This window comes from Schistocerca cancellata, chromosome 3, assembly GCF_023864275.1.
Source record: "Schistocerca cancellata isolate TAMUIC-IGC-003103 chromosome 3, iqSchCanc2.1, whole genome shotgun sequence".
NCBI lineage: Eukaryota > Metazoa > Arthropoda > Insecta > Orthoptera > Acrididae > Schistocerca > Schistocerca cancellata.
This window is the reverse complement of record NC_064628.1, coordinates 212,161,260-212,305,438: the sequence shown is the minus strand read 5'-3', so window position 1 is coordinate 212,305,438 and position 144,179 is coordinate 212,161,260. Positions and strand designations below refer to the sequence as shown.

The window sequence follows — 144,179 nt, the reverse complement described above, 5'->3', positions numbered from 1 at the left end:
TACTCTCTTACCAGTGGTAACACTAATTGCAGCCCAACAGTTTGCATGCTGAACTGTTTCATTTTCACTGACATGTTAGCACATTACAGTCTCCTTTAGGGATTTATATTAGTTCCCTTGCTTTGTCCCCCATCACATGACATTGCTAACATGTACTTCAGATCATAATACAAATGATCCTCAATTTTAATATGAAAATCTGAGCAAGAAAGCAGATGGTTGTCATGTCAAATAAATAACTGTCATAATCATGTTTTTTATATTAATTTTGTTGTTGTATACAGTTCCTGTAGTACATTTGAATTGTAATTGCACTGTTGACAAGTCCCTTGGTCATTAAATCTCTGGTTTAACTGTTTAATGTAACTGGATAGCTAAAAAATATACTCACCAAGCGGTGGCAGGAGAAAACACATAATGAAAGGCTTTCGGAGCTGGTGGCTCCTTCTTCCAGCAGAATGGTTGAAGGTGAAGGAAGAGGGGTGAAGAAAAAGGACTGGAGAGATTTAGGAAAGGGGTAGAGTTCGGGAAAGTCATGCAGAATCCCAGGTCAGGGGAGACCAATAAGTCTGTATGTTTCCCCTGGCCAGGGGTTCTGGGTGACTTTTCTTAACTCTACCCCTTTTCCTAAACCTCTCCAGCCCTTTTCCTTCATCCCTCTTCCTTCCCCTTCAAACCTTCTGCTGGAAGAAGGAGGTAATGGCTCTGAAGGCTTGCAAACGTAAAACCTTTTTTTATGTGTGTGTTCGCCTGCCACCATTTGGTGGATGTATTTTTTTTATCTATGCAGTAACATTACATTGCCAAAAATTGATTATATTCATTGTCTGATTTAACTGTGTATGTTATGGGGCTCTAAAACTTCTGATTCTAAATACGTCATATGTTTGTTACCCTATATTCCTGAATCATCTCTCAGCTTTACCTGTGAAAACAGGTTGTAATTACCAAAATGTGGCATGGATAAAAGAAGGGTTTCAGCAATATAAGCATATGAATCTAGAAAGAGGGAAAACAGAACCAGTACTCCTGTTGAAAAAGAAAGAAAGGAAATATAAGAAAAAACGTCTTAGGATCAAGGGAGTAAATAAGATAGCGTCATAATGGCTGATTCCCATTACCGCCCCCATCCCCAAAGATGGATCCTGGAGGATGAAGTGTGTTAGTCATACCCAACAGAACGAAACTGTATCAGCCTTGTGATCAGTCAGTAGAGACTGGGTAACAAAATATCTCCATGTCGATGGTTGCTCACAATATTTCACCACTATCAAATGTATGTCTGCATGTGGTGGTGTAAAATATTCCAGCTTGGCCATAAGAATCTCTGTACTTCATTACTAAAGGTATGTACTTAACATCTTACGTTACCTAACCTCCCCTATAAAAGATATATAAAACCCACCTATTATTTATAAGATGAAAGAAAAGTTAGAAAAGCATGCATACAAAAAAATACAAAAGCACATTTTCTATATCAGGTAAAGCTTATACAAAAAAATTCTTGTGTTTGTTGCTTTTTTGTTCAGCTCACTCATGTGGCTTATAATCATTATTCAATAACATATGTACTTTATACTCAAATGGTGTACCTTTCTTGCTTCTTTCATACTGCTTCTTAGGATAGCACAGTACTAGATGGATGTACATTAAAGACAATAGAATAGTTGAAAAGGAAGAAATTGCTTCATGGAAAACTAAATATGAAGTAATTAATTGGGACTGTTGATGGACATCAGTCCACTTTCCTGGGGATTTAAATACCTTTAATGGATATGTGTTATGTAATTGTTTTCTTGCCCAGTTTTGGCATCTACCAGAAAAGAAAAAAACACTGTTTTTCAATATGGAATATCCACTATTTTAAAAGGTCAACAGTATTTTTGAAAAAAAAAAAGTTACTAGTCTCTTCTTTATATTTGAACTACAATGTAACCCTCAGTGAGTAATAATTTGTCTATATTAAATTCGGGGGTTTTCACATGTTCACTATATTTCTTCACTCTGATTACTGCTTGCGTATGTAGACTGTAATCTACCACCTTACATAATTTCTCTGCTTCTACCTTCGTTATGGTTCCTCAATATTTTTTTTTAAAATCTTTGACAGCGATAGTCCTGTAAATACATGCAACAATTCATTTATGATCACTTGAAACCCACGAATCATCTGAGCCCAAGTGATTTTCTCTCAGAACAATATCTTCTATACAATCGTCCTACCTCTTTCATTATTCACTTACAAGGGTTTGACTGTGGGTGTTATTTTGAAACAATCACACATTTGACACCTTCCTGTGCTACCAATTCCTTAAAACTGTTGCCTGTGAACTGTGATCCATTATCTGTTACTAATCATTGAGGTTTCCTGCATCTTCAAAATATTCTTTCAAACTGTTTATTGTGATAGTCGTATTTGCTTGTTTACTTGGTTATAGTTTCACATATTTCAAAGCATACATGTGACTCCTCCTCTAACTTTAGACAATTGGTCAAAAGATCTGCTGCCGTTAGATAATGTAAAGGCTTTCAGTATTTCATTACTGGTGTTAATTTAAAGCTAGAACATTTATTGAGAAAATAACCCCTTGTCCCCTGGTTCTAGGCATTTCATTCATAGCTAAAGATAGTTGTAACACTGCAGCTGGCATTTTATTTTGTGAATCTTTTAAGCAGTTAATCTCTATTTCATATTCCTGAAGGAACAATATCCATCAGAGTAATTGCCTATGCAGTAACATACTTTGCTTAGCGAGTATTAATGCTTGATGATCCGTATTTTATTATTATTGTGAAGCTACTTTAAGAAAAACAAAAATTCACGTTTCATATTGATCACATCTCATAGACTACTGTCACTGGTAATATGGAAAAAATACTCTTATTTCTAAAAAAAATATCCTGTGCTACTAAAGATATCTCACTTCCTGAGTTTATGTAAATATCTACATGCTCTTCTAACGTTTTCTACTATTATAGGTTTTGTTGCTCCTCTTCTAACAACTTATGTTCTTCTAATAACCATTCCCTTATAGTATTAGTACGTGTGAAAGCAAGCGGCTTCTTGGTATATGGGCTTATGATTTCATTGTTATATCACACATTCTGGCTCATGTTCCAGGATACTCCCCATTTCCTGTTACTATAATGGAATAATTACTCTTTTGTGTCTTGATTAGTAAAAAGACAAGATATATTTTACCGTAGTGTTGAAAGTGTTCACATTTTGGGTATGAATATCTGTGAGTTATTATTCTGTTGACCATTTCTTGTTTTGTTTCCACTATTGTTGAGTCTTTTATCTAAATAACAGAAGTTACTTTCTTTTCTCTTCTGAAACTTCAATGGATAGTAAATGTCTTCACTATTTTCTGTGTTGTGGTTTTTCCCTGTGTGTAATGTCCTATTTCTTTATGAAGCATATCCAAGCCTTCTATAAAGGTGAGATACAGATCCAGGTAGGGGTGGGGATGCTATTGGCTTGCAGCTCCCTCCCCCACTCCCGAACTAAAGTGATTTCTTCTTAGTAAAAGTAAATAAAATAAAAGTAAATTCTCAGACAGTATCAAAAATTTTCTCACTGTTTTAGTTGGTTTTATAACAGATCAAGCAAACAGCTTCGTCTACTGTAGAGAACTTTGAGATGGCACAGTGACACAAAATTTCTATGAGCTCTGCTCCCCTCCATCTCCACACTCAGACCCAAATCATGGATTTGACTCCAATAAAGATTAATAGGCCATCAACAGTGTTCCATCCACTATACCATATTTCTTTCCTCACATAGTAAGGTAACCTCATAATGAGGACCTGTACCAAATGTTTTTCCTCTAGCGGGCTGTCCAAATATTTGGATCTAGCTGAGTGCTACTCATTTCATTTCCTGTAAGTACACCATGTATTGTTATAGCATTTAGGATCTAGTAATTCTAGTGTTAATTTCTCCTGCGTACTGGGTGACCAATATTTTCTTTTGAATTATTCCTGGAAAACTTCTTAAGATTTAAATTCTTCTGAATGAGCCATTCCCCATTCTGCCATGTCAGATACTAGATAACTAAATGTAAAATCTATTTTCTTACAATCTTCCCTGGTCTTTGATAAAGATCGAGAGAACACTTAAAAAATAAGTCAGTTGTGCAACACCATCTAATTTAAATTTAGGAAATTGCTTTGACACATTTATCCCATTTACTGTATGAAATTCCTCTATTAAATCATTTGACACCCCCAGGACTACTGATAATCATTTTATACTTTGGGATAAGGCTTGCCATAACTACTGAAATTAATCATTGTTTTCGGCAGTGTCATTCAAAGAATTAGTGATAGGGCTAGTAGATTCAACTAATGGCTGCAAATGTTTTTTGCAAATTAGTCACAGAATTACATCAACCAGTTCCGTACTTTGTTCTAGAACCGCTACCAAGCCTCGTGTGTCTGAGCTTTGATTATTTATATTTTCGAAATTACTAGTTGAAGATTCTTCTATTTGTTTCATCTTTGTGTTTATACCTCTAAACTGTTCTTCAGCTTCTTTCCAGGTTAAGTCACATTATTTCTGTTTCTAACTCCTTTGAACATTTTTCTAAGTTTTTTTTCTATTTTACAAATTTTATCTACTTTCGTAGATAGCATAAAGCATGACTACTTTAACCCTGGACAGGGGTTAACTACAGTCCAACTCTTATAAAGGTTCAATCCTGTCTAGAACCTATTCTAATAAACATTTCAGAACATTCTGATTCTGTCCAACAGTTGACAGTTTCTAATAGCTCATATCTTTGAGTTATTCTGCCACTCACTCTTACTTTGTTTTAGAACTGATTCAACTTGGGATGAATCTTATCACATTGAAAATGAGTACTGATAAGATGATGTCAGTGCTGTATTTCTGGGGGAATGCTGGGGGATGCGTACCCCTCAATTTTTCGTCAACAAAGTAATTTTTTTACGATCTTGAGAACTGGAACGTAAATTTTTATTTCATTTTTTTGTGTTGGTAATTGCAATACGAACGATACCAGTGCTGTTTTTGGTGGGAAAAGTGATGTCACTGACGGATTCAAGCATTTCGAAGCTGCAGCAACCGTTCTCAACAACTGAATCGCTGGCAGCCAGTTCGACAAGCATGTAGTGCCCTCGCCCGCTAATAGTGGGTGATAGTAGTGCTAAACGGATATGCATACGCTCAAACGCCAAGCTACCGATAGATGTCTCTATGGTCCCGCTACCATGATCCTTCACGATTCACTGCCATCTTTGTTTTGTTGTTCTTTATTCATTTGCGTTTGCTGTTCCATTCTTGTCAGTTGTGCGAAGTTTTACAGTGTGTCCTGTCATTCGTTGCAACTTGTAAGTTAAGTTGGAGGTGAAAGATGAGCAGAAAACTAACAAACTATTTTACTTGTTCTGCATCTAAAAAACCAAAAACTGTCAATAACTCGTGTGCGAGTAAAAAGCCAGTAAGTTCAACATCAGTGGATGACGAAAGTGAAACTGCAAACCAGAGCACTGAACCTACCTGTGAAAATGCAGTGAACGAACATGTACACGATAGAAAATTAAATGATCGTCCCGAGTGTTGAACTTTGGAACAAGAATTCACATTTTGTGAGAAAAATGACTGGTTGATGGTTTCAAACAAAAAACTTGGCAGCAGAATTTGCAAAGAAGTAGGAAGTTTAGGTGTAGAAAGAAATAAACAAGGCATCAACATTGCACAGCCTTGGGCTACAGTATCTGTGTCATCTTCAGGTGGTTCCAGAAAAGAAGAAATGGTTTCTTTCTGTAAAAAAATATTTAAACATAAAGAAAGATCCATTCATCAGGCTGCTACCCAAATAATACTTCGTTACAAACAGAAGACTATGGAAAATGCTTGCATTAGTGCATTTCAAAATGAACAGGAGATGACAGCAAACATATTTTGCACTGCTTATAAAGTCGCGAAAAAGAATGAAGCATTCAACAATTTTGAGACCGAAAGTGACTTGCAAGAACTTAATGGAGTTGATATGGGCCACGTTTTACATTCTAGAAATGCATGCATTAACATTATTAATCACATTGCACAGGAAATGAGAAAGACAGTGATTAAAACAATTATTGAAACAAAATGTCATTAATGATTGATGAGAGCACAACAATTAGCCAGTTATCATCTTTAATAATTTATTTACGAACCAAACTGCTTGACATGACAGAGCCCGCAAGTATTTTGCTTGATATAGTTGAGCTGAACAGTGTTACTGCTGAAGGTATTTGTAACACATTGCTAATTTCCTTGGAATCCATTGGATTTTCTAAAGAATTTCTGAAAGAAAATATTATTTCAATTGCAACAGATGGAGCAGCAGTGATGATGGAAAGAAGAAAAGGAAATGTTACCTTAATAAAAACAGCATTTCCCACAGATTTTGGTTTGGCATTGTGCTAACCATAGGCTCGAGTTATCAGTTAATGACATAATAAAAAGAGACTTCCCATCTCATGTGAATCACTTCAGGTCTTTCTTAGACAAGTTATATTCACTGTACCACCAGTCACCGAAAAACGCTCGAGAGTTAAAGCAACATGCAGAGCTACATGAAATGAAAATTCTGAATATAGGCAGAATCTTGGGCACCAGATGGGCAGCATCAAGCTTCAGAAGTGTGGAAAAACTTTAAAGCTTTGGTTGCTCACTTCACAGCTGCAAAAGATGATCAAAGCAGGGAATCAACTGACAGAGGTATGTATGGTGGTTTATTGAAGTACATTACAAAGTTGACTTCATTCTCGACTGGCTCTAATGTGTGATGCCCTTCAAGAATTATCAGAATTAAGTCTTGAGCCAGTCAAGAGACATCACACTGTATTCTGCCCAACAGAAGATCAGAAATCAGCTGTTGGTGTTTGAAGAAAGAAAACGGAGCTGTGGTCCTCATTACTGTGAAGCTCCCAAAGCAGTCCAAGAGCTGAAATTCAGAGGAATTTTACTGGAAAAGGGGACAACTATCAGACATCTTGAGCCCAGCATATTTTATGATTGTCTGAAACAGCAGATGGAGAATCATCTTCTACAGACAGAGGACATTGCTATCTCTGAATGTGCAAAAGTTTTGGACTCGTCAAATTGGCCTGAGAATCCTGGAATAACATATGGCGAAACAAATATCAAAACTTTAGGTTGTCGTTTTGCTCTTCCAGAGAGAGAAATATGTAGAATATTTCGGGAGTATTTGATGGAGAAGAAAATTCAGCATCCCTTCTTTCCTCTTCAGAATGCACTGAAATGTGTCCTACATCAACGAGTGAATCTGAACATGAGTTTTCCCAAATGAATCTGATCGTCTTGCCAACAAGAGCTGATTCAGCTTTCCATAGTCTGCAATCTGATGTTCATAAACTTGGTTGGTCGTCCACGGATGATGTTCCAGCCCATGGATTATGTATACTCTTGGTTCATGAAAGGCAGACATCTTGCTACTGATAGCAAGAGTACAGTAAGAAGGCGTGAAGACTACAGCAGTGTTGTCATTATGTGAAAGTCCATGTGATGTGTACGCTACGGGAACAATTCCCTTTTTGCCATTACTTCGCAGAGGTGTGTAACTTAGAGCAACTAAGTGAATGACAGAAAACAGATAAAAATGGTGATCACAAATAATTGATCATAACGCCCACCACCAGAGTCTCGTGATCGATTTAGGATCGCACGTTCGATATGTATCGTTTGGACCCTGCGACTTCGAGAGGCAATCATTCTTGGGATTACCACAGCACCCAAGAACTAAAGTCAGTTTGGAAGCTGTTGTAATGCTATTAGTGTAAGTTACACTGTAGTTTTACAGTTAAATACATTTTCAGCTGTATTAAAAATTGGGTCAGTTAAAGCACGGGATACCACCCATCGTCTATGTCATTTCGGGAGCCAAACAAGGTTACAAAAGATTTTTGTAGTGTAGCTTCTATTGTTGTTGATGATAGGTGTGGATGGTTTTTGTTGTATTGTGTCTTTTATTGGTATTTTATAGGTTAAAATATGTGTTTGGTAATATTTCCTTGTATTGTTTTGTATGTCAGAGGGTTGATTGGACTCACCTGTTTCATTTGAGGTGTATTATAGATCAACTGAAGTGTACTGTACCATTTTCTTTTATTGTTCAGGGGTTGATGAGAATCGCTTGCTTCATTTGAGGTGATGTAAACTGAAGTGTTCGATACCACATTCTTTTGTATGTTGGGGTGTTTCTCAGTATCGCCTGCTTCATTTGAGCTGTAGTAAAGTCAACTGAAGAGTCTGATACCATTTTCTTTGTACTTTGACATGTTGATGACGTAATGGCTAAAAGCAGATGGGTGGTATCCCATGCTTCAGTTATAAGTAATTTTCGGTGCATTACATCCAATGTCGGAGTACCCTCAAACTTTTTTTATAGAAAAAAAGGACTGGTTGTAGTATAGTCAAATGTAAACAGCCGCTGGACCTCACCAATATGCAGTTTAAAACACTGAAAATCTGAAAGAATGCCTGGGATCCATAAAAAAATAGAACTCTTGCCTCAAATTATACAAATGCTTCTAAATTATTGTCAGATACTAGTAAACAACTTCAGAATAGAAAAAACCCAGACAGTGCTAGATTAATCTGGTGATCAAGATCTATTAGAAGAACACATTCTTGAGGCAGTTTCAGATGAAGAGTGTAACAGTATTATGAGAAGAATGGTTGTTACCATATAGCAGAGATGCTGGGTCGCATGTAGGCACAACAAAAAAGACTGAAGACTGTCAGAAAGTGAGCTGTCGGCCAACAAGGCCTTCGTTGGACACACATACACTGGATTTTCCACTGTCAGATGAAGACTGGGAATAATACAGAAGAAACTGAATGGAAATGTTAGCAACATCTATGGACAATGAAGACAGCCTATCAAAAACACAGGAGAAACTGAAACCAATCAGCACAGAGATCAATGTGTTTATGGCTACAAGTATAAAAATAAACGTTACTCCCGTATTTTTGAAAGCTTCATCAAAGATGGTGAAACCATAAAAATAATGATGACATTTCTTGATAACTGGAAATGGCCTGTAACTAGAAAGGCACTTTCTAATTTTTTTTATATTTTTTTATTTATTTATTTTTTTTTTTTAAAGGGGATGAAATAATGAAGACATAACCCCTCAAAACGATTAAGTAAAAGACGTATTACTCAGTGTTACAGCTGGTTGACGCTGATGAATTTTTGCTAAATATTCTACTAGTGCAGTCGCTGACATTCTGACACTCCAATATACCTAACAAAAACATTGGCCTTCTCTTTGGTAACAAAAAAAAAACACTAAATTGTGTTCATGCTTATTACTTTTTTTACATATTAAATAAAAAGTTACACTACCCTGATTTGTTATCATTTTTGTCCCTTTAATACCAAAAACTACATAAATGTTGCTTTACTATGAGCCTATAAGGTAATAAAATGAATTTTAAAGAGGGTAACATTGCCTCAAGCTATTAACCTGTCTTAAATAATGTTTATATTAAGGGGAGACAAGTAACCCACTCCAGGAGCTACTTTGCTCCAATTTTTTAAACATTATAAAATTTCAAAAATAGATATTTGATGTCTTTGTGTGTTACTAGACAGTTTTTAAATTGATTTAGAAATGACTAACATCATTTTAAACAGTCATTTTACAAAATTACTGCACATTACAAGATTTTGTCTGAAAAACTGTCCAAAATGGAGCAAAGTAACCCCACATTACAGTACCTTATCTCCTTGCCTCTTTACGTCTGAAACTCCATTTTTTTCTTATTCCACCCCTTGGGTTTTAAGCATAGTAATACTATTAGACATTTCATCTAATTACTTCCTATCTCTGCTTGAGCTTTACTACTATCTGACAATTCTTTCAATTTCTTGAATACTTCTGACATCCTGCTATTCATTTTGCAGATAGTAACTGGCATACAGTGTAGACAAAATTATATACCCTAACTAACGCTTCAATAGCATGAATCTGAACACAACTGTCCTCAACTAGTGAAATATCTTTCAGTAACATTTTACACACTATACTACGAAACAGGATTTCAGTTCTGGGCTGTTTACAGCTCACCCGGTAGATCGTACTGCTGACTGCCCTGCACTACTGATGCGTCACGTGAGGGCAAAGCGATGAGCTGCTGTGCAGTTGTGTAGTGTGTATGCTGAGTGTTTGTGTAGTCAGCCGAGTGACCGCTGCACTGAGAAGTGAAGCTGCGCTATTCTCACACTGACCGACACTGAGACAAATGGCTCTGAGCACTATAGGACTTAACATCTGTGGTCATCAGTCCCCTAGAACTTAGAACTACTTAAACCTAACTAACCTAAGGACATCACACACATCCACACCCAAGGCAGGATTCGAACCTGCGACCGTAGCGGTCACGCGGATCCAGACTGAAGTGCCTAGAACCGCACGGCCACTCCGGCCGGCGACACTGAGACACCGTTGAATGTTGAAATTCTTCTATATAGTCGACATAATTGTTCTTGGCTCACGTGCAAAAAGTTTTTAATCAAGCACATGAACATGTCTTGCTGTTGACCTGACTGTTATTGTCAACTATTTTAGTTTATCCAATTCCTTGGTTTTCACCAAATGAAAATTACTTCTTCTTAAACCACACACACACACACACACACACACACACACACACACACACACACACACAAATTGCACACATGTCTGCAGTCTCACAGAGCTGAAACTACACTGCGAGCAGCAGCACCAGTGCATGATAGGAGTGTCAGCTAGGTGGGGATAAGGAGGAGGCTGGGGGAGGGAGGGGGAGCGATAGTATGGTTGGAGTGGCGGATAGTGAAATGTTGCAGGAGGGGGGGGGGGGGGGGGTAAGTAGCAGAAAGGAGAGAGATAAAAATTAATTAAAAGACCGAGTGTGGTGTTGAAATGATGGCTGTGTAGTGCTGGAATGCGAACAGAGAGGGGGCTGGGTGGTTGAGGACAGTGACTAACGAAGGTTGAAGCCAGGAAGGTTACGGGAACGTAGGATGTATTGCAGGGAAAGTTCCCACCTGCGCAATTCAGAAAAGCTGATGTTGGTGGGAAGGATCTATATGACACAGGCTGTGAAACAGTTATTGAGATGAGGATATCATGTTTGGCAGCGTGTTCAGCAACAGGGTGGTCCACTTGTTTTTTGGCCACAGTTTGTCGGTGGCCTTTCACACGGACAGACAGCTTGTTGGTTGTCATGCTTACATAGAATGCAGCACAGTGGTTGCAGCTTAGCTTGTAAATCACATGACTGGTTTCACAGGTAGCTCTGCCTTTGATGGGATAGGTGATGTTAGTGAGCAGACTGAAGTAGGTGGTGGTAGGAGGATGTATGGCACAGGACTTGCATCGAGGTCTATTACAGGGGTATGAGCCATGAGGTAAGGGATTGGGAACAGGGGTTGTGTAAGGATGGACGAGTATATTGTGTAGGTTCGGTGGACGGCGGAATACCACGGTAGGAGGGGTGGGAAGGATAGTGAGTAGGACATTTCTCATTTCAGGGCACAAAGAGAGGTAATCGAAACCCTGGCGGGTAATGTAATTCAGTTGCTCCAGTCCCGGATGGTACTGAGTTACAAGGGGAATGCTCCCCTGTGGCCAGACTGTGGGACTTTGGGAGGTGGTAGGAGACTGGAAAGATAAGGCATGGGAGATTCGTTTTTGTACAAGGATGGGAGGATAATTACGGTCAGTGAAGGCTTCAGTGAGACCCTCGGTATATTTAGAGAAGGACGGCTCGTCACTGCAGATGCGACGACCACGGGTGGCTAGGTTGTATGGAAGGGACTTCTTGGTATGGAATATACTCACCCACAATTACTTCTCCTTTGAAGGCATTACCTACAAACAAATCCACAGTATAGCTATGGACACCCGCATGGCACCATGCTATGCTAACCTATTCATGGGCCATCTAGAGGAATCCTTCCTAAAAACCCAGAATCCTAAACCCCTCATCTGGTTCAGATTCATTGATGACATCTTCGATATCAGGATTGAAGGTGAGGACACCTTATTCACATTCCTCCAGAACCTCAACTACTTCTCCCCCATTTCCTTCACCTGGTCCTACTCAACCCAACAAGCCACCTTCCTAGATGTTGACCTCCACCTCAGAGATGGCTACATCAGTATCTCCATCCATATCAAACCTACCAATCACCAGTAATGCCTCCACTTCGACAGCTGCCACACATTCCGTACCAAGAAGTCCCTTCCGTACAACCTAGCCACCCGTGGTCGTCGCATCTGCAGTGACGAGCCGTCCTTCTCTAAATATACCGAGGGTCTCACTGAAGCCTTCACTGACCGTAATTATCCTCCCATCCTTGTACAAAAACGAATCTCCCATGCCTTATCTTTCCAGTCTCCTATCACCTCCCAAAGTCCCACAGTCTGGCCACAGGGGAGCATTCCCCTTGTAACTCAGTACCATCCGGGACTGGAGCAACTGAATTACATTACCCGCCAGGGTTTCGATTACCTCTCTTTGTGCCCTGAAATGAGAAATGTCCTACTCACTATCCTTCCCACCCCTCCTACCGTGGTATTCCGCCGTCCACCGAACCTACACAATATACTCATCCATCCTTACACAACCCCTGTTCCCAATCCCTTACCTCATGGCTCATATCCCTGTGATAGACCTAGATGCAAGACCTGTCCCATACATCCTCCTACCACCACCTACACCAGTCCGCACACTAACATCACCTATCCTGTCAAAGGCAGGGCTACCTGTGAAACCAGACATGTGATTTACAACCTAAGCTGCAACCACTGTGCTTCATTCTATGTAGGCATGACGACCAACAAGTTGTCTGTCCGCATGAACGGCCACCGACAAACTGTGGCCAAAAAACAAGTGGACCACCCTGTTGCTGAACACGCTGCTAAACATGATACCCCTCATCTGAATGACTGCTTCACAGCCTGTGCCTTATGGATCCTTCCCACAAACACCAGCTTTTCTGAATTGCGCAGTTGGGAACTTTCCCTGCAATACATCCTACGTTCCCGTAACCCTCCTGGCCTCAACCTTCGTTAGTCACTGTCCTCACCCACCCAGCCCCCTCCCTGTTCCCATTCCAGCACTACACAGCCGTCATTTCACCGCCACACCCAGTATTTTAATTTATTTTTATTTCTCTCGATTCCATTACTTATCCCCTCCCCCCTTCGCACCTTCTCTCCTGCCCTCCGTCTAAACTGCAACACTTCACTGTCCGCCACTCCCACCATACTATCCCTCCCCCTCCCCACCCAGCCTTCTCCTTACCCCCACCCAGTCGCCACTCCCATCATGCACTGGTGCTGCTGCTCGCAGTGTAGTTTCAGCTCTCTGAGACTGCAGACGTGTGTGCAAGTTGCGTTTGCCTGAGTGTGCGTGTATGTCTACTGCTGACAAAGGCCTTAATGGCTAAAAGCTATGAATGTGTTAACCTTTTATTGTGCTTATCGCGACTCAGCATCTCTGCTATATGGTGAGTAGCAACTTTCCTTCTCTGGTATTGTTACATTCTTCTTAAACACTTTAGTTACTAGGGCAACACTATAGCCAGTGCTCACCTATATGTCCTTCACTGTTTAATTAGGTTACTCTGGGCAAAGTTGCATTTTCTTCCCTTATTTCTTGAAAATTCTTCTTATTTTCAATAAAGTTCTCCTTTTCATGCCTCTTATTTGCACCTTGAACTCAGGAGTGGTACAGTTGGACTAAGCCAAAATGAAGTGTTACCTTTCAAATGATCTGACACCTTAAAGCTGTTCATGATAACTTTTACTTCAAGTATATCTTGTTTTTTAATGGCCATCTTTCTCTGCAGAGGATTGAGGGCTGTAAGAGAGCTCCGAACTATGCAAGCTACTAAATGGTGTAAATGTCTTTCAATGGTTCTTCTGTATTTTGTGGCCAGTGTATAAGAATGCTTACAACTGTGGATGGACAGATCACTTCTCAGTTCATAACTTCGCATAAACTGTTACAAATAATCATTTCAATAGAGAACCTCGGAACAGAATGATATTTTTGTTAAGCTTTCTTCAATTGTTCCCAGGTGGTGGTGTTATCACACAGCTTCTTACGCCTTGCCCTCTAAGACATAACCAAGCTGCAATGCCAAAGTATAAGAGATACTGCCATTTCAGATGGAGACGTTCAATCACAATTGCACCTTGATGACGTTCTGTACTCCACTTCTCTCACCACATCTGCACATACCTCAAACTACAACACACACAGTGGGAAGTTCTCCACTTAAATACTACATAAACAATGTTTTTTTCTACATGCACGTCCTTCAACGGCTTGAGAGGAAAAAGTTTAACATATTGTTCTGAATGAACAACCTGTCAAACAACACTACACTCCAGAAATATGCCTTCAGGAAAAAAATTGCTAACACTTAAATTTGTGTTCAGTGTTAACAAATTTCACTTCTTCATAAATGCTTTTTTTGTCATTACAGGGCAACTTCTTATATCCTTTCTACTGTGGCCATCATCAGTTAGTTTGCAGCCCAAATAGCAAAACACTCATCTAATACTTTTTGTCTCTCATTTCCAAATTCCCTCAATGTTGCCCAATCTGACTACATCCCATGACTCTTGTTTTGCTTTTGTTGATGCTCATCTTGTATACTCTTTTCAAGACAATGTCCATTCTGTTCAACTGCCTTCCAAGCCCTTTGCTGTCACTGACACAATTACACTGTCATCAGCAAACCTCAAAATTTTTATGTCTTCTCCCTGAATTTTAATTCTGCCTCCAAACTTTATTTGGTTTCCTCTAATGCTTGCTGAGTGCACAGATTGAATAACGTCAGGGATAGGCTACCACACTGTCTTATCTGTTGAATCAACCACTGCTTCCTTTTCATACCCCTCAACTCTTTATAACTGCCTGCTATCTTCATTTTTCAAAGAATGTACTCCAGTCACCATTGTCAAAAGCTTTGTCTAAGTCCACATACATTATAAACACAGGTTTGCCTTTCCTTAACCTATCTTCTAAGAGTAGTCATATGGTCAGTATTGCTTCAAGTGTTCCTACATTTCTCCAGAAGCCAAACTGATCTTCTCCAAGGTCAGTTTCTACCAGTTTTTCCATTTTTCTGCAAATAATATGTGTCAATATTTTGCAATCATGACATATAAAATTCATAATTCACTAACATTCACACCTGTCAGCACATGCTTCTTTGAATTTGGAATTACTCCTTTCATTTTGCAGTCTGAGGGTGTGAGGATAGTTTGAAAAGTTTGTGGAATCACCACCAGATGTCAGCTCTAGTGCACTGAGGTTCCCGCATAATAATATCAGTACTCTGGTTAGAGATCTATGGTGTGAACATCTCTCTGTTATTCCCATATAGTGATTTGTGAAGACAGAAAAAAAATGAAGATTCAAACAATGATCAAGTATTTCGTAAGGAAAAGTGTGAAAGCAAAGGAAATTCATGCAATTTTCACAACACACCGAAGGGACTATACCCCCTCATATTCAATTGTTGCCAAATAGACAAATGAGTTTAAATTTGGATGGACTTAGATGAGAATTTGCTTAGTGGTCAGAAAAGATGTGCCACTACCCCAGAAATTATGGCAAAAGTGCATCAAATGGTCATGGAGGATCACTCACTGAAATTTTGAGAAACTGCTGAATCAATATGGATATCATCTGAATGGATATATCAAATTTTAACAGAGGAATTGGATATGAGAAAATTATCTGTTTCATGGGTGCCACACCACTTAACACAGGATCAGAAACAAATCAGAATGGAAATGTTTGATTCCTTTTCAGAGCAGCGAACACTTTGCACAGTTTGTGACCACAGATAAAACTTGGGTCCACTACTATACCCCAGAGGCAACACAACAGTCAAAACAGTGGTAACACATTGATTCTCCATCAACAAAGAAAGCAAAGGCAATATGGTCAGCCACAAAAGTCATTGTGTCAGTTTTACAGGATGCGAAACGGATTTTGCTGATAGTTTACCTTCCCACAGGTCAAATAACTATGGAATAATGCTATGCTATACGTCTGGACCACCTACAGCAAAAGAAACACCAGGAAAGGCCAGCAGTTGACATCCATGTTTTGTACATACGGTTGTTACTCTGTGCTACCATCTCTGCCTGCCACTTTTGGAATATGGTCTGTTCATTGTGTAAAACATGACTGAAAATGGTCACTATTTTTAAATAGATGTGTGTTATGTGATGAAAACTGCTTTTTAATTTTTGTTAAATACTAGTAGAGTACCCAGCATTGCCCAGGTATGTATTTATTTCAATTCTAATAGTCCATCTAATTTCTCCTTTCTCTGTCTACCTCTTCCATCCCTGCTCTCTGTATATCTCCTCTCACCCCTCTTTCAATACACCTGCTACTCCCTCCTCTTTTTGTACATCTCCTTCTCTTCCCTTTTTCTGTCCATCTCCTCTCCTTTTCTCCATGTCATCAATGATATAAATTTGTAGGTACATTCAGCAGCATATATGAATACTGTCTGTTAAACATGCTGCAAGTAAGGTTAATAGCAATGAAGTAATAAAGTAAAACATCATGATGTCATGCCTGATGCAACAGTTTTAATTAATGAATGGCAAAAATGTAGTAAGTGATAAACTTATTTCCTTTCGTCATTTTGTGGGAGCTGCAAGTGAGAAAAAGTTAAGCAAATGTCTGAAATTATGTGTGAAGTTTGCTGCAAGCCACTATGGGTTCTCATTCTCAAATACTTGATAGCGTGCATGATAGCTATACATTATACAATGGGTACATTATGTGGCAAATATTGTTTAATTATGGGTTAAACACATTGAAGTTGAATCATATAATGTAGCACATATCAACCAATAAAAACATTTTCACAAATATGATAAAGTTCAAAAGTGTAAGAGTAAATAGCATTTCTAAAGCATAACTATTTTCCAATCCATGTAATATTCTTCAAATCAAGTATCTTGTGCTACAAACTTTCTAAAATAGCTTACTCCTCAGGGTTCAAGCTATTTTGTTACCAAATCAATTCAGTGGGTGAGTTCTGATAATACATGTAAATGTTATACATGATGCATCAGTTTTTCACACAAGTTGGTGTTTATAACATCATATATCCTGAACTGCATGTCATACAATGATATAATTTTGCAGGTACATTCTGTGGTACATGTGAACACTGTCTACAACATGTGTCATGAATACAGTAAGTAGTGAAGAAGTAATAAATTACAAATCATGACTGATGCGAAAATAAACAGCGAAAATGTAGTAAGTGATAAACTTTTTGCTTTTGTCATTTTGTGAAGGGTGTCTACAAAAAGAAGTTTCATAAATGTTTGAAATTATATGTAAAGTTTATTGCAAGTTGCTAAGTGCTATTGTTCTCAAATACTGGATGAATGAAATATGGGTATTCTTGCATTGTGGCCTACACTTCTTTTTCACTCCCACCCACATCCCTTTGATAGATAGGTTATTCTTACACCCAAAATGCTTCTATTCAGAGAGTAAGTGACAGATGTACCGAGTTTGGTTGAAATCAGTCCAATGGTTTAAACAGTGATATGGAACATAATACAGTTTTATAATATGTACTGGTATGTGTATCTTTTATCCCATTATAGGATTTCCGTGACAATAAGCCTATAACAGTGCCTAAAGCAATACTCAAGTTATCAGCAAAAACCTCACGAAAATTCATCTAATAGTTCTGGAGAATAGTGTGCTCAGGCAGAAAGAAAAAAAATTACTACAACTTAAATTATGATTTTTTAACCTGGTTTTGATAAAACAAAGGCTGTACGTTGTCCCCAGCTGTGCTGAAATTACCAGTGAAAACCTCATACAAATCCATCTAGTAGTTTTGGTGATTAACATGTTCAAAGACAAACAAACAGACACAACTTTTTTACAGTTCTATTACTAGTATCTATTGTTTGTAGATTGCTGCTTTTTAATAATGATTACAAAAATAATGTTTTCATCATCTGCAGTGCAGTCTTTGTGATTAAATAACCCAGAGTAGACCCTGCCCAGAGTTCCCAATGGGTACTATTTTACTTCCCAATATTTTACACAACGGGATGTTATCATCATTTAACAATAAAGAGAGCTGCAAAACCCCAGGAAAAACAACAGCTGTAGTTTGCCCTTGCACAGCCATTCTCAGTACCAGCACAGCAAGGCCATGTTAGCTAACATTACAAAATCACATTAGTCCCTAATCCAAACAACACACACACATGAGTGTGCACCTCCCCCTCCCCCCTGCCCCCCCCCCCCCCCCTCCTAAACACACACAGAGAGACAGAGAGAGAGAGAGAGAGAGAGAGAGAGAGAGAGAGAGAGAGAGAGAGAGCCACTGGTAGTTCCAGTACTGCAGCTCAACTGGAGTGAGCACTCACCTTGGCTGGAATACGTGGGAGATATATGACACTGGGTGAAGTTGTGAATCATGCAGAACATTTAGTGCACTCAAGATGGGAGTATGGCAATGGCCCAACCATAGTAGATACACCGGTTCCCGTCAGATCACCAAAGTTAAGGGCTGTTTGGCATGGCCTGCACTTGGATGGGTGACCATCTGGGCAGCCAAGCGCTGTTACCATTTTTCGGAGTGCACTCAGCCTTGTGATGCCAATTGAGGAGCTACTTGACCGAATGGTAGCGGTTCCGGTCACAGAAAACCATCATAACAACCAGGAGAGCGGTGTGCTGACCACACGCTCTAACGTTTCCAACTTAAAGTGTGAGCGTGAATCTGGGTTATTTCGGTTTATTCCCCCAACCCCCCTTCCACTTCTTCACGAGGTGATTTACTTGGAATTTGCATGTACTCTTCTTCACTGGATAGCCGGCTGCTGGAAACCCTCTTGACTACTTCTCCATTGAATAACACTAGGTACAGGAATTTTTAGACTCTTTCTACTTACAAAATAAGTAGACATACAAACTTTGCTTATCATCAATTAACGATGTATTTGACTTTCATACACAATAAAACTCTCACTTTTAACATAAATATATAACTTCCGGTATGTCTCTTGTACAGCCGAACGTCAGAAGCAAACTGAGTTACCGTCAAAACAAAGTTGGCTTAGATACCATAGCTTTTCTTAACTTGAATCAGAAAAATAAGTCTTGCCTATAGCAAGCTTATGCCAAGAGTTTTCAAGAGTTCTTTTTCAACTGTCCTTATTTTCATAACAATAGTCAATGACACAGTAAGCACAGAGCTGCATATAAACTCCATGGTTGTTCCTTACACATTCACTAAAACATCTAAGGATTGCCCGACAGGTACTTGTCGGTGCCGTTTGTCCGCCATGTCTACTTTCTTCCCACGACTGATTTTAAACCTGCACACACAAACATGTGACACGCAGTAGGTAGGATTATACCACCCCACACTCATATCCAGAATATCATGTGTTCGAGATGGTAGAAGGCTGAGTGGTTCTAGAATATACACAGCAATTCTTGAATCACTACATAACCCCCCCCCCCCCCCCTCAGATCGAACATACGATATTTTATACATTATCATTATGCAAATAATATCACTCATAATAACATTTCCTATCTTAATGGTATACATTTCTTACATATGTTTATATACATATCTTTCCTTTCAATAACAATTCTCTGTCCTCTCGTGAACAATATTTCGCTTATTGTTTCCTTACTCTTTTCTTATTTTACTTTGTTATTAAGACATGAGCATTTACTCATGGTTTTAGTCAGCTTTACTAATATTTAGGAATTGTGAGGACTCTTTTTCTTTTCTTTATTTCTTTCTTCTTTTTTTTTCCAATCGTAAACTTCGGGTGTTTACGACACGAGTAACCTATTTTCTATTCTTATTTTTTGGACTTCATTTTTCCTAGTATGTACTATTTCCATTAATTGTAGCTTGGAGGAACTCTGGACGAAATGAAAGTGTTCTTTTGACACTCATTTGTTTCCACAAAACCTAATAATCCTAGATGTTCATAGAATTCACACTTCCCAGAATAATCCCTATAAAATTTGTGACTTCTGTCACGATACTGTCCCCTTCTCCTAGGATCAGCACCTATTCCTTGCTTGTGGGTTGATCTTATGAGAGCACTTCCTCTTTCCATTCTGGTAAGTATGCCCCTTACATAACATCTCTATTTTTTAGGCCACAGATCGTCCTATCTCCACATAGGTACACCTGCCCTTTATACTTAGTGAATGCCGGGTGCACCCCCCTTATCCTTTCTAAAGAAGGCCTCACGGTTCATTACCCTAGTATATTTCTATGTATACCGTAATTAAGTATCTTCTGGTAAAGATATAAATCTATTTTAAACTTCGCATTCATTCTTTAATATATCATTTACTCCCTAGAGTCCTCCTCTACTTATCAACTACTATATTTTCAATATATACTATGTCTAAATATACTATTTACATCCCACTATCCTTCAGTTCATCACAGTACTTATTACAATGACGTTTCTTGATGATCAACGTGACTAAGTCCTTTCTACTTTCGTTTTCTTTCTTTGCTCACACCTCTTTCTTATTTATCCATTACTCATCACTACTTTATAGTTGTTCATTATGTAGCATATTTGTTCCATAAACTCATATGCTTTTGTCTCTTGTTACGCATGAGTTCATTGTGCGTATTTTAATCTCTATTTAGAACTGCCACTGTGCTTTGTTTATGCGCACCTCTTCTTATGTACATTCGATGTAGAACCGACATAGCTTCCTATATGTAGGTGCATATTTCCATACGTATACACATTTTCCCCTACAACACTTGGCGGTTCTGACATCATGACAGGCTTTGTCTTATGTAATTTAATGTTTGTGTAGAAGTGTATATTTCTGTATATGTGGATGTGTGTTCGCATAGTCTGATTTTTCGGCCTTCTCATCTAAAGATAAGATTTAGGTTTCTAGTAAACATGGAAATAAGGAAGAACTTCAGCGATATAAGTTTGTGAATATGAAAAGAGGGAAAAATAGGCAGGTCCTCAAATGAGAAGTAAGAAAATAAAAAATAGATGTGGATGCTAGGATCGAAGAAGAGAAAGAAGATAGCCCCAAAGACAGGAAACTCTTCCAACCCCCCTTTCCTAGGATCCCTACCCTTCAGGTACTTGCGTGAGACGCAGGAGGGGGTCTGGCATTAAATCGTCCCCTACAGAACAGACTTGTCCCACTTTCACCCTTTGAGGTCCCTAAAGGTAATCCTAGCAAGCCTATGGAAACATCAAATGACGAAAACCAAAGAACACTTGTTTATGAGGGTTGTTTGAAAGGCATGATGTGTATTTTGTGTAAGTCATGATTTATCTTGTAAATCATGCTTGTAGCTACAATACCCACCTCTTTCAAAATTTATACAAACCCTCCCATCTATATCACATCTCATAAAAGGTATAAAATACTCTATATAAAATAGAAAAGCTATACACTATGATATAACAGTTGTTCAGCTAGTCACATCATATTATATTTTCCACAAATACAATACTCTATTCAGTTTATTTTGTCTAGATATCACTTTTTTCTGTGATTCTCTTAAGTTGTTCTCTATTTTATAGTCATATCTGGTTTTCTAAGCAATAAGATTACAAAATAGCTTTAGATTTTAAAGGAATTCAGTGCAGGAAAACTATTTTGGCAAAACACTGAAAATAACTCGGGACCTGACGGTCGTTACTCTGCCCATTAATTCAGAATTTTAATGTCCCTGGGGATAGATCACAGAATAGTTAAAGATTTTAAAGGAATATGGTGCAAGAAAACTATTTTGGAAGAAACACAAAAAACAACTCCGTATCCGACGGTCGTTACTCCGCCCATTAGCTCAGAATGTTAACGTCCCTGGGGGAATACAATTTTACATCCTTTACATTGTATTTCATCCTTTTTTTTTTTTGTTAAAAGACAATCAAAATATTTCCTTATAGTACCCCAAGTATTATTATAATATTTTGGGTCCCACAAATCTGATATTAACTTTTCTTGAGCACTGACAGACCAGTACTTCTCTTTAAATTTCTTTTGAAAGTCTCCCCAAGAGGAAAAATTCTCAGTATTTGCTGTTCCCCATTCTGAGGCTTCCCCTACAAGGTACCCAAAAACAAATTCGATCTTCTTGGAATCTTCCAAAGTTTTTGGTAAAGCTTGGTTAAATCTTTTTAAGAAATGGGTCAGATGTACATCTCCGTCCAGCTTAAATTTAGGGAATTGTCTAGATAACCCTGAATTAGCTCCCTATTTCAAATCAGTCACTGCCTCACTAGTTAACACAACATTAGATGAAGTTACCTTTTTTCTACTTTATCTTGGATAAGCTTAAATTCACTCCACAGGTCGTCCACACCCTTCCTGGTATCATTGAGTTCGGAAGAAGGAATACGCAATACATTTCCGAATGTTATTCTCTGGGTAACCTTTCAACCTATAATTTCTCCAAATTGTTCCTCCAAACTAATTACATTTATATCATCAGAGTTAGCTACTTTCTCTTTGAAATTTCTTTCTACATTATCTACCCGTGTATTGACATCTGTAATTTGCGACTGAATGATCGGCATTAATTCATTATTCTTCTCTACACACTCTTTCAAGTATTCATTCCCTCTCTTACATAATTATATTTAATACTGTACATGTTTTAAAAAGATCCTAACTTTTCAATAAACTCATATTCTATATTATTACATTTGTTCTCAATGTTAAGTTCTAACCATTTCGATAAATCTTGAAAAGTGTCATTCTGTTTCTGACTAAGGTCAGTAAACATATGATTTATATGAGTGGTCAAAGAATTTGTCAGCTTGTTCTTTAAATCTACTTTTAAATTATCTACTTTATTGCTTATAGCATCAAACTCAATATTCAAAGCACCTATGCCTTCAAATAGATTACTAAATTCTTTGCTTTGAGAGTCGACTTTGGCATTTAACAAACCTAAATTTTTAAATATTTATTTTATTTTTTAAATATTTATTTTATTTTATATATTTTAAATATTTAGAGTTTCACTCTGAGCACTTAAAGCTTCACTCTGGGTATTTAATTGAGAACTTAATGAGTTTAACTTAAGACTCTGAGCTTTGATTAAATTTATCAACTCAGCCCAGTCAGGCCATTATTTGCTAATTTTCATGGCCATAGCTGGATCTTGATTTTCCCCAACCTGTTGTATATTTTCCATACTTTCATATGCCTCAGCTCTTGTAAGCATTTAAAATTAACTTTAAATATGATAATTACACAGTAAAAGTTCACTCAACAGTATCTTGTACCACTTAGTACTAAAGTAATCAAGTTCTGTTTCACACTCACCCGGCATATAATTCGAGTTGCGTAGGAGAGCGGATGTGGAGGCAGGTCAGCACCGGTGAACAGCAGCTGGTGCCGGCGGCGTCGAATGTATGTTGGTTTCCGTGCCTGCATCTGTGTCCCCGTGATGTGTGTGAGAGCTGTATACTCCCCGCACTGGATCTTCTTGGTTGAAGCATTCTATGTGTATTTCTTCTTAGACAAATACATTGAAATCTTCTTTGCTGTTCTATTGTTGTGAATTTTTCATTTCTTCACCATTTTTCTATTTAAATTTTGCTCCATTGTATATTTGAACATATTCCAATTTCTCGGAGTAATTCCCTAGTCTTCTTGTGCTTTGTTGCTATGGCAACACATAACAGCTTCTTTCTCATTATTGACTTAAAATTCCTGTTTTCTCAGTCCTTTCACACATTCTAATGTTCTAACTACTTAAAGTGTGAGAGTGAATCTGGGTTATTTCGGTTTATTCCCCCAAACACACCTTCCACTTCATCATGAGGTGACTTACTTGGAATTTGCAGCCACTCTTCTTTACTGGATAGCCGGCTGCTGGAAACCCTCCTGACTTCTTCTCCGTCGAATAACGCTAGGTACAGGAATGTTTCCACTCTTTCTACTTATGAAATAAGTAGACATACATACTTTGCTTTTTGTCAATTAACGATGTATTTGACTTTTATACACAATAAAACTCTCACTTTCAACATAAGTATATAACTTCCAGTAAGTCTCTCGTACAGCCGAACATCAGAAGCAAACTAAGTTACAGTAAAAAGAAAGTTTGCTTAGATACCATGGCTTTTCTTAACATGAATCAGAAAAATAAGTCTTGCCTGCAGCAAGCTTACGTCAAGAGTTTTAGAGAGTTCTTTTTCAACTGTCCTTGTTTTAATAACAATAGTCAATGACAAAATAAACACAGAGCTGCATATAAACTCCATGGTTCTTCCTTACACTCTCACTAAAACATCTATGGATTGCCTTGTCGGTGCTGTTCATCCGCCGTGTCTACTTTCTTCCCATGACTGATTTTAAACTTGCACACACAAACATATGACGCACAGTAGATAGGACTCTACCATCCCACACTCGTATCCAAAATATAGTGTGTTCGAGATGGTAGAAGGCTGAGTGGTTCTAGAATTTACACAGAAATTCTCGAATCACAACAACGCCTCTCCTATCCACATCCTCAGATGAGGATGACACGGTGGTTGGATGGTCCCAATGGGCCACTTGTGGCCTGAAGATGGAGCGCTTTAAGATGGGAGTATGGTTGGGGGAGTGCCTATGTTTTGAAGGAGAGCGACAGACTGAGATAGAGGGCTGCTAGATGAAACACAGAAGTAAATAGAAAAGGGATGAGTGTGGGGACACTGAGTAAGAAGAAGAGTTAAGGGGGATATATGTCAGTTAAATTCAAACAATGGAAAATCCAGGATGGAATGTAACAATATTGTGAGAAGGAAAGTTGCTAGCCATATAGTGGAGATGCCAAGTCACAGATAGGCACAACAAAAAGACTGTCACAAATATAGCTTTCAGCCAGTAAGGCCTACGTCACAATTAGACAGCAAACACACACATACACACTCACACAAAAGCAACTCACACACATTACTGGCCGAAAGCTATATTTTTGACAGTCTTTCTTTTGTGCCTATCTATGTCTCAGTTAAATTCAGGTGTAAAAGTAATTTGGAGGTGGGAATGTGGGGAGATGAGTAACAGGATGGCATGTTAACTAGAGGATGGAATATAGTGGGGAGAGCAGTGGTGGTACAAGAAGCAGATGGTGAATAGGGACTAGGGAAGGGTGAGACCACATGTTTGGGAGCAGGAGTTGCATAGGATAAGGATACTGAGTAGCACAGGAAGATTGTTCAGACAGTGAGGAGATATTCTGGTATTGGTACCTGGCAGGTAATACGAGTAAGTTGTTCCATTTCTGAGTGGTGTGGCGTTATAAAAAAGGATGTTGTTTTGTGGTGGGTTAGCAGACTTGCAGGAAGTAGATTGGAGATGTGGGGATACAGTGATAACAGGTGTGGTCAAATGATGTGGAAACAGCATTAGACAATAAGTTTTGTTGTTGTATTGTTCATAGACTGTGCTAATAATTTCAAACCACAGATCACCATCCAGAACATTCAGCCAAATATGGCCAGCAATTATGACAGACTCCACTGATCAATATTTGATGTTATTACATGTGAAGGAATAGTACTATGACACCATGCCAACTACTGCCTGCCCTTGCTGCAGCCATCAGAAGGGTTATACCAGTTGGAAATGGGTGCTGAAGGCTTCAAGAAAATACTAGGTAAGTGAAGAGACACAATGTCTGTACTGTTCACCATTCATCACAGGGTTTACAATGAACACAACCAACAACATGTACAATGGACAGCAGATATAAGTGCTACTGTTACTTTCACAGATAAACCCTAGTTAACTTCTAAAGTCACAGAAGATGTACTTGTTTTGGCAGTAAGCCAGGGCCTGTAATCACCTATTAAACAATGGTGATAGAAATACTTTTGGAGGTGACAGTATACTGGAGTGTGGAGACTGACACATGGTGTGACACACACACACACACACACACACACACACACACACACACACACACAACTTCCATGTGATTCCTATGCCAGTGTAACATGTGATTTTGTCCTACAATATGCTTATGTCCAATTTTACAGTGCTCATCTCATGTGCAAATAAGAAACGAATGATCCAGTGGCTGTAGCAGGCAGCTCAATCTTCCATACTGCGTTGCATATATACATGTTTGGAATGCTCTCATGAGCTGTGTTGCTGCTTCTGGTTTCCAAACACCTGTTACTCTGAAAGCATCTTAGAAAAATATAAACAAATAACATCCATGCCCTTTGAACCTCAAATATATTATCATTGTCGACATGTGCAGAATTGTTATTTGGAGTAATCACACTCTTAGCTGCCCTATAATGAACTGACAGACCTAATCTGAAATTCTAAACATGTTCTAAATTTGACCGTAACATGTATGCTCCTCTTGTGTTCTTCACTCATAAATTCTGAGTTACCATTACCTTTGGGGTATTTGAATGACTAATGGAAACAAGTGCATAAGAATGGAAAAAGTTTCTCACCAGGAGAATAATTTGAGCATTCGTACATATTCTTTAACTCTGGACTGATGTTCCATACGAAGGACCAGCATCTCTGTCTATTTCAAGTACTAATTCACAATAGAAAAACATCTGTTCTGCTGCAGTTTCTGAAAATTTGGGAGTTGAATCAAAGTAAGCCTCTATAATTATACAAATGTGGTATTACTGAAGTATGTCCAGGGGACCAGAGACACCACGCTAGTAAGTTTCCCGTGTCACATACACTGCTGACTGACTATTAAAATTGTGACACCAGAAGGGCAGCATGTTTGGGCATGCAAAATATTGGCATTGCAGCTCTACTTTGCAAAGTAGGTAAGAATAATGCCAGCTTCATGCTGCACTACAGAAATGTTATGCAGTAGGTTTCTCATTCATAAATCATATTTGAAGTTGGACGGTTGTGATATGCCACGTTTTACATCCTGTAAGAAGAAAAAATATCTAGCAAAAAGTTTCGCAATTTGACAATGGTAGTGTCGTGACCCACCGAGTTTGAGCTTTATTATTCCACAACATTGCTGCTCGCACTGCTCGGAATCCCGCGATAGTCGTGCAAACGTTGAACTGACGGGTTCAGTAGAACCATACTCCACACCACACAGGATCTCAATTGCCCTAACAGAACAGAATACTGTTTTCTCGGTCATACAAGGTCGTACAGTGACTTCACACACCTTGAGTCAGGAAGTAGTCTTGCTTGTAGCAAGACGAGTATCCACACAAACAGCGTGAAGACTTTTGGAGTACAATGGACTGTCAGTACAGTGACTTTGATGTGGCAGCAAAGAAGGGCGTTCCAACAGTGGTGCGCCCAACAACAGTGGACATAGGAGTGGCACTACACTGTGAAACTACCTGGCAGATTAAAACTGTGCGCTGTACCGAGATTCGAACGTGGGATCTTTTCTTTCACGGACAAGTACTCTAATGACTGAGCTACCCGAGCACAACTCACAACCTGTCCTCACAGCTTTACTTCTGCCAGCACCTCATCTCCCACCTTTCAGACTTCACAGATCCCACCTGCGAGACTTACAGGACTAGCACTGCTGGAAAAAAGGATATTGCAGAGACGTGACTTAGCCACAATCTGGGAGATGTTTCCAAAATGAATTTTTCACTCTGAAGCAGAGTGTGTACTGATATGAAACTTCCTCACAGATTAAAACTGTATGCCGGACTGAGGCTCGAACTTAGAATATTTGCCCTTTATGCGCAAGTGCTCTACTAACTGAGGTACCCACGTACAACTCGGGAGCCGTCCTCGTAGCTTCACTTCTGCCCGTATCCCACCTCCTAGTTTCAAAACTTCACAGAAGCTCTCTTGCGGAACTTGCAGGACTAGCAGTCCCGGAAGAAATTGTAGCTCAGAAGATACAGCACTTGTCCACAAAAGGCAAAGATCCCAAGTTCGAGTCTTGGACTGGCACACAACTTTAATCTGGCAGGAAGTTTCTGATCAGCACACAAACCTCTGCAAAGTAAAAAATTTATTCTGGCACTACACCATCTCTTCAGATGACTTCCAGTTTGGTATACAGCTCGTGATGGACTCGCTCGTGGGGGGAAGCCCTGAGGAGAACAAGTATTACAGATTGCATTTGTCATCACTGGCACAGGTTGTCATTGGGTACACAACGTGACCAACCATGGTTCACAAAGCCTGTGGTTACATTTATGACATATTAAGGCCATAGGCTGTGCCCTATCTTCAAGATCGGTTATGTTATCTCTCAACAAGATAATGCAAGACTGAAAATTGCCTGTACTGTCTTGAGCTACCTCGATACAGAGACTGTTCGACTGTTGCACTGACCAGCACATTCTCCAGATCTTTGACCCACTTAAAAATTATGGTTATAAGCTGGCAAGAAATTAGCAAGCAACCACTCACCAGTAACTAAGACTGATGAACTCTTGGCATAGAGTTTAAAGAGCAGTCATCCAAACTCAGTATTACTCTATGCCCAGTTGAGTAAGAGCCATTGTTACTGCCGCAAGTGGTACCTCTAAGTACTTAATTTCACAGCCCGCGAATTTAATCACGTATTCTTCCTTCTATACTGTACATTCCCAATATGGAAAATTTCATTACTTGCTATCCGTCCTAGTGTTGTATTTGTAACGATCAGCAGTGTATAATCATCACATCCATCTGATGCTTATCCCACAAAGAGATATTTTCCCTTTTAATGGATACCATTGCATTATAATATTGGTGTTAAAATTAAGATTCCTGTTTCTCGTAAGCCACAACAACCTACCACCAACATATGACTGTACATACTGAATGTCTGCCACATAACATAGAGACTGTCTTGTGGACAAATGTATTTAATGGTAAACAATTCAGATGATTGAATGATGATGAAACCTACTTTTGTTTTTAAATATGTTGGATTCATGACTCAAGAAAGAACAGCAGAATAACATGATATTTTACTAAAGTTAGTACACTGATGTTGTATGACAAATGCTGGTGTTTTATACCAAATGTAAAACTTAATTACTATTAGAAAGCATAGGAGTAAACTCTGGTGTCGGGCTCCGTAGAAGTTGAAAGCCCACCAGAGGAAATGGACGTAGATCATCATACTGCTCCTGGGTCACTGATTTCCGATGTACCAGCCACAAATGTGATTCCTCGTGTGCCAATCAAGGTTGCAAGGCTTTGTACACAAGACTCCCTTGATTTATGGTGTCATAGTTTACCTGGCATCTGTTCCCAGAAATATCATGTGATAGCCTCCAGGGTCAAGTTTCACCAGTACCATAAACAGACTGGGCAATCATACTGCTTTTGGGTCACTGACTTCCAATGTATCAGCCACAAACGCAATTTCTCTTGAACCAATAAAGGTTGCGAGGCTTTGTACACAAACTCCTCAATTTATGGAGTCGTGGTTTACCTGGCATCTGATCCAGAGGTCCGCACAGTGGCACTGAAACTGGATAACCCATTGTTGGAGGACACCTTGCGAATCACAAACTGGTTCGTAATATGCACATTGTTATTGAACAACTCTTGGTGAGGCCAAAAGTGACACCATATGTTCCACCCTCAAATTGCAGGCGTCAGACAACCCCTAGCCTGCAGCAACATAGTGATTTGTCGTCGTCTGACCTCTCTATGATATCCGAGCCTTCAGCCATTCCTTACTGACAAGACATGGAGCTGTTCGCTTTGTGCCTGCTGTATTTTCGCTTTGTGCCTGCTGTATTTTTCTGCTTACTCCCGAGCATACTGGAGATCTAGCACCAACTGTGGTAAAGAGGGGCATCTCCACTCAGTGAGTGCACCACCACCTCAAGAAAACACTGGCAAATAGTATTTCTTGCACCTGGCATACATACAGCCCAGTGAAATAAATATGGCCGCCCACCAAACAGTCGGTCAGTTCCGTGCTCACGTCTGATACTGTGTTACTATTGTCACTGTACTATTGACCATTTGATAACATCATCGCTTGGGCCTTGGTTCTGCTCTCTGGTCACATTGAGGAATGTCTCTTTCTCTTTGATCTTAGCCTGTTGGCATCACTGTGGCAAAGGTTTTTGTTTTCACCTTTTTGTTGCATAGGCTGCTTTGGACTTGTTCTAGTCTTTGTCTTGTCTGGCATCCGTCAACAAACTTTAGCTTGACTACTGATCGGTATTGTGTTCTCTTCCAGAGGTTGTCCTTCTGCCTTAGAGCACCACCCGTTTCTCTTCTGGGTTCTGATGCATGCATTGATATCAGACTACTCATATATATATATATATATAGCAGAAACTGCAAAATTATAAGGCAGGAGAATGGATGACCAGTATTTACCTTGGTCAGATCCTCCCTATTGGGTTGGGTTACTTTGGGGAAGAGACCAAACAGGGAGGTCATCAGTCTCATCGGATTAGGAAGGATGGGGAAGGAAGTCAGCCATGCCCTTTCAAAGGAACCATCCCGGCATTTGCCTGGAGCGATTTCGGGAAATCACGGAAAACATAAATCAAGATGGCTGGGCGCAGGATTGAACCGTCGTCCTCCCGAATGTGAGCCCAGTGTGCTAACAACTGCGCCACCTCACTCGATTCCTCCTCATTCTCACAAAAGGTGGGTCCTTTTCATCCCAGGTCCGAGTGACATGCCCTCCTTCAAAGCCATCTCTCTTTCCCTCCTGAAAAATGAGCTAACAATTCGCAGAGCTAGGAACAGATTTTTTATCTGTTTTTCTGGAATTTTGCCTCCTAAAGATGTGAGAAGACTGGCCACTCATTCAGCATCTTTGTAATTTTGCTGTGAAAGACACATATGTTGTTACAAAAGGGTCAAATATTGAACCATCAAATTGAGTCGAATGATGTTTGTGATTTTAAAAAAATGAGAGAAACTCAAATATGTTCACAGTATAAAAATATTTTATTTCATGTTGGCTAGTAAAATCAGTTTTATATCTGTACACAAAGTAAGGCCTCTATGTTACCACAATTCTTCAGTATTTTCTTAAAAAGAAAACTGCTAGTTTAAAACCCTTTTGCTGAGTTAAATATAAAAGATGTATCTCGTATAAGCATACAAAAATCTTGTCATTTTATTTTTTAAAAGAGGGAACAGTAATTGACTAATGAACACAATTTTTAACTGAGTCTTTGGCTGCTATAACCTCTCAACACACTACCAAATGCACACATTGATCATAACAAAACAACTGAACACCTACTGACATCACACACAACACTATGTATAACATGGTAATTAGAAGTTCCCTTTAATTTTCAGGTGAACATGTGAATTCTAAATACATTTCAACAAATAAACAATATATAGTAAAAATATTTGTATTTTACACTGGAGGGACTATGAACACAATCACTGCAGTACTTCCCTGAAGACAATTTCATGAGATCGTTAAATATTCTGACAAACGCACAAACATGCAAATTTGGAACCTGCATGCATTTCAACAAGCATTACTATGTACACACACACACACACACACACACACACACACACACACACACAAACACATTCTGGAGAGAGCTGTACACATATTTCAATACATGAGGTGTCAAAATGAGATGCAGCTGCAAATATATCACATTCCATTGAAACTGTCAAATTCTGCATCAAATACAGTCAATAAGGCATCTCACTTTGCAGGTAAGTCAGTTCAAATATTGATAAAAATTAATATAATTTAACAGATTTTACAATCATTAACTGCAGCCAGCTTCTGTTTTCTGAACAACAGTATGTACATGCTGCAGTGCAGTTTCTAATAACTGCTCACTAGTTGTCTTACAAGTATCCTCTCTGGACTGTACAAGTAATGTGTTGCCCACAACCTTTAAAAGAAGCCTTGTCAGTGATGACGCACAAGGATGGAAGAGATGGTGAGTCATTGTGATGCCCTTTCTCCTCAGAGCCTCAGCCACAGCCCACAATAATTTCTGAAAAATTAAAGAGACTGGTTCACACAAAAACTTTCAAAATTTACTAAGTGCCTTACTGGTTAAATATCATATTAGAGCTGTCCATGCTTGTGGGGGAATTACCTTCTTGTACGTGCCACTTATTCTACTCTTTGATGCTGCTTGACTTGAAGAAAGTGGCTGTGTAAGTACTTGGCTTCTATGGTTTCCATTAACATAAGACGAATTTGACTTCTTTTCTGTCAGCTGTCTGCTGACTGATGAGTGTCGGTTAAATTCTGCATTATGTGATAAGGAATGCCCCACTGGCTGAGAGGCATCAAAGACCAGTCTACGTGAAATCTTTCTTGGATGAGACTGTGAATCAGACATCACTCTTTTTCCATTTATATTGAAATTTTCATTAAGGCTGCGGCTTCTGTTTTCTGCAAGCTTTGTCGTTCCTCCCCAAACATCTGTTTTCGTATTATTGGATTCTGTTCTGGATTTCAAATAAGAAGAAACTTTCTTGTCATCAACTGGGCTCTGGAAGAGTGCTCTCCTTGAACTTCTTAACTTGCTATCATCTTCTCCTATACAGATTGTGTTTCTCTGGAGTCTGCGATTATTAATTTTATGTTTCTGTTGTTTCTCTTCTTTCCTATAATACAAAACAGTCAAATCAGGGACTAGTCACACACACACACACACACACACACACACACACACACACACACACACACACACACTTATTGGCATTCATAAGAAGAAGAACAACAACACCAAAAATGCAACAGGAGCATAATATGTAAGAAATTGTCCATGCAACCTGTAAGTACAGTTCAAAACATTACTACTTAACAGGAAATACCAACCACCAGAACTGTTTATAACCTATAGGTACAGTGACAAAAATGTAAATTAAATAGCACACATATGTACATATTCCTGGTCACCGATAATGCCTTGCAGAAAATAAAGGCAAAACGCGTATGGCACTAAAATTGTGTTTTATTCAGTTGCTGTCAGACGGTCCATAAGTAAAAATTATCAATATACCATAAGAGTTAATTTATCATTTAGCACTCATTTCAGAATGAAGTCTGGGTAGTAATGATACTCATTTTTAAGAACACAGTATACAGAAAAAGAGAAACAAAACCACTGCAAGGTGAAGACCCAATTAGCAACTTATTTTAGCAATTATTTTTTTATTGCCCTAAGAAACTGCAGTGTCAAATAATCTCCTGTCCAGGCATTATATGACATACATGTACAATATACTGGAGGTGAAATAAAGCACATGAGAATGGTATCAGTTGTCTCTTCTGTGGAGGCTACAGGTGATCATCAAACCAAATTGTACAGCAGAAAATATATCATGCCAAGAGATTGATGGTGCAATGAGCTATTAACAACTACAGTGCATTTGAGACGCTAAGGTAGTGCTAAAGCAAATACTGCTATCAAATGGGGGGAGGGGAAGGGGGGGGGGGGAGAGAAAAGAAAAAGAAAATAACAATTTTCAATCACTCTACACTGTACAACTGAAAACAAATAGCACTGAGACAAGGAGCACACAAGAGGGATGTCAGTAAAACCTATGCTAAAGGCATAATTATGCTAAATTACAGTTCATCAAAGTAGAAATAAAAATAAAATAGTGAAAATGTCAATAAAAAAAGTGTACAAACAGATGTAGCCTGAAAACATCCTACAGATAAATGGCTGATTCCAGACGGGTTGATGACTATTCTATACAAAAGCCAAGATGCTGACTACAAGTGTCCTGAGCATTTCCCACTTAGTGGTCACTTTCCCCAGGAAACTAATGAATTGTCTTCTCATTAGAAATATGGGTGAAACCTTCCACAACATTGCATACATTGCATATAGATAGCCATATGGCAAAAGTGTTGCACATTAGCGGGTCTCGTTGGAGAAGGAATCCTTGTCCCAGAGACCAGTGTCCAATCAGAAGCAAGTAGCACAAACTTAAACTTTAACTTCAGTAGATGTACGAGTAGCAAAGGTACAGCAGTCATGGAAGAACTATATGCCAGATGTTACATGGGGTGCTAGGAAACAAGTATCAGGTCCCAAATTTTTTCAAGTCAAGTGCAAGTCTCGGCCACATGATAGGGGATATACAGTAGGTTGTTTGTGCACAGATTTTGGAAAAGAATACAATGTTGTAAACTAGATGGAGCAGGAAACAGTGCTGACTGGGGCTATGGCTACATTATGAAAAATGACCTGGTACAGATAGCCATACAAATGTTGAGTTTATTCCTGTTTTGAGACGTTTTGACTGGCTCATCTGAACAGCTCTTTGAGATGGGTCAATATGGAGTTAGTTCAACTGGTTCTGATAGATACGGGCTTGAACATGCTCCCCAAAATCCACAAACCCAACAGTCCATGATGCCCCATTGGGATCGGTTATTGGGCCCATACTGAAAGAAATTCGGGCCTCACTGACCGATACCTCCAACCAGTTGCCCATAATCTAGCCTCCTATGTCAAAGATAACAATCACTTCCTTCACCAACTCTCCACCATTCCCACCCATTTACCTCCTGGATTCCTACTCGTCACTGTTGATGCCACCTCCCTATACACCAACAACCCTCATGCTCATAGTCTGACTTCTATTGAACAACACCTTCCCCAACAACCATCAGATTCCAAACCCACTACCTCAGTCCTCATACACATTATTAATTTTATCCTAACCCACAACTACATCTCCTTTAAAGGGAAGGTATACAAATACACTCCTGGAAATGGAAAAAAGAACACATTGACACCGGTGTGTCAGACCCACCATACTTGCTCCGGACACTGCGAGAGGGCTGTACAAGCAATGATCACACGCACGGCACAGCGGACACACCAGGAACCGCGGTGTTGGCCGTCGAATAGCGCTAGCTGCGCAGCATTTGTGCACCGCCGCTGTCAGTGTCAGCCAGTTTGCCGTGGCATACGGAGCTCCATCGCAGTCTTTAACACTGATAGCATGCCGCGACAGTGTGGACGTGAAGCGTATGTGCAGTTGACGGACTTTGAGCGAGGGCGTATAGTGGGCATGCGGGAGGCCGGGTGGACGTACCGCCGAATTGCTCAACACGTGGGGCGTGAGGTCTCCACAGTATATCGATGTTGTCGCCAGTGGTCGGCGGAAGGTGCACGTGCCCGTCGACCTGGGACCGGACCGCAGCGACGCACGGATGCACGCCAAGACCGTAGGATCCTACGCAGTGCCGTAGGGGACCGCACCGCCACTTCCCAGCAAATTAGGGACACTGTTGCTCCTGGGGTATCGGCGAGGACCATTCACAACCGTCTCCATGAAGCTGGGCTACAGTCCCGCACACCGTTAGGCCGTCTTCCGCTCACGCCCCAACATCGTGCAGCCCGCCTCCAGTGGTGTCGCGACAGGCGTGAATGGAGGGACGAATGGAGACGTGTCGTCTTCAGCGATGAGAGTCGCTTCTGCCTTGGTGCCAATGATGGTCGTATGCGTGTTTGGCGCCGTGCAGGTGAGCGCCACAATCAGGACTGCATACGACCGAGGCACACAGGGCCAACACCCAGCATCATGGTGTGGGGAGCGATCTCCTACACTGGCCGTACACCACTGGTGATCGTCGAGGGGACACTGAATAGTGCACGGTACATCCAAACCGTCATCGAACCCATCGTTCTACCATTCCTAGACCGGCAAGGGAACTTGCTGTTCCAACAGGACAATGCACGTCTGCATGTATCCCGTGCCACCCAACGTGCTCTAGAAGGTGTAAGTCAACTACCCTGGCCAGCAAGATCTCCGGATCTGTCCCCCATTGAGCATGTTTGGGACTGGATGAAGCGTCGTCTCACGCGGTCTGCACGTTCAGCACGAACGCTGGTCCAACTGAGGCGCCAGGTGGAAATGGCATGGCAAGCCATTCCACAGGACTACATCCAGCATCTCTACGATCGTCTCCATGGGAGAATAGCAGCCTGCATTGCTGCGAAAGGTGGATATACACTGTACTAGTGCCGACATTGTGCATGCTCTGTTGCCTGTGTCTATGTGCCTGTGGTTCTGTCAGTGTGATCATGTGATGTATCTGACCCCAGGAATGTGTCAATAAAGTTTCCCCTTCCTGGGACAATGAATTCACGGTGTTCTTATTTCAATTTCCAGGAGTGTATATCCTCATCACAGCCATGGGCACCTGCATGGCACCCCCTATGCCAACCTGTTTATGGGTAAGCTAGAAGAGACCTTCCTAGCCCCAAAAATGCCAAAACCCTAGCCTGATTCAGGTTCACTGATATCATCTTCATGATCTTGACTCATAGCCAAGGCACTCTATCCTCATTCCTTAACAATCTTTAACACAGTCTCTCTCATTTGCTCCACCTGGTTCTCCTCAACCCAGCATGCCACCTACCTAGTTGTTGACCTCCTCCTCTCTGATGACTCCATCTGCACCTCTGTTCACATTAAATCCATCAACAGTACCTAGATATTGACCTCCTCCTCTCACGACTTCATCTGCACCTCTGTCCACGTTAAACCCACCAACCATCAACAGTACCTGCATTTTGACAGCTGTCATCAGTTTCACACCACAAAATCCCTCTCATACTGCCTGACTACCTGGGGACGGTGCACCTGCAGTGACAAGAACTTCTTGCCTGGTATACTGAGGGTCTCACCAAGGCCCCAGACCTTGTCTGCAAACATATCTCCTGTGTCATTTCCCGTCACACCCCCAATCCTCCCACCACCCTCAAGAACCAGCCACAAAGGAGTGCCCCCTTCATCACCCAGTACCACTGTGGATTGGATCAACATAACCACATCCTTCGCCGGGGCTTTCATTACCTATAATTGTGCCCTGAAATAAGGGACTCCTACCCGAGATCTTCCCCACTATTGCTAAAGTGGTGCTCTGTCATCCACCCAACCTTCACAACTCCCTAGTCCATCCCTATGTCACTCCCACACCCAATTCCAATCTCAACCCCTTACCAAAAGGATCATATCCCTCTGAAAGATCCAGGTGCAAGACCTGCCCAATCCACCCACCCAGCACTTCCTATTCCAGTCTTGTCACAGTTTTATCCTACCCCATCAGGGGCCTGGCCACCTGTGAAAGCAGCCATGTCATTTACCAGCTGTGCTGCAATCATTGCACAGCTTTTTATATTGTTATGACTACCAACAAGCTGTCCACCAGGATGAATGGCCACCACCAAACTGCGGCCAAGAGCACAGTAGACCACCCTGTAGCACAACATGCAGCTGAACACAACAGAATTGATTTCAGTGGCTGCTTCACCACATGAGCCATATGGATTATCCCCTCCACCACCAGCTTTCTAAATTGCACAGATGGGAGTTATCCTTACAACACATTCTACATTCCCATAATTATCCCAGCATCACCTTCCAGTAACATACTGCCCCTACACCATCCACTCAAAAGTTTCCACCACCTCTGTCTTCTCTCCTCCCCATTCTTATCTCCCACCCTGTTTATTTGCAACTCTCTGCCAACGCATCTGCCCATCTTTCCCCACTCCTCTCCTTTTTTGCTTCTTTTTTCCCCACAACCTCCTGAGGCTGCATCTGTTGGCAGTCTAGTCCCTGCACACTCCACCAGACAGCATCTGTCTCTCTTCCCACCCACACACTACTATCCCTTCCCCTTCTCTGCACTCTTCAGACTGCGTCTTGCATCCCACGTTGACAGTTGCATTACGACCCGAGCTGTCGGAGATGGCAATCGTGTGCACGAGGTGTGCTTGCTTGAGTGAATGAATAGTGTGTGTTTCTGACGATGGCTACAGATGAATGCTTATGTGTAACTTTTTATGGTGCCTGCCTGCAACTTAGCATGTTATCTTTACAGTAAGTAGCATTCCATCTTTTCCTAAATCGTTGTTATTCCTACCTGAAATTTCCATTGATTAATTTTCAGCCTAAAATACATGAAGGTAAAAGAGAGATTAAATTTAAATGTACAGCATCAAAATATCAGAGTGTCAAAAAACAAAATCAATGAAATTCTGATGTCTTTTGATGAAATGCAGTCTGCAAATCACATAGCTCTAATACGTGTTTTTAAAAACCATTTGACAATGGATACAGGAAGGCTGAATATGGATAGATATCACTTAGCATTCAGTTACTGTACATTAGGTGTGAAGAAAGGGGGAGTTGCCATTTACATTAGAAAGGGCGATAAACATGAAAACATTGATACTCATAGAGTTTAGAGGGCTCAGCATTTTGAAGCCTGTGTTGTGGACAGTTAATAATAACAGTCACAATGTACAGGACTCCAACTTGTAATTTTGAATTATTTATGAAACAACTTGATACATTATTTAACTTTTTGACTTCCAAATTTTGGAAATTTGTGGCAAGTTTCTATAGGACCAAACTGCTGAGGTCATCAGTCCCTAGGCTTACACACTACTTAATCTATCTTAAACTAACTTGCACTAAGGACAACACACACACCCATGCTCGAGGGAGGACTCGAACCTCCAATGGGGGTGGCCGCACCAACCACGGCAATGCGCATCAGACCACGCAGCGACTTCCAAATACTATGAAGTAACATTAGGTGGAGATTTTAATTTGAATGTTTTAAGTAACATTAGGTGGAGATTTTAATTTGAATGTTTTAGAGCATATCTAATCTAGAGTTATACTTTAGTACCTTGCCAGTTCACATAATCTAGCTCCCCTCATACAATTTTCAACAAGAGTTCCGAGAACCAGCAGCTCTGCTACTGACAACGTTTTTATAGATGCAATGAGACTGCAAAGTCATAGTGTAGCCCCACAGTTAATGGTCTCCCAGACCATGCTCGTGGTGATGTTCAATATCAGAGCGCATGACATAAATAAAAAGAATTGGAAAACTACAAGAGTAAAAAATTTAAAAAAAGGATTAAGGAATTCAAGAATTTGTGAAATACAGGCTGGAAAAAAGTACACAACACCCCTGTTGTAAACAAAAAATGTAATGTATTCTGTTACACAGCCTACTTTGAAACTATTTCCCTAATTAATCAACCAAAGGAAGCAGATTAAACACACCTAAACTCTGGCTTACAAATGGGATCAGAATACCGGGCAAAACTGTACTGTAAAATTTAATGCAAAATCATCTGAACATCAGAATGTTTGCACCTTCAAGAAAAGATAAGCTCTGCCAGCAACAATATAAAAAGTTATTTTGAACATAATAAGAAATGAGACAGTGAAACCAAACCAAAAAATGAAGAAATTTCTTCACAGGTAAAATGACCTGATCAAAGGTAGTCCTAAAATTGTAGAAGGTTTTTTTCTGTCAGTAGCAGACAATTTAGCTTTGAACACATCCTAAGCAGATAACCTACAGTTCCTTAAGAACTGTGGTCGAGCGGTTCTAGGTGCTTCAGCCCGGAATCCTGCTGCTGCTACGGTCGCAGGTTCGAATCCTGCCTCGGGCATGGATGTGTGTCATGTCCTTAGGTTAGTTAGATTTAAGTAGTTCTACGTCTAGGGGACTGATGACCTCAGACGTAAAGTCCCATAGTGCTTAGAGCCATTATGCAACTTAGTTGCATAATGCAACTTCTCCTATCACCCATAACTGGCATGGCACCAGAGAACAGAGTGTACTGATATGTCATCATATTTGCGCACTTTTTTATTTTGCTAGCATGTTCTTATGCACATTATCTTTCCAAACTAGACTTAGCCAGATGATGTGCAATATTAGTAATCAAAACTGGTGACATTTTCAATACTTACATGCAGAAAATAAGGCTGTTTCAAACTATCTCTGATAAAAATTTTTCATCTGGATACAATTTACTATGAAATAGCATCTATTAAATAATTTTGAGTTCTTATATTTTGAGGTAGAATTCACATCTATATTCACATTTATTGCAAATATGTGAATTTTTCATGTCCACATTAATGAGTAAAGAATTTTTTTCTGGCGAAATTCACGTTACACTGATAGTATTTTCAAAACACACAAGTGTGACATAAGAATTATATCTGCTGTTAATTCAGGAACATCCTGCAAAGACCCTCTTCAAAAAACTAGGTATTCTGACAAATACTTCACAATACATATATTCATTAAGGTCCTTTGTCATTGAAATATTCCTTCACTACAAAAATAGTGAAAAAGCATGAATATAATAATAGAACCAAAAACAACCCCTACAAAGACCTTGAGGAGTTAATGTTAGTCCTGAATGGAACCAAATACATGCATACACATGTATTTGACAACCTACCTGAGCACACTAAATGTCATGTAGATAATGTAATTGAGCTTAAGACTGAATTAAAGCACTTTCTATTGGGCAACTCCTTCTATTATATAATATTCACAGAAACTTTTAATGTTTTATGTTAATGTACAATTAGAATTAGCATTGTAATACATTAATGTAATGTCATTTCACTGTATCGCACTTAAATTAAATGAGCATCACTGAGACAGTTGGCAGCCCTGGAGGCAGCCATATGTTTGTTGGTAAGTACTTGTGTAAAGAAAAGTGGTTAATCTTGTAATACAAGTTATTTAAGTGAATATTAGACAGGATATAGATGTATTAATGTGTTTTGTAAAGCAACTGTCAAATGTTCCACACTTATACATTATGACAAAGTATTGAAAAGTTTGTATAGGCAGTAAATCGCGTATTTTTTACCTACATTTGTTTTCATTTACATTTCTAGTTATGACAAACAGGGACACTGGTCTTTATTTCCATTCTAGGTAACTAAATAGTATTAACCATTTTATTATCTAATGTACATTAAGGGGAAATAGTAAAAATTTAAATCTCCTGGTTTGGCAAAGTTGTAAAGTATTTCTTGTTCTTAGGCTTAATTTTCTGAACAAATTCTTCCGGTTTATTCAATACTCATCAATTTATTCTAAGCATAATTATGTAGTTTACCACAAGTGAGAAGTGCTTGACTTGCCATAAAATAGTTAGCTCCAGGGTGTGATATGACAGTTTCCGTAGCTTTATCCATTAGTGTACTGTATTGTGGGTAGTGGCAAAATAAATGAGGCCTGGTATTACAGTTCTTCGAGATAACTAAAGGAAAGATTTGGCCAGGTTAAGGAAGGAGAAAGGTACAAAGAGGTGGGAAGTGGCTACAGTTAATAGAAGTAACAGACAGAAGACTGTACGAGACATTGTTATGATCAATGTGAAAAATAGATTTGTCTTGTTGCACCAGTCAGACACAGATGAGCCTCATGTATATGCAGCTGTAGAAAGAGCACAACACACTTTCAAAAAGAATCTGAGAAATAAGAAGGTAGAAAAATCTTTAAGGACAAAGAAAATATTGTTGTTAGTTAGTTCACATGATAGAGGTGTTGGACAACTGCTGCAGGATAATATAAGTCCAGAGTACCTGTTCACAAACTTTTTTCAATCTAGTGGTGGTCTTGATTATGAGATGTAGGATAAATACCCATTATGTAAAGATTTTACAGAGGAAGATATCTTGGTCATAGTGGGAGGTCAGGTAATAGAACTGACAGAGATTGTATCTATTCTATAAAGTGTGATTTGATAAAGATAGTGTCAGCAATGAAGCATACCAATGTCAGATTTGTGTCACTTTTGTTTTGCCATTATTGACCTCACTTGAACTCTTCCATCACAAGAGTTAATTTGGAGTTGGATAGGCTGCTTGTATCCGCTATGGCACCTCACATTGATTTGATTCCCGCAGATACTATCAATAGATGAGACTACATTAGGCACAGCTTTCACCTCAACAGGAAAGGGAAGGGAAAACTATCTGGGCTAACAGCAGATAACTTAGGGAAATGCACGGTCACAAGTGAGACACAGTGTTCCTTGATTCCCGAAAAGCATTTGACTCAGTACCGCACTACGCTTATTGTCAAAAGTAAGATCATATGGCGTATCAAGTGAAATTTGTGACTGGATTGAGGACTTTTTGGGAGGGAGGGCATAGCATATTATCTTGGATGGACAGTCATCATCATATGTAGAAGTAACTTCGGGTGTGTCCCCATGGAAATAAGTTGGGACCCTTGCTGTTTATATTGTATATTAATGACCTAGCAGACAATGTTAACATTAAAACCAGGCTTTTTGCAGATGATGCAGTTATCTATAATAAAATACTACCTGAAAGAAGCTGCATAAATATTCAGTCAGATCTTGATAAGAGAAATGTAAAATTTTGCACTTCACAAAACAAAACAATGTAGTATCCTATGACTATAATATCGATGAGTCACTGTTGGAATCTGCCAACTCACACAAATACCTGGACGTAATACTCCGCAGGGATATGAAGTGGAATGATCACATAGGTTCAGTTGTGGGTAAAGCAGGCAGTAGACTTCAGTTTATTGGTAGAATACGGGGGAAGTACAATCAGTCTACAACGGAGACTGCTTACAAATCACTCATGCAACAAGTACTAGAATCATGTGTGTGGGTCTCGTTCCCCTTAGGACTAACAGGGACATTGAATGCATACAGAGAAGGCTAATACAATTGGTCACAGGTTTGCTTAATCTGTAGGAGAGTGGCACAGAGATACTGAAGGAACTGAACTGGAAGACACTGGAAGACTCTTGAAGATAGACGTAAACTATCCCCAGAAAGTCTACTAACAAAGTTTTAAGCGCCAGTTTTAAATGATTACTCTAGGAACATACTACAACCCCCTACATATCACTCACATAGGTATAATGAAGATGAAGTTAGAATAATTACTGCACACACGGAAGCATTCAAACGATCATTCTTCCTGCACACCATACATGAATGGAACAGGAATAAACCCTAATAACTGGTACAATGGGATGTAAACTCTACCATGCACCTCACGGTGGTTTGCAGAATGTAGATGTAGGTGTAGAAAAGCCCTACTGGTCTATTTAACAGTGAAAAACAAAGAAATTGTGGTTGCCTGTGACTACATAGATCATCATAAAAAGTCTTCCAGTAAACATTCATTACAGTCAGTAACATTGTCAGTCAATCACCTACAGATAACTTTCCAACTACGATAGTTAAATTCTCTAAGACAGCCATTGATAATATTTTTTAACCAAATTGTGTGGGTACAAAATTTTTTCTGATTTAAATTTGGGAATTTTCTCATAAACTTTTAGAGATGTGAAATTTTCTGTACCTTCGTTGTCTACAAATTAACAAGTGTGTGCACAACTAATTTTATTACAATTTTAATAAAGATTAAATTGGATAATAACAGTCCAAAAAGTTGTTATTTATATGTACATGATATCTTATATACATTAAAATATTTGTTTTACAAATTATTTAGGAATAAAGGAGACCATTCACTGAAAGCCAGAAGTGCTGTGTCACCGATAGGTACATAAACAAAAGGTACAAAGTCTGGCTAGCTTTTGGAATTCACATTCTTTTTCAAGCTCATAGGAAACACACACACACACACACACACACACACACACAGGATCAGGATCCTCACATCCGTTACAAGAACCAACCATAAAGAAGTCCCCCCCCCCCCCCCCCCCCCCAGTCATCCAAAACCAACCGGACTGGAATGACTGAACCATGTCCTTCGTCATGGTTTTGATTATTTATCATCCTGCCCTGATATGAGGGACATCCTACCCCAGATATTTACAGCCTCTCCCAAAGTGGTGTTCTGCCACCCACCCAACCTCCACAACATCCTAGTCCACTCCCATACAACTACCACCCCCAGTCCCCTCCCACAAGGATCATAGCCCTGTGGAAGACCCAGATGCAACACCCATCCAATCCAGTCATCCAGCACCACCTACTCTAGTCCCGTCACAGGCTTATTGTACCCCATCAGACGCCAGGCCACCTGTGAAATCAGCCACGTTACATACCAGCTGCACAGCATTTTACATTGGTATGACAACCAACCAGCTGTCAACTAGAATGAATGGCCACTGCCAAACTGTTGCCAAAAACAAGGTGGAACATCCAGTGGCACAACATGAAGCAGAGCACAACATGCAAGATTTTTCAGGTAGTGCAATTTGAAAGCTAGCCAAGCTCTCTACCTTTTGTTAGTGTACCTACTGACGAAGCAGCACTTCTGCCTTTCAGTGAGTCATCTCCTTTATTCGTAAATAATTCGTAACTCTCGACCAGAATGTTCTGTACATTAAAATATTTGTTTTTGATTGTTATTATTTGTATGAGATACACCCTGGGCAGTGGATGGAAACTGACAGCCAAAATTCTTATGTCACAGTAGGAGCCACCAATGTTGTATAGAATACCATGAGAGAACCATATTACTATGTATAACCATGGATGAGCAAGATAACAACATAAAAGAAGAACAAAGATTAATTCATGTAAACTTTTTTGTTAGTATGAGCTTAGCTTCTGCTCAAACAAGATGTTTGTACTCACTTGCCCATCACAAAAGTTCACCGCCATTCAGAAAGGGAAGAACTATTTTAATCAATGAGTAACAGAAGAATAATAAATCACTGAATCACTATTCATATAGATTTTAGATATTGAAAATGTTGAAAAGCTAATCTGCAGTAATTGGTGAAACAAGAAATCCTACAATGATGTATTTTACATGGATTTTATTTTATGAAAATTAAGGAAGGAGAAGAGATTTATTGAAAAGAAAATACAAATCATTTTTAATTTCAATTCTGATGCTCAGAATCATCTTTCAGAATCAAACGAACAAAATCAGTAATGCAGAACTGATTTACACTGGCAAAAAACTAATACCAATTTTGGTCACCAGGTGCAAATCAGACACTATGAATGCAAGAAAAATGTATACAAATGTTTCCAAATAAAATGGCTTAGGAATGGGAATGAGCAGGAAAGATCAAACAAGTGAGAAAAGCATAATGGTGATTTTTTTATTAACTGCTGCTTACACAATTTGTTCAGTATGTGCACCAGAGATGCCGAGGAGATGCTGTACAGTGCCAGATTTTCATCTGGTGGTTGAAATTGGAACTAGTTTTGCCCCACCCCCAACCCCACCCCCCACCCCCACAAGTGAAAATTGGTTCCACATTAATGTGTTAGCATATCTACCAAGTTTCACTGCCATATAATAATTGCAGCCTAAACTTGAGTAGCTGCACTTTAATTATAACCACCTGGTATCACAAAACCAAAAAATCAACAGCCTACCAGACCACAACATGCAGTTACTTGTTCAAAGTGTAAACACTAAGCACATTAAAAAATCTACTAAATCTGAGTATACAAGAGCAGTTAATATATAAAAAATTAAGTATTTTAGCAAACTGTTCAAAGATATGAACTGGAGAGATTTTATACAATGCTCAGGAGATGAATGAAAAATACAACACATTCATTGATACAGTAAGTATCTTGATTGAAAACTGTTTTCCTCTAAAAGTAAATCAGATTAAACAAATGCCTACAAGAAAACCATGAATTACTCAAGGCATAAAATTATCTTGTAGCAAAAAAGAAAATTGTTATCTTTCAGCCAGGAACAGCTCCAATGATGATTATTTAGTTGATTACAATCAATACTGCATAACATTAAAGAAAATAATCCAGACATCTAAGAAAATGCACTATGAAACGAAGATAGCAACATCAGGCAACAAAATAAAAACAATATGTGATATTGAGAAAGAGGAGGCTGAAAGAACTAGAAAGAAAGAGGAGAAGATAGCTTTAAGTGTAGATGAAACAATGGTAACAGATGCCTGTAATGTGACAAATACCTCAGTACTTTATGTATGTTGCTGATACCAAAAGAAGTAAAATTCATAATAAAACCTTCAAAATTAAAGCATTCTAGTGGTCATGCTGAAATATCAACGAAGTTGATTAAAGGGTATTCTTGTGGGTTTAGTAAAATTTAATGTTATTTGTGCAACCAGAACATTTCCTAATAAGCTAACATATCCTGACATCACAGCTCTGCAACTTCCAATCACCCCTTCTTTCAATAACTCATTGCTTTGTGCTGCAACAATGAGGTATTATTACACTTAGGTGAAAGCTCACATTGTGCTACAGTGTGTATTATTGTCCTATCTCACTGTCTGCTATGTTTACCAGTTCATTGCTATAAATTCCCTCATACCTTGGTACAGGGTGATGCAAAATGAACGCATGGATTTGAGTTGCAGAGGAGAAGTGGAAGGGAGCGCTCAATCACTCCCCGAGTGCTGTTATTTTGCCTGTTGTGGCATTCATTTCAGTAGCAATGGCGCAGTGGACCTCATCTTGTTTTCACTGTTGAATGTCATTTCAAAAGTGATGAATCTTTTATCACCATTTAACGGCTTTTCCGTATACAGTTCAGTCTTGAGCCTAATGGTACGATATCTAATCACAACACAATATTTCATTTGGTTAACTCCTTCTGCACACCTGGATCAGTTGTCAATCCAGTCAGCTGGTTGTCCTTGTACCGCCTGAACTACAGAAAATGACAACAGAGTAAGTATGTCTATTATTCAAGGTCTCGTCACTCCACTATGCAGTGTGCTACACGTTTGGGCGTGTCACGTCGCTTGCTACACTGCATCCTGAACTGAGAGTTACACTTCCATCCTTATAACATAATGTAAAAAGGAAAACAATTCTTATTGCCAAAATTATTTAATTGGATGGATAAAATCTATGTTCTAAAATAATGATGGTATAGAAGCATCACAAATGTGCTTTTGACAAAAGGAGACTGTTCTGTGAGAGAATGCTTGGTGTTCTTGCTACTGACCATGTTTTGATAATGCAATGAAGCTTACTTTCACTTGGACGGTTTTTTAAATAAGCGGAACTGTCACTACTGGGCAGCAGACTATCCAAAATAATTGTATCACAAACCACTGTACAGTGCAAACGTGACCATGTGGTGTGAAGTTCCCAAAGTAGTGATCATTGGGGAACATTATGTTGCAGTGTTACGCAATTTCTTGTGGCCACAACTTGAGGTTTTGGGAACGAACATTGCAGAAATGTGGCTCCAACAAGATGGAGCTATAGTCCACATGGCTAATGCATCCACAACAGTTGTTATATAAATATTTCCTCAATACTCGATCACACGTTTCGGCGATCTCCACTAGTCTGCATGCTCACCAGATCTGTCTGTTTCCATCTTATATATATATATATAAAAACAAAGATGATGAGACTTACCAAACAAAAGCGCTGGCAGGTCGATAGACACACAAACAAACACAAACATACACACAAAATTCAAGCTTTCGCAACAAACGGTTGCTTCGTCAGGAAAGAGGGAAGGAGAGGGAAAGACAAAAGATTGTGGGTTTTAAGGGAGAGGGTAAGGAATCATTCCAATCCCAGGAGCAGAAAGACTTACCTTAGGGGGAAAAAAAGGACAGGTATACACTCGCACACACACACATATCCATCCGCACATACACAGACACAAGCAGACATTTGTAGAGGCAAAGAGTTTGGGCAGAGATGTCAGTCGAAGCGGAAGTACAGAGGCCAAGATGTTGTTGAAAGACAGGTGAGGTATGAGCGGCGGCAAATTGAAATTAGAAATTAGCGGAGATTGAGGCCTGGCGGATAGCGAGAAGAGAGGATATGCTGAAGGGCAAGTTCCCATCTCCGGAGTTCTGACAGGTTGGTGTTAGTGGGAAGTATCCAGATAACCCGGACGGTGTAACACTGTGCCAACATGTGCCGGCCGTGCACCAAGGCATGTTTAGCCACAGGGTGATCCTCATTACCAACAAACACTGTCTGCCTGTGTCCATTCATGCGAATGGACAGTTTGTTGCTGGTCATTCCCACATAGAAGGCTTCACAGTGTAGGCAGGTCAGCTGGTAAATCACGTGGGTGCTTTCACACGTGGCTCTGCCTTTGATCGTGTACACCTTCCACGTTACAGGACTGGAGTAGGTGGTGGTGGGAGGGTGCATGGGACAGGTTTTACACCGGGGGTGGTTACAAGGGTCGGAGCCAGAGGGTAGGGAAGGTGGTTTGGGGATTTCATAGGGATGAACTAAGAGGTTACGAAGGTTAGGTGGACGGCGGGAAGACACTCTTGGTGGAGTGGGGAGGATTTCATGAAGGATGGATCTCATTTCAGGGCAGGATTTGAGGAAGTCGTATCCCTGCTGGAGAGCCACATTCAGAGTCTGATCCAATCCCGGAAAGTATCCTGTCACAAGTGGGGCACTTTTGGGGTTCTTCTGTGGGAGGTTCTGGGTTTGAGGAGGTGAGGAAGTGGCTCTGGTTATTTGCTTCTGTACCAGGTCGAGAGGGTAGTTGCGGGATGCGAAAGCTGTTTTCAGGTTGCTGGTGTAATGGTTCAAGGATTCCGGACTGGAGCAGATTCGTTTACCACGAAGACCTAGGCTGTAGGGAAGGGACCGTTTGATGTGGAATGGGTGGCAGCTGTCATAATGAAGGTACTGTTGCTTGTTCGTGGGTTTGATGTGGACGGACGTGTGAAGCTGGCCATTGGACAGGTGGAGGTCAATGTCAAGGAAAGTGGCATGGGATTTGGAGTAGGACCAAGTGAATCTGATGGAACCAAAGGAGTTGAGGTTGGAGAGGAAATTCTGGAGTTGTTCTTCACTGTGAGTCCAGATCATGAAAATGTCATCAATAAATCTGTACCAAACTTTGGGTTGGCAGGCCTGGGTAACCGAGAAGGCTTCCTCTAAGCGACCCATGAATAGGTTGGCGTACAAGGGGGCCATCCTGGTACCCATGGCTGTTCCCTTTAATTGTTGGTATGTCTGGCCTTCGAAAGTGAAGAAGTTGTGGGTCAGGATGAAGCTGGCTAAGGTAATGAGGAAAGAGGTTTTAGGTAGGGTGGCAGGTGATCGGCATGAAAGGAAGTGCTCCATCGCAGCGAGGCCCTGGACATGCAAAATATTTGTGTATAAGGAAGTGGCATCAATGGTTACAAGGATGGTTTCCGGGGGTAACAGACTGGGTAGGGATTCCAGGTGTTCGAGAAAGTGGTTGGTGTCTTGGTAGAAGGTAGGGGTGCGGGGTGTTGGTGGGGTCAGGAGGTTGATGGAGTCAGGTGAAAGGTTTTGTAGGAGGCCTAAGGTACTGAGGATTCCTTGAAGCTCCGCCTGGACATCAGGAATGGGATTACCTTGGCAAACTTTGTAAGTAGTGTTGTCTGAAAGCTGACGCAGTCCCTCAGCCACATACTCCCGACGATCAAGTACCACGGTCGTGGAACCCTTGTCCGCCGGAAGAATGACGATGGATTGGTCAGCCTTCAGATCACGGATAGCCTGGGCTTCAGCAGTGGTACTAGGATTAAGGTTTTTTAAGAAGGATTGAGAGGCAAGGCTGGAAGTCAGAAATTCCTGGAAGGTTTGGAGAGGGTGATTTTGAGGAAGAGGAGGTGGGTCCCGCTGTGACGGAGGATGGAACTGTTCCAGGCAGGGTTCAATTTGGATAGTGTCTTGGGGAGTTGGATCATTAGGAGTAGGAGTAGGATTAGGATCATTTCTCTTCGTGGCAAAGTGATATTTCCAGCAGAGAGTACGGGTGTAGGACAGTAAATCTTTGACAAGGGCTGTTTGGTTGAATCTGGGAGTGGGGCTGAAGGTGAGGCCTTTGGATAGGACAGAGGTTTCGGATTGGGAGAGAGGTTTGGAGGAAAGGTTAACTACTGAATTAGGGTGTTGTGGTTCCAGATTGTGTTGATTGGAATTTTGAGGTTTTGGAGGGAGTGGAGCTGGAAGTGGGAGATTGAGTAGATGGGAGAGACTGGGTTTGTGTGCAATGAGAGGAGGTTGAGGTTTGCTGGAAAGGTTGTGAAGGGTGAGTGAGTTGCCTTTCCGGAGGTGGGAAACCAGGAGATTGGATAGTTTTTTAAGGTGGAGGGTGGCATGCTGTTCTAATTTGCGGTTGGCCTGTAGGAGGATGCTCTGAACAGCCGGTGTGAGGGAAACATTTCACGTGGGAAAAATATATCTAAAAACAAAGATGATGAGACTTACCAAACAAAAGCGCTGGCAGGTCGATAGACACACAAACAAACACAAACATACACACAAAATTCAAGCTTTCGCAACAAACAGTTGCTTCGTCAGGAAAGAGGGAAGGAGAGGGAAAGACGAAAGCATGTGGGTTTTAAGGGAGAGGGAGAGGGTAAGGAGTCATTCCAATCCCGGGAGCGGAAAGACTTACCTTAGTGGGGAAAAAAGGACAGGTATACACTCGCAAACACACACATATCCATCCGCATATATATATATATATATATATATATATATATATATATATATATATATATATATATATATATATATATATATATATATATAATTTTTTTGGGTCATTTAAAATGCAACATTTAATACCACAAACCTCGTTCAATCGATGATCTGAAGGTTGCAATATATGTTAAGTTAAAGAAAGGCTTCTAATGTATGTGTATGAAGATCTTTCTGATGAAATGTTATCTTTAAGAAAATAACTGCAGTTCTTAAACTGGGTAATTTTAGAGTGCACTGGTGCAAATGCATTTTACATGTGATCAAAATAAATCTAATCACATTAGCTTGTAGTTCATGCATTCTTTTTGCACCATCCTGAACCTGGGAGAATAGCACCTACTCTGCCTGCCATAAAATTGGAGCATGAACATATTACATTAAAAAGCTGAAAGTGCTGCAGGCTAGCCGCATAAAGCACAATGATGTGACCTTGAAATCTATTCCACTCAAATAATCACTGTTAATGTCCTGTGTTCCAATAATAGTATATTTCAAAAAAATGGCTCTGAGCACGATGGGACTTAACTTCTGAGGTCATCAGTCCCCTAGAACTTAGAACTACTCAAACCTAACTAACCTATCCCCTAGAACTTAGAACTACTCAAACCTAACTAACCTAAGGACATCACAATCACCCATGCCCAAGGCAAGATTCAAACCTGAGACTGTGGCGGTCGCGCGGTTCCAGACTGTAGCGCCTAGAACCGCTAGGCCACCCCGGCCGGCTAGTACATTTCAATTAAGTATTTAAATAAAGGCTGTATTTTCTGAGTCATCTTAAACTGAAGTGAAATGAGTAAATAAAAAAAAGAGTCCAATGTTTAAACTATAATTCACTTAGTGCTACTTACTTTGCATCTACCATAATAACACGACGCTCTATTGCACTCCTGTGCATAACTCCAGGCAATTTTCCTGATATACTGGCAGGCTGCAAGTTGCACGAAGAGAATGACTGTCGACGGCGAGCAAGATGACTCAACCGGCTTCCAGGAGACTGTCCAAGACTTCGTTGGTATCTTACTGAGCTTTTGCTTGCATTCCATGTTGTAAACCATGGATTGCAGCTGGATGCAGTTTCACGTCCCACAAAGCGTTCCTGAAGTCTCTGATACTGCCGATCTAGTTCTTCGGATACAGCACCGTGATTGTACCTTTCACAAATTTATATAAAAAATTACTTAATGTAGATATATATGGTGACACTGTATTTATGTCATTTTGCTTGACAGTGCTGTTTTTATGGGTGTGTCAAAACTCTCAGAGTATAGCATGAAAAATACACAAGCAGAAATTAAGCATCTTTTCCCTTTGAAGCAGAAAATGTGAGCAAGAAGGATAAAACAAAAACATAAATCAACATACAAGATATCCTAAATAAAAACTTCTTTTTTTACATACTAAAATTACAGCAACATGTTTGTGCCCATACATAAATACATAACAAACAAATAACATAGAAAAATTATTTCAGCAAAAATCTACAAAATATGTATGTAATTTCTGAAATCTTTAACATTTAAATAAGAGTTTTATTATGAGACCAAAAAAGCTATAAATGGGCACATCATTCATCCTGGAATGATTAAAACCCAAATGTTGAAGAAGATACTGAGATACAGATGAGCTGTTTATTTCTCAAGGAGCTCTTTGCAGAGTGGGGAGTGGCCATGTATGTCAAAAATGATATTCCATTTAAATCTGTTGAGGTACCAAAACAATGGACTAAAAGGTCACTGAATGTTGTGCAGAATTAGTTAAATTTAGTGGAACTAAAGTTGTATATAGTTATCTATAGGTCCTCAACTCCTGAATTCAAGACAGCTCTGTTCAAGCTAGGAAGAGTTCTCGGTTCACTTTATAGAAAGTACCAAAAGTTAGTTGGATGTTCTGACTTTAATATTAATTTTATAAGTTATTGTACAAATAAAAGAATCTTGGAAGATCTTCTAAATTTACATAATCTGATGCAGAATGTACTTTTTTTTCCAACCAGTATGCAGGGGGACAACAGCACAACTGCAGACAACATTTTTGTTCATTCTTCATTACTAGAGGAGAATTCCATTAGCAAAAGGGTATGCACACCCACATACATATGCATGTTAAATGTAATTAGCAGCTATTTAGAAATGTCAATCCTGAGCAATAGAGGATTTTTTAAAACTTCATTACAGGACAAGAGTGGCAGGATGTTGAAAGTGCTGATGACATAGATTATTTCTCATGCTCTTTCAAAACTGATTTTTTTTAGAACATTTAAAACAGGATACTACCAAAAGCAACCTGGGTGGCTGGCTGATGTGATAAGGATACCACGCAGAAAATGGGGAATTATATCAAAATGTTAGAAATAGTCACAATAGGGCTGCAGTAACCCATTACAAAAAGTACTGTAAGAAGGTTAAAAATGTCATTAGGAACGCAAAAGGCATGTGGTATGCAAATAGTTCAGCTTATTCTCGAAATAAATTTAAAACAATATGGTCAACCATGAAGGAAGTGTCTGGCCAACAGCACAGGGTCAAGGATATAGTCTATATGAATGTTATGTTTTTGTTACTGATAATGCAGATGTATGTACATAATCTGACAATCATTTTCTGAATATAGTATGTGCATTGAATACAAACTTAATTTCTACAGGGAATCATATAACTCTAAGCAAATAGCATTCTAAGACTGCTATCTGTAACACACCTTTGTGCAACTGACAAAGGGGATAATTAAGTCAATAATTAAATTGCTGAAGACTATGGATTCTCATGGATATGACAGGGCAACTAGAAGGACGCTAAATCGCTGTGCTGCATGTGTCTGCCCTGTATTTAGCTACATTTGTAATTTTTCCTTTAGGACTGGTCAGTTTCATGAACAGTTAAAGTGCTCAATAGTGAAACTGTTTTTTATAAAAGGAGAATGGGATAATGTCGACAATTTTAGACCTATTTCTATACAAATTTCAGTTTACATAATTTACTATTGTGATAGATCTTATTTTAGTTTAGCCACAAAATTTAAGTAATTTAATAAGTATCTGAACACTGTGCAGGGTAAAGATGCAGAGAGTGTGAGTGTGTGTGTGTGTGTGTGTGTGTGTGTGTGTGTGCGCGAGCGAGCGAGCGCGCGCGTCAGCGCTTGTGTGTGCGCGCGCATGCTCTAAAAGCTTGCCAGTTACAACCATCTTTTATGTATGTGTTCTGCCGCCGTTTGGCGAGTAGATTTTTTATCTATCCAATTAAATAATTCGAATATAATAGAGGGAAACATTCCACGTGGGAAAAATATATCTAAAAAGAAAGATGATGAGAGTTACCAAACAAAAGCGCTGGCAGGTCGATAGACACACAAACAAACACAAACATACACACAAAATAGGACAGGTATACACTCGCACACACACACATATCCATCCGCATATACACAGACACAAGCAGACATTTGTAAAGGCCTTTACAAATGTCTGCTTGTGTCTGTGTATATGCGGATGGATATGTGTGTGTGTGCAAGTGTATGTGTATTTGTAAAGGCCTTTACAAATGTCTGCTTGTGTCTGTGTATATGCGGATGGATATGTGTGTGTGTGCGAGTGTATACCTGTCCTATTTTTCCCCTAAGGTAAGTCTTTCCGCTCCCGGGATTGGAATGACTCCTTACCCTCTCCCTTAAACCCACATTCTTTCGTCTTTCCCTCTCCTTCCCTCTTTCCTGACGAAGCAACCGTTTGTTGCGAAAGCTTGAATTTTGTGTGTATGTTTGTGTGTCTATCGACCTGCCAGCGCTTTTGTTTGGTAAGTCTCATCATCTTTCTTTTTAGATACAATTAAATAATTCTATCAATAATTGATTGTTTTTGTTGTTATACCATTTACTCTGTGTCATCATGTTCTACCTTTGAAAGATGATGAGTGCAATAGAGGAAAGTGGCAGTAACAATGCCTACGACATTGCAGGGGCAACAGAAAATTTGTTATACATTCAGTCAATTGGAACCTGTTAAATATGACAGACTATTTTTGGACTTAGTTCACATCAACATAATTGTGATGTTCTGAATGATGAAGTACTTTTGTATTGTGTAATTACTGTAAAGAAAATAACTACATATAATATGCTGTTTAATAGAAACACTGTATTTATTTTGAGAACTGGATGTGAGATTTGTATTCTTCACTTCCAGCAGTAAGTGCAAGTCTTCGAGAAACAAAGTTCAATCCAAAGAGTTTGGCATGTGTGCTGAAATAGTATGATGAGCAGGATTGAATAACAGGAAGTCTTAACTAGAGTAATCTCCTTGAAATTATGAGGGACGCAGGGGTAAAATACAGGAAATGAAAGACTATTTCCAACTTGTAAAGAAACCAGATTTCAGTTATGTGGCATGAAAGGGAAGCAATGGTTGAGAAGGGAGTGAGACAGGGTTGTAGCTTGCCCCTACATCATTCAATCTGTATACTAAGCAAGCAGTAAAGGAAATAAATAAATAATAATAAAAAAAATTGGAATGGGAATTAAAGTCCAGGGAGGAGAAATAAAAACTTGGGGTTTGTCAATGGCATTGTAATTCTGTCAGAGACACAAAGGTCTTGGAAGAGCAGTTGAATGGGAAGGACAGTGTCTTGAAAGAAGGATATAAAATGAAAATCAACAAAAGCAAAATGAGAATAATGGAATGTTGTCGAATTAAATCAGATGATGCTGACGGAATTGGATTAGGAAATGAAACACTTAAAGTAGTAGATGAGTTTTGCTGTTTGGGGAGCAAAATAACTGATGATGGTCAAAGTAGTGAGGATATAAAATGTAAACTGACAACGACCATGAAAGCGTTTCCTAAGAAAAGAAATTTGTTAACATCAAATATAGATTTAAGTATTCAGAAATATTTTCTGAAGATATTTGTATGGAGTGTAGGCATGTATACAAGTGCAACACGGATAATAAACGGATTAAACAAGAAGAGAACACGAGCTTTTGAAATGTGGTGCTACAGAAGAATGCAGGTGGGCAGATCATGTAACTAATGAGCAGATAATGAACAGAACTGGGGAGACAAGAAATTTATGGAACAACTTCACTAAAATAATGGATCGCGTGATAGAACAGTTTCTGAGACACCAAGGGAATGCCAATTTAGAATTGGAGGCAAGTGTTGGAGGTAAAAATTGTAGAGGGATACCAAGAGATGGGTACAGTAAGCAGATTCAGAAAGATGTGGATTGCAGTAGTTACTCAGAGACAAAGAGGCTTGCAAAGGATAGAGTAAGAATGGAGAGCTGCATCAAACCAGTCTTTGGACTGAAGACCACAACAACTCCAAATCATACTTTTCTTCATCCCTCACGCCCCACTCCCCGATATCGCGGTAGAGAACCAGTGTAAAATTGCATGTGGCGACCATCAAAAACAACCCAGAACAACTACAGTTGACAGTAAATAAAACTGATGAAGAAGAAATATAGTAAACAGAAATATGAGATTTTAACTCTCAAGTGGGAGCCTATGCATAAAGTGCAACAACCACATATAACATTGTCTTGTACTATTCCACTGTTGTTTTACAATTGCAAGCCCATGCCTATTCCTTCATTACTACTTCAGCTAACGCAGTGGTAAACTGTGTTATCAAATGTCCAAGTGAACAACAGTAATATAAAATAAACAGCGAGCTAGGTGAGAATAAATTTACGATTCATACCAAAAAATGCAACAGATTCTGAGTTAGCAGCACAATCCCATAATGAGGCAGTTGTCTACAAAACAATTACTAATCGAATAAGCATTTGGTTGGGATCTGATGCCACTTCATTGTTTAATGCTCCAAGTGGGTCATTACTGCGAGGCAACACTTGTAAGCAGCAACATAGTGAAGCATTGAAAGTTTAGTTTATTATTGTTTAATTAAACAGTGATTTAGCTCATATAATATCCATTTTATTTAATTGTTGTTTCATTACACTGTGGTTTAGCTCATACATGTTTACCTTGATAACATAAAGATCATTGTTCTTTACATGTCCACAAAGTACGTCATGTATTCAGTCATGCTAAGAAAATTGGCAAGCCTGCTCAAGAGTTAAAGAGAATTGGTAAATTTTGAGTATGCAGAGTTCCAGAAATTGATATCTGTTGTCAATAGCGTTGAAAATCAACAGCCAAGATTACGCTGCAGTGCAAAATCCAATGCTAGCACTGCAAGTCAATAATTCTGATGACGTTTGGGTAGTCAATGAACAATTATTGAATCCTTTGACTACAATTATGATGGAGAAGAAAATAACTAGCCCATGAATCAGAAAATTTCAACTATGAGTACGAAGGGGCTTCAATTGCAATAATCCCATGACCAGCCTAGAACAGCAGTCAAGGACTCCAGCTGCAGCTCATCGCTATGCAACAGCGGCAGCATCAACAATGCACTGTACCCATTTTTGGTGAAACAGCACAACTTACACATCAATCCAGTTTCCCATCGGCATTTATGTTTGGCAAGAGCCTGGTGATCTGTATAAAATCTGAGTTGAATAGTTTCCAATTATATTTTTTTCTGTTGTGTTTATATTGTGAAGAAAGTCAAAGTGGTTTTTCAACCACAGTTAGTGGATGTGCTACAAATGCATAACTAGAGTGGTTACAATGTTAGGCTGAGGCCAATTAAACATGTGACAAGAAAAATGAATACAGACGTCCCAGCTTGGTTTAGAAAATTTAGCACACATTTAAGTAATGACCTATAGGAGATAACTGTTAATATAACAACAACAAACATGACACTTGGACAATCTAACACAACACCCGAACAAACAAGCTTGCCACTAAAGAATACTAAAATCGAATTATAGAATGAAATAACAACAACAAAAATCCACACAGCATATCAATGAATCATGTAAGGAAGAGCAAAAAATACAAAATAGCATACTGTAGTAACATACGATACTTCCAACCTTACCAGAGGAGATAAATTCAGAAATATTGACACAGTATGATTTACTTCAAAATGAAGTGAATGTGCAACTTACGAAGTGTAAAACAGCACTTCTAACAATTGAAATAATTAACTGAGCAGGAGTTTAATATAATACACAATCACATCTTAGGCACACAAGCAAGTAGAGAGTGTTGAATCGAAGCAAAGATTACGATGTACCCACTGTTTCAAGCTCAACACCTACTAGTTTGGAGGTCATCTAAATAGTCATAAAGCAGAAGAAAGGAGTGAATCATATGTAGACACACCTCACTCTAAGGTGGAAACAGATAGAACAGAGTGAACTATGGAAAATTTGGGATGACTTAACTAAAACCACGAAAGGAATCTCTGAGGACAGACATAATTTAAGCGATGAAACCATGGCACAAATAGACAGGTTGAGGAAGGAACAGGAGAAGCTATTAGTGCCCTAATGACGGAAGATTTCGAAGTAACAAACTCATTTAATGATTTTAAGGAAACATTTTCATATCCATGGGAGTGTACTTAAGTATAACAAGCTCAGAAACTTAGCTTAGAAAGCTACTTAAACCGTAATGAGTATCCTAATGAAGATTTAAGCCTTGAGCACAGTCTTTGTCAGGGGAGGTGGAATATAAGTGGATGTACCTAAGCTTACTATAGTTTTTATTTTTATTGTGAGTCTCTCAGAAGACCTACCTCTCATCCAAGTTAAGGCATGTGGGTAACACTACAAAGTAGGGGATGACCTAAAGGAACTCCAAAAAGTGGTGATCAACGAGGCTCTGTGAAGCTATGATAGGCCTTGCTAGCCAACAGTGGATTAACAACCAGCTATCAACAAGGAAACTAGCCTCCGAAAGGATGGATCTAAAATACAATGACGCACCAGGACAAACAGACTACGAATTGGAACTTTTAACATTGGAACACTGACAGGAAAGATAGAGAAGATAGTGGGTATGATGGAAAGGCGAAAGCTACATATTTTAGGCATGGGAGAGACAAGATGGAAACTGAAGAAAGGTTACAGACTATATAGGAGTGAAAACGTAGAAGGAAGACAAAAGGGAGTGGGCACTGTTATGAGGAATGGTCTAAAAGAAGAGGTACAGACATGGTTCAGATGTACATACACCAAGTGGACTTTGAGGAAGAACTATAAAAGCAGTTGAATGGGAAAAGGGTAATAGTGATGGGAGACTTGAATGCACATGTAGGGAGTGAAAGACAAGGGTATGAAAATGTACTGGGAGCAGAAGAATGGGGAAACAGAAATGAAGAAGCAAAAGATTGCTGTAATTCTGAGAGACAAATGATGTAGTGATAGGTAATTCATGGTTTCAGAAGAAAGAGAACCACAAAAAGTGGTACAACAGGAAGCTAGCGCAGAAATCTTTGGTGTATTACATGCTCTATGATTGGGAAACAAAGATGACTGTAATGGAGGAGTGGGCGATTCAGGGGAGGGGACCAAACAGCGAGGTCATCGGTCCCATTGGAGTAAGGAAGGATGGAGAAGGAAGCTGGCTGTGCCCTTTCAAAGGATCCATCCCAGCATTTGCCTAAAGTGATTTACGGAAGTCACTGAAAACCTACAACAGGATGATTGATGCAGGTTTGAACCATTGTCCTCCCAAATATGAGTCCAGTGTGCTAACCACTGCATCACCTCACCGTAACAGGCATTAGATAGTGACCACCACCACCAGCTACTGACAATGAGCATGAGAATAATGAAAGAATGGAAGAATTTTGCAAAAACAGACATAATGTCTGCAGGGATACCGCAATCATTTTTTTATGCAATGTTACTTATAATCCATCTTGATTAAAAATATTTATTCACATGACCGGTTTTGGTTCCTCTAGAACCATCTTCAGATCTGCAAATTTCAGTTACAGGAGTAACCCGTCCACACTCAGCACGTCACATTGTGACGCAGCATGTGAAGGTTGCTGAGTGTGGGCAGGTTACTCCTGTAACCGAAATTTGCAGATCTGAAGATGGTTCTAGAGGAACCAAAACCAGTCATGTGAATAAATATTTTGCAATCAAAACATATTATAAGTAACATTGCAGAATGGAAGAAGACTGAGAACCATGAAGGGAGAATTAAAGTATGGAAACTGAAGAAAAAGGAAGTCAAGGAAGAAAACCAGAAGATTATAAGGAAAAGGTTACCAAATGATTTTGGAGGGGGGGGGGGGGAGGGCAGGAGAAGAGGAATGGATATATTTTAGAAGTGTTACATTAGAAGCTGCAGTAGATGTATGCAGAAGAGCAAGTGGTAGAAAATGAAGGAATGAGACACCTTGAAGGACTGAGAGAGCCAAGGAGTAGTGGGGAAGTAAGAACAAGGTCTTCAGATGGTAGTTCTGAGAGAGGTCCGAATTAACAAGACAGGAGTGTAAGAAAAAGAAGAAAGAGGCAAATAAGACAGGGGCTGAGGAGAGAAGAAAGTGGATGGAAGAATGGACAAACATGATGGAGGAAGATAACAGAGGAATTAAGAATGTACTGCATAGAGTGGACAAAAGTAATAGGAGAGGTCTGAGAGAGGATGCAGCAATGATAAATAAAAAGGAGAATGAGATTAATAACAAAGAGACACAGAAGATAGTGTGGGAGGAGTACTTTGAGCATTTGCTAAATCTAAATGGACTTGGAGATGATGACAATAGACTACAGGAGGTGGAAGTAAACTCTGGGGGAGAAAAGGACCTGACATGGAAAGAAATGGAAATGGCAATGGACAAGATGAAAGGAGGAAATGCACCAGATATGGACGAAGTAAGTGTTGAAACGTTGAAGTCAGCAAGGGAAGTTGGGAAACAGTGACTGTATTATGAGGGTGGTGATGTAGGAAGGACTGTAGAACTACAAGAGAGTCACATTGATACCACACTATGCCAAGGAATATGAAAAGATCCTGGAAAGCAGAATCCAAATACGAGTTGAGAACAAACAGAGTGGAACAGCATGGCTTCAGACTTGTGAGGTCAATGGTTGACCTCGTATTTGCAGTGAGGCAGCTTCATGAGCTTAACTATGAATCTGGGGAAGACCTGGTGATGGCATTTCTTGATACAGAAAAGGCATTTGGTAGTGTCTGTAGAAGAAAGGTCTGGGAAGCACTAGAAAAGAAAGGAGTGGAAAAACAGACAACAAGCAGTAGATTCAGGAACAGCTGCAAGAAACTGTGAGACAGTATGGAATGAAATTTAATGTAAACAAATGTGCAATCATGGTCACAACTAGAAAGAAAGAAGATAGACCAACTAGTGGAATAAGGATTGGTAGTGAGCAACTGAAGAAGGTGGAGAGTGTCAAGCACTTGGGAAGTCTGATAGAGGAAAATGGAAGAAACGAGAAAGAGATCAGTGAATGTGGCAGACAGACGGAAACACTCTTGTGAAGTATTAGGAGCCTGGTTTGGGACAAAGGTGTACCACAAAAGAGCAAAGGAGAGATATGTGGAAGCTACTACATCCCAATACTGACCTATGCACCTGAATCACAGTTAATGAAGAAAAGAGAAGCAAGCAGAATGCAGGCATGTGAAATGAAGTTCCTCAGAAGTATAATTGGTATAATAATGAGAGAGAAGATGAGGAATGAAAGGTTAAGGGAAAGAGTGAAAGAGGAATCCTTGGACAGCAGGATAGAAACATCAAGGCTAAGATTATATGGGCTCTTACAGAGAGTGGAAAACGAAAGTATTTCCAAGAAGATAGATGAAATGTAGATGCAAAAGGAAATGACCAAGTTGTGTGTGTGTTTTAGAGCTTACGGTCACCCAACAGCTAGGTTCTTAGAATCTTTATGCATATTAAAAGAAAAGAATGTGGATAAAATTACAAAAATGTTAACACAGTGAGGAGGAAACCTATAAAATGACACTCACGCATGCACTCCCATATCACTCTCATTTACCACACAATGACTCTATCTCACAAGCCTTAAGACAATGGAGAAAGGGTGAAAAGTACTATACCTGGAATTAAAACAGAAATAAAACAACAGAATGAACTAAAATAGAGGCACACAAAAAGGTGACTGGCTGACCACTTACAAAAAATTTGGGTGAGCCAGTCACCGTGTTAACACATTGAAAACATCTCCCTAAAATTTTTGGAAACATATTGCACAAATCACAAAACCTTAAAAATCTCACCACATTCATTTGAACATTACTTTAAAGAGAGCGCAGATCTGTCGTCAAATCTGCTGTTGACAGCTGGTCAGAAAATAAAACAGTCTAATGAAATGTGGCACACAGTGATCTGTGCACCACACATTGGACGGTCCTCTCACTGAAGCAAGAAGCCATGCATCAAAGGGCTGTGGCGTATGCAAAGACGAGTAAGAAAGATCTTGTCCTGTTGAAGTGGCTGAAAGGGGGTATGCTACTGCCATGTTGTCAGTTTTACTAGATGGAGCTTAATTTCTGCCACTTCCAGCCACTCATCCTCCCATTGATATCTCAATAGCGAGGCGACAGGATGTAGGGTTATGGCACACCTAACTAGCTCAGCCTCACGACACGCCTCTATGGCTGCTACATCTGCCCTTTCATTCCCTGCAATACCTATGTGCCCTGGCACCCAGCAGAAAGACATTTCCTTCCCCAGATGTTGTAACTGGAGGAAGGCATTCTAGATATTTTGGGCTACTACATGAGCTGGGACAATTGTTGCAGAGAACGAAGGGCACTCAGAGAATTGGAACAGACAAGGACCTCAGTATTTGAATCTCATCTCATCTCATCTGCTCCAGCAGCCACAATATTGCATTTAATTTGGTGTCAAAGGTAGTAAAGTTTTGAGGCAGTTGGACCTTGAGGACACAATCCAGGAAAAACAACAGAGCAACCAATCGAGTCCTCTCTTTTGACCCATCCATAAAGGCAACTGTAAAGGAGTGGTGCTCAGTTAAAAGTCCTTAAATAAGTATTAAAGTATTAAGTAAGTATTAAAACATTGCAGGAGTGCACCCTCTCCTGTACTGCACCAAATCTAAAATTACTCTGGGCTTTTGCAGTAACCAGGGTGGCAGATGGTTAAAACCTAGGATTTGGTGTTGTACTTGCACCACACCAAGTGACTCCAGCACACACTGCTTGTGGATCCCAAACTACATTTTTGCCTGTAGACAGTCAGAGAAAAGGCTTCCAGAGGTGGATGAGCAACTATGGTATACACGTGAAGTCGGAGCTGCAAGGAACTTACATGCCTGACATACCATGAGGAGCTGCCACCAGATGGTGAGTCGTGGTTTCACAGCCTAAGCACAGAGACTGGGTATGGGGCTGGTCCTGTAAGCATGTGGCAAGCCTAATTCCCTCAAGATGGATAGCATCAATAATCTTCAGTTAAGAGGGCCTCCCTGACCCACACACTGTGCATCCATAGTCCAGCAGCAAACTGGCTTTCAGATCTCTCAGGTGTGTAACCACGATAATTTGGAGTAAAAAAATTAGGACCAGAAACCTCACTGGGTCTTTAAAATATAGAATGGTGTTTCACATATGCAATTCATGTAAATTAAAAATATGATAAGAATGATTAAAATGAACACATACACACACTTATTTGCAGAAAACTGAAAAACCGACTTCGCAGTCCACTCCTCTAACCTCCACACTGTAAGTTGTTGCAACTGACAGTTTGCTATAGCAAAACTGGAAAAGGAAGGAAGGAAGATTGGGTTTAATGTACCATCAACATCGAAGTCATTAGAGATTGAGCACAAGCTCAGACTGTGTCAGGGATGGAGAAGGAAATCAGCCATGCCCTTTCAAAGGAACCATCCTGGCAATGGTCTGAAGTGATTTAGGGAAACCACAGAAAATCTAAATCTGGATTGCCAGATGCAGGTTCGAACCATCGTCTCCTCAAGTGTAAGTCCAACGTGCTAACCGCTGTGCAACCTCACTCAGCTGCAACACTGGAGGAGGAACAGAAATAGCAATATTGTCCACAAATAAGGAACACTTTACAGGACTCCTTACCACAGGCATGATACAGTTTATGGATATGGCACAAGAGGGTAACACATGAAACACAACCCTGAGGAACACCTTTCTCCTGCTCAGAATGATCTGATAGCATGTCACCAAACTCGAGACCTAAAAACCCGGTTAGACAGGAATGACCACATGAAAATGGGAGGTGGCCATGAAAGCCCCATCAAGGGAGCTGCATAAGAATACTGTTTTTCTAAGTAGTGCCTTACTGATATCGAAAAATATGCCGAGACAGTGATGTTCATGTAGGAAAGCCTGCTGAATAACTGCCACTAGCAGGGTCAGGGTGTCGACAATGGACGGAAATCTCCAGAACCCTCACTGAGTGTGGCTAAGGAATTGCCCAGTCTCTAACAACCAAACCAGGCGATAGTTAATAGCATCTTTCCTACACAGCTCATTACAGTGATACTCCGGTAACTACTGGGACATATGCAGTCCTTTCCTGATTTGAAAAGAGGTATCAGAACTGCCTCTCTCCACGAGCTGGAAAAGTTGCCTGTCTGCAATATAAAATTAAAACATTCAAGGAGGCTTTCCTTTGACACTGGTGGCAAATGTGGAAGCATGTAGTACCGGATTTGGCCGTGACTGGGTGATGATGATGATGTTTGGTTTGTGGGGCGCTCAACTGCGTGGTTATCAGCGCCCGTACAATGTCCCAACCTTTGCTCAGTCCAATTTTGCCACTTTCCTGGATGATGATGAAATGATGAGGACAACACAAATACCCAGTCATCTCGAGGCAGGTGAAAATCCCTGACCCCGCCGGGAATCGAACCCGGGACCCCGTGCTCGGGAAGCGAGAACGCTACCGCGAGACCACGAGCGGCGGACACCGTGACTGGGTGCAGCATCACGAGTCCTGTAGTGTGGTTGTCAGCTGTTGTGCAGTATTAAACTCGAAGAGCTGCATGCATGTCCCAGATTGTTGAACGGCACTCACTGGTCAATCAAAGAACAGGATACCTCCTAAGATGACCTGAGGACTTTGGATAGGCAAGTCAGCAGCATGATGAATCACTCGTATGATGTGGTCCACCCATTCCTGGATACTGTCACGGTTTTCTAACACAGATAGCTGGCTGAACTACATCCAGCTAGACCTGCTAACCATTCATTTTGATGGCTCCCAAGCAGCTAATGATCCATCTTGTAGATGAAAGTAGAGTGGGATGCAGAGAGGTTGATGGCTGAGAATGACCTAGCAACAGCACAGAAATGAGTGAGGGAACCTGTTTTGAGGATGCACAGTTTGTGAGACATCATGAGGCTTTCCAAAATGTGGACCAATCAAGGTGGTGCAGTGGCTAGCACACTGGACTCACATTTGGGAGTACAACAGTTCAAACCAGCATCATCCCATCCTGATTTAGGTATTCTGTGATTTCCCTAAATCACTTCAAACAAATATTAGGCTGGTTCCTATGAGAGGGCACGGCCATCTTCCTTCCCCATCCTTCCTTAATTAATGACCTCACTGTTTGGTCCCCTCCCCCCAAATCTACCAACCAACCAAAATGTGACCCGGAGGGCAAGTCAAGTGTCTGCCCCATAATACATTATGTGCATTGAAGTCACCCAGTATGAGAAATGTTTGGAGGAGTTGTTCCATAAGACCTGTGAGAGCCTCGGAGTCCACTGCATCTTCTGAAGGTAAAAGGTAAATACAGTGAGCAAAAAGTGATCCTCCAACACGCATGAATTTCAGTGTAAGTACTTGCAGGTCAGTAGCCAGAAGGAGAGCAGAGCACTGGTGAGCATTACTGACAAACACATGAAAGCCTCCCTAGGCTCTTCCCCTTGTCAGGTCGTCACTACAGTGGAAAGTTTAGACCTGTAGCAAAGGGGTTCGATGTCTTTAAAATGTGTACCTTGTACACACAAGTATGGGGGTTCCTCCACCTGAGTCCTGAAACCATTCATGTTCCACTGTAGTATGGGAGATATTTCAGTGGTGTGGTTTTAATTTAACACTATCTTTGCACCGGGAAGATGAGGCACTTGTAGAGCATGGGGGATTGGAGAGGCTGCCTGGGTCTGGTGATGAGGCCTCTAACTCTATGATGTCCTCCTCATCAGTCAGACGTGCCAGAATGATGTCTGAAGGCATCAGGGACAGCTTTTGATATGAATGTTGTGACCCTTTACCTGCTCCCGTTCCCTTTAAGGATGATGAGGAAAGGGAATGTTCTGCTTTTCATGTGTCTTCTTGACACTCACTGCAGAACTGTTGCTGGACTCTTTCATAGCTCCTTGGAATGCTATGTCTTTATTCACTTTGCTTTGGCATGCACAGGTGCTTGTGGTGGATAGTGGTATGCTGGACGTTGCCTCCATCAAAGCATCCACCTTGGGAAAAGATTTCTGTACTATGGAAGCATACAAGGTGGCAAAGACTGAAGGTTTTTCTACCTTATTCATTTTTGGCATCAGCATAGGGGATCCACTTGGTCGCTTTTATTTCCTGAATTTTGCATTCCTCAGTAAAAACAGGACAGTCTCATCTCCAGACTGAGTGGCTCCCACAGCAATTGATACAGATCACCAGAGATGGGCAGTCAGTCTCAGTGTCATGGATTACTTTTCAACACTTCCCACAAGTAACTTCACCTCCATAACTGATTGCTGTATGGCCAATATACTAGCAATTATAGCATTGCATAGGGTTAAGCATTTAAGACCTAACTGTAAGTTGGAGGAACCCTGCCACAATATCTTCAGACAGCTTTGGAGAATGAAAGGTGGCAATGGAAGTGGCTGTCTTCTCAATTTATCCATTATTCTTTCACATTTGTTGATCCACATCCACTATTCCTTGTGATGCCCAATCTTGTTTCATCTCTGCTATGTCCATGTCCATGATATCACAGCACGTGACCACACTCTTGATTGAGTTGAAAGAGGTGTGCAACTCAACAACAATATAAAATCATCCAATTTGTGTGATTTCTTCAGAAGTTCCACTTGCTTTGACTCGTTAGTTTTGACCAACACAGAACCACTATGCAGTTGTTTAACAGACTTTAAGATGCCAGTAAGTCCCCCTAAATCTTTATGGATATAGAACATCCCCTCCCTCCTCTTGATCACCAGAAACACATTTTAATTTCTGACTCCTTGTGCTCTGTTACTGAAATTCAGCTGATTCTGATTATAAGGAGGGCAAGCCTCCTCACTCTTTCAGATGAATGGTTGTGAGTATTCCCAGGCAGTACACCCAACATACTTGGATGAGAAGATGATTTCGAGGGTTCCATCTCAGCCTCATGAGCAGCTAGGGAAATAAGGGTCTACTTAAACAGATCCCCCCCCCCCCCCCCCCCCCAGGGGCATGAGTAAACCTAGTACAACTGAGAAGTGACAGGTTCCTCAGGGGTTGCCCACTAATAACTGTTCCACCCTTAACAGCCACGCATTTCATTGGCATGCCGCACACCTTGAGATAGAGACGTTTTTTATAGAGTTTTTACCATTCTCGTAACCCGAGAGGTTAGGCGGAGATGCCCGTTTCCTATGGCACGCAGTACTCCACTGCCACGCTGTACAGTAGTCACTGAAGTGTGCCCCGAGCTTATGGTAACAGGGGATAGGTGGTGCTCACCAGTCTTCAGCTCAAGAAACCAAATGGATGCTGAGCCCCTGAGGTTCCAGAGATTCAAATTAATCTTAATGTATTACCTTATTTATTAAGTGGGCTTTTCCCAGTATAAGTGTTGAATAAAAAGTTCAGTAAAAACCATTCTTAAAAATTTTTTGTTGCCCTGAAATATATGAAGTATCAACAAGAAAATTACAAGAAAAGATAGAAAGGAATTGATTAGATGTGCACAATGTTGAGTGCAAGAATGTAATTTAAAAGCAAGCATCCCTAATTTTAAACTCAATGGCAATGGTGCTAGTGACAGTCTTCCATCATACTTCACAATTAAAGAAAGAAATTAGCAAGTTTTTCCACTGTTATGAAGATCCATACAAAATTATGGGGATTGCACACCCAAAAGGTCCTTTCTTAGTAGACCCTATGAGTGGAAAAGAGAAAGGCCTCTATAATACATGTAGATGTGATCAAAAGATGTGTGTCATAAGAAATATCTCTTTACAACTACAACAGTTCTACACCACTATGTGGCACACAATAGAAATTAACCAGACTGCATAACCTAGATGAGTTATGTCCATTATAATTATCCGGGCTGTTATGCTGTGGTCGGTTGATGAATTTTGTCTCAATTCCCAACGTTTCGTCTCAGACTGCGGGAGACATCTTCAAGGTCGACGGAAGGTCCAACGCACCCACTACACCCGCTGGACCTTCCGTCGACCTACGGACCCCCTTGAAGATGTCTCCCGCAGTCTGAGACAAAACGTTGGGAATTGAGACAAAATTCATCAACCGACCACGACATAACAGCCCAGATAATTATAATGGACATGATATTTCCGGCCGTGAAAGTCTACATTTTAGTACTAGATGAGTTATTTATTCTAGATGGAGCTGGATGCTAGGTCCCTCATTTGACAGGGGTATCAAGGTAGATATACCATTAGCTATGAAGTGTAGACACGACAGGCTAACATACAGGTACAATTGTTGAACTACACAATAGAAGGGCATTCAGATTTACAGTAGTGACTCATTATGTACAGAGAAGTAGTGACTCATTATGTACAGAAAAGTAAAACATATTCAGTAAACAAAACAGATTAAAAACCAGGTATGAATAGGTTCCCTCAATACATATGCGTAAAAGAAGAAAATAGAGTTGTAAATGCTATCAACAGGATAGTGAACCCTATTCTGTATGTATGTGTGATGTACTGGTAGGGACAGGTGGACATAGAAGAAAAGGATGGCCTACACCTGAGAGAAAAGGGATGATACATAAATATGGACACTGCCATTGTGGAACATTAAAAGATTGTTTGAGGGTAGTTTTTCAGCAGAAAGAGGTGAATCTTGACAATTACTACACAAGTTGATACCATTAGTTTAGAGGTCCCTCCAAAGTAGCAAAATAGAAGGATTTACCCGAATCTGTTAATCTGTTCCATACTCTAATTTAAAGATGACATGCAAGTGATTAAGTTTTGTTTGCTATTATCCACGTTTGAAAAAGATAGGTAACTAACTACAGAACGCCAGACAATAAATGTTTGTTAACTGCTCAAAACATGTAACTCCTCTGGTTTGGTGGCAGTTTATGAATGCTGAAGCCATTTGATGAGGAAACTGCATTGGTAACAATGAATGTGCTGTTCCCTGTAACAACTATGCAGGGCAATATCCCAGTATAGCTCTGTGAATTTTACAGTCTCTCATATTCATTTTAATTTTTTTTTTTTTTAATTGGAGAAGATAAGTAATATGGCTGGGTTTGTAAGAATTTTCTAAGGGGAGGTTTAAGCAATTTAGTCCATGGAAAGTTTTATGAGCAAGGCTAGAAAAGCCTGAGTTCTGGAATAAATGTACTTGATTTGATGAAAAATGGATGATTTGACTAAATGGCTATTGGACTGCAGGTCCTGGTGATGAATGGTGCACAAGAGAAAACTATGATATATTGTAAAAAAACTGTTTAATGAACATAAATATTTGTTATCAGGGGTCCCACATACATAGTAAAAGAATGATTGCGTGGTAGAAATGATTAGAAACTTAATCATAATGATATTAAGGTAAATATGTGCCTACAATTACTAGTTTATAATTCATTGTGGGGGCAGTCAGCAAGTAATAAACAGGAATCAGTATTTTTCTTACAAATGAAATGCATTGCAGAACTGATTATGCATCAAATATATACAAATTACTGACATTTCTAACGAAAAGGTGAAAACTAGTTATTAACTTTGAATATTAACTGTTTGGTTAACGTTTAACAGTAGTGACGACATCATTTGCCTAAGGGGAGGAATCTGTAGTATAACACATCACATTGGTGATGTGATGTGCTGCACAAGCATTTTCAAACTGACAAATAATGATTGCCACTATAAAAAGTTCATTTTTATAATGAATTAGATAAACTACTGTTTGGATGTATGTCTTATTTATGGGCATGTATCATGGAATGGGTGGACACAGCACATCTGCAAGCCAGGATGACGATAAACATTGTACCATGTTCACTACATCTAAAAGTCACGTAGTTAATTCTGTGTTATTGGATTCTGCCTTGGAGATATAGTGTGTGCCATAGAGAAAGAGTGGCTGTGATGATGCTTATGACAAGACAGGTACAAGAGAAAATTTGTTCTACATTTGCTCAGTTGGAATCTGTTACATAAGACAGGCCGATTTTAGACTTAGTTCATATCAACATAATTGTGTTGTGCTGAATGCTGAAGTACTTTTGCATTGAATGGTTACGGTAAACAAGAGTGCAATATATGACACATTGTTTAACAGAAGCATCATATTTATTTTGAGAAACTAGACACTGGATTTGTACACTTCATTTCCAGCAGTAACTACAGCACTTCAAGATACGAAATTCTATCAGAAGAGGTTGGCAGGTGGGCTGAAATGTTAAGGTGAGCAACACTGAATAACTGGAAGTCTTAACTCCCAATCAGATTTTACTTCACCTCCTGATACTACGTTAAGGAACCAGTGGAACACTGCACTAAAATGTTAACTTTATAGATTCCACACTTACTTAAATGAGATTTATACCAGAGTCATCTACATCTTGGATATAGTGAGATAGGTCTCCCATACTTAAATGTGTTGGCTTACAGGAGATCTGACAATACTTAGGGCACAATGTGGATAGCATGCATACAAACACAGATAGGTATTTAGATGCCACTTCGCATCACTAATGAGCCCAGAAGCAAGTAGTGCTCAACACACTGTCTGCATAGGCATTCTGCATCTGTGACAACAACAACTTGGAAAGGAGATATTGAAGACCAGCAGCTACAATGGTTGGTCCAAGACAGGGCTTTCAAATGTTATTACTAAAGCTAAGAAGGATGACAAAGAAGCACTTTTCTCACTTTGTTATCTTACTGACAGTTTCTAGCATTACTGACCTCATAACCAAAATTCTTTGGAAAAATGGTATAGAGATCTTATTTTTCAGTCAGGATAAAATAGAAGTTTTTTTTTCTAACACAATACAGATGCACCTGGTCACCTCCAGATCACAGGAGTCTGTGAACTGACATGTGGCTGTGGCAAAGTGAATGTAGGTTAAATGGTATTGGGCAGTAAAAGAAGCTATAAAAGAGCACAAATGCCACACGTGTTTAAAACAAAAATGAAATCTGTGGTAGTGGAACATAAGGAGGACTGCACCCAAGATTTGGATTTCTACATAATCTGTGCCAGCCAAGGAAAGCAACATTTGTAGAAGGTAAGTCCAAGAATAGGGTTACAATTTCTAAGAACAAATGTAGCAAACTGAAAAATGCTCCTGTCAGAGCACAAAAACGATGAATGTGCTCCTCTTTAAAAGAATCTGACAGAAAAATGGGCAACCAGTCGTCTCAGTCCTCATTCCACCTTCCTCACCAAAAATTTTGGCATCTGGACACACTTTTAACACAGAACGTTCTAAATCTTTTTGCCCAGTCTCTCTTCATAATGAAGCCATAACACTCTGACCTCTCACAGTGACTGCCACTATGCCTCTCTATCACTGTCTCCTTTTTCTCCCACTGGCACTTTCTTCTGTCTATTTCTCCCATTGTTGCTGTCTTCATTCCTTTCTCTTGCTCTTCCTTACCACTGTCTTCTTCTCTGCTACTTCCACTGCCTCTATGACCCACTGCTATTGTCTTTGCCCCTTTTTTCCTCTCAAATTGCCACTGTCTCTTTCCTGCTCATTTACATGCTGCCATCTTTCTCCTGAACCACCATCATCTCCTCTCCATATGTCCTTTGGAATGATTTTCTTGGGATTTTGACCTCTATATTGCGAAACTTTAGCATGTGGGTATAGGCGATGGGGGGAAGTGGACTACTCATGTTAAAGTTAGCTGGTGTGGAAGGGGTAGGGTGGGGAGAGGGGGTTGGGGGGGGGGGGGGGGGAGTGTAGGTGTTCAGAACTCCCAAGCCTATGTACAGCCACTATTCATCTGTATTTTTCATTTACACTGTCTCCTCTGTCTTCTGCTTCCACTGCTACTATCTCTATCCATCTCTCTCTCCTGTTTACTGACACTGACACTGACTCTCACTGACTCTCACTATCTCCTCTGTCTTTGGCTTCCATTGCTATTGTTTTCATTCATGTCTCTTTCTCTTTCACTGCTACTTCCTCTCTCCCACCATCACTGTCTTCTCTCTTTCTCACCCACTGGTACTGTCTCCTCTTCTTTCCATCATTGCCGTCTCTCTTTCAGCACAAAAAAGGGTGAACTTGTTCGAATGTCAAAGTTTTGGGTGACGAAAGCAGAATGAGGAGTGAAATGTGAAATATGGTTTAATAGTCTCATTACATACCATGTACAGATCGGTGGGTATGCTGTACAAGACACATGTCAAGTCTGAAAAGACTATAATGATTTACAAAAGATGTTTTTACATCGTTTTTAGAAAGGTATGCATTGTAGATTAATGGTTTGGTTCCCCACTTTTCTGTCAGGGTCTTTTATGGAGGATCTAAAAAAAAAAAAGCAGTGTGTGCTTTTTAAATAAAAGAAATTCTGTAAGTCAGTAAAGTTCTGTCAATTTATTTACATACTTTGACACATTTACTTACTGTGACACATATAAACAATAAATAAGTATGCGTAATATAAAGTTAACACAAAATCACCACCTATCAAAACGCTAGTTCATTTTATATTAATTTACATAACAGAATGTTTATAGGGACAAGGGAAAAGATTCCTGGTTTTCCCGGTTAAAAATCCATTTTCCCCCATGTGAAAATGCACTTTCTCTTTGTTAAGTGACAGCATACTTTCCCTCGGAACTGTAAAAGTTATCAGTCCTTTGAATGGCTATGGTTTTATACACCGGTGTAGAATTTCTTGGCACTTTGGAAAATGAAACCAAGGGGGAAAAAAACATGTTTAGGAAAGATATTTGATGTGCAGCAACATGTATGCTGCATATTTTCATATTACGAAAGTATAAATGCAAATTCCACCAAACACCTCCTGTTACTTTCCGAAGCATTGAAATTGAGATTGCGATGCGGTTTTGTAAGCCAGTCACACCTCAAGTCACTTGATCTCGCCAACCAATGACAGCGAATAGTCAGAGTGCAGGACAGTGATGTAGTCAGCCAACAGCAAAGTCACTGTTAAGTAGCGTGAACACACAAATAGGAAAAGTTATTGGTTTAAATTAATGAACATAGTGTTGCTACAAGAAAAGCAAAGCTTTCACATATAATATTGGTCTCAAAGATTTGTGGGGATGTAGAACCACTTCCCTTAAGGTCTTCCTTCAAAAGGAATATCAGAGCTATTCAACATTTTGGCAATCTGTTCAAAAAAATTTTTTTTGTTACTCTTTGCTCTCATGTGGCGAGCAGTTTGTTGACGTTTCCAGTACTGTGTACAACTGATTTGCTGATATACAGCATGGAGGCAGATGTGGTCTAAAGGAGCAGATTTCTGTTCATGTCACTTATCTGTGTCTGAGCACACAAAATAGCTTCTGGCACAGAATTCTTTACTATGAAGTGAAAGGTCGAGAAAATGGCTGACTTTCATGATTTGCAAATGTTGTTCACTTCAGAACAGGATATGCAAGCCACACACTAATTGTCTCCACACTTCCATCTTTTTCCAAATACAAGACACAATCAGCCCTGTGTTACATGAATGCTAGAGCAACTGAGGAAGTTATATGGAAGCAAGTAGTGTGGTTGTACTACTGGCACAAGAAGCAACAGTAATAGGTTTGATGGTTCAAAATGGCTCTGAGCACTATGGGACTTACCGTATTTACTCGAATCTAAGCCGCACTTTTTTTTCCGGTTTTCGTAATCCAAAATACCATCTGCGGCTTAGAATCGAGTGCAAAGGAGGCGTAAGTTATGAAAAATGTTGGTACGTGCCGCCACAACTAACTTCTGCCGTCGAATATATGTAGCGCTAAGCAGGCATGCTTTGTAGGCACAAAGATAAATATTGGCGCCAAAACCTCTGCGTCAGTAAATAAATTAAAAAAAAAAAGTGGAAGACGAGCTTTTTTTCCCCGCCGCGAGTTTCGTTCACTGCATTTTCATACATAATCCAACGAAGTAAATACAAATTCCGTATTGTTCATCTTCGAATGTAGCACAATTTCAGTGTACTACGAAAATCTGACTGGCAAGACTGTTTGGGATGATTGTCAATATGGCCAACTCTATGTTCTGAATTTTTTCCTATCTGTGAGAAGAGATGGTTGCTAATAGGAACCTGATGAAATTTGAATTACATACAGTATTTTCTTCACCATAAGAATAATACGAATATAAACATTTTGCCATGTATTCTTTCGTGTTTGCTGCTATCTCATTTAAATCCTATCTGCCTAATAAACTACGAAACTAGAGTGAGACAACAGCAAACGCGGAAGAATATACGTATCGTGTCATGTTTATATTCGTATTATTCTTACGCCTAATAGTGATACAGCCAGAAATGAAGCACGGCAAGTGACTAGATTTTTAAATCTAAGATGACTCTAATTTCTGTGCAGAATTTGATGTAATAAAGAAGCGGCCGCAACGATTTTCAAACGGGGAAAATTTTTCGCCTAACTCTCGTTCAGAACATGTTCTATCATACGCAGTCTATTATTTGATTCTTGTTGATCATTATCAAAGAAAGCAGCAGTGTAAGTAACAACAAATAGCAGTCTCTTGCCATTGTTTCGCTAATGAGACGATTCCTTTTTTTGTACGCGGCGGTAGCGCGCACAAAAGCAAGCCATGCCGCGAGCCGCAACAGGCTGTAAATGCATGACACAATGCAGTAATGCATTTTCAGCTTAGAGTGACGCAAACACCTATAACAAAGAAAACGACACTTATCAGATCAAAGCAAAATAAGCAATCGACTCAAACCAGACGAAGCACGTGAAAAAGGAAGGGTACCCGTATAAATACGGACGGAGCGCCTGACGCATAGCAATGGCTACGTGGTAAAGCTTAACTGCTAAGCTTACGACTCGAACTCAACTACTGTAGCTGTATCGTCATTCATTCGACCTAAATTGTGTCTCATATTACAATGGACCAACTTTGTTTCGATTTGGAGGTGCGGCTTAAAACTTTTCTCTCCCCTTGAATTTCGAGTCTCAAATTTCAGGTGCGGCTTAGATTCGGGAATTTTTTTTCCTTTATTTCGAGTCTAATTTTTCAGGTGCGGCTTAGATTCGAGTGCGGCTTAGATTCGAGTAAATACGGTAACAGCTGTGGTCATCAGTCCCCTAGAACTTAGAACTACTTAAACCTAACTAACCTAAGGACATCACACACATCCATGCCCGAGGCAGGATTCGAACCTGCGACCGTAGCCGTCACGCGGTTCCGGACTGAACGCCTAGAACCGCGAGACCACCGCGGCCGGCTGGTTTGATGATATATGCTCACAAAGTAATAAGTGAATCAAAGGTTTCTTCAATGGCAATTACTTTCTTGGGCTTGTGATTACATTACTGTCATAATGTTTTCTTTTTTTAAGTTTTCTGTCTTTTCATTCTAGCATTTTTCAGAAATTTCATTACGTGTATATTACAAGCTCATCATTTTATATAGAGGTCATCACAAACTTTGTTCAGTACTTGAGTTTAGTATTGTGAAACCATATTTTCTTCAAACAACAAAGCTTTTTGGTAAAATTCTGTGTATGGAGACTTTTCTTTCAGATGCTATGCCACGAAGTATAGACACCATCTGTTGTCCTTAATTATTTCTTTTCCTGTGGCTGACAAATATGGAATACTAAAAGATGTTGTCTATTTTTTTATTCACACATTTTTATACTCTGCCTCTAAAACTCAATAAATATATCATGCATGTATATAATAGTTCATTATAACTAAAATAAATATACATTAAGAAAATTTCTAGTACATATTCTGACAAACGTTCAGTCTGCCTACATTTCACAATGGGGCATTACAACTGTTCAGCAACTTATTTAAAAGTTTCATAAAATTATGGATGATTACATTTTAAAGGCAAATAAAGATACTACAGTACATGACTACCAACAGCTTAAATAAAAATAAAGATATACACAAAACACATAATCTCACATTTTATAGCCTAAAGATTACAAAAGGCTTTTTTATTTTAATTTAAGTATGAAAGAGTACTCACTGTATATCAAAGAAAGCACAATCTTTTACTTGTGGCCAACTGGTATTCAACACATCTCTAAGGGCACCGCTCGTTCTTTTTGGATCACATGATTCTGAAACAGTGACTTATTAGACAATATAATTGACATTTGAAAGCAGCTTAGATTCAAAAAAGAAAATGGGAAAAAGTTATGAATGAAGAATGAGGAATTCATGAGTAACAGAAAAAAAGACTTAAATTTCAAGTTTGTGACTGATCCCATCTAGTATCTTGATACACTTCAAAAGGTACAATAATTGAACCAAAACATGTCATTACATCTCACGATTAAGCATTTCTATCAAAACATTTTGGGCAGCCACAGTGCTGCCCTGTACTCCACTCATCTGATCAACTAGTACGTGGTTCCAGTTATTAGTCCCCCTTCTACATTAATCTGTTGTGGGTTGCAACATGATTTTTGGCATGGAGTGATATTCTAGGAAGCGGAGAAGTTTAATATCAATTGTTCTCCAGTCTCAATCTGTAACTGACTTCACTTGATGGTGTAACTAACATTACAAAACCAGTTGTTTGTTTTAAATAAAGTAACCATATAGCGCAATGGTGTATCTTTTACTCAATATTAAAAATAAATTGCAACTTTATATGTAATTATGCTATCCACATTACTGTTTTTTACACACTAACATCGTTTTGCTTGTATAAAGACTTGCAAGAGAAAAATGAGTACATCTGTAACCCCCATAGGAAAACTTGTTTCTCATTTCTTCACAAGTGTCTGACATACTGATGGCGAAGAAGAGACAAATTCCTGTGGTCAGTGTTCACAAATGACAAATGCAAAAGAAAAACATTATACAAGCTGCCTGAAATTATTTTTTATTGCAACAAGAGTGGAGTGTGTGTGTGTGTGTGTGTGTGTGTGTGTGTGTGTGTGTGTTGTTCATTTGAATGATCATTCTGTCACGTCCTTGAATACTGACCATTCCTTCTGGGACTACTTGTACATAAAAATCAACTATTTAAGGCTAACTCCATTACGTGCTTCTACATAAGGACAGCAAGAACAACGAGAGGCAGTATATGCTCCGTAGAAGCACTTTTATGGATTTGTAGTTAAGAGTGCTCTTACTGACCTTTGTTTCCTAGTATCTCGCATTATTCTTGTCAACTCTACATATACCTGTGAGCAATCACATTACACATATCTACCTAAAAGCAAGGATCATCCTCTTTTGCCCGGATGACTGTGGTGCCACATCATGGCATGTACCCAGTGAGAAACCCAAGGCACTGGGTAGTTATTCACATCAATGATCTCTCCATTGCCAGTTGTCCAAATATGGGGGCAAGGAACACAGGCTCATAAATTTAGGGTTCCAAATGTCAGGCAAGCACAACCTGGCCACAACTGAATGCTGTGAAACCACATGCCATGATCATGTGAGCTCAACTGTTAGACCAATGGGCAGTACAAGGGCTGATGTCATCCTACTTATGTCACAGGCCACAAAGTGTTAAGATTTGTCATGAAAAATGATTTTTGTGTGCTCTCTCTCTCTCTCTCTCTCTCTCTCTCTCTCTGTCTCTAACAGTATATAAGTGTATTGCCAACATCCTCCACAATCTGTTTTTCACATTCCCTACAACACTTCTCCCTCTACTGCTCCTACCAGCACCAAGTTTACAAACATTCGATATTGTAGCAGATGTATTACTAATGTGTTCCTCCTCTTGATAATGCTTTTCCAGGAATGTTTTTCTTCATACTTTCCTTCATATATCACCTGTCCACTTACTTTTTCTACATTTTATAATCAAATGTCAAATTTTCTCTGTTTCTTCCTTTCCATATACCCCATGGTCAACATCTCACTTCCAACTTCCATTCAATGCTGTGCTCCAGACAAACCCTTTCAGAAACTTCCTCCTCCTTCACACTTTGGACACTAAGCTCAAGCATAGGTTGGATCACAATGCTGCGTTCACAAGATTGCAGCTGAGTATAGCTTGGGCTGAAATTTTCTCAATGTGTGTATCACTCAGAAACTGGACTCATTTCATATGAGAACAATGTACAGACTTTGTGCTTCCTGTAGCTGACAGGTGTTGCCTTCCGTTGTCAACTTCTAGAATTACATATAAAAAAAGCAAACGTAACAGATGCTGTCACGAATGGCTGAGCCAATAAAATTTTAGAAGTTCAAAGGGAGAAATTGCTCAGTAACTCTCCTCACAGTTTCTCTTTGGAAGGATAATTGTACTTTCTGCCACCATTACTTTAAAATGTGTACTTATCAAGAAACTAAAGCAAATATGAAAAATACATCTTGAAGGTTGGTCGTCTTTTATTTTGTAAATTGCTCCTGAAGCTATGTCAATTACACATATGTCAGAAACGCTTTAAATAATGGTACAAATGGCCAGTTTTTTTGGCCCAACATTCTTCTAAGTAGCCAGTCTTCACAGTGTTAATTACATGTCTTTATTGCATACCAATAAAGTCAATTTCATGAAAAAAATATTTCTTTATCCATACAAATGTTAATATCTTCCTTGTTTTACACGTCCTGCATAATCATGCTTCATAGATAAAATTCTTTCAGTACTTTTACAATTACCCAAGTTGTTCCAATAATTAATATTAATACAGTCATTGTTCTGCTTCCTAGTATTTGTCATTACTTTCGTCTTTACTTTGCTTATGCTTAATCCATATTTGGAACTAAACATGCTGTTAACTGAACCAACCAGTTTTTTTTAATTTCCCTTACTTTCAGCCAGAATAGCTATGTGCTTTGTTAATCTTAGTGTTTGTACTTGATCATCTTGCACTTTTGTACCTATTCCAAAATTTTGTATAACTTTCCCCATTGCTTCTTTGAAACACCGATGAAACAAGCTACAAGCCTCCCTCATGAAAAGATGTGTGTGTGTCTTGATCTTCCACTTTCATAGTCTCACATGCATACAGTAGAGAATAAATATTCTTCTATAATTCATCTTCACTGTCTCAAGTTTTCAGACACCTTTATCCACCTAACATTATTAAAGACTTTCTTTCCATCCATGAACGCTAAGATTATGTCCTGATTTTCCTTTACTCCTCTTCCACTCCTGAGTGCAAAGTCAGAATTGTTTCACTGCAGCTTTACCTTTTCTGAAACCAAAATAATCTTGGTTCCCATTATTTTAGTTTTCATACTTCTGTATATTATTCAAGTCATTAGTTTAAAAATAAACTGACTGACAACCAAATTTTCACATTTTTTCATCCCTTCATCTTTAGCAGCATGAAGATGCAGCATTTTTGGAAATATGATGACCAGTTTTATTCCACAGAAGCATTTCTATATGTGTAAAAGATGGTGGGTGGGAATTACTAACTCACATCTGTAATATTTATTTCTTTTTATAATAATAATATTAATAATAATAATAAACAACTCAAAAATGTTCAAAGTGTAACCATATTGACAAATTAATTTGCAATGTGATTATAAAATGACTTGTTCCACATCATTACGATCTATCATGCAAAATATCCATGTTAACATGTCACTAACCAACCAACAAACCAAATGACTTTTCTTTAGAACCAGTCAAGCAGTCTAATGATTCCACAGCTTTCCACTGATTTCTACAACTCAAAAGATATTGTGAAGGGCAATCAAACAATTTAAAATCAGAGATGGTAAAACAGTCTATATTAAAACTGAGTGAACGTCCAAATTCACAACAGCTGTTTATTGCTTCCAAGGTTTTACCAGAGAGTGACACGTTTTTATGGTCACTTGTACCTTGGAATTTGTGTCACATGAAATATTAGTTTCATGAGTACATCACTTTATTGTCTTCTTTGTTTAGTAGGTTATGTTAACTACTAGAGCTTTTACTTATGTAGTTTTATTCTACATGCTGATATGACCTGAAGATATACCTCCAGGGTATGAAACTGATTGTCATACAGTGAAAACACAATAAACAGCTATTGCGGGTTTGTACTTTCACTCAATTTTAATACAGACTATTGTACCATCTCTGGTTTTAAATTATTTGAACGTCCTTTTCTTGTCTCTCAGGCGATTGTGCACTCGGCTGAATTTCACGTTAATGAATCACTTGTTTATGGCACTTCACTTCTTTCTGGTTCGTTTGTCATGCTTTGGAACAGGTTTTCCCAGTGTACAAACCTTAAATGAGATAACCTCACATGTGCAAATTTAATCTTCATGTGCAACTTCTCAATGTTTCCTACAACTATCCCTCTCTGTTTTGTTGAGTCTCTTCTTATTCATTCTGATCCAGCATATTTGCCTTTGATATTTTCGTTTCCCTGAAATCTTTACTTCTCACTTCCTATCCAACCCACAGCATTCTTTCTTTGCCAAGACGGAGTATTTCCAGAGTTATCCAACGGCCTTTTTGTCTCTGCCTTAATTATTTCCTCCATTATTACATTCTGTTCCTCTCCCTCTGAACCACTCTTAATGCTATTACTTATGCTACTGATCCTTCCCTGAGAGAAGTTAAAGTAAATCTCATTACAATACTCCTCTTAATTATACACTTCTACTGTTCATTAACATGTGGTTGTGATTCACGTCCATTTGTAGCGGGGTATTTGCAGCAATCCAGTATTCCATTTATAACCCTCAGAAACACTTCTGATGGATCAAGCATCTCTTGGACCATCAATGCACTCTACAACATGCATTATTTGAAAAGAGGCAATATGGATGACAATGAACGACTGCATCGAACAGTGCAGATGGATGCAGTCTTGAAATGAGAGGATACCTGGCGAATGGACTGCCCCCCCCCCCCCCCTACCCCCAAGACTTAAATTCCATCAAACACATGTGGGATATGTTGGAGAGATGTTTATACTATGTCCACATGCACCAATGACCAGTCATAGGCTATGATATGGAGGAATAGAACACCCTACCACAAGTACTCTTTACCAATCTCGTGGCCAGAAAGAGAGCAAGTTGCAGAGCAGGCACTGCTGTCAGTGGTGATCACCAGACCACGGATTTTCAGGTCGTAAAAAAGTGTGTTTTAGGCACCTAAAATAGGCTCCTTCAGTAGTTCATTTAGGCTATATAAAACCTAAAATAGGCTCTAATAAAAATGATGCAGAGAAAATAAAAATAAAATACACAGTGTTGACAGCATGAACATCATATTAGTCATTAAAACAAGGAGAATGAATATTAACACAGTTACAGAGCACAGCAATCTACAACATTAATGTTGAACATAACTCCAAATATTTTTGAGTTCCGTAAAAAAGATGTGGCAATAGTTTAATTAATACATTCGTAGTTTCGCATATTCTGACCATAGTTGGCTTCACAATAAATAGCCAAAATCTTTTCTAGGTTTTCTAGTGAAAAACTGTGGTGCTTGTCTGTCAGAATCCATTTATACGCTGAAAAAGAACATTCTACATCAACAGATGTGACAGGGGCGTAATTCAGGTTGGACAGGAATGCTGCAGTCAGGAGTGCTGGATTTTCCACTAAGTATGTCGGCAGCTGCACACAACTCCTTCAGGCCAGTGTTCTTCTGCAAAACCGTTTGCATTTTTGCCTGTACTTTTTCCCCTAATTCACCTGGCACTTCATTATTTTCATTTTGACCTCAAGCAAAGAAATATTGTCATAGATAGGTCTCCGTGAGCCTTCTAATTGTGAAAATATTCTTGCCATAAATGTGTAGTGGGCCCTAATGTAAGATAAGTCCCGTTTTAAAGAAGAATCTTTGAGTAACTCCATTGCTGCAGTTACGGATGCAGCATCCTCCAGTATATTTTCAACCACCTTCTGGACAGCTAAGAGATGCGTACTATAGCATTCTGCTGCTAACAGCCACGTGCCCCAGCGGGTGACAACAGGCTCTGGCGGCAATGGGACATCTGGAAGCTGTTCTTTGAATGCCTGTATTCTTGATGGTGCCTTAACAAAAATTTTCTTCACCATAGATATTACTTTATTTACTTTAGGAAATTGTAGCCTTACTTGGTCTGATATGCGGTTGATCCCATACACTACACAAGTTACGTGCAGCATCAATGGGTAGAATACTTTTAATAGTTGAAACGCTGCTATTATATATGCAGCAGCATCAGGGATGGCCAGAAGCACCTTATTCTCATCCACTCCGTTTGGATATAGCACCTAAAGTCCATTGTTCACAAACTGTACTATTGTTTGTTGGTTAGTTTTTGCAAGCTGTTTTGAGTAAATCAAATGAGCCCTGGATGGAGCATCTGGATCTAGCTTGTCAATCATCAGGTTTGCAATGTAACGGCCAAGACCGTCAGTAGTTTCATCCACAGAAATCCATATACAAGATTCTCCAACATCATCTCGGATTCTGTGCAACGTGCAGCATTGTAAGCTGAATCCACATAATTCTGACTCTGCAGGAATAGACTGATGGCAGTACTTCTCAAGAAAACCTCTGAAAATAGGGTTATCTAGTTTCCGAAAGGGGATGTTTGCTGCTACAAGTGCATGACACAAATCACTGCAGAACTTGTTTTTTCGGAGGATTCACCAGATTTATTGGCTAAAAGAGTTTGCTTCAATTTTGACTTTCGTTCAACATTAGCTTTATGTGCGATTCCATCTTCATGCTGAGTTAAGTGAGATTTCTTAACACTCGAAACCTAATACGAGAGAAAAGGGAAATGCAGTTTAGAATTGCATATAAAGAGTATTTCGTATTACTAAAGGATAGCGATAAAAAAGAATCCTAAGTGACAGGAAAATAAGAAGTCTAAGAAAAAAATCAACGAACCCCCTTGTTGCATGCTTGGCAGAAAATAATTTTCCCATCTGTTGTATAAAGTGGAAAATCTTGCAGCCACTGCATTATATGAGTAGACTTTGAACTAGCTGTTTTCGGCATGGCGTAGTATTCTCACACAGAAACTAGAATTTATTTTGCACTTAGAACATCAGTAACACTTAACTCGTCAGTCGCTACACAATGTACTGATTTGTTTTCGCTGGGAAAAAGTGAACGATGACCAGTCTTTTTTTCCTTTTACTGCGGTGCATGAGAGCGATAGGGGAAGTACAGAACTCGTTGCTGGACATATGGTACCTGACAGATGGCCACCCCATCTGAACAAGCAAATGGAATCTACCGGTGCTTCAGATGAAAACATCTCACTACTGGCAAATTATTTTTCGAACCGGAAAATTCACGTATAATACCTTTCACGAAACAGAGTAGTTTGATAGGACTGCCTGTAGAAAGCAGCGAGAAAATGCGCGAAGGGCAGTAATTTAGCTATAGAGGGCGTATACGATTAACATTGTGATTTTTTAATCCGTGCTCAGCTTAAGGCCTATGAAACCATTTCTATGCAAAAATACACAGCTGGCCAGAATCCTACGAACGAAATATTTTCAAATACAACACTTAGTACTCCCACGTTCGATTCTAATGTGTAAATCAAATCTTTGACCGGTTCCCATTCGCTCACCGAAGTTAAGCACTGTCGCGCTCGGCGCGTACTTGGATGGATGACCATTCAACCGTGCGAAGTGCTGTTGGTAGTAAGGCAAGCAAAGGAAATGTAAACAGTCTCTAACGACCTTCGCCTTCGACGAGACGTAAAGCCCTAAGTTTACTTTCTTTTTCTAATCTTTGAAAACACAAGAACTCTATGTCAGATTAACGAAATAGGTACTTTTTAGGATTTTGGTGCCGAAATAGGCAAATTAGGCATCAACGTCGAAATATGCAATTTTAGGTCCTATAGAACTAACGGTATTCAGCTTAGTTAGTCATGAAACGCATAAGTACCAACTTATATGCTAATTGGAGCTTAGAAAAAAAAAATAGGTTTTAACCTAAAGATCCGTGATCTATTTTTTACATATGAATAATAAAACACCTATAAAGAGTATTTGGTATTAACAGGGATAGCAATATAAAATATAAAAAAAGACTGAAGTGTTAGGCAAATACGAAGCATGAGCGCATATCAACTAGCCACCTTGCTGCACACTGGGCAGAAAATGTTTTTTTCTATCTGTCGTATAGTGTGGAAAAACTTGGAGCCACTGTCTTATATGATGAAATAGGCACTTTTTAGGATATCAAAGCCGAAATAGGCAAAAATAGGCACTAACGTCGAAATAGGCTTTTTTAGGCCCTATAGAATTAACGCTATTAAGTGTAAATAGTCATGAAACGCATAAGTACCAATTTTTATGCAAATAGGAACTCAGGAACAAAATAGGTTTTTATCTAAAATCCGCGGTCTAGTGATCACACACCCCTTTAAAAACCATCTGTAACATCCAGAAGACCATCATCAACCATGGAGACTTTGGTGTAACCTTGGGAAAAAAAGTGTCATTTCTCTTAGTCTCACTGCTTATTTCTTTCAGTTACTACCTGTACTGTATTGTAGCAGTTCTTCCAATGTACAGTCCAAGTTTTATCGAGCTATGTTACTTGGCAGTGACACATCATGTGAAAGTTACTTTCATCCTTAAGTTTTCATATCGAAGTAGTTAATACGTCAGAAGAAGGCAATGGCAACTAACATTCAAACACAATCCATAACTAAAAAAAAAAAAGAGGTAAGATTCCATTTGACAGTTGTATGTTGACAAGGAAATTAATATGCGAAGTTTCATATGCCATGCTTCTTTAACAATCACATTTTAAGTGCAACTGAGCACTCTGTACGCTTAGATCACATGAAAAAGTGCTATAGTGTGCAACAATCAATACCAAAAAAACTCCATTCAAAATCAACCAACTTCTTTCAGAGAAATTAGGAAAATAAGTAACACCCAGAAAAACGGAAAATATTAAAAGCATAATCTTATATAGCTACTGTACTTGGCCATCTATTTAATGGGTCACTTTCCTAACTTACTTTCAGACACAGTAAAGTTTGCCATGGTAGGGCCCCTCTTTAAAGAAAGGTATTACAGGGTGTATACGTACAAGGGCGGGGGGGGGAACAGATTTTTCCCGGATGTCCCGTTTAAAAAATATACTTTTTCTCGTGCAAAAGTACACTTTTTCCATGCTAAGTGACATTAGGTTTTCCGTAGATCTTTCCCTCGGAACTGTAAAACTTATCAATCCTTTGAATGGTTAACGTTTTATACACAACATTTTATACACTGGTGTAGAACTTCCCAGAGGGGAGGCAAAAAAACTGGGGAGAGAAGTTTTGGAAAGACGTTAGTTTCTCGAGTGCTCAAATGGAGACTGCTATGTCTTTTTGTAAGCCAGTTGTCTCTCATGCCACATGATCTCGCCAGCCGATGTCAACAGATGTCCAGAGCATAGGACACGTGTTATAGTCAGTCAACAGCAAGACCACTGTAGCGCGAACACACAAAGAGGAAAAGTTAATGGTTTACATTAATATACATAGCATAGCTATAAGAAAAGCTAAGCTTTCACATATAATATTGGTATCGAAGATTAAACAGCTACAAGAGAAGCTAAGCTTTCACGTGTAATATTGATCTTTTTTTGTGTGTGTTATACTTTAAGATATATATGACACAAACGTGCCAGTAAATTTAAAAGTGTTCAGTTTTAAACACTCTGTGATTTAAGAAATTCATCCCACTTTCTCATACTAACATAATTCACACTAACATAATTCATCTTGCATTAAAAAAAAATTTACTTTGAAAAATAATACTTTTCGAACCATCGTTCACAATACCATCCCGAGACTGTTAGAAATTCAATTTAACAGTTGTCAGAGACCACTAGAAAATAGACATTATTGCGGATGCACAGCTGAAGTGGTGTAGGAAGCCCGCATGTTCGTATGTATAAAGCACTAAGAGAGCTTACATTTTTCCATAAAAGAAACAGGACATCAGAAGATACTCCAAAAACATCGGAATTTCGTAAACCATACTAAAATGCATATTTCGGCTTGAAGTGGACATTGGTTATTTCCAGATTCACAATGAAGTAGGTCCCATCCGATATTAAGCTTTTCAGTGTGGTTTATGGGATGAAAATTTTCTTTAGAGTAGCAGTACTATACTATATCATATTTGGTTCTTTATGAAAAATTTGTTAACATCAAGTATAGATTTAAATGTCAGGAAGTCGTTTCTGAAAGTATTTGTATGGAGTGTAGCCATGTATGGAAGTGAAACGTGGGTGATAAATAGTTTAGACAAGAAGAGAATAGAAGATTTCGAAATGTGGTGCTACAGGAGAATGCTGAAGATTAGATGGGTAGATCACATAACTAATGGGGAGGTATTGAATAGAACTGGGGAGAAGAGGAGCTTGTGGCACAACTTGACTAGAAGAAGGGATCGGTTGGTAGGACATGTTCTGAGACATCGAGGGATCACCAATTTAGTATTGGAGGGCAGCGTGGAGGGTAAAAATCATAGAGGGAGACCAAGAGATGAATACACTAAGCAGATTTAGAAGGACGTAGGCCGCAGTAGGTACTGGGAGATGAAGAAGCTTGCATAGGACAGAGTAGCATGGAGAGTTGCATCAAACCAGTCTCAGGACTGAAGACCACAACAACATTATGGCATATTGTCATACATGGCAGAAGATGAAAACGTGGACCTTAAATTCAGCAAACAGTTGGAATTAGCCAGAAGTGTGTCATAATGAAACACTTCCGTTTCAAATAAACTGATTGCCTCAGCGGAAACATTAATAAGGACAAATTTCTTTAGCAAACTGACAGAAACAACTTAATTGTTCTGCAAAGCGTTTAATGCTTGACTGCTAAAAACTTGGAAATAAAATAAAATCAGAAAACTGAAACCAATAACACATTTTTGCCCTCCACAATTATGTGAATGTATTTTAATTCACTTGATAGCTCCTGGCCACAGAAATCCGTTTTGTTTTCATTTGACGTGGGAGCTGTAAACGAGGAGGAAAGAGCGAAATCACTTAACACAAACACGGGTCACGTAGAGACTAATCCCAGCGCCACTAAAACTCTGCGCATGCGCGAATTTTGCAGCTAGGGTGAGCGAGAAAAATTTTTCTCGTTAGCATGCGGGTGCTTACTGCTACTGCCTATACAGCTAACGACCTCACTTAAAGTAACAGAAGCGGGAGAAAGTACTGCTGATACGCGAGTCAACTGCGCATGCGCATGAGCCCGCTGGCAACTGGTCAAACGAACCTAATGTAAACAGTTGTGACATCACGCTCATAGCAGTTTATTGTGACGAAGTATTACATAGTCTTCGCCCTAAGGCCTTTTGACATATTTTTGCTGTTTGCAGATGCTTGTGCATGCATGGTGTTTTGTTGTTGTAAATGGCACATTTCCTTTGCCACTAAAATTTTATTTTTTCCCCCCTCTCCTTTATATTTTACTGCTGCAGTTTCATTCTCCAGTAGCAGGGTACAGTAACATTCTTTGCTAGAGAATCAATTCTTATCAGTCGAAATCACAAAAATTTAACTGAAAATTTTAATGAAAAATTCCCAGAATTCCGAAAAATTCCCGGGTTTTTCCAGGATTTCCCGGATCGTATACAACCTGTATTAGAACAAGTATTAATAACTGTCAACCCGTTTCAGAACAAACTTTCTCCTCAAAAGTTTTGTAATGTAAAGCAATGTATATATGTTGAAATGAGGTTATCTACAAGTATAAAATTCTGAGTCAGTCACAATTTGGATTTCAGGGGGACTTTTCCACTGAACATGCCATCTACAATTTCACTGACTACTTATTAAAATATCTGAATGGCTAGATTTCACCTACTAGCATTTGTTGTTATCTACTTAAGGCATTTCTACATCTACATCTACATCCATACTCCGCAAGCCACCTGACGGTGTGTGGCGGAGGGTACCCTGAGTACCTCTATCGGTTCTCCCTTCTATTCCAGTCTCGTATTGTTCATGGAAAGAAGGATTGTTGGTATGCCTCTGTGTGGGCTCTAATCTCTCTGATTTTATCCTCATGGTCTCTTCGTGAGATATACGTAGGAGGGAGCAATATACTGCTTGACTCTTCGGTGAAGGTATGTTCTTGAAACTTTGACAAAAGCCCGTACCGAGCTACTGATCGTCTCCCCTGTAGAGTCTTCCACTGGAGTTTATCTATCATCTCCGTAACGCTTTCGTGATTACTAAATGATCCTGTAATGAAGCGCGCTGCTCTCCGTTGGATCTTCTCTATATCTTCTATCAATCCTATCTGGTACGAGTCCCACACTGCTGAGCAGTATTCAAGCAGTGGGCGAACAAGCGTACTGTAACCTACTTCCTTTGTTTTCGGATTGCATTTCCTTAGGATTCTTCCAATGAATCTCAGTCTGGCATCTGCTTTACCGACGATCAACATTATATGATCATTCCATTTTCAATCGCTCCTAATGCGTACTCCCAGATAATTTATGGTATTAACTGCTTCCAGTTGCTGACCTGCTATTTTGTAGCTAAATGATAAAGGATCTATCTTTCTGTGTATTCGCAGCACATTACACTTGTCTACATTGAGATTCAATTGCCATTCCCTGCACCATGCGTCAATTCGCTGCAGATCCTCCTGCATTTCAGTACAATTTTCCATTGTTACAACCTCTCGATACACCACAGCATCATCTGCAAAAAGCCTCAGTGAACTTACGATGTCATCCACCAGGTCATTTATGTATATTGTGAATAGCAACGGTCCTATGACACTCCCCTGCAGCACACCTGAAATCACTCTTACTTCGGAAGACTTCTCTCCATTGAGAATGACATGCTGCGTCCTGTTATCTAGGAACTCCTCAATCCAATCACACAATTGGTCTGATAGTCCATATGCTCTTACTTTGTTCATTTAACGACTGTGGGGAACTGTATCGAACGCCTTGCGGAAGTCAAGAAACACGGCATCTACCTGTGAACCCGTGTCTATGGCCCTCTGAGTCTCGTGGACGAATAGCGCGAGCTGGGTTTCACATGACCGTCTTTTTCGAAACCCATGCTGATTCCTACAGAGTAGATTTCTACTAGTCTCCAGAAAAGTCATTATACTCGAACACAATACGTGTTCCAAAATTCTACAACTGATCGATGTTAGAGATATAGGTCTATAGTTCTGCCCATCTGTTCGACGTCCCTTCTTGAAAACGGGGATGACATGTGCCCTTTTCCAATCCTTTGGAACGCTACACTCTTCTAGTGACCTACGGTACACCGCTGCAAGAAGGGGGGCAAGTTCATTCGCGTACTCTGTGTAAATTTGAACTGGTATCCCATCAGGTCCAGAGGCCTTTCCTCTTTTGAGCGATTTTAATTGTTTCTCTATCCCTCTGTCGTCTATTTCGATATCTACCATTTTGTCATCTGTGCGACAATCTAGAGAAGGAACTACAGTGCAATCTTCCTCTGTGAAACAACTTTGGAAAAAGACATTTAGTATTTCGGCCTTTAATCTGTCATCCTCTGTTTCAGTACCATTTTGGTCACAGAGTGTCTGGACATTTTGTTTTGATCCACCTACCGCTTTGACAAACGACCAAAATTTCTTAGGATTTTCTGCCAAGTCAGTACATAGAACTTTACTTTCGAATTCATTGAACGCCTCTCACATAGCCCTCCTCACACTACATTTCGCTTCGCGTAATTTTTGTTTGTCTGCAAGGCTTTGGCTATGTTTATATTTGCTGTGAAGTTCCCTTTGCTTCTGCAGCAGTTTTCTAACTCGGTTGTTGTACCACGGTGGCTCTTTTCCATCTCTTACGATCTTGCTTGACACATACTCATCTAACGCATTATGTACGACGGTTTTGAACTTTGTCCACTGATCCTCAACACTATCTGTACTTGAGACAAAACTTTTGTGTTGAGCCGTCAGGTACTCTGAAATCTGCTTTTTGTCACTTTTTCTAAACAGAAAAATCTTCCTACCCTTTTTAATATTCCTATTTACGGCTGAAATCATCGATGCCGTAACCGCTTTATGATCGCTGATTCCCTGTTCTGCGTTAACTTTTTCAAATAGTTCGGGTCTGTTTGTCACCAGAAGGTCTAATATGTTATCGCCACGAGTTGGTTCTCTGTTTAACTGCTCAAAGTAGTTTTCAGATAAAGCACTTAAAAAAATTTCACTGGATTCTTTGTCCCTGCCACCCGTTATGAACGTTTGAGTCTCCCAGTCTATATCCGGCAAATTAAAATCTCCACCCAGAACTATAACATAGTGGGGAAATTTACTCGAAATATTTTCCAAATTATCCTTCAGGTGCTCAGCCACAACAGCAGCTGAGCCAGGGGGCCTATAGAGACATCCAATTACCATGTCTGAGCCTGCTTTAACCGTGACCTTCACCCAAATCATTTCACATTTCGGATCTCCGTCAATTTCCTTCGATACTATTGCACTTCTTATCGCTATAAACACGCCTCCCCCTTCACTGTTCAGCCTGTCTCTGCGGTATACATTCCAATCTGAGTTTAGGATTTCATTACTGTTTACGTCTGGTTTCAGCCAACTTTCTGTCCCTAGTACTATATGGGCGTTGTGACCGTTTATTAATGAGAGCAGTTCTGGGACCTTTCTATAGACGCTCCTGCAGTTTACTATTAGCACATTAATATTGTTATTCCCTGTTGCATTTTGCCTACTCCTACCTTGCCGCGTCTCAGGAGGCGTCTTGTCGGACCTAGGGAGGGGATTCTCTAACCTAAAAAACCCCCATGTGCACTCCACACGTACTCCGCTACCCTTGTAGCCGCTTCCGAGTGCACGCCTGACCTATTCAGGGGGACCCTACATTTCTCCACCCGATAGCGGAGGTCGAGAAATTTGCACCCCAGATCTCCGCAGAATCGTCTGAGCCTCTGGTTTAAGCCTTCCACTCGGCTCCAAACCAGAGGACCGCGATCGGTTCTGGGAACGATACTACAAATAGTTAGCTCTGATTCTACCCCGCGAGCGAGGCTTTCCGCCTTCACCAATTCCGCCAACCGCCTGTACGAACTGAGGATGACCTCTGAACCCAGACGGCAGGAGTCATTGGTGCCGACATGAGCAACAATTTGCAGTCGGGTGCACCCAGTGCTCTCTATCGCCGCCGGTAGGGCCTCCTCCACATCTCGGATGAGACCCCCCGGCAAGCAGACAGAGTAAACACTGGCCTTCTTCCCCGACCTTCCCGCTATTTCCCTAAGGGGCTCCATCACCCGCCTAACGTTGGAGCTCCCAATAACTAATAAACCCCTCCCCCCGTGTGCCTGATCGGACCTTGCTGAAGGAGCAGCCACATGTCCACTCACAGGCAGAGCGGGCGATGCCACACGGCCAGCCTCCACATTGACCCTCCACCTCGTGCGCCGCGAACGCCGCTGAACCCGCCACTCCCCTTGGGGAGAGGGTGGCCCAACCGCGCCCGGTACCCGCGAAGATGTCTCGATAGCAGGGACAGTGGGTGAAGCATGAAACACCTGGGATGTACCTTGCGACGCAGCAGACTCCCCACTGCCGCTACATCCGAGGCAGCAGCCTGAAGACGGCTCACCGTGGCCATCAACACGCTCAGCTGTTCGCGAACAGTGGCCAGCTCCTCCTGCGTCCGTACACAGCAGTCACACATCCTATCCATCCTAAGGAATCAATTTACTGAAGAGAGTTAATCAACCTTTAACTAGACTGCTAATTCACTAAAGGCGGCTGTTTATTCACTAAACTGTGGTTGCTAGCCACTTCTTGTAGAAAACAATGAAAATAGCACTACCTGTCTCTGGACTGTATTGAAAACAAACACTAGCACTACTGGCACTATGGTTGACTAAAGGGATTCTGTATTCAAAACAAACACGAAATCTATGGAACACTATTAATAGCACCCGACAATTAAAGCTTCCTAAAAGCAAATACACACGGAAGAAGAAGTGACAAGTAAGAAAAATACAGTTAATACTTAAATTATGGTAGCTCGCTGCACAGCAGACGTGAAGCAGACGGCAGTTACGACGACACTGACTCTACTTGGCCATGTAAATCACATAATTCTAGTGGAAAAATTAATAAGCATTTCTTTTGAGATGCAATGTAAACTATTAACTTCATATTACATGTTAGGTAGGTTATATAGCTTTCATGCCAAATCTTTTTGAAAGTGGGGAGAAATTACTACTGGTGTTTCATAGGGTTCAATTCTGGGACCACTCCTGATCTTGTAATACATAAATGTCCTTCCATCTTACATTGTTACAGCAAATATAATTTTCCTTCCTGATAATCAGGCACCATACTAAAACCCAACAGACCTGCAGCAACAGAAGGAGCAATACATGAAATATTCAGAAGTATTACTCATTGGTTCTCAGTGTAAACAGTCTGTCACCTAACTTAGAAAAGACACTGTTCATTCATCAAACAGTCCATGGGTGTACTGCCAGTTCATAGTGTACAATGGGCACAACATTTCAGTGAACAGACATCTCACAATCATAAGGTACACTGACGGAACTGATCTCCTGAGGGCATGCAGCCAACTAATATCCCCCACCCCCACAAGCCATTTCGTCCACAGTTTGTGCCCACAATCGTATGTTGCAGGTCGTGAAGATGCTAGTGTTGGCATCTGCGACAGCATTGATGTAAGTTGTCTGTCTACCCTGGTCATGGGGGGCAAGAGATATAAGTAGGCCACAAGCCTGCAGGAGCTCCGCTTGTCAGCGCATTTGCCGATGGTGACATGTCTGATTGTCAAAATACTCTGCCTGTTGGGCACTATGAATTGAAAGTACAACCGTGGATTGTTCAATCAACAAATACACCAGGAAAAACAGAATATTTATGGGGATGAGATGTGTTACAGCATGAAGAAATTTGACAAGTTCTTGCATTTCCGAAGAGATGTCATGCCCAACATGTTGTGCCGAACTTTGCTAAGGTGACGAAATAAATATCAGGTGAACAGCCTGGGACACAGTGCCCAGACAGCAGGAGAACGGACGCTGTACCTGGATCGCACGCGGGGCACGGACCGCACCGACTCATAGGAAGCGCCTGAGGGAGGAGTGGGAGGGGGGATTGTCCTATATGTACATGGCACCGGCCCACCGCCAGTCAGTACATCAGCGCACCTGATGATGGCAACGTGGTCGATTTCCGAAATATTGTGTCCTATGCACACTCATACCAGGCTGTTCACCTGAGATTTATTTAGTCATAAAATACGCCTGGAGAAATTGAAGAATCACATTTGCTAAGGTAATGCATCACACTGATTCTGCAGCAGCCAAGAGAATCAAGAAGTTGGCCAGCCTTGCTTTGGTACATGAGAGTGCATTTTACCTGCCAGAGTTTTGAGTACAACTCCCACGAGCTATTCAGACTAAATTTACAATTGGCCAATCATTTTAATTCCTGGACCTGGAATTGGCTTGATGCTATTACCTGAGTGGCAACCAATACCATCCATAGGAAGGCCACAGGACATCAAATATCAAAATTCTCATGTCTCTCTGACAAAGCATCACCACTGGAGGCCCCATGCAAGGACAGTCAACAATCTCACTGACATGGATCCAAGTGACAATGCGGTTTCAGATCTGGAGAAGGGCCTTAGCTTTGTTCCCACCCCTAAGTTCACACCAGTCACGGACATCGTCAGTGCAGCTGAACAAGTTGTGGTGCGACTACTGCCTGAAGCAGCCGAAGAAGTATATTGTGAAACCTGATGAGAACTAAGTCTACGAAGCTGAACATTATCAGCAGAGAGATGGCAACTATTTGGGGCCTGAGAGAGTCCCCTGAGATTGTCGTCTTACCCCCTGAAAAAGGCAACACTACTGTTACCCTTCCGCACAAGGACTACATTGAGAAGATGCAGAGCCTGGTACATGATAATACCTACAGGAAGATCAATGCTGACCCCACAAAGACAGTGGAGAACAAGGCTAGGGCTCTTTTCTCAAGGACACGGATTTACCTGAGGGGGCCGCCAAGAAACTGTTCCTCAAAGACTTGTACTGCCAAGACTTTATGGACTCCCTAAAGTTCAAAGAGATGGTGTGCAATTGCATCCCAATATCAATAACATTAGGGCACTAACATATTTGCTGGCAAAATACCTGATGGAAATACTAAGCCCTTATGTAGGGAAATGCACTCATCATATTGACAATTCTGTGGATTTTGTAAAATCCTTCAACAACTTCAGAGTAAGAGCCTTGGACATCCTGGTGAGTTTTGACATTGTTTCGTTATACAGTAGGGTACCTCTATAAGAGTCACTAGAACTTATTGGTCAAAAATTACAAGATAAGACCACTAACCTTTTTAGGTATGTCCTGACCTCTGTGTATTTTCTGTTTCATGAAGAATACTATGAACAAATGGCAGGAGTTGCAATAGGCAGCCCACTCTCGCCTCTGGTCACAATTTTGTATATGGAGTACTTTGAGGAGGAAGCCCTGGTGTCAACCAAATGGAACACATGTGTTTTTTCCGTTATGTGGATGACACATTCGTCATCTGGCCCTACGCAAAAACAAACTCCTTGACTTGCTTACATGTTTGAACTCCACATGTCCTAACATCAAATTCACTATGAAACCGAGGCAGAAGGATGATTACCATTTCTGGACGTCATGGTCACAAGAAGAGCTTACAGAATCCTTGGCCATAGAGTGTATCAGAAGGAAACACACACTGACCTACATTTGCATGCAGAAAGCTTCCATTACCCTTCACAGAGGAATGGGGTACTAAAAACACTAGTACACAGGGTGCACACCATTTCAGATGCTTCCCCAAGAGCTAGAACACCTTAGAACTGTATTTAAAAAAAAAAAAAAACAGGTACGCAGAATGGCAGATTTGACGTGCCTTCCACCCACAACAGTACAACCTGTGGAGATGTAAGAAATCACAGAGGAAGATTCAGCCACTGCCTTTATACCATACATGGGTGCACTATCGGGAAAATCACATGCATACTGAAGAAGCACTGAGTAAAAATTGTCTATAAGCTGCTCAATAAATCATGAGCATTAATGGGAAGCGTCAAAAATGATCTCACTTTGCAGAACACCAGCATATATCGGATTCTATGTCAATGTGGGAAAACATATATTGGACAGACAGTGAGCACCGTTGAAGATTGTTGCCGAGTACACCAGAGGCACACTCAACTGATGTATCCCAACATGTCAGCGGTTGCAGAGCACTATTTGTCCAACAATCATGTGATGGAGTACAAACTTACCAGCTCTCGGCACAGATTTCTGAATACTGGGACAGCGTCATTAGAGAAGAAATAGAAATTCACACCAGGGACGACCCTATCAACTGGGATTGTGGCTATAATCTTACCAATATTTGGGAACAAGCACCGAGTTTAATTAAGAAGGCTATTAGCAAACAAATCAATCTGGCGACCAGAGCAGGCACCAAACTTACATAAATGATATCACTGACGCCAATGCTAGTATCTCCGCAACCTCTGGGACGTGCAGCCATGGGTGCAGACCACAGACATAGCGGATGGCAGTTGCAAGGGATATTAAGTCAGCCGCACGCCCTCAGGAACTCAATTCGTGAGTGCATCTGACAATGGCAACATGTCTCATCGCTGAAATATTGTACCTGTTGGACACTTTGAACTGGCAGTATAATTGTGGACTGTTTGGTCAACAAATGTGACAGGAGAAACTGAAGAATCATGTCACAGTTCATCCAATTCTGTACAAGGCATGACATATCACCGTCAATAACCATACCCATCTACATCTATACTCTGCAAACCACTGCAAAGTGTGTGGCAGAGTGTATGTCCCACTGTACCAGTAATGGGTTTCTTCCTGTTCGATTCATGTGTGGAGTGTGGGAAGAAGGATTGTTTAAATGCCTCTGTGTGTGCTGTAATTAGTCTGATCTTGTCCGCGTGATCCCTATGTGAGCAATACATAGGAGTCTGTAGCAAATTCCTGTAGTCATCATTCAAAAACAGTTCTTGTAAATTTGCAAGAAAGCTGTCTCTGGATAGTTTTTGTCTGTGTTCAAGAGTCCAACAGTTCAATTTCTTCACTATCTCTGTGATGCTCTCCAACTGGTCAAATAAACCTGTTACCATTCATGCTGCTCTCTTCTTCATACATTCAATATCCCGTGTTAATCCTATTTTGTAACAGTCCCAAAAACTTGAGCAATATTCTAGGATGGGGCACATAAGTGATTTGTAAGCAATATCCTTTGTAAACTGATTGCATTTCCTCAATACTCTGCTTTACCCACAACTGAGCCTATATGGTCATTTGATTTCATATACCTACAAAGCGTTACACCCAGGTATTTCTACGAGTTTGCTGATTCTAGCTGTGACTCATTGATATTATAGTCACAGGATGCTACTCTTTCTTTTTGTGAAGTGCACAACTTTACATTTCTGAACATTTAAAGTAAGCTGCCAATCTTTGCACCAGTTTGAAACGTTATCAAGATCAGACTGAATATATATGCAGCTTCTTTCAGTCAGTACTTCATTACAGATAACTGCATCATCTTGCAAAAAGTCTGAGTTACTATTAAAATCACGTGAAAAATCATTAATATACAACACAAGCAGCAAGGGTCTCAACACAATTTTGCTGGGGCACACCCAAAGTTACTTCTACATCTGGCGATAGTACAGCATGGCAAAAGGAAATGGCTAAAACTGAGTGTTCAAAATTCCAGGCAGTGAATACTGATCAGAACTAGAATTGGAAGCCATATATTACAGATCATTTAAATTTTTTTAGTTTAGTGACAGTTACTGTATGTTTAATTGCATATTTTGACAATGAAACCACGAGAGAATTAGCTTACTTAGCGTACTTCCATTCAATGACATGGAATAACTTTCTGGGCCTATTCCACACATGGGCACACAGTACTCACTGTATAGAAACATTTTGTAAGGATAAAAAAGAATCCTGTGTTCAGCCTCACAATAAATTTACTATTAATTTTGTTGGGAACATTCAGGCACAATTTGAAAATACTACAGCACTTTATTTTTGCACAAAAAGGAGCACAGGATGTAGTTGCAAAAATTCTTGACCACTTCCTTGTGAATTAATGAGTTTGCAGATAATAAGAGTTTTAAAAACAAACTAAAATAATTTCCACTTAACAACTATTAATCAATAGGTGAATCTGTACATGGTTGTGTTATGATTATCAAAATTTGTTTTAAATTAAGATAAATCCAGTTTTCAGAGAGACAATGTATCTTACTTGTAAACACAGTGACACATTCTACATTATAGCAAGTTGTCACAAATATGATCCACAGAACATGCAAAAAGTTAACAAACATGTCATCTTAATGATGGCGACAAAGCAAATTACACACAAACACACACACACACACACACACACACACACACACACACACACACACACACAGAAATAAGTTTGTGCTGTAAGAAAGAGATTCGATATTTCAAAATGTGCAGTACAAGTACGACAACAGAGTGCAATAAAAAGAACTGTGTAATTCTGAATTCTACTTCCTGAATTTCTGCTCTCAAAAGGAGATCATACAATAAAAAACAACGGAACATACAGAATTATGCAAGTGTTGAATTTTAAAGCAAGTGAACTCACTAGATAAAGATAAGGCCCCTCTACCACCATTACTGATATTATCGTGAATTTTTGTGGAAACATGTGCCTCATTTTGGACCAAAATATAATATTTCTTCTAGATATTAAACAACTCATCTTGAAAAGAACAACATTTTGATCATTGTTGGAAGGCAGAATTAACTGAAGATGCCTTGGAATTCTTGAGGGAGAAGGATTATAGTCTGTTCTGCTACGTAAGGACAAAGGGCAATCCTGCAGTGGCAAAATGATCCACAGCTGACTGCCCAGTATCAGAAGGGCACTGCAGAAGATGCTTCGCTCCTTGCATCAAGTACATGGGCAACTGCTGGACTGAAGTACACAAGCTTACAAGTGTCACAGCATTTGAGTTTGAGATCAGATCCTTAGGCGACAGCATACTTTGGGAGTATGGTAACCTGCAGGTATGACTACAAGCACATACGGGATCTTGCAAAACAGTACACCACAGATCCATCAATGTCACTAGTACTGTTGAAGACACCAATAAACACACACCACTGATGGACCCACCATGGTCAGTGAACAAAAAGTTGGTCAGGATGGGGATGGATAACTTCGGATTATGGTGTGTGGCAGTTTGTTTGCACAACTGGACCAACAAAAAGGAAATGCCCCTATTCATCTAGGCCACAAAAACAGCCAACAATGGCTACCACACTCTAGACTGCACCGAGATATTTGAGGTGCAGAAGCTTTTGAGCTTACAGGTAATGGTGAAGCTCCACCCTAAGGACCCAGATGTGGAAATACAAAGCTTCACCGGTCACAAGACAGAGTTCTGCCAGCACGCATCAAGATGTGGCAAATGTGCTGGTAACCACAACTCGCACAATTGTCACTGGAAGAACAATCTGTCTGTGTGTATTGGTTGTGCAGTACACCATGTGGAATGTTGGCATGGATGCAAGGTCTTTCCAGATGGCAGCCATGCCATGTCTAAAACAACTGACACTGCAAAACCAGTGAAATTTGGCAAAACAGACATGGACATCAAGGGGTAATTGCAGTGGACATATAGTGCCCCTGTCTGCCAGACTTGTCACAGGCAAGCAGGCATTGACTTTCTTGTAGTGTGAGCACATGGGGAAACCTGCCATTGAGAGTTGGTGGGGGAACGCTGAGCAGTGTTTGCCCCCCTCCCAAGCTCACAGATTAATCAGATCTTTTCACCTGGTGACATGGTCGCGAACCGCGAGTCTGTTCATGTCACCGCAAGCTCATACCAGAGTGTGACTGACAGAACTGTTTGCGGCCACTATGCACGCAGCCAAGTAGCATCAACAGTTAGCACTCCCAGTCAAGGTTTTTGGAGGTTTTCATTGCTGTAATGGAGAATTTTAGAGCTGTCCCACTTTATCTAAACAAACAAATAAACAGAGCCACAATGGTACAACACAGCTTGAATCTTGACCCATTAGGACACAATGCTCTCAATGGCCCACCCAACTACATCCAAGCTGAGAATGAAATGTTAAAAAGAAATGATCATAAAACTGATGCCATGGTTCATTCCAACCACTGATGAAACTACACTTTATTTGATTTTGTTTTCTCAGTGATTGGTGTAAAGCTCAGCACTGGTTTTATGTACTGTAAATGGCTGGTGACTTCCAAAACTGATAACTCTTGTGGCAGTGTTGGAAAATAAATTACTTTCATAACAACTCACCTGTTTAAAAAACAATTAAATGAAAATCCTCCGACATTCTCTTCATTAGCAACATTTGGCAGAATGAAGACATTAGGACTGTTGACACTACAGCATTTTCCTCTTTTAAAAATAAATAAAACTACTGATTAGTTCTTAACCAGTTACACTGTAGCTCAGTAAACAAAATATTTCCTTGAATAATGATTACCTGGACATAAAGCTACAATAAGGACTGTTTGATGACTGGACTGCTGTGTGTAATTTGAAATAGGGGACATCGTCAGAAAACAACACTTCTCAGAGGTTTGTTACACAATCATTTTCATCCTCAGCACACAACTAATCTTCACAACTAGTAAAATGAGAGTAATGAACACTAAACAGAGAGGAATATTTATCTGTTTTATATATATGACAGACTTTACTGACCTGCTTTGCATGGCAACCTGCATTTCAGAGGCAAATAAATGATTTTCAAGCCCCTGATGTGTAGTCTGCCCTGCATGACAGGCTTGTTGTGGAGTAGTATCAGCCTGTTTTACTCAACTGTATTTCAGGGGCTACACATGCCATGGCTGGGGGCAGGGTGAGATGGATAGAGGAGAGGATGGACAGAGCAACAGAGAGGAAGGAATAGACAGCGAGAGGGGAAGAGGGGTGATGCATGAGGCACGTGGTGGGTATAGAGGGGTAGCAGGCAGGTGGGAAAGTAAGAGGGCCAGGAAGAAATGTAAAGAAAGTGGTGAAGGTGAATATGGTTAGAGGGAAGAAGGAGGAAGATATAGTCAGAGGGAGGGAGTGTAGGGAATGGACAAAGAGAGGGGGAGGAAGAGAAGAAGAGACAGAGACAGAATGAGGTGAGGGAGACAGATAGACAGAGGTGGGAAGATGAGGTGGGCAGACCGAGGGAGGAAGAGGTGGACACAAGAGAGGGAGAGGAGGTGGTGTGTTCCATACATGTGTTGAACGCAAACTTGGGTGATACCGCAGGAAAAAGGGTAGTATATAAACAGAAATGGGAGAAATATGAAAAGCAATGACCATCAAGTTTTTCTCTTCAAGCATAACACCAGCAACTCAGTTCGCCACAGATCATTAGGAACAATACATAATAGGTTACTGAAAAAAAATCATATAAAGGTTAAATTCATACTACATTTTCCCATCAGCTGCAGGAAGTGTGAGGTTTCACAAGTTTTACCATTTACTTGATGTGTTTCAAGAAATTTTTTATGTAACTAACTTAGTGCTCACTGCTTCACTTGCGTAGGCAGTATGAACGAAATATCTTCATAAAAATTCACTCCCTCAGGGGTTCCAAAAACTATTAAACATGTTTTTTTTTTTTTATTTCCAAGCAAGAAGCCAACTTCTTTTTTAGCTTCAAAAATGCTTTCATAAGGAAACATTTCCACTAAAAATTTCATCCCCTTAGTGGATGAATTTTCAAAAAACACTGAAATATGTATTTTTTAATTTAAATGCCATTTTTCATGGTTATAGATGCAAAATTTCCTTATAATATTCATCCCCTACTTCACCTCCTTAGGGGACAAATTTAGAAAAATCCATTCTTAAACGATGCGTACAGTATAAGATCAACACCATCTCCAAATTTCAACTTTCTACCCTTGTGATGTGTGGTGATGAGTCAGTCAGGATATTCCCTTTTCTATGTAGAGATTAATTCTGTAAGATCACTAAAATAGTTTCACCACACCAGGAGGAGTTATAGGCCTAAGCGTCACAAGCCACTGCTTGAGGTGCCAAATTGAGAGGGACACCACAACTGTAAATTTCTACACGAGGCATCACAATTCATGGCTCCCACTTGGGACGCCAAGCTGAAAAGTGCACTTGAGGGAAAATTTGTATAAGTGTGTATCACAATTAGTAGCGAAAACTGACAACGGTGAAACTGTACAAAGAAAGATGAATTGGACCGGGGGATGGGGGGGGGAATTCGCTAGTGGAAAAATATTCTCGAACCAGCCCTGTCAGATACTCAGTTTTTGCTTGAAACTGTACAGCCATTAAGCCACCTTCTTTGTCCAGTCGGAGGTCTCACTATCTAATGTTTCATTGTTAATGGCATCATCACTCTTCCTTCCTACCTTTTGTAGTACTTTCACTGTAGGTATTACAACTGAGAATACTGTGAACATTGTACATTGCTACAGTCTGTACAACTTCAATAGCTTATCCTGACAAAAAGAAATAAGTAAGCCCATAAAGCACTGCAGGGCTATGAGACTTCACCACTGAGGTACTGCTCTCCAGTATGCTCAGGCTTAACAGTGATATGACTGTTAGTCACTGTAACTGACAGTCTATTCGACATTATTTTTCAAAATGCGATTTTTTCCCCTGATAATCCTGTCACAGGAATATTTACCGACACACTATCACTCACGTAATATATGAATATGTTTAGGCATTTTTGGCATGACATTGAGTTCACTAATTTAAGCAGATAACGGAAATGCAACACAGGTGGATGGAAATGAGTGTTAAATGTGGACCACTTACTCTATGAGGCTTTACTAAGGTTCATTTCCCAAATGAAATAAATGGCGCAATTTGGTAACTTTTGCCTCTTGCGACAAGGTGAATAGTGGACTGCTACACTCATCCTGTCTCAGTTACACAATTTTCAAACATTTTGAAACCATTCTCACACTTTTAGATGAGACGATACTAGATGCAGACTGGTGGTGTACAAATATTACATCCTGGGAGGGCAGAGGGTTGTGCAGGAATGGCACCCAGCCATTTTTCCTTCTAGCATGCATATCACTGTTGCTTTTGAATAGTAGTGGATTATTTACAACAAACTTCATGACGGAATAAATATACTGTGAAGCAGCAGTCAGAATGTCCAACTCCTTAAACAGATGTCTACTAGATGATCGTGGGTCAGCACCACATATTATTCTAACCACACGTTTTTGAGCAACAAAGACTTACTTTCTTAATGAAAACATTATTCCATTTGACATTACTGAATGAAAATATGCAAAATATATCATCTTTATGTTTTCTCTCTCCTCAAGATTTGCAGTGATTCTAAGTGCAAATGTGGCTAAACTATGTTGTTTTAGGAGTTCCAAAATGTGCTTCTGCCAAGTATAAATTCTCACCAATATGGACACCTAAGATTTTTGAAGTTTTCATCCTATGTACACTTATCAGTGGTGTAGTACCCCGAGATGAGCAGAATAGAATATGTTACACATTTTTTAAAAAAAAATTGAGGTTGAGACCATTTTCAGAAAGCCAGTCAATGATACTTGGACACTGTTTACCATTCCTTCTGTTTCTGTATGTATGCCTGGATTGGATTGGATTCTTTGTGGGGAGGAGACTGTGGTGTGCATACTGTAAGACCTTCGGTACACACACCATCAGATTATTTGACTTGTCGCTCTAACGAAGTAGGCGAGTGTCAGCAATATGTCTCATGGTCTTATCGTGGCGTGTTTATCTTCTGCCATTAGGTCAGACGATAGAAATGCCACTTGCACGCTTAGAGTAGGAGATTGACGGTGACCAACTTTAAACAGAACTTGATTAATTTTCGCACACATTTATTAAAATAATAAATAACATAGACATTACGTAACTTTATTCTGGATGCTGTTTACAATTGACAATCTGAAGTTCCTTTGGTCTTGGTATGTTAATCTTATTCTCACATATCTCTGATACTTGACAAAGTGTCTATACATTTCTCTTCATGGCTATGTACAGGAATATGATAATCTTATTAGGCGCAGACTGAAACTTGACTACTGGTACAGACAAATGCAGACTGGTGCAGATTAATACCGACTGACTAATCGGAGGTCTGTACACTCGTTATAATACCTCGCGCGTTCAGGAATCACTGCGCGAGTGTGATCCGCGAGGAGAAAAGGTTCTACGTTAGCAGCAATCTCATTGGCTGCGTTACATATTAATACGCGGATCGGCGGAAGCAGAATTTGGTCCGTCTTTATGGCAGTGCCACCTCATAGAGCGGAGACGGACGAGCGGTGCACCTGCGCTGTTGTGCTTAGCAGGGTGCACTCTAGTGGGAAAGTTGTGTACGCGTTGACTACGCAGAACTATGTACACAACAGAGATCAAACAGCGAGGTCATAGGTCTCATCGGATTAGGGAAGGGTGGGGAAGGAAGTTGACCATGCCCTTTCAAAGGAACCATCCCGGCATTTGCCTGGGGCGATTTAGGAAAATCAGGATGGCCGGACATGGGATTGAACCATCATCCTCCCTAATACTGCCTGGATTGATTACAACAGTAGTGTCTTCTGCGAAAAGAACTAATTATCCTTGTTGTGTATTAGATAGGTCATATACACATATGAGGAAAAATAGTGGACCTCAGATTGGGCCCTTGGGAACCCTATGCGTGATTTCTTCCCAGTCAGTATTACGTCCCTGGACAATATTGGTTGAATTTTTAAATACAACTTTCGGCAGTTTTCTGCTTAGATATGACATCCTACTGTCTATGATAGTTTCCTCCCAGTTCTCATGCAACTGAGGCCACAATTTTATCCACACTACCTGAAACATGGTCAGGATTTGTTGCCGGAAAAATGGACAAATTTGGCACACATCTGATGACCTCAGTCATCCCAACAATGTCCTGCTCAACTGGGGATTCTAAACACATTAGACCAGCTAACCCAATTTGCAATTTTTGTAATCATTTTGCACTGTGGACAGAATATATATCAAGCATGTGCAGAAAACAGTGGATGAGGTAATGCGCACAATGGATCCATTTTCATGACAGCAGTGGTTTTCATTTATCATGAACAAATGACTGCATTGGCTTTTGCATGATTGGTGACATGGACAGTAGCACATCCTGTTGTGTGACCTTCCATGTCTTCACGCCACTGACCTCCCTGTGTGACCTACAACAAAAATCATCAAATGGACGATTCGTGTTTCCGTTTCCTCACTAAGCAGTGAAATATAAATGGAGATGAGAGGACCTACATGGAGACTGAGTCCACAATTAGTATTAATGGGACAATGCACTCAGCATTTATACCTCTGTGTTGGCTACAGTTGCCTTTAGCCACTCCACAGATTTAATGAGCTGTTAACTTACACAGGAGCTTGCCTGAAACACTTTGTTCCTTACAGCAGTTTTAATTGTAACTTAATTCAAGGCGCAAGGTAACATACTGTCTTTGCCTTACTTCTTGATAGTCTTGAAAATCCTCCAACATGGTTCGGATATAATTTAGATATTTTATGGAACAGATTGTGATAATTATATGACACACTAGTTATTACATAAATACAAAGTTAATGGCAAGTCTATAGAAACTGTACGATCGTGCCAATACCTAGTAATAGCTATCAAGTTTGCACAAGATAGAATAACACCTGGAAGAAAAAATGGGGAAAAAGTGCCATGCAACAGTTCAACAGCAGATTTCAGATGATGTAACTTGTCTATCAAAAATCATTTCTTATAAAAGTAATTTGATGGACTTCTGCAGTCTGTTTATGATCCTGAACAAATCAGAGCAAATAAGGAATACAAAAATTTCTAGAAAGGGCTGTGCTTGTTGTGGAGACTGTGTTTAATCAACACGAAGCTTTAGGGAGATCACAGCAACTTACAAAGTAACACTACAAGAAAGGCACCACATGTTAAATGGAAATTTCTTAGGATTTTCTTTTTTAACTGATGACATTACACATAATATCTCATGTTTGATTATGTATGGCTCTCCTTGCACACATTTTGCTTGGAGATTATGATCTCATTCAATAGCAACATTTAAAGTGTGACAGATGGTAGCTGGCACCACTGGCACAGCCATTCATTTGAAAGTAAGAAACTTACACAATAATGCTCATAGTAAGGTTGTCTCCTGTGGATGAACTGCCTTATCTTATGCTTGCCTTACTGAGTATTCTACACCACAATTTGGCTTTTAACTTATATATACACCGATCTAGATGCAGGTCTACTACTCTCAAAATAAGTATTATATTGTTATTGTTATTGTTATTACTATTATTATTATTATCATCATCATCATCATCATTATTATTATTATTAATGAAGACAAATCCTGGAAATATAAACATTTCATAAAAATAATTTGTTGATCATATTACACTGAATTAATCACTCATGATTTCTACTGATGGATTGTCAAATGACACCCAACAAGGCTCTTTCATCTTCCCTGTCTGGTTGGATCTTAAATATTTACTGAAAGTAGATTATGAACTTGCATATTACCTGGCATGTTTCCACTATTTGTAAATGATTTCTGTACCATCAGATGCTCATTCTGCTTGATCAGTCTTAGCATTTCTTCAACTGTGTGGTTAGGCATTGTGATTGATGGTGGTGGAGGAATCCCAAGAAGTAACTCCTGTATTTTCTGAAGCTTACTATGCAAGGCTTCAATAATAGTACTGTGCATCGTTACAGGTGTTACAGTTCTCGGTGGGGATTTATTTTCTGTAATGTAACATTCTACTATTAATGCTACAAATAATTAAACAAATAACAATCAGAGAATACTTACAGCATATTCAGAGTATGTAAAGCAAAAAAGAACGAAGAAAAGTGAAAATCTGATGCAACTAAAAAATCATTCAACATAAAGATGTAGCTCATAAGATAAAAGCTAAGAATAGGAGCAGTTATCTCATTTATGTGTTTTCCAAGGTATGTAAACAGACAAATTTAAACAGTCAATTAGGGAATAACACGTAGATGACATTTTTCACAGTAAAGAACTCAAGCTCATCTCTCATGTCCTGATCAAAATATAAACTCCATGATCCTAATGTGTTTCAAACAGTGTGACAGTAATTATATGCATTGAGCAGCTACTGCACAGCTGCAAAATTAGTCACTTTGTTGTTGTTGTTATGGTCTTCAGTCCTGAGACTGGTTTGATGCAGCTCTCCACACTATTCTACCCTGTGCAAGCCTCTTCATCTCCCAGTACCTACTGCAGCCTACATCCTTCTGAATCTGCTTAGTGTATTCATCTCTTGGTCTCCCTCTACAATTTTTACCCTCCAAGCTGCCCTCCAGTACTAAATTGGTGAGGCCTTGATGCCTCAGAACATGTCCTACCAACCGATCCCTTCTTCTAGTCAAGTTGTGCCACAAACTCCTCTTCTCCCCAATTCTATTCAATACCTCTTCATTAGTTATGTGATCTACCCATCTAATCTTCAGCATTCTTCTGTAGCACCACATTTCGAAAGCTTCTATTCTCTTCTTGTCTAAACTATTTATCGTCCACGTTTCACTTCCATACATGGCTACACTCCATACAAATACTTTCAGAAACGACTTCCTGACACTTGAATCAATGCTCGATGTTAACAAATTTCCCTTCTTCAGAAACGCTTTCCTTGCCATTGCCAGTCTACATTTTATATCCTCTCTACTTCGACCATCATCAGTTATTTTGCTCCCCAAATAGCAAAACTCCTTTACCCTTTAAGTGTCTCATTTCCTATTCTAATTCCCGCAGCATCACCCAACTTAATTTAACTACATTCCATTATCCTCGTTTTCCTTTTGTTGACGTTCATCTTATATCCTCCTTTCAAGACACTGTCCATTCCTTTCAACTGCTCTTCCAAGTCCTTTGCTGTCTCTGACAACTACAATGTCATCAGCGAACCTCAAAGTTTTTATTTCTTCTCCATGGATTTTAATACCTACTCCGAACTTTTCTTTCGTTTCCATTACTGCTTGCTCAATATACAGATTGAATAGCATCGGGGAGAGGCTACAACCCTGTCTCACTCCCTTCCCAACCACTACTTCCCTTTCATGTCCCTCGACTCTTATAACTGCCGTCTGGTTTCTGTACAAATTGTAAATAGCCTTTTGCTCCCTATATTTTACACCTGCCACCTTCAGAATTTGAAAGAGAGTATTCCAGTCAACATTGTCAAAAGCTTTCTCTAAGTCTACAAATGCTAGAAATGTAGATTTGCCTTTCCTTAATCTTTCTTCTAAGATAAGTTGTAGGGTCAGTATTGCTTCATGTGTTCCAACATTTCTACGGAATTCAAACTGATCTTCCCCGAGGTCGGCTTCTACTAGTTTTTCCATTCGTCTGTAAAGAATTCGCGTTAGTATTTTGCAGCTGTGACTTATTAAACTGATAGTTCAGTAATTTTCACATCTGTCAACGCCTGCTTTCTTTGGGATTGGAATTATTATATTCTTCTTGAAGTCTGAGGGTATTTCACCTGTCTCATACTTCTTGCTCAACAGATGGTAGAGTTTTGTCAGTACTGGCCCTCCCAAGGCTGTCAGTAGTTCTAATGGAATGTTGTCTACTCCCGGGGCCTTGTTTCGACTTAGGTCTTTCAGTGCTCTGTCAAACTGTTCACGCAGTATCATATCTCCCATTGCATCTTCATGTACCTCCTCTTCCATTTCCATAATATTGTCCTCAAGAACATCGCACCTGTATAGACCCTCTATATACTCCTTCCACCTTTCTGCTTTCCCTTCTTTACTTAGAACTGTGTTTCCATCTGAGCTCTTGATATTCATGCAAGTGGTTCCATTTTCTCCAAAGGTCTCTTAAATTTTCTTGTAGGCAGTATCCATCTTACCCCTGATGAGATAAGCCTCTACATCCTTACATTTGTCCTCTAGCCATCCCTGCTTAGCAATTTTGCACTTCCTGTCGATTTTATTTTTGAGACGTTTGTATTCCTTTTTGCCTGCTTCACTTGCTGCATTTTTGTATTTTCTCCTTTCATCAATTAAATTCAGTATCTCTTCTGTTATCCAAGGATTTCTACTAGCCCTCGTCTTTTTACCTACTTGATCCTCTGCTGCCTTCACTATTTCATTTCTCAAAGTTACCCATTCTTCTTCTACTGTATTTTTGTCCCCCATTCCTGTCAATTGTTCCCTTATGCTCTCCCTGAAACTCTGTACCACCTCTGGTTCTTTCAGCTTATCCAGGTCCCATCTCCTTAAATTCCCACCTTTTTGCAGTTTCTTCAGTTTTAATCTACAGATCATAACCAATAGATTGTGGTCAGAGTCCACATCTGCCCCTGGAAATGTCTTACAATTTAAAACCTGGTTCCTAAACCTCTGTCTTATCATTATATAATCTGTCTGAAACCTTATAGTATCTCCAGGGTTCATGATTCTTGAACCAAGTGTTAGCTATGATTAAGTTTTGCTCTGTGCAAAATTCTACCCGGCAGCTTCCTCTTTTATTTCTTGCCCCCAATCCATATTCACCTACTATGTTTCCTTCTCTTCCTTTTCCTACTGCCAAATTCCAGTCACCCATGACTATTAAATTTTCATCTCCCTTCACTACCTGAATAATTTCTTTTATCTCATCATACATTTCATCAACTTCTTCATCATCTGCAGAGCTAGTTGGCATATAAACTTGTACTACTGTAGTAGGCGTGGGCTTCATGTCTATCTAGGCCACAATAATGCGTTCACTATGCTGTTCGTAGTAGCTTACCCGCACTCCGATTTTTTTATTCATTATTAAACCTACTCCTGCATTACCCCTATTTGATTTTGTATTTATAACCCTGTATTCACCTGACCAAATGTCTTGTTCCTCCTGCCACCGAACTTCACTAATTCCCACTATATCTAACTTTAACCTATCCATTTCCCTTTCTAAGTTTTCTAACCTACCTGCCCGATTAAGGGATCTGACATTCCACGCTCCGATCCGTAGAATGCCAGTTTTCTTTCTGCTGATAACGATGTCCTCTTGAGTAGTTCCCGCCCAGAGATCCGAATGGGGGACTGTTTTACCTCCGGAATATTTTACCCAAGAGGACGCCATCATCATTTAATCAGACAGTAAAGCTGCATGCCCTCGGGAAAAATTACGGCTATAGTTTCCCCTTGCTTTCAGCCATTCGCAGTACCAAAATAACAAGGCCTTTTTGGTTATTGTTACAGGGCCAGATCAGTCAATCATCCAGACTGTTGCCCCTGCAACTACTGAAAAGGCTGCTGCCCCTCTTCAGAAACCACACGTTTGTCTGGCCTCTCAACAGATGCCCCTCCGTTGTGGTTGCATCTATGAGATAGCTATCTGTATCGCTGAGGCACGCAAGCCTCCCCACCAACGGCAAGATCCATAGTTCATGGGGGGGGGGGGTCACTTTGGTAGCAAAAATTTAAACTGACTGTTTATCCCAAACCTGTGCATCCTCAGGATCTGCAGTGTATTTGAGGGAGAAAAGACAGCAGACTGCAATCTGTGACAGCTATTGCAGTAATACAACTCATAATCACATTAACAGTTACAATTTAAGCTAAACTTACGTGACTTAATGTAAACAATATTCAGCTGTGCTCCATATTCAAGAAATGGCAAAGAGGAAGGAACAAAATCTGAACAGTACTCAATGCTTTCAATTTGATACTAAAACCTGTCTCTTTCCCCCTCCCTCCTAAGTTACAAACAAATTTTTGTAAGTATAAGTAGTCACTCAAGACTTCAGCTGAAAGAGGAGTAATTAACTCCGCTCTTAAAAATAACTTATAAAATAAACTAGGCTATGTCAAAACCTGTAAATTTTCATAATGTTTAAAAATTCTACATTAAACATCCCTGATATTTAGAGTAATATATGGATCAGCTGTTATTAACTCATTCTCATGGAAGACAATGATGGTAGAAAAAGCATGTTCACCACAATGAAAAAGATTTTATGTCCTGTTGCCTCATATGAATAGAAACTAATATAAAACACCTCACTGATTCCAAAGTACTTAAAGGAAATTAAAAACTGAAAACATCAAATCTGAACATAAATTACAATGAAAGTGGCTACAAGACTGCTCTGCAACATTATAAACAGCTTGGAATCAATAAAAAGGTAAACAATGAATCTGTCTTTTACACGTATATTTGTTCCTCAAAAAATCAGGCAACGAAAAGTGTTAGATCGTATACCTTCCTCAGTCCCTACTGTAGTTCTCCTAAGCACATTCCAGGTGACATTCCTCACATTTTTCTGTTACAGTCCAAAACAAACGAGAGAGAAATATATTCATATAGTTCACAGTTTAGTCACTCTGAAGAGGACTGCTTCAAAGATGGGCAAAACGCTAGTTAATACTGGTTTTAAATGCTTCAACATTACGTAGCATAATACGCAAAACATTATAGTCAATTTTCTCGACAGTATTTATAACTCAACGTTCAACCTTTTTTAAAGGTTGAAATTCATTTCCAAAGCTAGTTCTCAATTCCCTGTAACAAACAACTGGCAAAATCTACAAACCAGAGTTCATTATCTCATTTTCCAATGCTGAAAAGTGAACAGAGGATTTTTTTTAGGTAACCAATCAAGGGCAATGTATTTGGATCTTAAAAATTGAAACCATTCAGTCTTCCATGCAGTTTATTCCTAGTTGCAAAGGGACATGAAAGATAGCCTTAAATTGCTTCCATGACCCCCCCCCCCCCCCTCTCTCTCTCTCTCTCTCTCTCTCTCTCTCTCTCTCTCTCTCTCTCTGTGTGTGTGTGTGTGTGTGTGTGTGTGTGTGTGTGTATGTGTGTGTGTCTTTGAGTTTTCACTGTGGTGGTAGACTGAACTGAGTGTAGTCCAAGGACTATTTAATGTTAAAAGGAGTTAGTTTTGTGTGAAATACCAAAGCAAACACACGTTATATGAGAAAACGCTTAGCTACAGCTACTGTAAAGTTCAAGTAGTAATTTAGAAAACAGTCGGTGAGTGGAGGTTACACATGACTCACATTAGTTTGACAATTTTATGAAGTAGCTACTTACCATTTGGTGGAAATGTTGAGCCACAAACAGGAACAACAAAAAGACTGCTAAACAAGTAAGCTTTTGGAAAAAAAAGTCTTATTCTAAATTAAGCAACACACACACAGACATATTCATGCAAATGCAACCCTCACACACATGACCACTGTCTCTGGCTCCAGAGGCCAGACTGCAAGCAACTGGGCTTGATGGGAGAAGCAATGTGGGTGGTGGGCATAAGGAGACTGGAAGGGGGAGAGATAGCAGGGTACAGGTGGGGGACAGTAAAGTGCAAACAGGGACGAGGTGTAGTTACAGTAGGGCAGCCAGTTGCATTCAGAACATTAGACAGAGAGCTGGGGGGGGGGGGGGGGGGGGGTCAAACTGAAAGAGGTATGTGAAGATTCACGACTTTATAGAAGAAGTTTGCTACTACACTTCACACAGCTCGACTGGGGAGCTTCAAATCAGTAGAAGAACTTGTATGCCAAATAATTACCCCATCTAATAAGTGAAATGCTATAAGTTTTGAAGTGAAATATGGGTGGGTAACGTGCATTTTATTGACAGGATGACTATAAACCAATGATTCTGAGCCTAGAGAATTCAGATATACCAGTAAGCAAAGACTCTATTAAAACTAAATTGTTGAAGGAAGTGAAGGAGGAAAAGTATTGCCACTCTATGAACAGTGATGCAGCTAGTGAACAAGAAAGATTACAAAAACATTGTGCACAATTTATTTAAGGGACTGAGATGCTACAATTGCTATAAGTATGGTGATATTGCATGGAACTGTCACACAAAATCCAAGAGAAGTAGAAAGTCATTGAAAAAACTTCCAAACCTTACGTTTGGAATTACAAACACTGCCAACGACGTCACATACCCAACACCAAGGCTCAAATGAACCCAATATAACACATTGTACTCAGCACATACACACACACCACCAGAGGGTACCATGAAACACAACAAGACAACTTCTACAAACACAACCAACTCATAAACACCGTGTCGTAATGATGTCACATACCACAACACCCTTACATCATGGGTCAAAGCAGACGGGCGGAATCGGACGCTTCAGTTGACCTTAAGATGTTGCATGTTTATATTTACCCCTTAAGAAATTACAAACTAGGCTACTTGGGTACAGATACTGGGTGGAGATTGCAAAAGAATATGAAGATGTTATTCCACAGCAGGTTTTGAAAAATGTCAAGGACCTACATTACTTATCGTAGAAGAAGCAGGTTATGGTGTCCCAACATCAACCATACACATCACCAAATAAAAGAGTAGACGGGTCATTCCATGTCAATTCAGCCAATTTGAGAAAATATTCCAGCTGATAGTCTCAGATTTGGCTGAAATTTAGCACACCAATGCTACCAAGTGTGGAACACTCATGTACAAAATTTTAAGTTCCCCTGCCAATTATTTCCAGAATTATGGCTTGTGAAAGACGGTGACATGACCTGGAAATTGCACCCCACATCTGGCTATTTATCTTCAGACCCAACTTCAGGTCTTAATAACTTTGGAACTATTCCACACAGTCCACTGAAATTTTTACAACCCTGTAACATCCACTTAGAGAACACACTCTATGAATCAAAACACCAACAACATATTTCTGAGGGAAAATAAAAAATTCCAAAGTGTGATTAAACAAATGTAATACGTTAAAAGGTACATATTGTAGGTGCCCTCTATGTCAAATATAATTCACTCAAAAAGGGTATAATTTTTTTTTATGTGGTAAGCTTAATGTGGCCTGTCACACAGAGTTACATGCACACAAAAATACAAAAATTTGAAAAATAACTGAGAAACATGGATTTTCTAAGTTTGGTAGCACAAAAGGGACAAGTGATATCCAAGCCAAATTTCAAACACTGCATAAGCAGACCATAATATAATATGTGGCAAAATTGCAACTTGTTATTGCAAGGCATTTGTGTACAATAAACATTGACAGAGATGTATTTGGTTACGTTTCTTTTAACACATTTTAGCAAGTAATAGTGATGATGCAGGCAGCTTGTTTCAGATGAAGCTGCAGCAATTGTTGGGAACCATTAGGCATCAGAAATTTAAACAATGGTAGTTTTCAGGGATAGAATGAGTCATTGTTATGCAGGAACAACAAAGGAAACAAGCAACAATTACAGGTTACTCATGTTTTTAAGATTCTAGTTCAGACTGGTCAGTACTGTTGTGGAGGCAGAGGAGTGTACCAGTGGTGCTTTTGTTCAAACAAGATGCAGTATTGGTAGAGCACAAGCATCTGAATGTCATAAAACAACGTATGGAACAAAATATTGTGTTCGCTTTGTACTGTATGATCTGGATGAATCGGACCAAGATACACCCTGTGGACACAAGAAGTACAGTTTCACAAAACTTTAGTGTCTGTTATCATCATATGAAAGTGTTTCTGGAAAAGTATTCTTTCCTAAAAAGAAGTTGTTGATTTCGGATTCATAAGAAGACAGTGAAGTGTAGCCTCAGAGAAATTGATATAAAATCAGTATTGAAAGTGAATCAGTGCATGGGACTTGACATTAAACCAGGACAAAAGTTATGTTCCAGGTGTGTTACACTGCTAAAAAATGAAGAATATTCTGATAATTTACATGATAGTGACGAAGAGTATCAGCCATTTACAACCACAGCGGATGAGCAATTAAATACTTAAGTGACTGCTCTTGGTTTGTCTCCCATCAAGACACACAAAGTTGGGAAAAGAGACAGGCCCAGCTATGGTAGAAGTAAACTACAAGATGCTCAAATGGAATTAAAACACAAAATAGCTGATACCCTAATGGTGGAAGAGGAAGAACTATCTGCTCCAAAGGAACAGAAATCATGCCAGAAATGCCCTGATTTGGACAAAATTGTGCATGATTTGAAAGAAAAATGTGCCGTATCCACAAGCCAGAAAAAAGTAGCTATTCTTACCCTTGCACCTTCCAGCTGGTCTATTGACTACACTGCAAAGGAATTCAATGTTTCTACATATATGGTAAAGCAAGCTAAGAAAATAAAAGCAACCCAAGGAATGCGTCCACAACTTCAACGGGCTCAGGGTAAGCAACTGAGCTCAGAAATTAAGGTGCTAGTGTCGGAGTTTTATGAAAATAATGACTACAGATGAATAATACCTGGAAAAAAAAGACTATGTAATGGTGACAATGGGGAATGTACGTGTACAAATGCAAAAAAGACTGTTGCTATGCAACATATCAGAACTATACGTAGAATTCAAGGAAAAGTATCCCAATACCAAAGTAGGTTTATCATCTTTTTTCAATCTTCGGCCAAAATGGGTTGTGCCTGTAAGTGCAAGGGGCACACACAATGTTTGTGTATGTGAGACCCATCAAAATGCTATGCTGGTGTTTGCTGCTATAAAGGATTCTGGTCTGGATTACAAAGGTGCAAAGAAGCTGCTAGTGTGTGACATCAGTTCCTACCAGTGCATGAAACACAGGTGTGAAAAGTGTCCTGGTAAGGCAAATCTTGCAGAATACATGAATAACAAACTGTATGGTGAACTCCTTATGGATGACGATGAACTTGTTTCTTATAAACAATGGACACACATGGATTGCACAAGTCTTGAAACAAAGCAAAGTAGATTGGAAGATTTTGTTGAAATGTGTTGTCAAAAAATGGATAAACTGACCACACACAGCTTCACAGCAACAGCACAATTGGCTTATCTCCAGTTTTGTAAGGATAATTTGAAACAAGATGAAATTATAGTAATACTAGACTTTTCTGAAAATTATGCATTTATAGTTCAAGATGCCAACCAAGGATATCACTGGGACAACAGTCAAGCAACTCTCCAGCCATTTGCAATTTACTATAGAGGTGAATCAGGTGATGTGTCTGTCACGAACCTGTGTGTTTTTAGTGACTAATTCATGATGCCATTGCAGTTCATGCCCACATTCGCACTGTCATGGCATATGTGAAAAACAATCTGCCTCACATACATTTTGCGAAATACTTCAGTGATGGGGCAGCTAGTCAGTACAAAAACTGTAAAAATCTCAAAAATTTATGCATGAATTACCATGATTTTCAGATTCACGCAGAATGGAATGTTTTCACTACAAGTCATGGTAAAAATGTATGTGATGGTACTGGTGCTACCATTAAGTGCATGGCATCACGAGCTAGTCTGCAGCCCCCTACAGAAGGTCACATTCTAACACCTCTTCAATTATTTACCTCGGTACAGAAAAATATCTCTGGCATACAATCATTCTATGTTTCGAAAGATGAGGTGAAATCAGTCGAAGAGTTGCTAAAAAGCAGACTAGAACATGTTAAAACTGTTGCAGACACAAGGAGCCATCATCACTTCTCTCCAGCAGAATCTGAAAATGAGCAGATGAGCAGACTGTCTGGTTATAACTATAGGTTCATGCACAACATGTCTCTCCACAGTGTGTCTGACTCAGGATTCAGAAGCAAAAGCAGCAACATACAACCAGGTTGCTATGTTATTGCTGTTTATGATGACAAATTGTACTTAGGATGTGTTGCAGAGTGCTGTGAAGCAAAAGGTGATGTATTTGTGAACTTCATGGCACTAGCAGGACCAGCAAGAACATTTCATTGGCCATGTTTGGCAGACAGGTGTTGGATTCCTTTTGAACATATTCTTATGACAGTTAAAGTTCCTACCACAGTGTCAGGAAGACACTACAACTTGCCACTCATTGTACAGAGTACAGTAGCTAAAGTGTGGGAGAACTTCTGTTCGAAGCACAATATGACTGGTTTTTAGTAGTTAAGGTGCAGTAAACATTAATGATAGGTTGTGTTAAATCTGTCTATATGTTGTTTCTTAGTGATTAAACAGTTGTGGGAGAGGATAAGAAGAGGCAGCAAAGTTTACGATATGTTTTTACAAAATTGTGTTGTGGAACAATGGCCACATCACCAAATGGGCTACATCTGTCAACTTCCATTGTACACAAATGTCTTGCAATAACATTCTGAAATTTTGAGATATGTATCATTATGGTCCACTATGCAGTATGTGAAATTTGGCTTGGATACCACTTGTCCCTTCTGTGCTACCACACTTCGAAAATCCATGTTTTTCAGGTAATTTTTCAAATTTTTGTATTTTCGTTTGCATGTAACTCAGTTTTTGTGACTGATATGGGCATGATGAGTTTTGTGTGTGTTCAGGCCACATTAAGCTTACCACAAAAAAAATTTATACTCTTTTTGAGTGAATTATATTTAGCATAGATTGTTGTTGTTGTTGTGGTCTTCAGTCCTGAGACTGGTTTGATGCAGCTCTCCATGCTACTCTATCCTGTGCAAGCTTCTTCATCTCCCAGTACCTACTGCAACCTACATCCTTCTGAATCTGCTTAGTGTATTCATCTCTGGGTCTCCCCCTACGATTTTTACCCTCCACGCTGCCCAACTAAATTGGTGATCCCTTGATGCCTCAGAACATGTCCTACCAACCGATCCCTTCTTCTGGTCAAGTTGTGCCACAAACTTCTCTTCTCCCCAATCCTATTCAATACTTCCTCATTAGTTATGTGATCTACCCATCTAATCTTCAGCATTCTTCTGTAGCACCACATTTCGAAAGCTTCTATTCTCTTCTTGTCCAAACTATTTACCATCCATGTTTCACTTCCATACATGGCTACACTCCATACAAATACTTTCAGAAATGACTTCCTGACACTTAAATCTATACTCGATGTTAACAAATTTCTCTTCTTCAGAAACGCTTTTTTTGCCATTGCCAGTCTACATTTTATATCCTCTCTACTTCGACCATCATCAGTTATTTTGCTCCCCAAATAGCAAAACTCCTTTACTACTTTAAGTGTCTCATTTCCTAATCTAATACTCTCAACATCACCCGACTTAATTCGACTACATTCCATTATTCTCATTTTGTTTTTGTTGATGTTCATCTTATATCCTCCCTTCAAGACACCATCCATTCCGTTCAACTGCTCTTCCAAGTCCTTTGCTGTCTCTGACAGAATTACAATGTCATCAGCGAACCTCAAAGTTTTTATTTCTTCTCCATGGATTTTAATACCTACCCCGAATTTTTCTTTTGTTTCCTTTACTGCTTGCTCAATATACAGATTGAATAACATCGGGGAGAGGCTACAACCCTGTCTTACTCCCTTCCCAACCACTGCTTCCCTTTCATGTCCCTCGACTCTTATAACTGCCGTCTGGTTTCTGTACAAATTGTAAATAGCCTTTTGCTCCCTATATTTTACCCCTGCCACCTTTAGAATTTGAAAGAGAGTATTCCAGTCAACATTGTCAAAAGCTTTCTCTAAGTCTACAAATGCTAGAAACGTAGGTTTGCCTTTCCTTAATCTTTCTTCTAAGGTAAGTCGTAAGGTCAGTATTGCCTCACGTGTTCCAGTATTTCTACGGAATCCAAACTGATCTTCCCCGAGGTTGGCTTCTACTAGTTTTTCCATTCGTCTGTAAAGAATTCGTGTTAGTATTTTGCAGCTGTGGCTTATTAAACTGATTGTTCGGTAATTTTTACATCTGTCAACACCTGCTTTCTTTGGGATTGGAATTATTATATTCTTCTTGAAGTCTGAGGGTATTTCGCCTGTTTCATACATCTTGCTCACCAGATGGTAGAGTTTTGTCAGACTGGCTGTCCCAAGGCCGTCAGTAGTTCTAATGGAATGTTGTCTACTCCCGGGGCCTTGTTTCGACTCAGGGCTTTCAGTGCTCTGTCAAACTCTTCACGCAGTATCGTATCTCCCATTTCATCTTCATCTACATCCTCTTCCATTTCCATAATATTGTCCTCAAGTGCATCGCCCTTATATAGACCCTCTATATACTCCTTCCACCTTTCTGCTTTCCCTTCTTTGCTTAGAACTGGGTTTCCATCTGAGCTCTTGATGTTCATACAAGTGGTTCTCTTATCTCCAAAAGTCTCTTTAATTTTCCTGTAGGTAGTATCTATCTTACCCCTAGTGAGATACGCCTCTACATCCTTACATTTGTCCTCTAGCCATCCCTGCTTAGCAATTTTGCACGTCCTGTCGATCTCATTTTTGAGACGTTTGTATTCCTTTTTGCCTGCTTCATTTACTGCATTTTTATATTTTCTTCTTTCATCAATTAAATTCAATATTTCTTCTGTTACCCAAGGATTTCTACTATCCCTCGTCTTTTTACCTACTTGATCCTCTGCTGCCTTCACTATTTCATCCCTCAAAGCTACCCATTCTTCTTCTACTGTATTTCTTTCCCCCATTCCTGTCAATTGTTCCCTTATTCTCTCCCTGAAACTCTGTACAACCTCTGGTTCTTTCAGTTTATCCAGGTCCCATCTCCTTAAATTCCCACCTTTTTGCAGTTTCTTCAGTTTTAATCTACAGATCATAACCAATAGATTGTGGTCAGAGTCCACATCTGCCCCTGGAAATGTCTTACAATTTAAAACCTGGTTCCTAAATCTCTGTCTTACCATTATATAATCTATCTGATACCTTTTAGTGTCTCCAGGGTTCTTCCATGTATACAACCTTCTATCATGATTCTTAAACCAAGTGTTAGCTATGATTAAGTTGTGCTCTGTGCAAAATTCTACCAGGCGGCTTCCTCTTTCATTTCTTAGCCCCAATCCATATTCACCTACTACGTTTCCTTCTCTTCCTTTTCCTACACTCGAATTCCAGTCACCAATGACTATCAAATTTTTTTCTCCCTTCACTGTCTGAATAATTTCTTTTATTTCATCATACATTTCTTCAATTTCTTCGTCATCTGCAGAGCTAGTTGGCATATAAACTTGTACTACTGTAGTAGGTGTGGGCTTCGTATCTGTCTTGGCCACAATAATGCGTTCACTATGCTGTTTGTAGTAGCTTACCCGCATTCCTATTTTCCTATTCATTATTAAACCTACTCCTGCATTACCCCTATTTGACTTTGTGTTTAGCATAGATGGCACCTACAATATGTACCTTTTAACGTATTAATTTTTTTAAATCACATTTTGGAATTTTTTATTTTCCCTCAGAAATATGTTGTTGGTGTTTTGATTCATGGAGCGTATTCTCTAAATGGATGTTACTGGGTTGTAAAAATTTCACTGGACTGTGTGGAATAGTTCCAAAGTTATTAAGACCTGAAGTTGGGTCTGAAGATAGATTGCCAGATGCGGGTTGCAATTTCCAGGTCACGCCACCTTCTTTCACAAGTCATAATTCTAGAACTAATTGGTAGGGGAAACTAATACTTTGTACATGAGTGTTCCACACATGGTAGAATTAGTGTACTGAATTTCAGTCAAATCTGAGATTATGAGCTGGAGCTCCTGGTTGAACTGACATGGAATGACCCAGAAATTAAATTATATTATTAAAGAATAAAGAGCAGAAATTAAATTGTATTATTAAAGAATAAAAAGGAGAAATTAAATCTGACCCTTTGCACAGACTTTGCATTATTTTATTCTAATTTCTTCTTTAGGTTGGACGGTACCACTGGATAAATTAGGCCTCGAGCATCCTCAAGCTCTTCCACCACATGCTGAAGCTACACTACACTGACCAATTGTTTAAATGCTCTTGAAGAAGTGGGATATTCACTTGAAAAAGAGGAGCTTAAGCCATCGGTACAATAATGTTGAACATAATTCATTGAAAACTCCATTGATAGGTAGCCATTAAGATGAGAATTGGAACCAGGCTTTTATAAAACACAACATGTGTACTTCTTGGAAGAAATGTGAGCATCTTCAAAAGTCCCAAAAGAATGCCAGACATCAAATTGTTGTTAATACCCTCTACAATGAACCAAATAATTTGTATTAAAATATATGGGCTACAAGATAATGAAAAATCATCGTCCTTTGTCTACAATGAGCCTAGGTGTGGCTGTGACCCAAGTGGAATAAGAGCCCTTGGGCAAGAAGAAAACCCACTGAATCGGGTCTCTGCTAGATCAGGTAGGGAATCAACAACTACTTTGGCCTGTATTGCTGCAGATGACATATTTGCCACCATTGATCATTTACAAGTGTGATGCAGCTCAGAGTCAATGAACTTAGAGTAATGCCTACCCTGGGACATTTTATGCTGCCTCCACAAACAAGTGGAATGAAGATCCTAAGTTTTGTCAATGGTTCACTACATCTTTCATCCCTCACATACATGTCATACAAATCACAAATTGTCTAGTGATATTTGTTGGGCATGCTAGCCATGTCAGCATATTCTTTATGGAAATGGCTGTACAAAGTAACATTCATTTAGTGTACTTGCCAAGTCATTTACTTGAGAAACTACAACTTCTTGACACATTTATGTTTAACCCTGTTAAAAGCAAAGGGGAAACAAGCTTAGTCATACACTTTTGTATTTGGGTGTTCTGTTTATGTGTAATGAAGACAAATATGTTACCTGTAACCTCAATTTCACAAATTCCTTTCAAAAATTGCTCGCTTTGAAAGTTTTATTACTTGCTGGTTGAGCAAATTGTAAACTCTGTTATAATCATTCAGGGAAACGTCCTTATGTCATATAATAGTGTTGTTTATAGCTACCCCCGCTGGCAAATCCATTCAGAGGCCACACATTGAGACAGCAGTTTCGATTTACCCCTGACCTAATGGGGTACATGTGAACACAGGGGGTACAAATGTAAACTTATTAGGATTTCAGACAGAATCAATAGATTAATGAATCCAAGAGCAGAGTTATATTTAAGGCATATTATGTCTTAAAATAGTGAATTTAATTTTAGCAAGCCAGTAATTATTTCAAATCAAAGTCAAAACTTCTCAAAATCATTGCCAATTACCTTTCCTAACATTATTGGAAACAATTAGAAATTACAAGAAGTCAACCGAAAAGCAGCTTAGTTGTAAAATTTGTGTCTTGTGCAGAGACAATGGGGAGGAATATGTTAACTGAGAACTAGCAAACTTCTTAAAATATTAAGAAGTAAGTCTTCAAAAGAACAGTACCCTAGACACTGGAATAAAACTGAGCAGCAGGTATAGTAGAATGTTAGAAGAAATGGACAGCTTCAGGCTTACCAAAAGTATACAGGGAGAAAGTAGTCTGTAAAGCTGTTTACCTCATTAATAGATCACCCACTAAATCTTGAAAAGGCATGTCACCTGAAGAAACATTTACTGGAGGCCAGCCAAACATCAGCATTTAAGAATATTTGGTAGTGAGGCCTTTGTTCATATAGATATAGCAAGCAGGCATAAATGGGATCAGAAGATCTCTAAATGCATACTGGTAAAATGTTGTGAACAGAGTTAGGTATATTAACTATTTCATCCCTACCAACAAAAATTAAGAAAGGAGAGAGAGGTGATATTGGAAGAAAATAGTGGTGATATTTAAAGGAAATACCGTTCAGAGTAATAAAGTTATAACACCACCTAAAAAGTGCCGTGCCAGAAATGATTCCCAAAATTATGAATGATGGATCAGAAGTAGTTGACACCGAGCCTACTAGTGACAAGAATGGTGACAACCAAAGATGAGTTTTACCTGACCAAAGCAGCTCAGTAGATTCAAATTCATCGGACCCAAATGAAAATTCTGCATCCTCACGGCATACCCAAGCACCCAGATTTTCATGAAGAAGAGAGACACCAATTGAGAATGAATAAGTGACCTATTACTCTACAGGCATAGAGAATTCACATCCATCATACTTCAGGCAATTAAAGAATTGCAGTCATATGCTGACAATCATACATGGAAAAAAAGCAATCCCCCCTAGACACCTTTCCCGATATAAAGCCAATTGACACTAATCAGGTCTTCACAACTAAAGAGAATCTACAAGGACATATATTTTTATATACAAAGCATGGCTAGTAATTACAGGAAGCACACAAACACATGGTTTAAACTAGGAAGAGATATATCCTGCAGACATCATGGAATCTGTTTGGTTTAGCTATTAAATATGACCTACACATAAATCATTTAGATTTTGTAACAGCATTCCTACAAGACAATGCAAAAGAGGAAATTTATGTTAAAATCACTGTTAAGGACAAATGTATCATGAGACTTAAGAAAGTAGTTTATGGATCAAAACAAAAGTAGTAGCTAGTCGCAACTGGAATATTAAGCTAATGAGGCATTCTTGAAACTGAACTTCACAAGAAGTCCAGCAGATTCATGTGTCTGTCAGAAGAATAAAGGAAGTAACAATAATTGTTGCAATTTATATTGATGATAGGGCCTATGTTAATTTTCAGTAAGTCACTTTAACAATGATCCAGGCATGCCTAACTGGCAGACAGTCATTTGAAAGGGACTATGGATTTGAAGCAGCAGTTTTCTAGAGAAGAGAATCAAAATGTCACAGGATGCAGTGGTGCAGACTGGGCAGCAGACAAAGAGGATGGTTTTCTGTTTAAATTACAAGGTGCTGTAATTTCTTGGAGCAGCAAGGAGCAACCCACATCAGCTGGAGCAGCAAGGAGCAACCCACATCAGCTTTATCACCTACTGAATACAGCCTGTCAAGAGGCATTTGGGCTACAGATATCGGAAAAATCTCTCTGTCCTGAAAACAACCCTATTAAACTTTATTGTGATAACAAAGGTGCAGTCGAATTATCCAAAACAAGTGGCTACGATAGAAGAATGAAAGAAAAAATAGACTCAGCTCAAATTATAGTGGAACAAATCCCAGAAAAGCAGATGATCACTGATAAGCTAGCAAAATCACTTGGAAGACCTTCCTTACTCTTGGTCATGGGTGTGTTCTGAATAGTATGTGCATGTAGTAGTGTAATAAAAGATTTCTTGTGTGTTACATCAAACCATAATCACTTTAGACCTATGTAAGTGGTTCACTGGCTATTAAAACCAACAAAATCACTGAGTAATTTGGAAATCTTTTATGATCTTTATTAAAAATTTCATAAGTAAAACTAATCAGAACTTTCTTAATAAACTAAACTATCAATGCTAGTGTACAATAGTAAAAATTTAAGTTCAACTACGTATCAAAATTTGAAATGCAATACACCCTATAGAAGCTGTTAAGTTTCTCAGTTAGCTTACCTTTCAAAGCTGCCTCTGTGCCTTCCCATTGGCTGCCAGAACTTTCATCATCTGATGCAAACAGAAGTGGTGAATTTTCCAACTGATTTGCGCTATTGAAAGTCCTTTCTATGGTCACAGAAGTATTCAGACTGTCCTCCGGAGGTATAAAATTTGGTTCCTGCAGAGTGTTATCACTACAACTGACACTATCACCGACATCCATTTGCAAATCATTTCTTACAGGATCACCTTTTGGATCTGATGATGAACTGTCACACACTGATAGATATCGAGCCCTATCACCTACTTTTGATGTATCTATGACTGGACTGTCCAGAAGCTGGTCAAAATAATCATTGTCAAATTCTTTAACTGAATCAAAGCAAAAGTCTTCAAATACACTGTCACTACGGGTACAACTGTCTTCATTATCTCGAATGTAAGGCTTGTTACACTTTTCACTGGCCTCCTGGTTATCTTGATCAGGAACTGTGTCTGATGCTGGACACATGCCTGCCAGCAAGTTTTGTGAAAATCTGTCATTCTGTGAGTGGCAGTCCAGTTGACTGCGTTCTTCCATTGGGACTTTAAAGTCATTACACTTCTCTTTGACTTGAGATGTCTGATTTTCATCATATTTTTCTTCCAAGCATCCATTTTCTAAGATCTCACTGTTTGAAATTTCTTGTGTTTCATGAACACAATCACCTGCCAATAACTTAATGTCAGAATTTGCCACAGCTCTATCAGTATCAGGTGTTATGTTGCAGACATTATTTGCATGAACACTTCTGCCTTCCGAATGAATGCTGGTGTTAAAAGACACACTTGATGGTGTTGTTTCAATTTCTCCAGCATTTGACAACAATGTTTTTTCTTCCTGGTGTAAATTCCCTCGAAGAATTGAGTTTGCTCCTGGGACAGTGCTACTACAGATGTCAGATGCACCAAATTGTTCATCCTCGTGTAATCTTGTTGAATTGTGGGAACAGTTCTTTAATATTAAAGAAGTATCACTGCAGGATTTAAATGAGTTCAAATTTTTATACCCAGCACTAAAGTTTATTATATTTTGATGGTAAATAGCTTCATCATTTTTCCTCACATTTCCACCCATTACAGAACCATCATTAACTCCTTCCTGAATAGTTTGTGGGCTATTTTCAATTATCCTTCCACTTTTATTACATTCCACAGTGGTTTCTGGACAGCTATCTTCCAAAATATTTAGCATTTTTTGTTTTTCCAGACTCAACACACCAATTTCTAAGAAGTTTCGCCTATCTGATGGAAGTGACTGATGGGCTGCTTCACCATCTGTTTCATGCTCTCCAACTCCACCACCTTCCCTACTACAGCAATGTGAAACAGTTCTCTGATACGAACACAGAGGAGTATCACAACTGGCAACATTATGGAGCCTTTCAATACACTTCACTTTTAAGTGGCAGCTGTTTTCACCCCTCCTTGTTCGTGTACCTTTCTGAACTTTCGAAGCGCTTCCCAAAACTGGACTCGCAGGTGAACCTGCAGATGAAATGTGTGTGTCATTAAGCACATCACTGTCATTAATATTATCCTGAGATATAATCACATCAGACATGCCTTCCACGGTGCCATAAAAAGCAAAAGTTGGTGACAAACTAGAAACTGCATTTTCGTCTAAGATAATAGCCTCCACAGTACCATATAGCCCACTCTCCTTTGAATGTATCTGGGTGGCACACATCTTCGAATCTGTTTCTGTAACTAAGTTTGTATCCTCTGACCTCACATAAGCTTCAGATCCAGGTGTGCATAGCGTTTCGGCATTAGTCTCTTCTTCCAATTCTCCAGCATTAGCAATGGAATTTTCTGTAGCCGAACACGCTGAACTCGATTCCAGTTGGATTATTGTGTTTTGTTTACCATTGAGTTCATTCACATCGCACAAAGGTATGTAGTTGTCTTCCTGCTGACTACACGTAGCATCAGAGGGAATGTCTGAGTTCTGTGAACCATTTACCAAACCACAATCTATTTCACATATTGCACTACCATCAGCGATTGCGTCGCACTCATTAATACTTTTCGAAATAGAATCCAGATGTAGCTCAGAACTTTTAAAGCAAGGAGCTGTGGCTTCCTCACTCGAAACGCACGCTATTTCCAGACAATGCCGTGAATATCTATCTTCCTCCACAGAAAGCTGGTTATTTCCATTGTCACTACGCTGTTCACTGCTTGAAGTAAAATTATTAAAGTCACTAATCGAATTTTGCAAAATACATTTTTTAATGATTATCGATAATGGTTTACTACCCGCAATGACTACATATGATTCACCCAGACCTTTCACAGACTTTGTCACTAGCTGTGGGGACTCAAAATCTACAAGAGATGCATCAGAAGTAACTGGAGACTTCACGTCCTCGGAAGTGTGGCTGTGAAACGTCATATTTACCAATCAATAAGTTAGTTTTCATTGGAGTTTTTATTATTTTCCACAGAAATTTCAGAATTCAAGCTATAAAAATAAAAATTCGCTTGGGTTATTAAACTTTCAACCAGCATAATTCACGACACAGAGACCCACGAAGTTCTAGTGTTCCTGTAGTGGTACAACATACAAATCATTCTTTAAACAGCCAACGTAAACTAACAAATCTAAAACGTAAACACATAGTTCATAGGCCACAAACTGTTACAAAACACAAGATATTTCAACGTCCAAGATACGGCCATCCAAAGACTACATTTCTCTTTCCGACAACGAAGAAGTTCAGATTAGACTGTGTTGTCACCTCCTTGCTCAATCTTGAAGTAGCCTAATCTCCTTGGCGGTAGCCATTCTAGCAGACGAATTAAAGAAGCGATTAAGAAATCTTCAGTTACTACATTCCCATTTCCACGTTGACAGCTCTGTTCTGGCACATAAAAAAAGAGGTTGCATTTACTAAATTCAGGATGTTTTGCATTCTTGTGCTGTGATTATGGATATTGCATTTTTTGTTTTTGCAGAGAGATCGTTACCGAAGACACTTCTTTTAAAAAAATATCAATATTTCCGCAGTATAGTAGCGAGGCAATGCTAGTATTTATAGTTTTCCACATGGATGCCTACAAGATTCCCTACTTTTTTTAGCATTTATTACTCTAAGGGATCTCACAACGCTCAATATTTATTGGGCACAATATTATTGGGCAGCATTTATAACTGGAACGCGTCAGATAGAAGTCTGCCATTGTAGCGAACATGTCGACGCTCGATGCTAAGAGAACTTGTAGCAGACGTAGATATGTGGGTATCGGAGAAAACGCGACATTAATTCACACACAGACTCGATAACAGCTTCCAATTATACAAACATGAATACATGCACGATGTAAAACATGGAATAACTAACAGAAAAATAAATCAAAGATCTACTACATCAATACAGCCCGAAATTGTCACTGCATGGAACTTTCATGCGCCACTGTACATTTATGAGGACAAAAAACAGAATACTATATCACCCCCCCTTTTTAAGGCTAACGAAGATGCAGATTGAATTTAATATTCTGTCCAACGCAAAGTGGTGCTCCTCAAGAGTCAGTGATTCTAACAGGGAGCAGAGAAGTAACACTCGACATCGCTCTTGGTGTCGCAGTGTCCGGTTCACCGTGGTGCTCGTGGGAACAAGAAAACCTCTTGTTGCTGATTCTTCTGTTTTCTCTGGTTTGAGTTCTGTGGCATTCAGAATCGCTGGCTTGTTCTGACACACTGTGATTGTGGTGGATGAACCATTGATCATTATGCGGAAATTATTGCTGCCGCTACTGACTACCAGATACAGTCCATCGTATGGTGACTGCAGTGGCTTACACACAGTATTTTTGCATAAGAAAACATGTGTGCATGCGTCTAGCCCTATAAAAACCAACGCAAAATGGTTCAAATCTTATATCTCTGGCAGGAAACAAAGGGTGTTATTAGGAAAGAGACATGTATCAAGCTATCAGGCATCATCCAACTGGGAACTAGTTACATGTGGGGTCCCACAAGGTTCCATTTTGGGGCCCTTACTTTTTCTTGTGTATATCAATGACCTTTCATCAGTAACATTACCAGACGCCAAGTTTGTTTTGTTTGCCGATGATACAAACATTGCAATAAATATAAAATCAAGTGTAGTCTTAGAAAGATCAGCCAATAAAATATTTGTGGACATTAATCACTGGTTCCTAGCCAATTCTTTGTCACTAAACTTTGAAAAAACACACTACATGCAGTTCAGAACTTGTAAGGGGTGTCCCAAGAGTATATGTCTAACATACGATGACAAGAAGACAGAAGAAGTGGACAGTGTTAAATTCTTGGGATTACAGCTTGATAATAAATTCAACTGGGAGGAGCACACCACAGAACTGCTGAAGTGTCTTAACAAATCTCTGTTTGCAATGCGAATTTTGACAGACACAGGGGATATAAAAATGAAAAACCTGGCATACTATGCTTACTTTCATTCCATAATGTCATATGGGATTATTTTTTGGGGTAATTCATCAAGCCAAGCTAAAGTTTTCCGGGCACAAATACGTGCAGTAAGGGTTATATGTGGTGTGAACTCAGGAACATCCTGCAGAAGCCTGTTTAGGGAACTAGGGATACTAACTACTGCTTCCCAATATATTTATCCCTTAATGAAATTTGTCATTAAAAATATATCACTTTTTCAAACCAACAGCTCAATTCATGGAATCAATACTAGAAATAAGAATAATCTTCACAAGGATTTAAAGTCACTTAGTCTTGTACAAAAAGGTGTGCATTATTCAGGAACACACATTTTCAATAACTTGCCAGCAGCCATAAAAAGCTTAACAACCAAAGAAATTTAGTTTAAGAGAAGCCTAAAGGATTTCTTGGTGGCCAACTCCTTCTACTCCATTGATGAATTTCTTAGTAAAACCAACTGATTTGTATATAAGTACAACATAACTTCTGCACAATTCCAGTGCAGTAATATGTTCATTGAAAATTTGTGTGTGTGTGTAATCTAACTTCTGCACCATTTCAGTGCATTAATGTGTTCATTGTAAATAAGTATTACAGTAGTTGTATTACATGTTTATTACCTTATAAATAAATAAAAAACTTTTTTATTTTAAATTCAGTGCATTAGCATTTGTAAAATGACTCTTAGTGTTCATTAAAAAATGACGATCATTCCACTTGGGACCTGTGGAATGGTACATTAGCTTATTTGTTTTAGTTATAAATATTTGTCATGTATTGTTGCTTTTCTGACATGTTCCACGTCCTGGAGGACCTCCTCACTACGGATCAATTGGAATGAAAGTAAATCTAATCTAATTAATCTAATCTAACGAGTGTCCTTCCAACTGGTTTATAGGCACTGTTGGTCTCAGCTGTCTTTTATGTTCTGAGGCAGTGATTGTGTCAAATGCCATGCTGTATGAAAACCCTCCAGATAGGCGTAACGTTTATCCATGTACCTGTTCGGCTGTTGTGCTCTTCAGATCACCATTAAATGACATCCATCGACATAAAAGCACGACAGGCAGTGTTCCTGTACATTTAGCTACTGTGTGGCATCTCGGTCCTGCTTTTAACTGCCGATGAAGGAGCTCAACTATACCATTTGATGCAATGTGATATGCCATGGTGTGTATGGACTTCGTAGCTAATACCACAGTTAATGCTCTGAAGACATAGGCTTCAAATTGCTGTCTGCAACCTAGCCACGAAAAAATGTTTGAGCTACAGTTTCTGCCATGATTTCTCTTCATTGGAAATATCTCATGAGACCTGGCAAACCTGTCTACCACTGTGAGGAAATAGCTGTGGTCCTCCATGCTGTGATTGGGCCTATGATGTCAGGACGCACATGTTCAAAACGCCGATGTGGCAGAAGAAATGCTCCTAACTGTGCTCTGACATGCCATACGATTTTATTCCTCTGGCATGCCACATGTCAGTGAAGGGCGTAGCCAGGATCTTGTGAAGGGGGAGGAGGGGCGATTTGTTAAAGAGGACCTTAAGAAAATTCATGTTTCCCATTTATTCTTCAAATTTCGTTGAAAAACGATGAACCATTTTATTCAACAATGATCTCGGAGTTTTCACCAATGTGAGGTATAATTACTTTACTTAGGAATGTTGTATTTCGACAAACCACTAAGGCTGCGTTCACAATGGGACCGACAATGATCGTCAGACACTGTCACCGGAAGTCCGCCTATAACATCGGCCGACAGCGTGGTCATAATGCATCCAATTTCTTACATCAGTTTTTGGCAGTGTCAAGGAGGTTAGGTTAGGTTACAATCTATTCTATGTATAAAGTAGGGTAGATTTTAATCTCTTAATGTGGGTAGGATACCACGATGTCTCTGTGCTTGGATATGAATGCTGCATAGTGGCTTCTGCTCTTAAATGCTTGTGAACAAGCTTTCCTGTTTCGTAAAAAATATGGCGGGTACTGTAAACTCTGTTCTCTGTTACTGGAGTAACCAGACAAGTTTTACGAATATACAAGATGACAGGAGAAACATTGTGTTATATACTCGAGATAATGAGTGGCGAGCTTGAAAAGCAAGTCATAAAAACTCTGTTTCGCTGTATTTACTTAAAGTTGTGCAGACGTATATCAATTAATCTTCAATGACTGTCATTTAGCTCAAAAGTGAAAGAGAAGCATAAAGTATAACATACTCTGAAAACCTAAAGCACTTAAAAGTGGAAATACATACTGTACACCACATTTGCAAGGCACTTCATATTAACAGAATCTCTACCATACTTGCATAAAACGCCAGTAATCAGTAATAATAATTTGCAGACAACTAATGACAACCTACCACATAAAGATCCAGTACACTAGCTATGAGCATATGAGATAAGTCACCCTTTTCACTTGACCAAATTATTTTTTGAAATTGTAATCTATGCCTAAAATTTCCAATAAGGACTTTGCCTATTTGGGGTTTCGAATAAACCGGAGAATTCAGTCCATAGATTCCAAACTGTAACCTGATTATGGTATTTTCATCTTCAGGATGCCACAAACTCACTCTTTCTTGGACTAAACTTATCAGTTCTCACGCTCCATATTTTGTGTGCAAGAACATCTTTCGGTTTTACTGAAGAAAACAAACTGATCTGAGTTTCACCAATTCTCATCCGAAGTCTGTAGGTTTGAGAGATAAGATTGGTTATAGTGTGATCACATACATAGTGGCGTACCGATCTGAAAAGATCTGCAGTCTCCTGCTGATGTCGGTTGTCAGCAGGATCCACCGAAATCGGAGCCACTGTGATCACAACCTAAGAAGAAGTCAAACACCAATCCTCCTTCATCCTCCATGGTCATTTTACACTATTCTTCTTTCAATCTGGATTTGAGGCAGCAGTAGCTGGCTGCGACTCATGCACCAACTATGAAGTAATCGATTTTGTGTCTTTTATGAGTTCCTAACCAGGAGCTAATTTTATATATATATCATCTGTGTGCTTTAATAGTTTAGTTTCTTGTGTTTCTGCGTGTTTATTAAATATCTAATAACCACAGTACTCACGTTTTCGTTTGCATGGGAAAGTAAATCGGTTTTGTGACATATTACAAGTTCCTAAACAGAGGCGAATTATTTAGTTTCACCTAAGTCCTTCAGTAGTTAGGTTTTTGAATCTCCGAGTGTTAATCTAATTTATTAGACACAGTTCCTGCGTTTTCGTCAGGGTCTACAGTAGAGTTGCGCAGCATGTGCCGATAGTCCATTTATCTGCATAGTTTAGTTTTCCACGGTCTTTAGTATGGACAGGAACGGCGACTGTTGCGTGTGTGGATGCAAGCGGAGTTGGTGACACTTCGCTCTCAGCTTCAGGCTGTGATGGCTTCAGTTAAACTGCTTGAGGCTGCAGTGGATGGGCACAACTGCTGTGGGCCACCTATGGGGATGCAACGGACGTCCATCACGGCCTTGTCCTCCGATTGGTCCTCACCGGTGGACAGCCCAGTTACTGCTCGCACTGAGGTTGATCCCTCACCAGTGGCCGAGTGGGAGGTCACCCCCGGGTGTAGCAGGTGGCAAAAGACTTCCCAGGTGGCTGCACGTTCCAGGCGCTGTCTGTGGCTAACGCTGTCGCTGAGGCAGATGGTGTCGTAGTGAGATTGAATATTGTAGCCCCCAAATCCTCCAAAAATAAACGAAAAATATACCAAGTCAATAAATCAGATAAAAATGCACTTGATGCTTTCTTGAGAGACAATTTCCACTACTTCCAAATTAATGATATAAATATAGACCAGATGTGGCTTGAATTCAGAGAAATAGTATCGGTAGCAATAGAGATATTTATGCCTAATAAATTAAGAAACAACGGAGCTGATCCTCCTTCGTACACAAAACAGGTCAGAACACTATTGCAGAAACAACGAAACAAACATGCCAAATTTAAACAGAGGCAAAAATCCCCAAGATCGGCAATGTTTTACAGAAGCTCGAAATTTAGCGTGGACTTCAATGCGAGATACTTATATAAGTTTCCACAACGAAACTTTATCTTGAAACCTGGCAGTAAATCCAAAGAGATTCTGGTCATACGTGAAATATGTTAGCAGCAAGAAACAATCAATGTCTTCCTTGCGTGATAGCAATGGAGATACTATCAAAGACAGTGCTGCCAAAGCAGAGTTACTAAACACAGCATTCCGAAATCCCTTCACAAAAGAAGACGAAATAAATAATCCAGAATTAGAATCAAGAACAGCTGCCAACATGAGTAACATAGAAGTAAATGTCCTCGGAGTAGTGAGGCAACTTAAATCACTTAATAAAAGCAAGTCTTCTGGCCCAGACGGTATACCAATTAGGTTCCTTTCAGAGTATACTGATGCATTTGCTCCATACTTGACAATCATATACAACTGTTCGCTCGACGAAGGATTCATACCCAGAGACTGGAAAGTTGCACAGGTCACACTAATATGCAAGAAAGGTAGTAGGAGTAATCTACTTAATTACAGGCCGAAATCATTAACATCGATATGCAGTAGGATTCTGGTACATATATTGCGTTCAAACATTATGAACTACCTCGAAGGAAATGGTCTATTGACACACAGTCAACATGGGTTTAGAAAACACCAATCTTGTGATACACAACTAGCTCTTTATTTGCATGAAGTGTGGAGTGCTATTGACAAGGGACTTCAAATCGATTCTGTATTTATGAATTTCCAGAACGCTTTTGACACTGTACCACACAAGGGCCTATAGTGAAATTGCGTGCTTATGGAATATCGTCTCAGTTATGTGACTGGATTGTTGACCTCTTGTCAGATAGGTCACAGTTCATAGTAACTGACAGAAAGTCATCGACTAAAATAGAAGTGATTTCTGGCTTCCCCAAGGTAGTGTTGTAGGCCCTTTGCTGTTCCATATGTATATAAACGATTTGGCAGACAATCTGAGCAGCCATCTTAGGTTGTTTGCAAATGACGCTGTCGTTTATTGACTAATAAAGTCATCAGAAGATCAAAGCAAACAGCAAAAAGATTTAGAAAAGATATCTGAATGGTTCTAAAATTGGCAGTTGACCCTAAATAACGAAAAGTGTGAGGCCATCCACATGAGTGCTACAAGGAATCCGTTAAACTTCGGTTACACAATAAATAAGTCAAATATAAGGGTCACAAATTCAACTAAATACCTAGGAATTACAATTACAAAGAACTTAAATTGGAAGGAGCACATAGAAAATGCTGTGGGGAAGCCTAACCAAAGACTGTGTTTTGTTGGCAGGACACTTAGAAAATGTAACAGATCTACTAAGGAGACTGCCTACACTACACTTGTCCATCCTCTTTTAGAATACTGCTGCACAGTGTGGGATCCTTACCAGACAGGGCTGACGGAGTACATCAAAAAAGTTCAAAGAAGGGCACCACGTTTTGTATTATCGCGAAATACGGGAGAGAGTGTCACGGAAATGATACAGGATTAGGCTGGACTTCATTAAGAGAAAGGCGGTTTTCGTTGCGACGGAATCTTCTCACGAAATTCCAGTCACCAGCTTTCTCCTCCGAATGTGAAAATATTTTGTTAACACCGACCTAGATATGGAGAAACGATCACCACGACAAAATAAGGGAAATCAGAGCTCATACTGAAAGATATAGGTGTTCGTTCTTTCCGTGCACTACACGAGATTGTAATAATAGATAATTGTGAAGGTGGTTCGATGAACCCTCTGCCAGGCACTTAAATGTGATTTGCAGAGTATCCATGTAGATGTAGATGTAGATGTAGATGAGCTGAGAAAGTGATCAGAAATGGACGAGCACAAATTTTTGGGACACCATGATTGTCACCAACAGGGCTGTTGGAAAAAAGAAGAGCTCTGTTCAACAGAGAAGCTAGAACAAGTTTTGATGGCGAAAATGCAAAGGGTCTGGAATTATTCACTTTTCTAAATTTGCTCTTTTAAGTATGCAGTGTCACTTCTTGCAATGGTGAAAGATAAGTTTCTGCATTAAAGTGTGTCCCAACAGACACACACGTGAGCCTAAATGAGGAGAATATGAATTATTATTTATTTATTTTATCCCATTTAGTGGCGGGAGTCTACAGGGAGATGATTGGGCCGCCATCAATACATTGTTTTCATTCAAACAGAAAGGCTGCATCTTTAAGAGAACTGGAATCTCTCGGGAAAGAAAGAAATTCAGAAGGAATTGGCTGTGGCTTATAATATGGGACCAATCCCAGCATTTCTCTAATATGAAAATGGGAAACCACAGAAAACCACTTTCAAGGCTACCAGCAGATGTATTTCAACCACCTTGCCTTCTGAATCCAGGGACCGCTACCCTCATCAGTGGAGAATTGGTTTTGTACATTGTTTAACATAAAATAAAATACGTCACAACAAAAGAATGAATACTGATAGTGCATATTTTTCCTTTAATTGTGCATGTTTTGTAATTTGATAAATGTTTGCACATTTTAAGATTTAATTGTGCCCTGAATTGTTGGTTCAGAGGTTATAGTATTGTAAGAGCATAAACAGATTCCAGACGAATTTTAGGGGGGGGGCGGGGGAGGGAGATGGTAGCATGCAGGGTGTGGAGTCGGCTCAGATGAATTCAAGCAGCCCATTGAAAATATCTTTTAGATATGAACAGACCTTAGAATGCACTACATACCTCTTCTCCTCCCCACAAAACCTGCTCCAGGTTCGCATATCGCAACTGGTCTTCTTAACTGAGTACCGTTGGGTGACCAAATTGAGCGATATTTTGACATTTGGGGCACAACTGAAAGAATTTTGAGGAAATTGTTTTAAAGAAATGCAACCTTCACCGTTTGGGCGATATTTTTGTTGATCAACGTGGTCTTTTGGAGATACAGACAAATCCAAGGGTATTTTTATGAATTAATTTTAATTCATTGTTATTTGTAAGGATATTTGCCGACCCACTAGGTTGTGAAATACTGAAATACTGCAACCCTTAAGTTCTACTAGCCTCCAAATAATGAATCCAGTGCTAACATGTGACAAAAGTCATTGAACAGCGATATGGACATATACAGACGGCAGTAATTTTAATCTGCCAGGAAGTTTAATATCAGTGCACACTCTGTTGCACAGTGAAAATTTCATTCTGGAAGCATGACATCGTCTATAGTGCCTCTCCTGGGCTTGTGGCCATGTCAGTCAGACTGTAGATGACTAGAAAACCATGGCCTGGTCAGATGTGTCCCGATTTTTGTTGGTAAGAGCTGATGCTAAGGTTCAAGTGTGGTGCAGACCTCACGAAGTCATGGACCCAGGTTGTCAAAAACGCACTGTGTAAGCTAGCAGTGGCTTCATAATGGTCTGGGCTGTGTTTACATGGAATGGACTGGGTCTCTGGTCCATCTGAACCGATCATTGACTGGAAGTGCTTATGGTTGACTACTTAAAGAACATTTGCAGCCATTCACAGGCTTCATGTTTCCAAACAACAGTATCATGTCACTGGGCCACAACTGTTGGCGACTGGTTTGTAGAACGTTCTGGACAAGTCGAGTGAATCATTTGGTCACTCAGACTGCCCGATATGAATCCCATTGAACATTTCTGGGACATAATCGAGAGGTAAGTTCTTGTACAAAATCCTGCATTGACAGTTATGGACAGCTATAGCAGCAACATGGCTCGATATTTCTGCAGGTGACTTCAACCGACTTCAGTTCATGCCACATCAAGTTGCTGGACTATACCAGGAAAAAGGAGGTCTAACACAATATTTAGAGATATACAATGACTTTTGTCATCTCAGTGTAAACTGCTGTAGATAGGTAATTAGGCTATCATAGAAGTGTGTACATATGTTTAACTTGCCACAATGATTTCAATCTTCCACTCGTTTCTTGTTAAAAACATATCTATAATTAGATATTGTTACAACAGAAAACAGCACAAAAATAATGAATGGCAGCAGCTACAATACATTCATGTGCAAGTAAGAACTGAACTAGTAACAAAACAATAAATGATCTGAAATAGGGCTAACAAAGTACAATATTTTTTCTTGGCTAAAGCAGGGATGGGTGACAGCTTATAGTGCTATCGATAATTTGTATCCCTTTTCATTGTAAGATGGAAAATCAAAATATCTTTTAATTTCGCTACACAGTCAATAGGTCGTAAGTAATTTCATTTAGGTGATGGAGGGGTGGGGGTGGGGGGGGGGGGGGAGGTTTGGATCTCCTGGAAACCCTGGACCTCCGCCCCTCCCTTTGACTGGGTCCTTGCACCACTTGTTCCAAAGTCTGTGTGCATACCTGCATACCTGGAAATATGAAGTTCTGTTTGACTAATCTGACAGTCCACATTTCTCCCCAATGCCAGAGTGTGCATTGATGTTATTTCCTGTGCTCTGAATTGCTGTGCCACAAATGGGCGTATCTTTCATTCTGCTATGTCACAATGTAGCTCTGTATTTCCTTTGGATGATGTCACGAGCTGTAACCTCAATTCTTTTGACTGTTGCAATAAATCACGCAGGTCACTATCACTTTGGTGCCCATGTGTGAGGGCGTCGTAATCAATGGCGTTTGTGATTGCTTCCACACGTCCAGCGTCATAAGCAATGACATTCACTGTTTCTACACCCAAAAGTGCATCAGCTGGAACATTTAGCTTCCCTTCCACATACGCAATGCTGGTCATGAACTGGCTGATATAATCTAAGTGTCACGGTTGCCTAGGCAATGCTTTCTCTGACTTTACCTTAAAGGCACAGGTAAGCGGCTTACGATCTGTATAGATGGTGAACTGTCGTAATTCTAATGCATGTCTAAATGTTTTGACTATGGCGTAAGAGCTGTTCAGCTCACAATCAAATGTTGCCCAACATCGTTGAAATAGTGACAACTTATGACCATGGAATGCAATGGGTTGCCAATACTGATCAATCTGTTGCTGAAGTGCAGCACAAATGATAGTGGATGAAGCATCGACCAAGAGTGCAAGTGGGGTGTCAATGATCAGGTGTGCTAATAGGGTGGTCTCTACTATAACTGTTTACACAGCCTAAAACACAGTGTCTCCCTCACTTGCACATTGCACTCCGTGTTTAGGCTTTCGTAGGCTCTTAAGGAGTTCATTCAGTGGTCCTGTTATTGGATGACTGAGAATGAATCCTTGGTAGAAATTTACTACACATAGTAACTGTCATAGTTCTCTGGCTGAGATGTTGTTGTTGTTATGGTCTTCAGTCCTGAGACTGGTTTGATGCAGCTCTCCATGCTACTCTATCCTGTGCAAGCTTCTTCATCTCCCAGTACCTACTGCAACCTACATCCTTCTGAATCTGCTTAGTGTATTCATCTCTGGGTCTCCCCCTACGATTTTTACCCTCCACGCTGCCCAACTAAATTGGTGATCCCTTGATGCCTCAGAACATGTCCTACCAACCGATCCCTTCTTCTGGTCAAGTTGTGCCACAAACTTCTCTTCTCCCCAATCCTATTCAATACTTCCTCATTAGTTATGTGATTTACCCATCTAATCTTCAGCATTCTTCTGTAGCACCACATTTCAAAAGCTTCTATTCTCTTCTTGTCCAAACTATTTACCGTCCATGTTTCACTTCCATACATGGCTACACTCCATACAAATACTGTCAGAAATGACTTCCTGACACTTAAATCTATACTCGATGTTAACAAATTTCTCTTCTTCAAAAACGCTTTCCTTGCCATTGCCAGTCTACATTTTATATCCTCTCTACTTCGACCATCATCAGTTATTTTGCCCCCCAAATAGCAAAACTCCTTTACTACTTTAAGTGTCTCATTTCCTAATCTAATTCCCTCAGCATCACCCGACTTAATTCGACTACATTCCATTATCCTCGTTTTGCTTTTGTTGATGTTCATCTTATATCCTTCCTTCAAGACACCATCCATTCCGTCCAACTGCTCTTCCAAGTCCTTTGCTGTCTCTGACAGAATTACAATGTCATCGGCGAACCTCAAAGTTTTTATTTCTTCTCCATGGATTTTAATATCTACCCCGAATTTTTCTTACGTTTCCTTTACTGCTTGCTCAATATATAGATTGAATAACACCGGGGAGAGGCTACAACCCTGTCTTACTCCCTTCTTAACCACTGCTTGCCTTTCATGTCCCTCGACTCTTATAACTGCCATCTGCTTTCTGTACAAATTGTAAATAGCCTTTCGCTCCCTGTATTTTACCCCTGCCACCTTTAGAATTTGAAAGAGAGTATTCCAGTCAACATTGTCAAAAGCTTTCTCTAAGTCTACAAATGCTAGAAACGTAGGTTTGCCTTTCCTTACTCTTTCTTCTAAGATAAGTCGTAAGGTCAGTATTGCCTCACGTGTTCCAGTATTTCTACGGAATCCAAACTGATCTTCCCTGAGGTCGGCTTCTACCAGTTTTTCTATTCGTCTGTAAAGAATTCGTGTTAGTATTTTGCAGCTGTGGCTTATTAAACTGATTGTTCGGTAATTTTCACGTCTGTCAACACCTGCTTTCTTTGGGATTGGAATTATTATATTCTTCTTGAAGTCTGAGGGTATTTCGCCTGTTTCATACATCTTGCTCACCAGATGGTAGAGTTTTGTCAGACTGGCTCTCCAAAGGCCGTCAGTAGTTCCAATGGAATGTTGTCTACTCCCGGGGCCTTGTTTCGACTCAGGTCTTTCAGTGCTCTGTCAAACTCTTCACGCAGTATCGTATCTCCCATTTCATCTTCATCTACATCCTCTTCCATTTCCATAATATTGTCCTCAAGTTCATCGCCCTTGTATAGACCCTCTATATACTCCTTCCACCTTTCTGCTTTCCCTTCTTTGCTTAGAACTGGGTTTCCATCTGAGCTCTTGATGTTCATACAAGTGGTTCTCTTATCTCCAAAGGTCTCTTTAATTTTCCTGTAGGCAGTATCTATCTTACCCCTAGTGAGATAAGCCTCTACATCCTTACATTTGTCCTCTAGCCATCCCTGCTTAGCCATTTTGCACTTCCTGTCGATTTCATTTTTGAGACGTTTGTATTCCTTTTTGCCTGCTTTGCTTACTGCATTTTTATATTTTCTCCTTTCGTCAATTAAATTCAATATTTCTTCTGTTACCCAAGGATTTCTACTAGCCCTCGTCTTTTTACCTACTTGATCCTCTGCTGCCTTCACTACTTCATCCCTCAAAGCTACCCATTCTTCTTCTACTGTATTTCTTTCCCCCATTCCTGTCAATTGTTCCCTTATGGTCTCCCTGAAACTCTGTACAACCTCTGGTTCTTTCAGTTTATCCAGGTCCCATCTCCTTAAATTCCCACCTTTTTGCAGTTTCTTCAGTTTTAATCTACAGATCATAACCAATAGATTGTGGCCAGAGTCCACATCTGCCCCTGGAAATGTCTTACAATTTAAAACCTGGTTCCTAAATCTCTGTCTTACCATTATATAATCTATCTGATACCTTTTAGTATCTCCAGGGTTCTTCCATGTATACAACCTTCTATCATGATTCTTAAACCAAGTGTTAGCTACGATTAAGTTGTGCTCTGTGCAAAATTCTACCAGGCGGCTCCCTCTTTCATTTCTTAGCCCCAATCCATATTCACCTACTACGTTTCCTTCTCTCCCTTTTCCTACACTCGAATTCCAGTCACCCATGACTATTAAATTTTCGTCTCCCTTCACTATCTGAATAAATTCTTTTATTTCATCATACATTTCTTCAATTTCTTCGTCATCTGCAGAGCTAGTTGGCATATAAATTTGTACTACTGTAGTAGGTGTGGGCTTCGTATCTATCTTGGCCACAATAATGCGTTCACTATGCTGTTTGTAGTAGCTTACCTGCACTCCTATTTTCCTATTCATTATTAAACCTACTCCTGCATTACCTCTATTTGACTTTGTGTTTATAACCCTGTAGTCACCTGACCAGAAGTCTTGTTCCTCCTGCCACCGAACTTCACTAATTCCCACTATATCTAACTTTAACCTATCTATTTCCCTTTTTAAATTTTCTAACCTACCTGCCCGATTAAGGGATCTGACATTCCACGCTCCGATCCGTAGAACGCCAGTTTTCTTTCTCCTGATAACGACATCCTCTTGAGTAGTCCCCGCCCGGAGATCCGAATGGGGGACTATTTTACCTCCGGAATATTTTACCCAAGAGGACGCCATCATCATTTAATCATACAGTAAAGCTGCATGCCCTCGAGAAAAATTACGGCCGTAGTTTCCCCTTGCTTTCAGCCGTTCGCAGTACCAGCACAGCAATGCCGTTTTGGTTATTGTTACAAGGCCAGATCAGTCAACCATCCAGACTGTTGCCCTTGCAACTACTGAAAAGGCTGCTGCCCCTCTTCAGGAACCACACGTTTGTCTGGCCTCTCAACAGATACCCCTCCGTTGTGGTTGTACCTACGGTACGGCTATCTGTATCGCTGAGGCACGCAAGCCTCCCCACCAACGGCAAGGTCCATGGTTCATGGGGGGGCTGGCTGAGATAGGCAGAAGTATTTCCTTACAGCCTCTACTTTTTTGTGTTGTGGTCGAATACCCTGTGCATTCATCAAATATCCTAGGAAGTACAACTCTTCCTCACCAAAAATCGCTTGGTAGAATTTATTACTAGTCCCTGCGTGAGTATGCAGTTGTGTCACATGCTGTAAGTGCTCCTCTTGTGATGTGGACATCACCTATATCTACATACTGAAAGCCTAAATCTTTTCGCATCTCATCCATAAAGTGCTGGAAGGTCTGAGCTGCATTACACAGTCCAAATGGCATCCTGGTGAACTCAAATAGGCCGAATGGCGTCGTCACTGATTTTTGGGAACTTCTCCGTAGCCTCAGGGATCAGATAGTATGTTCAGACTAGGTCAATGGTAGAAAATATCGTCTTACTGTCGGTCCACGTACCAGTCTGTGATGGTCGTTTCATAGAGTTGTCGATAATCACTGCAGGGGCGCCATCCTTTCTTCTTTTAGGCATGACATGAATCAGTGCTGCCCAGCTGCTACTAGAAATTCTGAGAGCATAATGTGAAATTCTTGTTTTACCACTTTTAGCTTTTCAGGCATCAAATATCTAGGCTGAACGTGATTTGGCGGCTCTGGTGTGGTCAGAATATGGGGAAAGGTTGTGTGCTGGATCAGTGGGAGAGTAGGCGACTGCTAAGTGATCTCAGTGTATCCTTTCAGTAACCATATGCACAGGTTATTGCCCGTGACTGTGCAAACCACTAGTGCGGTGACACAACAGACTTTCCATGGTGAATGCAGATTAGCAGTGAAATATATTAATTTCTGACATTGCAGATCTGGCAGAAAGTGGCAGAAGGACAAAATAGGCTGTGATATATTTGCCACCATAAACTGCCATTCAAACACACAGTGTTTCCTCATGTTAAGGAATAATGTTACATGACCATACATTGTAATTTTAGCTGCGAACAGACAGCTAGCATCACTTCTCCAGTGTTTTAGGCAGTTTGCTGGGTATACAGACACTTTTGCCCCTGTATCAAACAAATATTGTCGTTTTGTATCGCAGTCCATCACAAAAAGTTGGTGCATGTTCGTAATACAAGTAATTGTTGCACCTATGGTGCCTGATTCATGCTTCCACTTGCAAGATGGCATATTATTCCATGCATCATTACAAAATTCCTGTGGTACCAAGATAAATCCTGTGCAGATGGCATTCAACTACGGTGGTGGTATGGCCACTGATGGATGTGCGTTGTTCGTAATGCAGCTGCCTGTACAGTCAGTTCTGTCAGTTGAAATTGCAGGCAGGCTTGCGTGACCATGGGCACATTTTCTTGACGCAGCATCAATGTTGTGACACTTGATGCAGGATACATTTTAGCTATCCTGTCAGCCGTTTGTGCTAGTGTGTTTAAATTGTCCACATGCACAGTGAGAATTTGGTATCCAGCAGCAATCAGGACAAGCATATAGTCCATAGCACATCATCACTTACACTGTTCTTTGCCAGTGTGCGTAAAGGTCTTAGGAATTGAGACGGACTGTGATCTCTTAGTTCCTAAGCTTCTTTAGCCATTTTGCTTCTGACATCGACAAGCATGTGATCAATGAATTTTTAAACAATTCACACCATTCGGTATCCAGTGGCGTAGCTAGAACATCCTGGACTTCTGCTACTATGTCCTCCACGAGTGCTCAAACCACATAGCTATCTTTAGTCTTGTCCGCCTCTATTGTACAAGGATGAAATGACTTTCTAGCTGGGCAAACCATAATAGAGAATTGTGTTACTAGAATGGTGGTGGTTACATCATCACCCTGTTAACTACACTGCTTGCTGCCAGTTCAATGTGACTCGTGAGTCATTCATTCTCATTTGGGAGCGAGCTTCAATGTAGCAAAATTGCATGAAATGCTAAAGCCGGCACAGATGTGCCATAGAAGGTCAGGGTCACCAAGTATGTGGGTATTGGAGAAAACAAGATTTATTCTCACATTTTCTCAATCACAGCTTACAGTTACACAAACACGAATCCATGCAGATGATGTGAAACATTGAATAACTGACAGAAAGGTAAACCAAACGACAACTACATCAATACGAGTACATCTTGAAACTGTCGCTACATGGGAAAGTTTGTGAGCCACTGTACATTTGCGAGGACAAAACGTCAGATAAATTTGTGAATTTTTAAAGGATGAACGAAAATCTTTCAAAGAATTGGTGAACTTTGTTACACCTTACATACACAAAAATATACCGTTCACATATTTATCTGATTTCACTTCCAATAATGCTTGAAACGATCTATAAATCTGAAAATAGTAAAGTAATGTCCAATTTGTGCCTCTTTCCTCATGTGCCCCATAGACACAAGGAAATAACATCTACATCTACATCCATACTCCGCAAGCCACCTGACGGTGTGTGGCGGAGGGTACCTTCAGTACCTCTATCGGTTCTCCCTGATGGGGATGCACAAAAAAATTGCGGAAAGAACGCATGTACACATGGCTGTTCTCGTGTCTACATATCGCCACACTGTGATAGCAGTCTTCTATGGATCCCTTCTTTGTTTGGGAGCCTGTGCTCCATGGATTGTGATGAAAAGGTGACAGAAAAAGAAAACGCAAAAGCTGCTGTATGTGAAGTAGTATCTAAATAACACACACAAGAAACAAAAAGTGACGACAACCTTTCATTTGCAAATTTCAGGTGGGGTCATAGCGAGATTTTAGATTTTCTGCTTCAGAGACTACAGCAACAAGACTGGCTATAACATATTGTTAGCTACTAATTGGCGACGAATATACCAGTCTGGACTATTCAGCTCAGATGCTCCACACCTCGAGTCAGCCATATTGGGTCATCAATGTTCTTTGCCTTGATGTCCCCAGAGTGCCCTTCTCCCCCCCCCCCCTGGAGCACTGGAGGGTATGGTGCAAATTCGGAATCTACCAGGTGTGCAAGCTGCTTGTTATCATCACTGGCTGTTGCTCATGGATTGTGTACATTTCAAATGGCGCAAATCATGGCATAAACCGATGTGGTTGGAAATAACAGGAGGTGGCAGGTGTGAGCATTGGTTGTTGCTCCACTAACAATGGTGGTGAACCATCTGTGAGCAGTGGCTGATGGAGAGACATAACCATGGTCGACAAGGTGCTCAGCATATATACTGGCAGGGTAAGTTCATTTGCCAGGGAGATTTGTGAAGACCCTGTCACACAATCCACTATAGTCGGCAGACATAAAGTCCTGAAGAAACTAATAACAATTATCTTGCTTGTGGTTTGTGGGGTTACATGTGTTACTTCTAACTAGAGGTCTATGGCAACTAGTTTGACAGTGACTGCATCTGATTGAAAGTCTAGTAAATCACTGTGAGTGTTTCTGATTTTATCGGTCACTGTGTGCTCATATGAGAGATGTCCAGATTCTTGTCATCCTGTAGGTTGTTTGCATCTTCTTTGGTGATGAGGATCCACACCGGTCATATTCTGTAGTAGACTCGTAGTAGACTCAGTTCACACACGTAACAAATTCTGCTGGCAGCATGAACATCTCGCCATAAAGGACCTCTGTGAGTGAGGTGGATAGATCCTCCTTAGACTGTGTGGACATCGAAAATTCTGCTGGAATCGTTAGCATCTCGTCATAAGGGACCTCTGTGAATGACATCGACAGGTCCTCTTTAAAGGCTGTGTCCACACCGAAAAGCACCCACAGAAGGGGCACAGTCCATGCATCTCCATGGCACATGAGTGCTGTCTTTGTGTCTCCATCTCACTATGCCATTAGTCTAGGGATGGTTTGCCTTGGTGCAGTGGCGGGAGATGCCACAGAAAATGAAGAGTGCCAATTCGAATTGGGGGCCCTGATCCGTGGTGATGGTATCCGGTACCAAAACGTGATATCTAAGCAGTTGTAAAGGACTTGGTTGTTTATTCCATGGTGATTTCCATTAGAGGATCAGCCATTAACAATGGTGAAACTCGGTGAACCATTCACAGAAGTTATTTGTACCTTTCCGACTTCGGCAGAGGTCCCACAAGGTCAAAATAAACATGGCAAAAGTGGCAGCATGGTATTTCGAAACAGCCGAGGGGCGTCTGCATGAGTTGGTCCACCTTGCTTCTCTGACAATGAAGGCACAAGCGCTCTATTCAGGGCAGTCATGTCCAACATTTGGCCAAACAATGCGCTTGATGACGAACCAGATCGCCAGTCCAAAAACCAGGATGTGCAAGATTGTGTAGCGGTCAAAGACTGCCTGCCACATAGGTGTGGGTAGAATTGGTCTAAACTTGTTTTGTGACACATTGCAAAGGACATTGATCTCCAACCTCGGGATTGATCCCTGTTTGAATTTGACATTGGAAGAATTGTCCATGGGTAAAGGAGGAACTGTCAAGTCCCACTCTTGCTCATTTGCTAATCTGTCATAATCCAACAAGAGAGAGATTGTCTGCACTTGAAAAAGGTAGTGGGCGACAA

At 39.9% G+C, this 144,179-nt stretch overlaps 1 protein-coding gene across 1 annotated transcript; it reads right to left on the bottom strand.

The window, feature by feature from the left end:
• Nucleotides 1-30,956: 30,956 nt before the first annotated feature.
• Nucleotides 30,957-125,362, bottom strand: LOC126174840 (uncharacterized). The gene is made up of 6 exons (XM_049921223.1): nucleotides 122,688-125,362; nucleotides 105,069-105,293; nucleotides 75,528-75,621; nucleotides 51,114-51,416; nucleotides 32,104-32,620; nucleotides 30,957-31,998 (listed from the first exon to the last, which is right to left on the bottom strand). The coding sequence occupies exons 1-6, from the start codon at nucleotides 125,104-125,106 to the stop codon at nucleotides 31,765-31,767; spliced, it is 3,792 nt and encodes a 1,263-aa protein (XP_049777180.1). The 5' UTR covers nucleotides 125,107-125,362; the 3' UTR covers nucleotides 30,957-31,764.
• Nucleotides 125,363-144,179: the final 18,817 nt, after the last annotated feature.

Coding starts and splice junctions, on each gene's coding strand:
- LOC126174840 (XM_049921223.1), bottom strand. CDS start 125,106: ATGACGTTTCACAGCCACACTTCCGAGGACGTGAAGTCTCCAGTTACT. Junction 32,621..51,113: donor GTTATTATGGTAGATGCAAA/GTAAGTAGCACT, acceptor TTTGTATTATAG/GAAAGAAGAGAAACAACAGA. Junction 31,999..32,103: donor TAAGTGGCACGTACAAGAAG/GTAATTCCCCCA, acceptor TTAATTTTTCAG/AAATTATTGTGGGCTGTGGC.